We start from the raw sequence: 144,179 nt of genomic DNA on the forward strand, positions 1-144,179 counted from the left end.
TTCTCCTGTTATTTGCATTGCACTAGTAATCTCCAAAATTTGAATTTCCATCACTTAGGGGAGGAGTGGGTACAGTGAAACAGGGAGAATAGTGAGACAACAGCAATTTATTTTCTGTTTAGATATTTTCAGCCTGGTAAAACTATTGGAAAGTCAAATCGACATACTGTGAACAATATTACAGAAAAATTTCGTTTTCAATCACGTGAGAAAAATACCTAAGTCATCATAAATTGAACCCATCGAAGTAAAATATCGCCATTGTTTGCTGCAATGTCCCTAAACTGTTAGATTAACTTTACAGATTTATGTTATTAATCCTTCATTAGCCTATTAACCAAAGTTCATTTTAACAGTAGAATGATGCTGTTAATATTCTTTGTTTGAGAATTGCAGCTATTTAGTTTATATTTAGCAATGACGAAACAGTGATACACCATTAATTTGTTGCTCAATGCTCCCACGAAACTTTTACATTAAAAGTGGAAAAACTATGCGAATTAAATTTAACTACAACTACCCTGTTGGTGAAAATAATAACAAAATAAGTTACAAAGCCCTGCACCAACAAATTAAGGATGCTTAAGTTATGACTATCATAGCTACATAATATCACAAAAATACTTCTATTTCGTACTCATTCCGTTTGATTTATTATTTTTGTTTTATTCTTTCATTGCAATATGCTAAATGTAATAATAGGTGAATAACAGCGGTAATAGAAGGACAGTTTGAACAAAAAAAAACGATGTATTTCTGTCTGTCAGCATATCAAAATATATATTTTTTAAAAAACTGATACATGGACTTTTATAGACATCATAGTAAGTTACTAAAAAAGCCAGGAATTTTTTACCCGTAACTTTTTTTTTAATGAAATTTAAAAAGCGGTAATGGAAGGATCTTTTTGCGACATGATTTTCACGCAATCATGTTCCCCCCTAAAGTTCAGCCAAACTATAAAAGGGAAAATTCTATAAAAATTAAAGCACATATATAAGTGTTCAATCATTACAATTTCACCTCTAGTTTTAAAAAATAATTATTTTAAGTATATAAATTATGTATTTGTTCAGGGTAACGGAAGGACAGTAACGGAAGGACAAGAAGTCCCAAACAATTAAACTTGATAAATTTCAACTTAGCAAACACTTATTCAGCTAATACAGCAATCTGAAACAATGACATCTAATACCTGAGCCATCTGTTACCAAGTCTGAATTCTTGAAATACTCAATAATTTTACTCAATTAATAGAACATTTATCTCCTTTGTCATGGAATACAAAGATTAATCCTACATTATTATGCATTCTCAAACAAGATATTTCTACTCCTTCACCTTCTATATGAAGAAAATGTTCAACACTGCCCTTTTTTAATTTCTTTCCCTTCCATTCTACTAACAAAACTTTCATAATGTTATGAATCCATTGGCTTATTCTCATGATTTTGTGTTTTTGATTCAGCTGTTTCTTCTTTTTAATATTATTTATATTTTATAACTGCCAGTTTGTTGACTTTGAAATGAAATCTCCTTCGATTTCTTGAAATACTCACTTTATTCAAAAACATAACTAGTTAAGGGTTCAAATATTGCATATTTTGTGTGTCAGGATAAGAATGGATATTACTCCATCTTTTCGAAAATTGATCTTTGAATTTACTGATCTCTTCGCAGTAAGTTTGACGGTTGAATCAATGCTTTCAACAGTCCTTTTCTGTGACTTGTGGTAACAAATCTGAAAGCAGTTTCAATATTGTATTGTTCCAATATAAATATAATTTTTTAAGCAATTGTTTCTGCTTAAATTGGCTTGTCATATTACAAACATGTCATACTAAAATGATTTTCACATGCTCAGGAACTTTTAAGTGTTGTTTTCATGATTTTTATCACATACAATATAAGAAATAAAATCATAAAACATTTAAAAATAATAATAATAATAATTAAAGTTTTTAAATAAAAACACACAGTTTTTGCACAACTATTATTTATATATCTTTTAAATGTCATTACTAACTTTAAACAATAGTTTGTTTTTATTAGCATTTTAAAATTTTATTCTGTATCAACTTATAGATAAATGTCCTTCCGATATCATATTTTTTTTCTTCCATTATCATTAAAACCCATATAAATTAAGTATCTATTACTCACTGACAAGGAACATAATTCTGCTTTGCATTTAAAAAAAACATTAGTTTCTATACCCAATAGGTTCTTGGTGAACTAACTGAGATGTAGTATTTATATTCTGAATATATTCTAAATATTATATTCTGATAACAAGTGTATTGAAATTACAGTATGTAACAAAAAAGAGTTTTTTTGCTCTGTAAAAACACAAAGAGAAAACTTGGTTTTGCCCTTGATTTTCTGAAAGTCAGCAAACTATGGGGGAAAAACAGGCTAAGATTCAAGAAATTCATTTATTTCTGAAGAGAATGGTATATGGCAAGTGACAGAATATTATTTTTTTTAATTCCAGTGTCATGTCTCCTTTTTCCTGGAATTCACCAATATTTATCCACATTCCAAACTTTCAGCCTAGGAAAAAGGAAGTCAGTTAAGCAATTTTGGAGATATTCTGAAACTGCTGTACTAGTGAAAGACAAAGGCTACAGTGAAAGCATTCCATTCTCATCAAATGCTACGTCACAGGATGACACTTTAAGTCAATTTGCTAATCCATTATCATCGAAATAATGCCATCTCAGTCCCAAACAAATACGCGGTAGAGGTCACTATTGTGTGTCAAGACGACATGAAATTTACCTTGCCAAAGGTAACACTCATACCAAAACCAAACGGCAACAAACATTCATATTTTTCCAGGAAAATTTAGACTACACCCAAACCTGTTTTTATACGATTTTGTGTGTGTGTGTGTGTGTGTGTGTGTGTGTGTGTGTGTGCGGTATATTAAAATTTCAATCAGATTGGGATTTAATTGACGAAATTATTTATGAGTGCGAGGTAGGATCTTCAAGTGATGACATAGGCACGCCGATGGGAAGTCATATTGACCTCCCAAATTTTTTTTTCTTATTGAGCAAATTTTGTCCGAGTACTCGGCAAACTTTATCCACTTGGTTTATTTTGATTTCGTTTAAATGTTACAATTTTGTAAGTTTGTGAGTTATTTTCTATGTGAGACTTTTTTTTATCCCTATACACCGCATAAAAAAATACTTTTAACTGTGTTGCGAAAACAACCTTTTAAAGCTACTCGTGAAGCTTTAAACATTTTTTTTTATGCGGTCTCTCTCCACCGCATAAAAACAGGTTTGAGTGTATTTCAAAGTTTTCTAATTCAAAAAATATGTGTCACATTGCTCCCACTAACTGAGGACACAGTGAGACAAAATTGCTTTTTTTTTCCGTTTGTATAAATTTGGAGTTTTTTCTAGATCCACTTTTATAATGCCCACTAGCAGTACCCGCACAACGATGCCCGTGCTAAAAATTTAATGGAAGTCCGTTGAATAAAAAAAGATGACGCCCCCTCCCCCCTCTGATGTGAAATGATCATTTTTCTTTGTATAAAATGCGTACACACCTTTTCAAAAAAGAAACCTATTGAAGTTTCTTTGGAATTTAAAACCTTTCGTAAAATTATTAAATTAGATTTACAGTTGCTTTAAAACTCTATTTAGCGAATGAAGCGGTTTTTACTGCAATTTAAAATATTTCACCAAATAAACAAAAAAAGATATCAAATAATATCTTTCAAATGTAAAAATAGTTCCGCAACTCTATTGTTTATTGTCAAACTCGCCCAGCAACCACGCTATCAAAATCCATCCGTCTAACGAAAAAAAAAAAAAACATCCAGTGGAACATTCAAAAATCATCGTCAGAAAAAGAGAAGAAAATGTCGTACATTTCCCTCGGATAAAAACAAATCAAAAGTTTAATTTCTTTCAAAACAAAACGCCAAAACAATGAATTACATTTACGGTTGCTTTAAAACAAAAATCCTAGACTGAACTGCTCAGCGCCTAACGCGCCAAGCGACCAGGCTACCGGAACGCAGCCCTTTTGCGAGTGAAGCAGATGTTTTTTCTTTGGCAATAATAAATGTTTCGCCAAACAGACAAAAAAGTATAAAATCACATTAACAGTAGCTGTCAAATCTTTATATATAAAGAACTGCGTTGCCCGGCTTTGCCCGATCTACCTTGAGAATAAAAATTGTGTCAAGTGACATATATTCAACAATCAGGCTTAAATAAAAGAAAAAAAAAAACACTATGCAAAATTTCCCTTCCAAACAATGATGACAGATATTAAAATACTTTTCAGAAATTAAAATTCGGAAGATGGATTTTAAAAGCGTAACCATGGAAACACGAAATAAAATGATTGACAACCTGAATCAAAATGACATTTTTCGAATTTGATTTAAAAACGCTTGTAACTTTTTTTTTTCTTTGGAGATAGAAGCTAAATTTTTCAACCATAGGTCGAGAGAGATCTGGAGTAAAAAAATCGTTTTTTCCAATGGTGTCCAAAAAGAAAACTGTGGAACAATTCCTTCACTTTTTATTGATAGATTTAATAAAGAAAGTAGTGCCTAAATTTCAGCTAAGCCTAAAAAAGTTCGAGCTGAAAACGCAAATTACTCCGTAATTAAGTTAGAGCATTGAAACAAATTGTTTAGAACGCGGGAAATTCTATTCTTTTCAACGATTTATAATATTAATATGTGCATGTCATTTTTCACTCCCATATTCGGGAATTTATGTGAAATTTGGGCCTAAATTGGAATAAAAAAAGAACTTTTTATCAGATTTTTTCGAATTTATAGCCTATGTCACTGAATAAGAAAGCACCTTTCATACAGTGAAGGAATTTTTCAAATATAGGTGCAGTGGTTCCGGAGATCACCTCGAACATATAAACACACAAAAATCCGCCCTCTCTCTTTATAATATTAGTATAGATTACAAGGATAAATATTGTTCCAGTTGAAAGAAATTGATTTCTGTGTTTTTAAAATAAAAAATGTCATTGAATTTTCGTGTCTCACTGTACCCACTCTTCCTCATTGCATCTAGGTGTCATTTGTGAAATTTCCTAAAACTCAATTTGCATTGAAGCATACAAACAGCAATGAAATTTACCTAATATATAGTGCAAAAAAAGGAATACTAAATTATCCAAATGCCACCAATGGCAGCATTATGGTGATACGACGATAAATAAGACTTGTTTCAAAATAATTCTGGCGAGAAAAAAAGTCCAGAACGTGATGCGAATGCTAACTACCTTGTTGTAATCAAATCTTGGGGATAACTGCGTGCAAATTTTAGCGAAATACTTGTGATAAAAGGAGCGTCTCGTTTTCCAACTTGCATAATTTCTGTATACATTGCCACGAGATGAATAATATATACGTTGACAGAACCATTTATTCTTTTATAGCGGACCTTGGAAGACTCAAAACATGACTTTGATAGATTTTCAGATTCAGTTAAAATTGGTGTTTACTTTTAATGTTGAATTATTTAACAAAAACTGATTGATTTTAGCACGGTAGATTCTATTTTTCTTTTCTTACATTTTTACGCAGTAAAGGAAGCAATGTAATCATAAAAATCTGCGAGTTAGGTATGGAGTTTTCTCGTGACGTCTGTACGTATGTATGTACGTATATGTATCTCGCATCACTCAAAAAACTGTGTAATTACATAGAATGTTGAAATTTCATGTGTATGGTTTGTGTCGGGTCCACAGCTGTGACAAAATAGAAGTGCTAACAAAATTTATTTCAGAAAAAATATTTTCTGAACTGAATATTGAAAACTCCCATTTTTCAATTCAGAAAGCAATACTTATTCTTGATCAAAAAGACATGTCACCCAAAGACTGAGATATGAGAAAGGAATTTCTTACATTTAATCTAAAACGAATCAGGTGTGAAAACCACATTTTTTCCCTTGTTGCTGTTACCAATCACGATTACTTATTGTTCTACCTTTACCGTCTTTGATGTTCGGTTCCTTTTTCAGCTTGGACCAAGGGCCTCTGCAGCACCACCGCCCACCGTCCTCTTCAGGTGCAGCTCCTCTGGTCCTGAGCACTGTCCTCCGGAACCCGCTTCTCCTGGTCGGTGACGTCCATGTCCTACATACACGCCTTCACACATATACACACATGCCTTCACACATATACACACATGCCTTCACACATATACACACATGCCTTCACACATATACACACACGCCAACGAGCGAGCATACACACAATTATATACACGTGACTGGCCAGGTGGAGGGGCAGGCTTGGGGGTACAGGTACAAGAGCCGTTTCTAGAAACAATAACTCCAATGAGTAGGGTCCTATCACAACTCGTGATTGCGAAACACATAATTTGAATTCAAAATTTCAGAATTCAAATTAATTTTATATATATATATATATATATATATATATATATATATATATATATATATATATATATATATATATTATATATATATATATATATTCGTATGAAAATCAAAAGCGGGAAAGAATTTCTTACATTTAAACCAGGAATAATCTATCGTAAGTGATGCCAAATACGGTCTACCTAAGGTTAAGAGCTTAATATCTCACACCTTTATGCTTCAATTTTTGTACATTCAACAAATGACTCATAAAAATTTGAAAAGAAAACCACTCCATATGAAAATTTTAGTTTCAATTATGTTTCTCGGCAGTTCAACAAAAAAAAATGGCGAATTGGCCTTATTAGGAGCGGGAGTCTCCAAACAAGACAGACGTTTAAAAGCACCAAAAAGGACTATCAAACTTTTTTAAAAAATTAAATTATTGACTGTCAATATAAAACATATTAAACCACAGTCAGGGCCGCGCCAAGCCTGATCGGCGCCGTCGTGCAAATGTCTTTTGAGCGCTTTTATGCAGTGCTGTTCAAGCAAAATATAGTTAACTCCTGGGGTCAGGTTTTGTAGACATATGAAATAAGGAAAAAAATATGTTTGGCATTTAATTTATTAAAAGGAGAAAAATCTGTAAATATTCAATTTTGGAACAAAGAGTACGTTTTTACTTCATAACTCGAAGTTATTTCGAGTATGGGTGGGTGTAAGGGAGGAGCGATTGAAATTGACTTTTGGAATCTGACTTTTTCGCTTGGAAACCTTGCATTGAGCTGCCGTTAAAAAAAAGATTGCCAGTTTCAGTTAATCAAAGCATTTTACCGCAATAATTAAAAAACATCTTATAATGTGTTCGAAATAATTACTGCTTGCTAGTATGCAGCTTAAATTTCTAATATTTGATATACTGTCCAGAAAAAAAAGGTGTCTATTTCTGGACTGATCAATGTTTAGTTTGCTTCTGAAGAAAGTGTTTCAAAATATAGAAAATTGTGAAAAACCCATTTTACCGAGATAGTGGGTTTTTTTCAAGTATGCCTGCAAAAAGAAAAAAAAAACCAGGGATGATTTTTTCGGAATGTGCCCAGTTTGACGAACCCTGCCTTTGATATGCTAATATGTTTTTGGAAAAAGAAAATATTTTAAATGTCAAAGTTAACACCGCTCTAAATATCTCTAATTAATAAATAAGTGTTTGATAAATAATTCAAAGTGACCTAGATCATTTTTCTGGCTGTCAAAACATGACAACAAGAGGATATTTCCCCTTAAAATCTGAAACTAAAATCTCTCTCTCTTTCTCTCTCATCTTGGTAAAATCAAAAATTCTAAAGCATACACTGCTTGACAATTGCTAAGGAACAATTACATTTTTTGGAATAGTTAAGAATAGATAATGATTAAAGAAACAGAACGAAATATATAGTTAGTAGGGAAGATGTGTCTTTATTATAAGTACAAAATAATACAGATATTACTGCATTAATGAAGTAAAAACTTAAAAATAAAAAAATAATCCTACTTAGATGATTTTCATACAACACCAAAAAATGATCTAGGTCAGAATGATGCAGACATGGGTACCTTAATATGATGTATGATTACCAGGGACACTGATGCACAATTTACATCCGTTTTCCATACTCCCCACTAATTATTGAGGAGTGCTTGGGGGATGTTTTCCCCACTCCTCTCTCAAAATGCGGATTTGAGTTCTTGTACTGTTCTAGGAGGGACGGTTCTTCGCGAAACGCGTCTGCCAAAAGCCTCCCAGGCAAGTTCAATTGGATTTAAGTCGGGAAAGTAAGCAGGCCACTGTATACGGAGAATGTTTTCACTTTGCAGTGTGTCTGACACTTCAATGCTCTAGTGTGGCTGTGTATCATCGTCCGTAAAGAGAAAGTCTGGATCTACAGCCCCGCTAAAAAGACGAATATGGTTCAGCGTAACATCTCAGCAATACATTTTCGACGTATCGCTTTCTTATTTAAAAATGTGAAGCGGTGTTCTGCAATTGTGCATGATGCCTGCCCACACCATGACGCCTGGACCGTAACGATCACGTTCGCAAACAAATTTTTGTGCATAACGTGTTCCACGCTCTCCCCACAGTAGTCGGTGACCAGAATCACTTGTCACATTGAAACGAGATTCGTCAGAGAACATCACTCTAGACCAATTTTGATGATCCCACCAACATGTTCCTTTTACACCAGCGTAATCTCTCTCGACGATGGCGTGGTTGAACTTGGATGCAACGTACGGGCTTCCTTGCATACAAACCGACATTATTTACTCGCCGTGAGATGGTTCTTGCAGAAACATGCGTACCGGTAGCGGTTGTTAGATTTGCAGCTATCTGTCCAGGAGTGAAATTTCTGTTCTTTTTTGCTACATAGCGATCCTCAGAAGGTGTGGTGCTCCTACCACGACCCCGGCATGCTTTTGCAATACATTTCCACCTTCAGCAACCGTTTTTAATCGGGAGATGGCACTTTTTTATACGCCCATTGCAGCAGTCACAGTGGTGACACTTTGACCTGCTTCCAGTCGTCCAACCGCTCGTCCACGATTGTAGATACTCAAATGATGTCTTGCTGACATTTTACTCTTAAGTATTTCAAGAACCAAACAGAATTTCAGAGAAAAACCTTTTTTAACATCCAGCACTATTTTTGTTAAAAACCAAACAGCGTGAATTTTCGTACGAATTTTGAGCGTGTATGCACTGTCTTTTATATAAATAACGAGTCTCGGTCTACCACGCCATCTGAACGTGAATTTATTTCCATTGGCCTGGTGATTGAGGTACGAATTTCCATAAAACACTTGTTCCTTAGCAATTGTCAAGCAGTGTAGAACCATTACAAAAGGCATTAAATTTAAATTTCTCCTAAGTTTTTTTTTTTTTTTTTTTTTTTAATTTTTATGCACATATAGTCAAAGAGATAAAAGGAGGGAGAAAAATCGAGTAATTATGGTCAACTCGTTACTTTTCGGAACTAAAAAATTAACCTACACTATTGTCTACAATATATAAATATTACGCACATCTAAGTAATATGCAGATGTGCTTACCGCATTTTTTTAAGTATCATAACATGAAGCAGTAGAATTAAAACGAATTAAAAATCACAAAAAGACTATGATTGCACAAATTATAGTTCACCTAAGAACTAAAATGGGGATAAGCAAATTTCTTGATCCTCGTATGCTCAACCTTGTGTAATATAGACATACCGAAATAGCATTCACAGCTCCACATTGGGAAGGAAAATGCTAATGTATGCATTAATTAAAGTCGCTTGTTTTCAGTGTAAAAGATAGCACTTTTGAATAGCATGTTTAGACACAACAAGTCAGTAATTTTTCCTATTAAATTCTCAGCAAGACGGATTAATTGTTTCAATGAGCAGAATAATTTCACTGCCTCCATAAGATATAATGAAGAATTCCATTTTACTTTTTGGTTTGAGTTTATTTTCCCTTCATTTGAAGCATTTTTGATCGGTAGAGCTCGGCACCTTTTCGGCTCTGGCGTCGTCGTGCTACGCACGACCTTGCCTTGTAGACGGCTCGGCGCGGCCCTGACCACAGTTGATAAATTCAAAAGCATAATCAAAAATTACACATTAACTTCAATAGAAAGGAGAAAAATCAATCGTTTACACTCAAGACACCAATAAGTCGATATTTTATTTTATTTTATTTATTTATTTATTTTTTTTTTTTTTTTTTGTCATTCTGCGCGCAGTTTGCTCACGTAGCAGCATATGCAACATAGATCAATTCCGCAAAACAACGACCTTTCGTTGTCATAATAAGGACACCGGAGTCCTAATGATGCCAATCATGGCCTTAGTTGGCTACAGTCTACTTTCTTACGATGGTCAAATTAATGGAAAGCTAAATAAATAAGGCTTTGTAGAACTATTAACAACTTTTTTTGTGCTAGTAAACCATGACGAAATTGTAAAATAGATCTGGAAATTTTGACAAGACACTTTTGAATTCCTAAATACACTTTTGACACTTCCCTAATACACTTTTGAGTTTTGATTGAACAAACTGCTCGTTGATACCGCTTTATTATCAGTTAAGCTTTCTAATGAAAATTGCGTTTAAAATTGGAATTTTAAAAAGAAAAAAAATCTTTTTTTTTCTTAACTTGAAAGAAACAAATTCGAATGGTATACATTTCGATCCCTTCCTCTTATTTACAAAAGGATAGGGACAGCTTTCGATGTTGATGTACTAATATTACTTAACTATTGAGTATGTTATTGTAATGTAGAACTTTTAGGCGATAATTTATGTACACACATGCTATAATTGAATAAACCTTGCAATACTTTAATAACAGATCAAAGCGGAAAAATTAGAATTTTGCTCAAAGACCCAATTTTAGTATGATTGATGACCTACTTAGAAAGTTTGAGACTTCTAATATTTATGATTTCTCGTAGATTAACAAGAAAATTGGGAAAAAGCAAACGTCGTAAATAGCCATCGTTTGTCAAGTTTCGGCTGCAATTTAATTTATATATTTTTTTTCTTTCAAACGAATTCAAAATCAACTTCTAAATTTAGCTCTAGCACTTTAACTTCCTATTTGATGGATTGAAAACGCAATAACTTGTCCGTAAACGCTGCTCAGTATGTGCATTTATATTGGTTGTAAAACGACTACTAACGCTCCGCACGGGATATTTTCAAGGGAAATAATTCTGGAAAATGTTTAGTGATATAAACGATCCTTTTTTTTTTTTTTTTTTTTTTGCCTCAGTGCGTTTTGAAAATTATCTTTGAATGGGTTAAATGAGTTAAATTTTTAATAGAAATGAATTAAAAGTAAACACATGCTTTTCTAGACATTGATAATAATTTGTGTGACGACCGATTAACTTTTCTTGGTCAACCCCGAAAATGAAAAATTTCTATCAACGAGAGGTAGTACAGTCGCATTCATTCATAGCGAATTTACAGCTATAACGTAATAGCTTTAATCCCTCTTCATATTTTACAAAATATTTTTCGACTTTTTATAACGAAACTGCGGACATCGCGATTTTTATTTGGTTCCCTCTATCTTGTTGTAAACGGACGATTGTATATAAATACCAGCGATACATGCCACAGAATTAGAGTTTCTTACAGATTGTGCAGAAATATATGGAGAGCAAAGCAACAGACCATTGATGTCATTTATAATTTTACTAACAATTTTATCGCTCTGCAAATAATAAAACCGAGATGTAAGTTTGCTCATTGATAGCTATATCCTTTACACTTACAGTGGGGTCAAATTAGCTGTAAAAAATTTCACAGCTGGCTACCAGTACGCTCTTTTGTTGGATTCAGGTAGTACATGGGTAGACAAGTCCATAAAGCCCGGGACACAAATTTTTCTGGTCCTCTAGTGGCGTTGATGACGTCATCAGTAATGCCGCCAAGTTTTGTGATACGAGTCTACATTTCCCTCTGTAACTCGGATTTGTGTTTTGATATTAACATATATTATTAGTGATTCTTAATCAGGAGAAAACGTGCTTTCTAACGGTATATTTGACATTATGATTCATGTTCAAAAAACCAGAAATATATTTCAGTTTTTAAAATAATTTAATTTTTAATTTTATTTTTTGACACATTTTGCAAGATAACTTGGAATTCGGTTTGTGTAACCTAAAACGTGTGGTTTACTTTTTGTTCATGAAAAAAAAAACACCTTTCGAATGGTATATATAACTTTTATTGTATTACAAACAGTTGCTGTTTGCAAAACGATGTAGCATAGCACATAAAGTCAATATGACAAAACGATGTAGCATAGTACATAAAGTCAATATGACAAAACAATGAAATTAATCTGGTTCCAATAAAAATTGAGTGAAGTAACAAATGTAATTATTGTAATTTTATGTGCATGTGTAAATAAATTCTAGCTTATTTAGTGGTATTTGTAGGATTGGTTTCAAACAATTGGTACAAGAATAGAAAACCAAAAAATATACACTTATTATCCAGAATCAACAATACATTGTCAAAAACAGAAATTTAAAATATCCAAATAAAATAATATCTTGCTGATGTATGCATTAACAAAAGAAGTTAAAACAACGTATAAGAAACAAATTATCAGGAAAACTGCATACACGTGTTTCGCGGTTACAAGGAATGCTTTTCAACGCTAAAGATGTGAGCTCATGGAAGAAAAGACAAAAGTTTTGTCGGATGGGTGAAAAGGGGGTTCCTTGCAACTTTGGAACATCTGTAGCGATTTTCCTACTAATTCATGCCTTTATAGATTGTTTTATAGTCTTTTAATTTTCAAGCACAGAAGTATTTGTTCAATTTTTATGTGCAGTAATAACTAAATGGTTTGCGAAAGTTTTCTTGTAATCACCAATCGCTTTCGGAACACTGGTCTTAACATAGACAAAGTTTCGTACATCATATGCCCATTTTAATACATTTACAAGATGTGCATTGCTTGCTGCAGATACAAGAAATAAGTTGCATTGAGTGTTTTGAAAGCTCTGAAATTGTTGTCCACACAAGTTGGTGGTATAGTGCAGCTCTGGTTAGTTGAGCTGTGACCTTGACTATGTTTACCTGTTTTAGGGAAGTTTAGTGAAAATTAGACGTATTATTGGCTCGAATTTTAGTTGGAATATTTTTGAAAAACTACTAAAAAAGTTTTTCAACTCAATTTAGCCCCAATTACCCCTCTCTATTTAACGAAACAGAGGTAAACATTGCCAGAGTCGGAGCTCAACTTCTCAGAGCCTCACAATATGAACCTTCTGAAGTTAGTCTCCATTCCCAGTTGGTTGGCATCAAGACTGTCGTTCCAAGTTCTTGCTTGGAAGGCAGCTCGTTTGATATGTTGTTTCAAAGCATCTGCAGTGGAAAGAATATTTTCAATTGCTCTATTGTTTCTTGAAAATAAAACTCGTTTGCAGCCATTGATATTCTGAAGACTTGATGTTTGATCGTAGAGATACATATTCTTTTATTATTCACCAATCAACTGAACAATAAATTTAGAATCGATATCATATTCGACAGATATGTTAGTAACAGTTTGAAGGCCGGTACCCAAGAAAGTAGAAGTGGCATTTGTATTAAAATCTCAGACTCAACTGCAATTCCAAAAAATATTTAACAAATCCTATGTATCAATGAAATCAAAACACAATTGTTCCAGTTGTTAGCAAAGAAAATGGTGGGAGACCAGTACCTGGGAAAACTTGTCTGTACTTATGATGATAACCGAGTCCTGAAGTCACAAGAAGAAGCAGATGACCGCCTACTTCTCCATGTTCAACATGCAGTAGAGTGTAGACATACTCACATCCTAATACGAACTTTGGACTCAGATGTGGTGATTATTTCAATGCACTGTTCCCACAAGTACAAGGTATTGGTGAACTATGGATAGAGTATGGTTTGGGAAAATACACAAAATTTCTTCCAATTCACCAGATTTGTGTCACTCTTACCAGAGATTTGCAGAAACTTCTTGGCTTTTCATTCTGTAACTGGTTATGGCACAGTTTACACATTTTGTGGCATTGAAAAGAAGAATGCTTCGAAAGTCTGGATCTCACTTCGCTAAATTGATTGCGCATAGCATCGACTCTCTACAGACACTTCTGATATTGATGATGAATGTCACGATCTGCTGCAGAGTTTTATTATTCAACTATACGAACAAACATCAACTCTTCAGAATATCCATAACTGCAGACGAGTTTTATTTACAAGAAACAATAGAGCAATAGAAAATATTCCTCCCACTGCAGATGCTTTGATACAACATATCAAACGAGCTGCCCTCCAAGCAAGAACTTGGTACAGCAGCCTTGATTCTCTTTATATAATACCTTCGCCAACCAACTGGAAATGGAGACCAACTTCAGAAGGTTCATACCAACCTGTGGACAACAATTCCAGAGAGCTCTCAAAACACTCTACACGACTTACCTCCTGTATCTGTCGCAAACGATACACATCTTATAAATGTATTAAAATGATCATACGATGAACAAAACTTTGTCTATGCGAAGGCCAGTGTTCCAAAAGCGGTTGGTGATTGCAAGAAAATTTTCACAAATCATTTAGTTATTATTGCACATAAAAATTGAACAAATACTGCTGCGTTTCAAAAATAAAAAAATATAAAATAGTCTATAAAAGCATGAATTAGTAGGAAAACCGTATACACATGTTTCAAAGTTGCAAGGAACCCCCTTTTCACCCATCCGACAAAACTTTTGCCGGATGTCTTTTCTTCCATAAGTTCACATCTTTAGCATCGAAAAGCTTTCCTTGTGACCCTAAAACACCTGTATACAGTTTTCCTGCTAATTTGTGCCTTTTACGTTGTTTTAACTTCTTTTATTAATGAATACATCAGCAAGATGTTATTTTATTTGAATATATTAAATTTCCGTTTTTGACAATGTATTGTTGATTCTGGATAATAGTGTACATTCTTTTGTTTATTATGCTTGTACAAATTGTTTGAAACCAATCCTACAAATAACTCTAAATAATCTAGAATTTATTTACATATACATCAAAAATTACAATAATTTTATTTGTTACTCAAGCATTCTTGAAGTTGCTTTATTACTACCTGAAACCAGAGCATAATTTCATTGTTGCCATATTGACTTTATGCGCTACGTAATATCGTTTTGTAAACAGCAACTGTTTGTAATGTAATCCAAGGTATATGTACCATTGGAAAGGTTTTTTTCAATAAACAAAAAGTAAAACACACACTTAAGGTTACATAAACCAGATTCCAAGTTATCTTTAAAAACTTGTTACATATATTTACCATATAAATACATATATTTCACGATTATGTCACGTATACACACCACGTACCGTATATGTATTGTATATGTATTGTATGGTATATAAATACATATACCATATATTACATATAAATACATATATTTCTCTGCAAATGAACCAACACCACACGAAAAACAGTGGTGTTTAATGAACTAGAAATACATAACAGATCACAAAAATATGAGCCAAAAAATAAAAATACATATCTGCTAAAAGGTTGCAACTCAACATTTTATTTACATTTTGTCATGTTTCAGCATTTACACAGAAAGTTTGTGAATCTGTAGTATGCCTTGCCTCGCATATACTTGACTAATATTGTTTTAAACGTTTTTCACCATTTATCTCCTTGTACTGCCAAGTTTGCGTCATTGAGCCAAGTTCGTTAAGACATATTTACATCGTCAAATAAAATAAAGAAACAGTTTTAAAATAAGTGAAGATTATTTTGCTATATTAAAAATTAATTGTTGACGATCATTATTCAAATACAATATATTGTAATGAATAAAGAATGCCTTCGAATAATTCTGCTTAGAATCGGATGAAAATAAATATTCTATGTGTTCTAATTTTTACATATATTTCAAATAAACATAATCTGTGGTAGTTTTTTGTTTTTTTTTTTTCTTTTGGGCTTTCCAATGATCTCAAACACAAAGGGATGCAGTATTTCTTCGTGAACAGGTTTTTTATGAAATTTTATGGCTTTAAAAAGAAATATTTATAACACTTTGAAACGTTTTAAACTCATTTTCATGCATTCCAGTTCTGAACTATGTCCAAAATTTCAAGCTTTTGGCTCACCAGGAAGTAAGTTGTAGATTCCATCCAAACAGACACATCAAACCAAGTTAATAAAAATGAAGCAAAAAAATGCTAATTAACTTGAGTTGGTTTCTGACAAATTCAAATTATTTCTTTTAATAGACAATCACAAATTCTTTTTTATTACTTTCGCTTGACCGCAGTTGATGTTCCTTTGATGTTTGGACCTGGGCCTCTGCGAGCACCACTGTCCATCCGAAGCGGACAGATTTACTTAATGCACTTTTGTTTCAATTAGGCATTATTGACAGGCTACCAGTATCCACATTGCTCCATACGGGCGAAACCTTGCTGAAGATTGACAGTTTAATTAAATCTCTGAAGGTTAGTCATACAAGTATGAAGCCAAGCTATCCTCATAAAATTTTGAACCTTTTGATACCTGGGTTGAAAGTCAAATCACTACCATTCTCCAGGATATTGAATGAGCATACATACAAGAGGGTTTTAACAAAGTAGATAAATAAAAATTAATAATAATAATAATAATATTAAATTAAAAGAATATGAAAATTGATTTTCAGTGAAATTTAAAATGCACACTTTTACCTACAGAATGGTTTTGCTAGGATGAAGCTTGACCTTGACAATGTTCACTTCTTTTGGAGGAGTCTCGGTAGAAAGCAGCAGCTTTCTTCGTGTGTATTTGAGTTGGAATACTTTGGCAAAACTACAACGAAAGTAATCCAAATCAACTCAGCGCCACCCTTCCATTATCCCAAAAAAGAAGTAAACATTGGTAAAATCAAGCTTCATTGCGCTATAGTATCAGAGCCACACTGCTCCATTTAAAAATTATGTCTATTTTATTTGTTTCAAGTGATTTGTTAAAGTTGGATTGAAGACAAACAGTGTGTTAAAAAACCTAAATATTTTCTTCATTTCCCTTTTTTTTTCAGTGAACAGAATAATAATTAGTGCTTGCTCATACATACAGTTGAATCGTTCAGACTAGTTTACATTACATATTGATCTTCATGTTATTTCCCATTTTTTCTACATGTTTAAGTAATGTTATTTTTTATATTTATTCAAGAAAAAAAAATATTGTGCCTATCAAGAAATGTTTCACAAGTTAATATTGGAAATTGATGATGAAACCCACATTTGGTGCAGATTTCCTGCCTATTTATAACTGACTGAAGTGCAGAGATTATGCTTTATAAAAGAATATTGATACATAGGTGCAACCCAATCAAAGACTGTTAGCTATACATTCTTAAAAGGTAAAACTACTTTTATACTCAAAACTGGATTTTCTTCTTTAGAAAGGTGTATCATCTAAACAATGTTTAAGTAATATTTTCTTCGTTAATAACGATACAATAAAAAACACACTCTGAGATTTTACACAACATATTTATTTGCTTCAATGAATATTGCAATTGGAATAAACATACAAAACGGAAAATAAAATTTTATAAAATAAATTTTGTAACTTAAACTTAAAAAAATGATTGCATGAGAAGAAAAGCAAGTACATCCAAAAATGAAAAATGCTTATAAATTAATTGAATGAAATGTTTCTTTATACAAAATTGAAAAAATGAAATGGTGAAAATAAAATCATTAAGAAAACTGAAAAAAAAAAAAAAAAAAAAAAGATGTGAATTTCAATAGGCACTGCTTATGTTTTGAATATGCAAATGATTGGTCAAAGCAGATTTTTAGTCAAAGCTACAAACCACCCAACTACTTTTTACTAGATTTTCAAAATTTAATCATGAATGTTGAATACAAAATCACAGTCAGATCTCCAACGCATGAAAAATTGTTTTTGTGAAAAGAAATGCATTACTTCAAGATCCATACATGTATCAATGACAGCAAAATATAGAAGAGTGTGAATATTTCTGTTAAGGATTTTTCATTAAACTTCAACATTATGAAATTTACTGACATATTTATGCAAAACTAGTCACTATTGTAAAATATTTTTAAGAGAGAAAATGAAGGGAAAAAATAGAAGGAAAATTATGAAGATGATATGATGAAAAATTTGAACTTTTGAAACAAAAACTGTATGCATGTAAACTGCATAATATCATCAATTATTTACTGCACACCAATCAAGCAAAACAGTTGACAGAAAAAATTCCGATTACATACTAAAATTTGAATGCCATACCATGCAGAATTTTAACTAACAGCCTTTCCCTATCTGACTCATAAGCAAAAAAAAAAAAAAAAACTCTTTTCTTATATATGACTACTTAAATGACTGTTTATAAACTTTTAAGAGTAGCCGGGTCAATCTGTGTCATTTTTAAAATGTGAAATACAAAACACATACAGTTTTATGTTGAACATCAGTATTCCTTTGTTTTACAATGCTCCTATAACATACTAACTCCTCAGTTCCTGCTTGTTCCAGAAAAATCAAAATCTACTGTGCCTGTTTTAGCAATTCTGATTTCTATTAAAACTTTGCCACATAAGAAATTAGATGCACAACCGATTTGCACAGTAGAAAATCTGAAATTAGAGGCATTAGGTTAACGTTTAATACCAATTGACATCCTGGTCCAACTGTGTTTTGTTTTTATCAAAAAGGAACTAGTCCTCATTTAAAAATATATCTTAAAGAGTTTTTCTTTAAAAAATGTTAAAGAAGAAACGTAATTGTTTGTTTATCTAAGAAGCTATAAACTTATGTTTTTACTGTCATAGTATACTTGGACAAGGTAATAAATGCTAATGACTTCAATTTTCTGACTCAGAATAAATCTAAATTGAGAAGAAAGATTGGTAATTAGTAAAGCAGAAATAATCTAAATGTTGCTCAATTTAATACATATAGTATTTACCTTTTAAGAGTAAAGATACTTTTTTGATTTGAACTACAATTCAACTTCAAAAACAGCATGTACTTGCAGGTTGAATATCGGTATTGCCAGTTTCAAGAAGATGAGAAGGAAATAAGTAAAAACACGAAATAAGAGGTGTTATTTTTGTAACTTTCATGGTACATTCTAACTTTCATGAACATCATTTCTAGATATTTTCTGACTAAAAAGCAAATTTGAATAAAAGAACGAGATCAGTGTATTGATTAATCAGGTAAGAAATTGTAAAAGATTACACTTGCATCTCCACTGTACAATACATAATTCCAGCATATTAAGCTCCAAATTTTCAAATAAAAATTGCTCAAACCCTTTTTTAGACACATGCCAGAGGAAATTGAGCTATGAGATAAAAATAGCCACAATTCACTAAAAAATGCTGAAACAGATGAACATGATTTTCATTACAAGATACATTGCATGGAATATACAGGGTGTCCCCATTCTTGCAAGAGCTCCATTTTTGCAACCCTAAGTCCAACAAGCATACTTCTAATTACAAAAAGGTCAAAATAACAGTCGAGCTATGATAAATTTGAAGCAAAGAACAATTTCTGAGAAAATATGCAAAATCTAATCTAACTTTTTATATGGTCCACATTGCATTTAAGGAAATAATCTACAGAAAAAATAATATTGAAATGAAACACTTGCCACCAAAATTGAAGGAAATATTCAAGTTCAAAATTCCAAGGTGCTAAAAATGAGATAAAACATATCGCCTTTTCAAAAGAATAATATGTTGTTGAAGTCAAAAATATATATTTATCTTTTTCATTGTTATTGAAAATAAATGCAAATGTTATGCTTTGATACATAAAAACACACCACGAAACCAAATACAATTTGGAAGAAAAAAAAATGATGGCGATATTGTTACCCATTGACTATGAGTGTGAAGAGGTATAAGTAAAAAAAAAAGCAGTGTTTCATAATTTCCATAACTCCAGGAAAGTGGACATACTAATGCCAAATTTGTTTTGTTAGTATTATTTTTTAATGGAAATTATTTCCCTGAATATAATTACAAAAACTTAGAGGCCGTATAAAAAGCTAGATTTTGTATTTTTTCACTAGTTCCTTCTTTCCACTTGAAACTTTCAATTCATTAACTCTGCATTTTATTTTGAACATTTTTGCAATTGTAAGTATGTATCTAAAACTAATGGTTGCAAAAATAGAGGTCTTGTAGGCAAAACCAAGAGTATAGGGCATTGAATCAATTAAATATACTTATTTAATACAAAAAATGCTCATAATGTAATTAATATAAATCATATTCTAAAATGTACAAATTTTACAGGGGGAAAAAATAAGCAGTAGAGATAGAAGGAAGTTCCTCTTCTAAAAAAACAAACATTAGAGCATTATGTTGATAAAACTGCTTATACAAACAAATATTTTAATTATTCTTCGTATAACAACGGTTTTGTAATTTGAATGAAGTGTTTTACTTCAACAAGGTTGCATTTTTTACAGCTAAAACTTTTATGTTGATATTTTGCATCACATTTTTCATTTTATCATATAGCTTCATTTAGTTGTTTACTTTTAAGATTATAACCAACTGAAAAGCTGAAAAGATTGATAATTTTATGCCAACTGAAACTAAAAATTTCGAATTGTGCTAAAAACTTCAGTAAACTTTTATAAACAGTGAGAAAACAGAACACCACATCATCATTTGATCCAAGCTCTTATCTTCTTATTCCATGATAAAAAGAAGGAAAGGACAAGATGAAAAGATTTCTTCAAAAGTAAAACTTTTTCCCCAAAACATTAGAATCCAAAAATATCACTGTAGCAATACTGAGATACAAGCAATATGCATGAGCCATTTTCATTACACTAGGCATATTAGATGTAATACAGCAGCATATATATTTTATCAAGGAGCATGGGATAGAATTCTTTCAACTGCAGAGTTTAGATCTCCAAATGTAGCAATTAAGGCTGCAAAATAAATAAATAAATATTTAATAAAAGAACCAAAATTTAATCATAATAAAAATCACATTTTGCTTGCACAAATACAAATTGCTTAAAACTATATTAATATAACAGGACTAGTTTCAACCCTGTCATTTAGGGGGGTCAGGATGGGCAAATGCCCACCCCCTTCATTTTTGGGTCGTGCTTTCTTCAAAAATTGTTAATTGAGTAACTGACCTGAAAAAAACTTAAAATGATTGGTCTGACTCCATAAATAAATCCTCTTTCCTCTTCATTCAATAATTTTTAAACTGATTTCATGTAGCTTAAATGAGTCAAATGATATATCTTGCACCTCAATCAGCCAAATTATAAATCTTAAACTTTATGGACATAAGAAAAACTAGAATAATGTTAAACCTTTTTTCTGCATGTTTTATATGGATATTTTACATTTTACAGCTTCAGAAAAACACATTAAAACTTAACGAACATATTGAAAGAATTAAAAGCAGCATTACCATACTGACTCTATGCAACTTTAGTTAGAAAAATTGGCTGTTTCTTAAGAAATACTTGCCCTGTAAGTTGGTTTGCTGGTTCACAAAACCCATCATTTTCATTTGTTCCAATTGACTACGATATTTCTCTTCAGGTGGACTATCCGTCTAAAAAATATAATAATTACGTTTTTGACTAATTTAAAAATCAAATAAAGGTTTAACCTTTTCACAAATGAGATATTTGTTTTGTTTATCGTACTGAACTTTCGGTATCCCAGAGCAGTCAAAACAAGTGACATATCTCAACCATCAATAAGCAGTCTATAGTTGGCGCAAATCTGACCAGGCAGCAAATTTAATGCTGTGATTCTGGATTTAAGTAGCCTTCATATTGCTGCTTAAACTTATTGCTTAGTTTTACCCCAACTATATGAGCCGCTGTAGCAGTGAAAAAGTTAAAGATAGTTTTTCAACTAATTTTTTTCAACTTAGTTTATTTACCAACACATTACAGTGGACGCCGGTTAATTGAATCAACCGCTTTAATGAATCAAATAGTCAAAAGCAGAATGAAATCCAACTTTATAGAATTCTTTCGCTTTATTGAACCAGTTGCTTTATGGAATCAAAACTACAGAACAAACGTGATTCATATAAGCGGCGGCCACTATACAACAAAAGAGTTTCCCTACTTCTAAAGAGTTTTCTATCTAAACTCTTCTAATTTTCCTATCATTTTTTAAATCCTGTACTCCTTTGCTGACATTCCTTTTGATATATTTTAGCATTAGCAGAATTTCAAGGCAAATAGAAGCCTACATTTCTCTGAGCATGTATCAGTGAATTGAGTATGACAAACAAGTGTTACAAATTACAGCAGTAAAAAAAAAAAACACAAGTTCAAGACATAGTAAAAGTTTTACAGTAGTAAAACACATGCCAGTTTGATGCTTGTTTTATTAGCAATAAGTGAATAAATTAATCACTTTAAAGTACTGCTTTTGCCATCAAATTGAAAAAAAAAAACGTATCAAATGCAAAATAAATAAAAAAATTATGAAGGATATATCCTTAAGAACACTTACACTGGCTCCTCGAGAAAGTGAGTTAACCATGTTTCTCATGAAGAAACTAAAAGGATCTTGAGTGAGAATATTAGATTCAGTAGCTCCATTTTTTTCAGAAGCTGCTGTGGAGACTCTAGTGGATTCAGCTAAAGGCGAAAACAATGCTGGTATTGGTGGCTGCCCTGGAAACCTAATAAAACAAAAGAATTTTATGACTACCAACACCATCATAACATACAACTTTTATAATGAGTAATCTTTTAATGGCAACAAACAATGCTTCACAAAAATGACTCATCATCGTTTCAATTCTCAAGCAGGACCGTCCCAAGAGGGAGGCGAGTGGGGCAATCACCCGAGGCGCAACGAAATGAGGAGGCGCTGCAAGGTGTCCCTCGTTTCAACAGAACACAACAACATTCACACAAAATGAGGGGCGCCGCAAGGCGCCCCTCATTTTGTGTGAATGTGGTGAACATTTCGTCTATCATAGATACACAGTCAAAAACGCACAAAATACAGAATCATTGCAGTGATTCTCTATTTTTTTTTCCTAGGGCACGAAAATATTGCCTCTCTTTGTCCCCAAAACATTAGTTTCCTTTGTATCATTGAAGCAGATACAATTCCTGAGAATATAACTGTTTAGAGTCAAACAAAAGGCACTTCTTCTTTGTCTAGTTCTCACCGAATTTGCTTGAATTCTGCCCTTGCGTGCAGTGATGTAACCAGAAAAAAAGCTTTAAGGGGGCACATTGAAAAAAACAGAAAAAAAAAAGTGTTTTGATGAGATAGGAAACAGTTAAAAGGTGTCCGGTTAAAATTTTGAAACTTTTAGTTTTAAAAATGCAATTGTAGCCTTAAAAATGGAATTGTAGCCTTAAAAATGCGGTTATACGTCATGTTTATTGACGTTAACGTAAGGCAGGGAGCTCAAAGACTGTTTCCGATCCATGATTTTTTTAAAAATAGATTGAAATCAATTCCTTCTCTCCCTGCAAGTTTTCGAAATTGAAGTTTTAAAAACGCAACTTTAGACAAACTTTGAAGATTTTATGGATAGGAAGATCTGGAGCATTTCCCATTAAAATTGTTCAAAAAATTTAATAATTTGTCATATTAAAGAAAGGCGACATGGGTACCCTTGCACGAATATTTTCTTAAATTCACATGTTAAAACGCAATTTGTAAGACCATATTTTGTGATATTAGGGCCAGTGGTTTTTCAAACTTAGAGCTCCAAAAATGCAATTCTTAGCGATTTTCGATGATTTTGAGTATTTGTGGGCTTTTCCCTAAAACTTAAATATTTGATGAAAAAAATAACATCTTTGTTTATAACATATATGAAAGCTGGTATTAAGTTGGTACAAGTAAAACCAAAAAAACTCTTGAAAAGAGTCATTGGATGAGTCCAGATCAAAATTTAATTTTGATGTAATTTACTTCAAATTCTAATACATTTTCTATTTATAATCAGCAAATTATTTATTCATGTTCTTGGTTTTATCAATATGAATAACTAATTCAGTTTTAATTGTTTGGTTTTTATCTAGTGGGATAACATTTCACAAGATAAACATTTGGATTTTTCACATTTCCATTTTTTGAAAAGTTTTTGGTTCATTAACGTGTCAAATATTAGAAACAGATTCATTTCTCGTGTTTTAATTAGTATTATGAATAGCCCTATGATTGTTCTGTTCATCAATATGTAAAAAAATCAAGTATGTATTATGCACTGATGTTATAACTAACTTGATTTTTCTCTGTGTATGGGGGGTGCGACAGAAAACTTTCGCCCTGGGCACCGTCAGCTCTTCGGATGGCCGTGTTCTCAAGTACTCTCTTTCTTCCTTTCGCAAAAATTAGACCCAACATAAAATTTTATAACTACCATGAGGATTTAAAATACCAGAATTGAGGAAACTATTTTATCAAAACAAACTAGAAATTTTTGGTTTTTATTTATGAAAAGAAAATGGAAAATCTAGTAGACTTTGTTGTGCAAAATGCTTTCCATAAAAGCATGGGTGCAACCACTGAAACAGATTACTTTTGATGAACATACTAACTTATAATGTAATCAATAAATTCAATAGAATCAACCAAAAGCTTTCAAGTAAAAATTAATCTTCAAAATGAACATAAAGTGTCAAGAATTTAGTTTAAAATTTTGGTTAGGAATAAATAATAATAATAAATTGTTTTGATATTAATGATGACTTTTCAATAATTCAAAAGAATTTTCTTTAATAATTGTCAAGGGAATAAAAATAATGCACATTTTAACTGGGCATTGTAAATGAAACAAAAAAAAAGGCAAGAAAATTATATTTTCACATGCTTAATGTTTTAATGGCATACATAATGGATCCATATCAACAACTACATGCACCCCTTCCCCTGATACTTTTAACTGAATTTTCTAAATAACATCCATAACCTCAAACTGAATCTAAAAATGACATATTTACATTTTTGTAGTCTTTCACGCCTATGCAACAAGTCGGAAAAAGAGAGAAGAAAAATTGTCAGCACACTCAAATAAAAAGTTACATTAATACAAATAAACGTTTTCTTTCATACTGGTCAGTAGCACTATATAATTGACAGCTTAAAAATTATTTGCTCTCACAACTGCACAGAAAAGACAAGTAAAATTTTCACAATACAGTGAAACCTCTCTGAGCGGCCATCTCTCCGTTCCAGAAAATTTCGGCCGTTGAGAGGGGGTGGCCGCTTTAAATGGTTTTCGTTACAGTCGCAATACAATTCTACAATACACAATATAAGCAAGTCTAATACATAGAATGAAGTTTGAGATTGATCTAAAAGGGAAATAGTATATTATTTAATTATTGTTTACATTTTTCGAAGAAAGGACACAATTTGTGACTTAAGTTTTCAATCTTCTCCAACAATTGTTTTCAAAATCGAATTCAAAATGTTGCTTGTTGCAGTTCAAATGTTTTTCAATTCAAAATGACAAATAAATTGCTCTAACCAATTTATTTGTCATTGCATCTGAATTTTTGATGACTTTATTTATTATTCCCAAAATCACTTTAGTTGAAAGTTTAGTTTGCTCATGATTACAAAACGTATTAGTAAATTGATCGCCAGAGGCCAAATCAGTGCCTGAAAGGTAAAAAAATGTATTTGCTCAAAAGACGTTAATAATACGCACAGCGAACTGATTAGTTAATTTAAACCAATCCCCAACTAATATTAGATTTGATTGAAAAACTTATTTTCGCTGACTCGTTAACTAGAAAATGTTTCTCAGTCGGCAGTGTAATTATCAAAGCTCTCCGTTGCTGTTTCATGCTGGAAAGAATTCGAAATCGTACTCTATTAATACTCTCGCCGATTTTCCACGTTCATATTGCTCAGAATTTCAATACGTAGTTCAAGATTCATAAATTATCTCCGACAGTGTTGTTTGCAACCCAGATTACACATACACCTGACCAACTAATAAGATAAACATGAGTGACATTTTTAGTCCAAAATTATCGAAATTCGTTAAAGGTCTATAAGAATTCTCCTCTTTGAACTAAAAAGCTGCAGATTAGAAACAGAAAGTGAATAGATTTTCCTGAAAAATGGAATGGATGCATCCACTCGGCGGCCGTTCAGGAGGGTTGGGTGGCCGTTGCTAGAGGTGTTTTTAACATTAAGTCTATGGGCTAAAAAATCCCTGCCGCAAAAAAGGGGCCGTTGAGAGGGATGGCCGCTTAAGAAATGTAGCCACTCAGGGAGGTTTCACTGTAGCTTATATACAGGGTGTCCAACCTAAAAGTGGACCAATAGCTAATTTCTAAACTGTTAGAAATAAGTGTACAGTTCTATTTTGAAAAAATCATTAAACTGCGCAAGGACTCGAAATTCATGAAATTTTTGTCAAAAAATCAAATTTTGGAAAAGTTACAAAATTTAACTTTTTATTCAGTCTCCCAGTCCTAGCAATGATATTTAGTTAAACATTCTGGACACACTAACATTTACAACTAAAAAAAATCACTCTTCTAGGATCAAAATTGACCGAGTTATAAGGTTTTGAAAAATCCCTATTTTCGAAAATTTTATGACATCAGCGAGATAGCTCTTAAGGGCACGTAAGCGAATTGACAAAGTGTGTTTATAGGTTAAAATTTATTTTGGGTTCTTGTCATCAGGAGGAAATATGAATGGTTTAAGCAAGTACTATTTATAAGCTCAAAGGTATATTTATGGTTAAAAGCTCTTTTTTTTTTTTAAATCTTATTTGTTTCAAGAATATCTAATTTCCATAAGTGAATTTGATTGGAAAACATGTTTTGTATCTCAATTTATGTAAAAGATTATCACTGTATTTAAATTTACAGAGTACTGATAAAGGGGAAAAAAATAGTATATTTAAAAGAAAAGCAAAACCGTAAAGGTTTGAATTATTTAGAACTTTTGTCATGGTATTTCAGAGGACAGACAATAATTTTGTAATGCTGAAAAAATATTTTTTTTCTTTCTACGCATTTCATTTAATGGTTGTAACAAAAGTTTCCGGCCAAGAAAGAAAAAATAATGTAGTGCAGACGATATAAGAGGTGGCTTGAATCTTTCGTTACAACATAAATTCTTTTTCTGAAACAATGCTAGACTTTAGGTGCTCCTTAACATAATATTCTCGTTAGTTTTATTTTCCTAATCCTTTTATAAAACTGATTTGATTGCTTGCCGTGTGTCATAAATTAATTGATGAGTGTGAATTTCTGACCCATTCCATTTGTAGAACAAAAACTCAACAAGTAGGGTCCTATCGCAATTCATGGTGGCGAGGAATATAATTTGAATTTAAGATTGTAAAAACAAGTGAATTTAAATAATCTTGAACTTAAATTATGTTTTTCTTAATTGGAATGGAATAGAAATGACTAAGAAATTTGCACCCGTCATAATATTATGATTCAATTTTCCAGACTAGGTAATACGAGGCTTATCCATAAAAAAAAAAAGAAATGGTGATTAGGATGCGCAAGTAAAGTTAAAGATTTTATGGCTGATATCCACCAGTACACTTATCATAAAGATTATTTGCAGTGTATACCATCATGTATTTTTATTTTTGATCAATCTTAAATAATGAGAATTAGTAATTTCGAAATTTTGTATGAAGATGTAGTTTTTCTGTTTAAGTTCATCTTTATAGGTGTTTTTTCTGAAAAAACCTAATTTTACACACAGAAACTTTTTTTTTTTAATAACGTCTGCTTGAGTTAACCCTGAAAAAATGAATAAAATCAAACCACAGATGATTTGCAACTATGACAACGAAAATTTTACTCCTTAAGTAAATATTAAAAACAACTGCCGTCAAAGCAATCTGAAAAATAAGAGCAACATTAACTTTGATCAAATGAGGACAGTAAGAACTTGTGACTGCGCAAAAAAAAAAAAAAAAAAAAAAAAAAAAAACCTGACATTAAACAAAAATATTTTTTTAAACAAAAAAAAGAGAATATAATTGTTTAAAGAATATTTGATTTGAATTTTTTTTAAAAATGTCCATTTACGTAATGATATTCGGGGGACGGAAATTAGAGTTAGATGTTCTTAAAACAAAACGACAAATCACTTCAATACCCCTCCCTCCCCCCACCTTTAAACCATGAATAGACTTTGAGCTCATAAATAGTACTTGCAGAGTCTTTTCAACCGCGGTCAATTTCAAGCGGTCAATTTCAATTTTATCGTAGAAGTGATTTTTTTGTTAGTTGTAAATGTTAGTGAGTTCGTAATGTTTTACTAAATATCATTACTAGGACTGAGGGACTGTATAAAAAGTTAAATTTTGTAACTTTTTCAAAATTTTATCTTTTGACAATAATTTTACGAATTTCGAGTCCTTGCGCAATTTAAAGAGTTTTTCAAAATGGAACTATACGCTTATCTCTAACGGTTTAGGAATTAGCTTATGGTCCACTTTTAGGGTGGACACCCTGTATAACACTTATGCCAAGCAGTATAAATCTATTCCATACACAAAAAGACAGCGAATTCACAGTACTTATAATATTATAAAATAATAAATCACATATAAAATAAATTATAACAATGGAAGTTACCGAAATATTCTCAAATGTTAAATAAAACAAAACAGCAAACTGGACAATATACGTTTGAAATATTTTGTAAATATCATGTAAACGTACATGTTAAAAACATTTGGAGCAGCTTGCTGCAATTGGTCTAGACCTTGATGAATATTCATCATAGCACTCAGGGCTTGCGGATTGGAAACAAATCTCTGCATTTCTGGGTTTTGCATCTGTTAATAATAAGAGACAGCTTTAATTCTATATTATTTGCATTAAAAACAACCAGCACAAGATTTCTATGAACAATTTGTAAAACTAACACACAATACTATTTTGCTCTTTCTAGACATTGAAGAAAATATCTTTATAATTAATAAAACAGAAAGTATGCATCTAAGTAAGTATGTCTTCTACTTGCATTGGACCATTTGACTGATTTTCGTAAAATTTGAAACAAAATCTGTTTGGAACAGCATATGCACTAGAATGGGTGAAAAATTGCTTTAAAAAAAAAAAAAAATTGGTTTTAACTCAACTTGCAAGGGCTGTGTAATAGGCTAGTTAAAACTTACAAAAACTTTCTTGAATACTGCTCAATATTAAGCCATTTACCTTCGACATTCATAAGATTACAGCTTAGGGGTTTGCAATGAAAGGGTAGCATTGCAAACCGGAGAAGAAATGTCAGCCTCGTGGTTAAGCTTGCATAAACAGAAACCAGATGTCACAGGTGTCCTACATACGGAACCTGTTAACAACAGGAAATGCAAGGAGCAGGCAAGAGTTAGAACATTCCTGAGGGGCGTTCCTCCACGAGATCCTACCTGGTATGTTTGGAGAGTAGGGTGATCCAAAAAAGGCCCTTTTTTTAAAAACATTTTGGTCTTCACCGGTCTTACCCTGCCATTTGGTTTTACTTAAAAAAGATTATTGTGAAGTTTCAGCTAATAATTTTAAATTTTAGAGGTAGCTCAACATCATCAAAGTTTGATTAATATTTGATTTTATGCAATTAATGCAGAAAGGAAGAAAAAGGCAGAAAAAAGCAATACAACTATATTTCATTTAAGTCTTTAGCATTTTTACGTTGAAAACTACATAATAACAATTAGCATATTTAAATGACAATAGAAGTTGTTGTGTTAGTACACTACCAAACAATTTTTTGCTATCGGTATAAGCGGGGCAATATTATACAACCTGCAACAAGAATTGTAATGGATCTGCAATAGCTATTACTTTTTCATTAAACTCCTTTATAATATGTATTCATTCCTTTCTCACTGCAAGATTATTAATAACTGACTTCCTCCAATAAATTTTAGTGCTTTGCGATAATTCTCCCAAAACTCTCAGATTTGTTTGATCTCCCAAGTTTTGCAAGATGAAATATATCAAGTAAGCTCATTTTTTCAGTTAATGAAGCTGATCATAAGTTAGGAAGTCCACAAATTCCATGATATTTTTGGTCATAATCTCAGGTACTTTGCAGCATTTTTTTTTTCATTCACTTCTTGAACAGCTTTACCAATTGTCTTATATTCGAGTGTCACTTGATTGTCCAAAAGAGTCATTCAATTTTATTTGCTTAGGTATAGAAACTGTCACCCAAGGTATTAAACAAAAACCATTTTTCAAATATACCAAAATCTTCTACTGAAGTGATGGTGAACGAGTAATTAAACACTTGTATTTCAAAACAGTACAACATTTTTATTTTCATTGAGTATGGTGCATAGCTCCAGGTACAATAATTCTGATTCTAGGAAAGGGGTTTTATGCTGAACTATAAAAATCAGTTCCAGAAATTCTCGATAATCGTCTCTTAAGTCATACAGTGATTTTTTAACAGATTGTATTCTACAGTCCTTTACATCAGTCACTTTTCCTTATCATTGCGTCTTGTGATGCATTTATTCTTATCAATGGACTCCCCGCAGGTCTAGAATCTGTTACAGAAAAATTCTTTTGGTGCAGAAGATAACCCTATGCATTTAATAAAATTGGCACCAATCAATTCTATAGTGTAGAGTTGACATTCCAGAATTAATTATTTCTTAATTATTTTGTACAAGTAAAACAGGTGCTATTGCTCTTGCCTGTATTCGGTCAAAGCGTAACACTTAATCAACTTACAAAGAATGGCAGAATTGCATTAACTGAAACATCTTACAAAAATCATTTGTAATTAATTTCTGTTAATGGGAAAAGCAATCATATTTTTCAATATATACTTATATTCAATAATGATGCAAACTTCATTTGCTTTGAGCTATCTCTAAATATTATTCAAATGTTATAAAATTTTGTCCCACTGATTTTCTAATGTATTGGAATCAAATGGGAGGGTAAGACTCAAACAATTTTCACCTTCGAAATTTTGGACCACCCTATTGAAGAGCTTAGGCTCTGATGAAGAGGGCTACGAGCCAAAATGGCTAAATTCAATTGCAAATAGCGATTGTAATATAACTACAGAACTAAATCAAATCCAGAATTATTTGAATGAATGATAAAAAGTGATTTCTGAAAGTGTCGTATTTGCGTGATATTGCAAGTGTGGTATAGCAACATTGACAAAGGAAAAAAAGGAAGCACTATTTTTACAGAATCTGCAACATGACATTTTTTGCTATAACTTTTTAATTTACTTAATAATTAGCACTTAATTTTATTTTCAGTTTGTATGTTGTTAGGACTTCTACACTGGAGAAAAATAATTAATTTCTATATCTTGATGTAATAATTATTGATGTTTCAACTTAGTAAAATGAAAAGTCCGCAACATTCAAATACTGTGAAATGGTCCTTTATTGCACTTACTGGGCATATTACGTTTCTGATGAAAATAACACATGAAAAGAATGTTCAATTCCAACATTTTACAAGTGTTTATAAGGAATCAAAAACATGTTACTTAGTAGATACTACCGTTTACCTGCCTAAGGCAGGAATACTCTGCCATTGAGCTATTTGTAATTATTATTAAATGATGAAAAAACAAACCTGTTGAATAAAAGCTGGTAGAGACTGTCGCATCTGCTCTTGCAATGCAGCATTGTTGCCAAAAATTGGATTGTTAATCATTATCTGAAAAGAAAAATACAATTTGCAGCGAAAAACAAAAATGTAACTTAAACACCTAATCATGCAAGTTCAACATATAATCAGGGACAGAAATAAATTTTTAACACTAAGTGCACAGGTATATCGATTAATGCACAATATGTAGGTTAAGTTCACAAGTAACAAAAAAATAGACAACACATTATGATAATAGAATAAACATGACAACACATTGTGAAGATATTATCTTTGAAAATTTTGAAACTTTGGTACTTTTCCATTAAAGGTATGTCACTTGGTTTGGTGACTTATTTAGAAATACAAATGCGAGGACCAGCGACAAACTCTGGGCCCAGCTTGGCTGGTCCTACTCAATAAATTGGTCCCCAAACCAAGATCAATGGCCCTCTTATAAAGCTATTTACCACCTTGCTCATTACAGCCCCTTTTGGGAAGCTGTTCCAAGTTCCCGCAATCCTAATAACTGGTAATTTTTTCCTAATTTCCGAGTTAGTCTGAAATTTGAATAGCTTAAAACAATAACCCCTCATACTGCTTTTCATGCAAAAACTTAACCTGTTAACATCTTTCATTTCGATAAACTTAAACAACTGAATCATGTCCTCTCTGACTCTCTTTTGCTCCGAGATATACATATTATGCCTTTTTAGTCTAGTATCATAATCTAAATCTGAATGTCCCCTTGCTACCCAAGTAGACTTTCTTTGAATCCTTTCCAGTAAAGAAATGTATGTCATCTTGAGATAAAGATATCAAAACTGAACAGCTGGTCTTACCAAATTGTTTAAAAGGTAGAATTTCATGAAATAAACCTACTGATAAAACCCAATTTTCTGTTAGTTAGTTACTTGCAATATTTCACTGCTGACTAAATTTGAAGCTGTGATAGATTAAAGCACCCAGAAGAGCAACTGTTTCTTCTTTGTTTAAGATAGATTCCTGCAAATAATAGCTTGCATGCTTATTTCCATGATCTAAATGAAGCACTTTAGACATTTTCAAGATTGAACAACACTTCACTGTCCACTTAAAAATCGGATCTAAATCTTTTTGAAATTTTTTCAGTCGCTCATCCCTGTCAACAACCCCCATGACTTTGACATTGCCTGCAAAAATATTAATGTTCCTAGAAACCCTTTCACTTATATTATAAATAAAAACAACAAACAACAATGTTCTTAAAACTGAACCCTTTGGGGAGCCCCACTGAAAATACCAGTCAACTGAGAATAACTACTCTTGACAACTACTCTTTGCTTCCTCCAATATGAAAATTTCTAACCCAATTTAAAGTATTCCCCTGCATTCTAATACAAACAAGTTTACTTAGCAGAGCAACATGCGCTACTTTATTGAACAGGTTTTTAAAGTCAATGTCAACAACATCTACACACTTTTGCTGCCTAAATTAACAACATAATATTTAATATTATAGTCCTTCACATGAGACAGTTTGTTTTATAATAAAAGGTATTAATTTCCTTTGAAAACTTACTTGACTTGCAACTTCAGGGTTCGCTGCTAAGGCATCCATCATTGACTGCATATATGGAGCGTTAAACATTTCCTGAACTAGATGTGGATTCTGCACCATTTGTTGCATAATACTTTGAAGCCCAGGTGATGTAAATATTCCACCTTCTATACTGGATGGACTGATATTATCATCAACTGACATCTTCTCTGTGGCTTTTTCTTCAGTCTTTTCATCTGAAGCCTTTTGAGATGGTGGTGTTTCTTTACTGCAAGAATCTTTTGTTGGCACATTTTTAACTAAAAGATGGAAATATATACTTAGAAAATGGCATCTAATCAAACCAAATAGACACACTTAAGACACTTGCTTCAAAGTCTCTTTCTTAATTTGTAAATTTCAAATCGAATTTTTAAAAAAATTTCAGTCTTTATTAGAAAAAAAATTGAGCAAATTTCAGAAATTTGAAGCATTTATAAAATAAAACAAAATACTGAATTACTGTCAGGCCTTAATCTTTGACATTTAGGCATCAGGCCATTAATTGACATTTTCTTATTTTTCTGCAATAAGATTGCAACGTTAAAATTGATAAAATTGAGATATGATGGTAATGAGTTCTTTTAAGATTTCATTACATATTTAACTATCTAATTCAATCTAAATGTGAGCTGTTGACTTTTCTGGAAGCTGCTTATTGGTTCCTGTTTTATTTTATTATTATTTTTGCTCTGTTATTGATTTTTTAAATAAAAAGGGGGGCACAATAATAAAAATTTAACAAAATTAAAAAAATATATATATGTTTGCAAAAATTGGTAATTCAAGTTTTTTTTTTTTTTATTTTTGTATATCAGCTAAAAAATTTTAAGCAGAAAAAACTTATGTTGGAAAACAAATGCAGAATTTAAAAAATATTAACGTAATTTACTACAGTAAAAATTCAAAATATCACCTTCTTCTTGATTTTCTTTAGTGATAGCACATTCAACTGTACTTTTTTTGTCTTTGTCTTCACTGTCTTCTTTATTTCCTTTACTTTCACTCCCAGACTCTTTACTTCCAGCCTCAGACTCTTTATTTCCATTCTCAGCCTTGTTATTTTTATTCTCAGCTTTTTTTATTTCATTCTCAGCATCATTACTTTCATTCTCAGTCTCTTTACTTTCATTCTCAGATTCATTACTTTTCTCATCTAAGTCATCTCCTTTTCCATCACTTTTACCCTCTGAATTTTGTGAAGCTGAAGGTGTTGGCATATTCTAAACAAAAACCAAACGCCAATTTTAAGTAGTTTTGAGCAAAAAATATAAAAAATAACAATAAAATAAAAACACATTAAGAGAAAATATTAAAAACAAATAAGAGTACTTTTCTATTTAAAGAAATCAAATGCTTTTAGCAAATTTTTTAAAGAATTGTTGGAGATCCATCACACCTACTAGATTAAAATAACATACATTAATCTTTTTTCTTGCAATCAAACGACCAAATAAAAACAAGGATTTTTTCTATTAACCAAACAAAAACATAAAGCTTGATTTAAAAAATTGTGAAAATGTTAGTGTGGTAAAATTGCTTTAATGTGATAAACAAAATAAAATTGTTATCCATTAAGAAGTAATTGGTACTGATACTATGGTTGGCACAAACCTAACCTGGCAGCATTGTAAAGGCTACGCACATCCTAATCACAGTATTACAATGCTGCCAGGTTATGTCGGCCTCAACGCTAGATACAAAAACAAAGAAAACAAAATTTCTCTGATTAGTATATAATAGAGCTGGACAATGTAGGAATTTCAAATCATGCATGATCCATTACAACTTTACATTACAATGTTGCGATGCATCACAATGCATAATGCCAGCAGGTTATATTTTGATAAATAATGCATGCTCAGCAAAGCCTCTCATTGATGTAAAAAAGATGAATGTGAAATTTCAAATTTATGTAATAAATTATTTGAAAGTGAAACAATATTAAAAATACACTCTTATAAAAAAAATTTTAAAAAGTGACACAGCTAGAAGAATGAAACGAAATTTTACATGTGTGAGGACAACATTGATATAAAAAAGTGAAAGTATACAAAATAAAAGCAAAGTAATCATTTATTACTGGAAAAATTACAAATAAATGAACGTTTTAGTACCCTGCTGAGTAGGGGGGACTCAAAAAACGATATTTTAGATTTGCAAAAACCTTGTGTATTGGCATTCTAAAGAACAGAAAAATTGTTTTATACAAATGGATATTAATGTTTTTATATTGGGCATGAGCTTCAAAGTCTGAAAAAAAGGATAAAAAATGTTTAATTTTTAAAAACTTTTGAAAATACAAATGATTAAAATCTCTGTTCAAAAACCTGTCAAGTGCTCCCTTTTAACTCTTTTCCCACATCTTTGAAATGAATTACATACCTTTACAGTTTTTAGTTTGCGCATAAGTGAGGTAAAGTTTCTTGAAATTAACCAAAAATAGATTCTTTTAGCTTTTTTTACACATTGCAGCATTTCTTTTTTAACAGTTCAATTTTTTTCTGCAATAAATGTGCCTTATTCAGCTCTTTGTTGAAAAAGCAATTATAGTTTACTACATTAACAACCCATAACCAACCACAAGGAGATAGCTGCCTCTTGTGCTTTGTTTTGCCCATCTCTACACTCTGCTACATTTACATATTTACTATACATTTATATTTACAATTACTATATGACCTTAAACACAATTCTAATTCTAAAATCAATGTTTGAAGCTGTACTTATGACTTAGTTTTGGCATTGATGGTTGCAAGCATAAAGTTGTTCTTTTAAATCCATCTCTTGCGTCTTCCCACATACATTTTAACACCAGTTCACAATCCACATGTGACCAGTTCACAATCCTTTTAACGGTTTGAGTGTAAAATAGGAATTTCAAGAATGTGTGGCATACGAATCATCATTACGTGGGCAATGATTGTCCGGGTCAGAATTTGAACCACCCACCTTTGTGATGCTAACCCGGTGCTTTAACCACTGAACCAAAGGGAACTCAGGTTCGGGGGCAAAGTTAGGTTATGTGCTCTTTAACAGACGCCAGATTACTCCTCCTACCACTTGATGGAGCAGGAGAGCGATTCAATTTATTGCAACCAGGGCCGTCGCTAGCTGAACTATCTGGGGGGGGGGGGGGGGGGGGGGTGTTGACAATTTGCGGCCCCCGTCGATCATTTAAAGGGGTCTATGCACCCCTTCCCCCAGGTATTGAAAAATGTATGTTTTTACAAATAAGTGGGTGTGGTTTTCGTTGTTTTTCCAATAAAATTTGCATTAAGTATACACTCTTTGTCACCAACTCCTGAAAAAATTTAAACTGATTGGCTGGGCGGTCCCAAACAGCTCTACTGTTTTCAAATATATGCTAAAAAATTTCAACTGAAATGAAGAACCGTTTGTACAAATATCATATAAATGCAAGAACTTCAAAAATTAGTATCTGTTTGTTAGTCTTACTCTTTTGGCATTTTGTCCTGAGTATATCTAAGACTGATCAACATTGACTATCATGAGACGCATTTTTTTTTTTTAATCCTTTTTTTTTTGCGGTGATCTTTAATTGAGAGGACATGTAGGTTTAAAAGTCAGACCTTCCAGCCTTAAATACAGGACCACCTAGAGCCACCGACCCCTTGCCAGCACCCTCCTATTAAACTTATAAGATTTATACTACTGCGACTCCGACCTCTCTCCCCCCCCCCCCCCGGAGGGCCGGCTCCTTAGTTTTCGACTGGGCTGGCATGGCTTCTGACGCGATAGTGAGGACACATACACGAAACCCAGGAGACAAATAAGAGGAAAAAACGTGTTTGTTATTTCTAATACAGCAAAAATGCTGGTAAGTTCTTGTCTGGTGTACACGATAGACGTCGTTACGTAAATTAAAGCGTCAGCTGACAATACATGCGCACAAGCAGTTTTTGTTGCCGCACTCGCTTTTACGTTCGATCTTCAATGCTCCGGAGATGTGAGGCATTTATCACGGCACGGGGTCGTAATTTCGAATACCTACTTTGATGACGATCGTTGGCTCCTTCATGTTCTTTTTTCTTAGTTTTTTGCTGTACTAAGGATAATAAACATGTTTTCTTCTCTCGTTCGTGTCTTGTCTTTTTGGTGATTTGTGTCGTCACTATTGCATCAGGAAAGCGTTTCCGACCATGCATTGCTATGTGATTTCCCATCATCTTGGTGTACTCTATCTGCCCTGAAAGTCTGTAAACGTTGTACTGTTACACCCTGTATATTTTTTAACGCATTTAATTCTTACAAACCGGTAAGTAAAATATTAATAAAATAATAGTTTAAAAAAGTAATAAACATGCTCTTGTACAAGAATGAACTAAAAAGTAAAAAATAATCTTTTAATGTAAAATACATTCAACAGGGAGAGGATGTCCCATAGCGCTACAGCTAAGTATAAATTAGCTTAAAACAATGGGAATAAAATAATTGACCAAACAATTAAAAGCATGGGGTGCTCCCCATTTACATTTTTATCATGCATTATATCAAGCACCTCAAACGATTTAGGTGATACGATACATTAAGAGTTTAGGTTTTAAAAGGTTTTTTAAATAGTTTATTAATGGTTTTGCTAAATATATTTTCATCAAGTTATTTTTTTTCGTGAGGGAGCGGGATTTTAATATAGTTCAAAATAAATTGTGCTCGTTACTTAAATTCTATTTTTTTAGGGGGTGGGGAATGGAATTTTCCTTTTTTCTAATCGTAGCAATTATTTTAATCTAATTTTTCCTAAAAGCCATAAACCTTTGCAATTCAAATAAAATTGCACAAGAATCTTTGGAGGTTGTTGAGTGTCAGCGAGCAAGGGGCGGGGCCCCTAGTAATTTAAAATTAAATTGAAATCTCTTCAATGGAATAAATTTTCACTTGTAAGTCCGCGGTGCCCATCTCCCCCAAGAGCAAGAGCACATCCCCCCCTCAATATCACAAAGAATCCCTCAACTCGGGTGCCCCACAAAAAAGAGAAACATACCCCTTAAACACTCCCCTAAAAACTTCAATGGCGCAGTGTGCGCCACGATAACCCCTGGGTGGGCACCACCGTGTAAGACAAATCTTAGCTATAAAGGTATACAATGACCTCATACACAAGATTATCATTTATTGCTTGCAAAATCAGAGTTAAGGCAATTATAGATTATAGTTGTAGAAGTTTTTTTTTTTTTTCCTAACTGAAAAAATAAAAGAAAAAGTAAGTAAAAAGTGCAGTTACACGCGAAGGTTGGGAAGGGCCGAGGGAGTATAAGAGTGCTTTTATGAGAAGCAAATATAAACAATAGAAGTTAAAAACATGAAATGGAAAAAGCGGAGTGCCGCTTTCAACTACATTGTGGATTAAATCAGTTTGTTCAAAAACTTATTAATTACTTACTTAATGTTGCTGAATAAAGCAGCTTTTCTATGCAGCTCCTCCAGTAGTGTTTGGCTTTGAGCATGAGCTCTAATTAATAATAGGAATCGGAAAAAATTCTGTCAACACTCAACTGACAGCGGACGAGTAAAGGAAAATAGAATCAGACGTTTTCTCGGAAACGTATCAGCAATCCGAGCAGCAACTCCCTCTCTTTCTGAATTGCTCTCCTTGTTCTCTCAAGGTCATACTCTGAACAAAAACCCCTCATGCAGACTGGACACACCAGACAGAATTCTACTAAAACACGTGATGAGAACAAAGTGCCCGTACCGCACCACACAGGGACAGAGGGCTACAAACACTGCTTCAGCCCGAGGCTTGAGCCGTCCGATCAAATGACAACCGGACGTGGCAAGGACTTCAGATCCGCGTTCTATAAAGCAATTATTCCCTTCGATTTTCGACACAAAATCGCGTCTAGTTTCTGCGAAACAGTCTATACAACTACAGTTGAGTTGTATCCAGTTGTATCTCATGTTTCTGTTTTCCATTAAAAAAAAAAAAGAAAAGAAAAGAAATTAAGCAAAAGTCTTCGTCATTTGACTGCGCTGTTATTAAGAAAAAGTCTTGGTGTAGACAAGGGGTATAATAGGGAGTTATCCCACAAAAAAGAAAAAGCATACTGCATAAATACGTGCAACATTTTCAGATTTTCAGTACACTGGCACAGTGGTGCTGCAAGAAACTTTCCTTGGGAGAGAAGGGAAGGGGGGAATCATATAAAATGTTTCAAAATTAAAGATCGGATAGTGCAATTTTGAATGCCCTACTTAGCAATTAATATTCGTATTTTCCGCATTGAATGCCGCCCGAAAAGAATCTTAGCTGTTTTTCGCGGCCCCATTTCTAGTCTTTTGATAGCTGAAAAGTACCAGATGTTTTAGATTTCAGGTTTACTGATATTCCTAGCTATGTTTTAGTTATTTTATTTATTTTTTTTATTTCAAAGAACTCTGCTGCAGTTTGAAACAGATTAATGTAATACTTCTGCATATAGAATTGATTCATGCCTTCTCCATTTAAGTTTTTACTGAAAATGTTGGCGTAACTTTTAAAGTTCTCGCACGTGTTTATACAGTAATTTTTTTTTCTAACAAGGGACGACCGATATGTATTCGTTCACGCGGTCCCACTTGGCGATTAATATCTGTATTTTCTGCAACAATTCTTAGCTGCTTTTCGCGGCCCCATTTATTGTTTTTTTTTTTTTTTTTTTTTTTTTTGGCGATTAGGGTCGCGATAGCTGAAAATGAAAAGTACCAGATGTGTTAGGTTTCAGATTTACTGATTTGGTTAGTTATGTTTTAACTATTTGGTTTTTCTTCTAAATTTCATTTAAGAACCCTCCACATTTTTTTCCATATGCGGTTTTATTCCTTAAATCATAAATAAATAATAAAGTAAAATCGGCGGCCCCTTTCTCCAAAAAAGTGGAGGGGTGTCACACCCCCCCCCCACCCCCCCACCCCCCCCCCTTGCCGACGGCCCTGATTGCAACAGATGAGGGGTGCTGAGAAGCCAGGTGTTCTGGCTGTAGTTGTGTTAAATGTGAAATGTTTTGTTGAGTGACAAACTTTGTGAGGTGTCCCAGACGGACGATTGAGGTCGGGGAATTCATCCAATATATCCGCAAATGCCGAGGAGAGGGGATTTAAAAGCTTGATACTAAGCTGCTTCATGAGTTCAGTGTGAGCAGGAACGTGCAACCCCCTGGCTCCATCCACTATTCTCTCATTGCGACAGTCGGGTAAAAGGTTGCAATGGGATAAAAAGTGGGACCCAATAATTCGAGTCGAAAAATTTGCCACAATGAAAGGCCATGAGAACGTTTTTTTGAAGACCAAAGTCCAGCGACTGATTCATTGATCCGTAAGTCCTTATTGTTGGCAGCGTTGAGTTCAAAGTTAGATTTTGATAGTTGTTTCATAACCTTTGATCGTGGATACAAGCAAAGATCGGATCCAGTGTCAATAAGGAACCTGATCTTTGAAGTACGATCTGTAACCAATAAGCAACTTCCTTTAGGTTGGCAGCTAATGGTCGCCGTTCGTGTTTTCTGACCACATGCATAGGGATCTGCATTGATGGCTCTTGCACCAAATCTCCGATGAAAATAGAAATAAGGAGAAGTTCGGCCAGCAGGGTGAGAGCTGGATCGACGAGGGCTCGTGTTAAAACCTTCAGGTGTACGGCAGTAGCGAGACTTACTCTGGGAGAAGCAATCTTTTTATGGTGTTGGGAACTCCATTTTTAATGCTGTAATTTGCCTCGACAATTCATGTACCTGCTCCTCTACACAACTGGCTACATCTGAATCCGTCGTCAGAGCAATTGCATTGACAACTCCTCCGTGAGGTGTAACGTGGACTTCCATAATGCAATCTGCAACTTTGGCCATCTCTTCAGCCGAAAGTGACGCCTGCACCTGTAGCACTGCTTGCATGTGTTCAGGCAAGCGCTGTAGCCAGAGAATGCGAAGCAAGGGGTCTGTCAACTCCATCGAACCAGCTGCAAGCAATTTTAAGTGTCAGAGAAAGTGCAACGGTTTCCAGTCTTCAAGCTCTTCATGACCTAGCAACTGCGGAATGCATTATTCGGCAGACAATGAGAGCCTTAGGATCATTTTATTCTTTAAATGTTCATACATGCCAGTAGCTGGCGGTGACTTAATAATGTCCTCCACTTCCCTTGCACATTCCTTGCGTCTAAGTTCACTACAATATGGTGAAATTTCGTAATATCCTGATTGATGCCGGATAGAATAAATTGTGATTCTACCCGTGAGAACCATGATGCTGGTTTTTTTGGGCAGAAAGGTGGAAGTTTGGCAGTTACTTGCATGACAAACTGTTCTTCAGAATTTGGCGACATCTGATCCACATAGTGATAATCCTATTTTCCTGCTTTTCCAGTGTCTGTTCTGCTTTGTTCAAAAGCACATCTTGTTTTGCTACAATAGCCTTCAAATTGGTTTTTGTTTCGGTAATAGTTCTTGCTTATCCATCATTTATCACGTCCCAGTTCACCAATGTAGGAAAATATTATTTTATTTATTTACAACATTTCAACAACATCGATCGTACTTGACGTCATTTATAATATCATCATGTTCTATCGATTTCTCTTCACTTCAATTCGCTCGGCCCCCACAAGTCCTTCTCTCTTCACTTCCGTTCACTGGGATGCCACAAATGCATACTTTAGCGATTGTAAAGTTTCTAGAAATCACAAAATATCCCTGATTTTCACATCACCATTGAGTGGGAGGAAAGTGAACACGTTGACTGATTGTGTAGAAGAAATTCTCTAATAGCCAGGGCCGGATTTGAGAAATTTTAGGACAGAAAGCCAGGCGCACCTGCAGGTGCACCCCTGAGTCGCACATTTGACAAAAGCACTGTAGAGTTACAAATGCATGCCTTTTTCTAATTGCATACGCTGCAGACTAGTGTACACATAGCAAAAAAATAGCTGTTTTAATGCTAAAAGCCACTTTGCTAGACACTTTATAAATCGCTATTGATGTTAAACATGGTAACAAACAAATTAAAGCCATATTTTGGTACAGATTTCTATATAGTCAATCATTTTGAGGGGTTTGGGTTTCATGAGCCTTTATGTAAATCAGGCACTGCCTATAGCTGTAGAAGTGTTTCCTGATGACTGATATTTTGCTTTAAATGCTCTTCTCTAATTCAATTCCAATATATTTTAACTGTCATTCACTGCCTAAACAATAAGAAGTACTCAAAATTGGCAATGTAGGCGTTTCTTTGAATCACTAGATCCTTGATGATTAGGATATCATGAGACTAATGTGTGCTAGATTGAAAAACTTTCAATTAAGTTCAAAAGTATTCTTCACGGACAAAAACATATTTTTCATTAAAACGCTTTGAAAAGTTTGTACTTTCTGCACATTTTGGGAAAAGTGAAGACCTTTGCTTGCTTATAATTTTTTCACATGAATGCTTGCTTGAAAGTTTTCCTATAATATTTCACACCATTATTGGATTGATTGGTTCACTGCCGAATCAACATTGGTATGAAAGAAGCTTGAAAAAAATAACAGGACCATAAGCTAGTGTCTGCATGTCAGTGTTTTGAATTGTGACTGGTGCAGTATAAATGCATTGGTTTAGATATTAATTTTAAACTGGTCACAAAATTTGGGCCTCATACCGTTTCTTTTTTATGCACCTCCCAGTGCTAGTAGATAATTTAAGTTTCCTTTGTTCTTCTGTTACATACCTAGCAGTTTGTGTGTGCTTTGCATCATTGAACATGTGAAAAACCTTTGCATAAATTAACAAAATACACATTTTGCTTTAAAGTACTAAACTTCTTGAAACTTACTTCGACTCTAAACCTAATCAATTCTTGCAACATGACAGGATTTTTGGCTATTTCCATTGTACTACGAAGAACATCGGGGCTATTTAACATGTGTGAAAGCTCAGGATTTTTCTGGAATTATATAAAAGATTCATTTTACTTAATAAATAAAGGTAAAAGTTTCATAAATAAAATTAATTTATTTCAGGTTCTAATGCTAACTTTCAAATTAAAAAATACAAAATAGCAAGGAGAAGATAGAACTAATGAAAGAAGAGTTTACATTAAAAAAAATAATGATTTTTTAAAAGTATATATGCTGAATTGATAAGTCCAAAAAGAGAGAGAGAGAGAACTATTCCTTATTTCAAACACACAGCCTGAATACTTTTGCATTTGTAAAATTCTTAAGTCAGAAATTAAGCAAAAAACTATGAAAAAAGAAGTAAAAAATAAAGTGACTCATTAAATGTGAATGAACTAAAGGCTTGCCAATCAGAAAAATTACAAAATAAATAAAAAATAGGTAAATAAAAAAAAGAAATTAAGATCACATGATAATACATACATCTAACATTTCTTTCATCTGTGGATTACTAGTAACAATTTGCCTCATATATTCAGGATTTTCCATCATTGACTGCACAAAAGGATTAGTCATCACTTCTTGTAAAAGCTCTGGGTTTTGGAGGAGCTGCAAATACATAAATTTACTTGCAATAAAATATTACAAAATACATAACTATCGTTACTAATACTCTTCTCATGGTTATCAAAGTTTCGGATACTAGAGTAAAAACCAGTTTTTACCGGCCTGTACCCTCCCTAAATCATAGCTTCAAAATTTGCTTGCAACTCGGTTAGGGCTATTCCACACTAAGGAGTCGAAAACAAAGCTGCAGTCTCTGGTCCTTGTAACTGAGTTTTGAATTTACTTGTATCATCAAGCTGCCAGGCAGAAGTTCCCAGTTTTGTTTTTCGTTTTCTTCCCTTATTTAACCTTTAACTGCCAAGGAAAACATACAAGATTCACTCCCCAGGACCAATTTTTTTACATAGGAGCGCTAAATGCATTAGTGGGAAAATAAATTACAGGGAAAAATATTAAAATATGAAATATTGTATTCTAAATCTTTAAGGGCAATGAATTTTCTCCTTATTCATCCAGATAATTTATTATTTTTCAACTTGTATCTATAGCTCCTTCTCTGTAGTTTCAAACCTTTTTCAAAAAGACGGAAATCAATCAAAAGAATTGAAAATTTTCCGCCCTGAGCACTGGGCAATTTTATACAAAATGAACTTGATATATGAAAAAAAAAGTAAGGGTTTAGTTTCTGTTTACACAGAAAGTCTCTGTGCTCCTAAAATAGTGCCTTGAGAAATGGAATGTAAGGATTTAGTTTAGGGAAAAATAACAAAAATTTAATTGAAGACGTTCTGTAAACACAAAAAGTCTCTGTGCTGCTAAAATAGTGCCTTGGGAGAAACAACCTCAAAGGTTTCACAAAATCAAGCTTATGAGCATGCTTAACAGCAGGGATGCCCACTAGGGTGGGTCGAAAAAATTGAATTTCTGCAAAGCACTTAGCCTTAGTGCAGAAAATGTGTGACTCCCTAACACTAATTACTGTGCGAAATTTCGTGACTCTGAGTTAATGTCTTCTGCTCAGGCAAAAGCTTTGATTTTTTGAGAATTTTAGAAAAACATCAAATAAAGAGAATATTTACAAAATATTTTAAATTCAGTTGAACTTTAAAAGCCTTAGTTGGGTATTTTTTTTAACTTCCGAACAAAAACTACTGTGTAAAATTTCAAGCCTGTGAGTTAATTTTTTCTGCATAAGACATGAATTTTGAGAATTTGACATAAAATTCCTTAAATAAGAGTGACATATTACAAAGTAGCTACATACTTAATACGCTGCAATACTTCGAATTTTAAATCAGATCAACGACATCAGTCTACCTCTTGAACCAGGTTCGTCATTTAACATTTTAAGGGGAACGGGGTCAATGACCCCCCTCTTCAAAAAAACTGACGCTTTTACATATAAGTGGGTGTGGTTTTGTGGTTTTCCAACAAAATTTTCATTGAGTTCCCGCCCTTTATCTCCCCCCCCCTGGAAAAATTTGAAATAATGGGCTTGTCTTTTATTTTGTAAACTCTTAACACAAATTACTATGCAAAGTTTCCTATCTCTGGGTTAATTTCCTCTGCTCTAGCAAGAGGTTGAAATTACAATGGAAAAAACAAACATTTTTTCAATTGCGTGGCTGTTGAAGTGGGTAAATACTCAAAATTTATAAGGTCTTTAATTATATAAATCTGCATTTAGGATATAGATTTCTATTCATTGAGGAAAAATTTTAAAATTACTTATAAAGCTTGTAAACCATGAGTTATTTAAAATACTACAAAATGTATCTTTTCGAGCAATTCAAGGAATCAACTGCATTGACACCTTTTTGGCAAGTATCCTGATGCAAAAATAATTCCCACGCATGCTTAGCTCCATCTCTAATAAAATGGTTGGTTTTTATTCTAAACCAGGATGGAGTTTATACATTAATAAACTTTACCGAGATTTGAAACTCAGTTGGTGGTTTTATAGTTGAAGTGTACAATCTCAATATTCTATATTAGCTGTTTTCAGACAGCGATACATATTTAGCGCACCCAGATCACGGTTCGCAAGATAAGGAGAGCATATGCCTTATTTTACAGCATGTGTTATTAGTAATAACTATTGTTGTTCTTTACTCAATATTGTGTCAACTTGCAATCTAAATAGCTTAAAACCACCTATAGAACGCTTTTCAGAGTTGCACAGCATTTTTTCTAACTTAACTGGAGGTAGATTTGGAGCTTGACACTGAAACAGCAACAAACTGGAAGAGATGCTACAATGAGAGTTCGTTAAGATGTAAAAGGGAAATAGCCCACTGGGGAGGAGGGTGGGGTCTACGAAGCTTTTGCTACAATTTGTGAATGATTCCAGCTTTTAATCTAATGAATTGAAAATATTTTGAAATATGCATCAGATACAACAGACAACTTCTAACAAATATTTAAATCATGTGACTTCCTTATCATTTTTCCTGTATAAACAATGAAATAAAGCCTATTTTACTTCAAGACAAGCCCATTATTTAGATTTTTCCGGGGGGGGGGGAGGTAGTAAACTCAATGAAATTTTATCAAAAAACACAAAACCACGCTCACTTATATCGTCGCCTCAGAGCAACAGTAAGATATCTTAGTGTTATTTCTGGGATTAGATATCTTACTGTTGCTCTGAGGTGACAATATGTACAAACGTTAGTTTTTTAAAGTAAGGGGGTGCCACTGACCACCTTCACCCTAACCCCTTAAAGGAAGGACTGGGTTCAAGGGGTGGTCTTAAGCCGTTAATATGATTACAACTTTGAAGCACCACAGGGTATTAGGTATGTAGCTACTTTGTAATTTGTCAATTGTACTTAAGGAATTTTATGTAAAATTCTCAAATTTCAGGCTTTTTGCCAGAACAGAAATAATGAACTCACAGGCCTTAAATTTTACATAGTAGTTTTTGTTAGGAAGTTAAATTACTGCACTAAGGCCTACAGTTCAGCATAATTTAAAATATTTTGTACATTTCTTTTTTAATTGATGTTTTTCTAAAAATCTCAAAAATTCCAAGTCTCTTGCCAAAGCAGAAGACATTAGCTCCGAGTCATGAAATTTTGCACAGTAATTAGTGTTGGGGAGTCACAAATTTTCCGCACTAAGGCTAAGTGCTTTGCAGAAATTTGATTTTTTCGGCCAAATTATGCTACTTTAAAAATAACCCAACAATTAAAAATTTCGATGTCCTATGGCTCAACTTTCTGCGTTTTTGCTAGCTGCAATGTTTGCTAGTTATATTAACAAAAGCAGTCAGGTATCCTTATGTGTATACAGTAAACTCCCGATTATGGGAGATTGGATCATGCGTGGTTCGGATTATCCACAGGTCTTTTCACAATTTTTTTTTTAAAACTTATGATTGTGTGTTTGTTCACTTTTAGATTTTACATATATTTTTATATTTAACGTTAGTAGATGCAATGTATCAATGTTTTTAGTTATAAGTTTCATGTGTGAGCGCTATTAATATTTTTTTGCTATTGTATACACTAAGTATCATTTTTCCCTATTATTCGGATTATTCGTGGTTTTTGCTTATCCGCGATTATTGTGCCACCCTGTTCCGCAGATAATCAGGAGTTTAGTATTTAGCATTATCACACTATTCATTTCATTCTTTTAAAGTTTTGTCACAGGAATAATTGCATTTTCCTTTAAAAAACTTTCAATTAAGTAGAAAATATGCAAAAACATCTAAAATTTAATTTATCAGAAATGCTGCTATTTTTACAATGCAGAATATAGAAATTTCAGTTTGTTTTTGAGGAAGTAGGCATTTATAGAATACTGCTTTTCATAGATAGGTAATTTAAAGATCTGTTGTATATGGAAATTTCACCGAATTTGATCTCTGTCTAACCGCTCTTCACAAAAAAATACAAGCATGGAATAACATATTGCAACTAGAAGCATAGTTATCACGAACCAAGTGTAACTATTACGTGGAAATAACTTTAAATTCTACTATAAATAAATTTAAAAAACTGGCAGGCACTTTTCTTACTAAATGATAGGTAACACAAAATAAGATTTTGATTTATAATAACTCAGATATGTTTACCTCTTTCTGCATTTGCTCCTGCACTTCTAAAAAATTTGGTGATCCTAAACCAAGAGTTCCTAAACCAGGAAGTCCACCAAAAGCACCTAACCCAAACGGAGAAGCACTAATGTTTGGAGTTGTTGGCTGAGGATAGATTCATAGAATTATGAAAAAAGTATGATAAATAAAATAATGGAAAGAAAATTTAATTTTTTGCAATGATAATTTTATAAGTAGATAAACAAAACTATAATTATTAAGAAGACCACACTGATTATTTCAATGAGTAAAAATTCAAGTATGGGAAAGAAAATGACCCGATTATAAAAGCATAATATAATTAAATTGCATAAGTGATGGCCAGCAACAGGTTCTAGACTCGGCCAGGCTGATCTTAATCGATTTAGAAATCTACAATAAAGACCATTAGTCCCCTCAAAACTACTCACTCCATTGCGTATAACAACTGTTTTCTGTAAATTATTCCAAATGCCTAAAAACCTACTCAAGTAGTAATTTTTCATAACTTTAAGCAGCTAAATCATGATCCCACTTGATCCCATTTGCTCATGACTATACATAAAACTTATTTAAATTTGGAATCATAATTTAAATATGAAAGTCTCTTTTTAGCTGAGAGATATTAAACATTAAAACTGCAAAGTGAGATGTAGTTCTGATTTTTTAATACGTTGTTTTGGTCTGTTAAGTAGTGTAAATCTAAGTTTGCAGTTTGTGCTCATTGCGTAACATCAAAAAAACTGCAAAATTTTCGGACTTTTTTAGTTTCTCTTATATAACACCTAAACTATGCATTTTTTGATGTTAAATATGAATGGTCATTTAAAGGTTCATTAAATATTCAACAATTTAAGCTCAAGTAACACTATGTATAACCAATAGCTTAGAAGATATTGTACTTCAAAAATTGGGGAATTTTTCACGAAAAATGAAAAAATTATGCTGCAATCACATTTTGGGCCATAAATCAACACAAATTCTTACTCTACAAGAAAAAAAACCTGGATTTGCTGTTACAGTAAATCAAGGGCAACAGGGCCGGACTGGACCAATAAAGCGGCCCGGGCGTCTACACAAAACCGGCCCTTATTTCAGGGATAAATCTACCCCCCCCCCCCATGTACATAATCTTGCAAGTTTAAGGGTGTTTTGAAAATGGTAGGAAAAAGAGCAATAAAATGAATGCGGGTCGCAAGGTCAAAAACTAGGGGAGTGTATAAGTTTTAATGGTACCTCAATTTTTAACGAATTTTAACAGAGAGAGAGAAAGATTTCAGCTTCTGGTTTAAGAGGTTGTCATTACAAGACTGAAATGTTAGCAAAATAAACCTAATCATAACTGTAACATTCTCACAGACATAGGGAGCTCGGGGATTTCTCCCCCAGGAAGTTTCTGAAATTGTAGTTTTGTAAACGCCGTTTTGGACAATCTTTAAACTAGTGTGTGATGGGGGGAGGGGGAGTGAGTTCGAGAGCCCTCGCTCGTATTTTTTCGAAGTTGAAAGTAGGTTGAAAGTTAGGGATTTCTACCGGAAAATTTTCGAAATTGTAGTTCTAAAAACGCTGTTTCAGACAATCTTTGATGGTGTTTGGGAAAAGAGATTTAGAGGCCTTCCTCTAGAATTGTTTTGAAATAGGATTCTGAAAGGATTTCGAAATTGAATGGAGGAGTTTTCTGATAGTCTCTTCCCGGAAATTTTCCAAAATTGTAGTTTCAAAAGCTTTTTTAGAATGTCTTTGTACTGTTCGTGAGAGGAAAGGTTCAGGGGCCCGACAATTTTTTGAACCTGAAATTTCAAACACGCAGTTGGGTAATTCTCCGAAATCCTAATAATATTATGTCCCAGGAGCCGAATACAAGGATTGTTTGACCTAGAATTTTTTTCTTTTTTTTAATAGTTGGAAATATTTTTTGAGATGGTATTCCATTCTTATTAAAACAATAACTCATTTATTTCTCCCAAAAAATTTTTTTGAACACCCAGAAAGTCACTCTTTTGGCGTGCCCTCATTCGTTTCTCAAATACCGTAAAACCGTACAACATTGGACCAAGGTTGCAACTTTAGACCATTGAAGGAATCTCGTAGTATGTGCCATGTAGTGGTCGTTGGAGCAAAGCTAAAGTCTTTAAAAAAAAATCAGTCGGTTCGCAAGTGTTGTCCAGAGATGTTCATGCTGTTTACCCCAAGCTCCAGTGTTATCATTCTCGTGTCAACATTCATTTGTGTTGAGAGGTTTTTTGAAATTTTTGCTTCAGCTCTCAAAGTCTCCTTCGAAACCTATATTTGCCGATCGAATTCTCCGAAGGCAAGTTTATTACTTTATTACTTAGATATCTAAGATGATTTAGCCTTATCGGCGAAATCCTGATGTTGCTTTGTTTACCTGTCGTTTCGAAGTAAATAAAATCCGGGAATTCGAGTTGCAACTTTAGATCACCCATTTAACTATCGTTTGTCAATATTTTGTGTTGTCTTGAGCAGTTTTTTCAGTTTTCGGGTTTTCTTTAGTTTTAGACATGAATCCAGCGGAAAGAAAGAAGATAGGCAGCCGTCCTTACCTCAACTATTCGCCTGATTTGATGGAAAAGGTGATCCACGAAATAGTAACAACCAAATTTAAACAAGGAATACAAAAAAGGATAAATTTTGGTGTTGGCCTCATTTCTCCAATGTCATTTGATACAAAAAAAGAAAGAAAAAAAGATTATTGCGCCAACGAAGAAACCTACACAATTGAGACAAAATTTGTATCAATTCCTTATAAAAAAAATATATAAACAAAGATGCCCTTGTAAAAAAAAATAATAAAATTCATCAGTAGGTACCTAATAATTACTTTTCATACTATCCAACATTCATATTTATGTATCTGAATAAACCATATTATTTTTCACAATTGATTTTATTTAAGAGAACCTGAAATTGACTCAAAAAGTATAAAACTATTTATAAATCGGAAAAAGCAAGTACATTTTTTTTTTTTACAATTTTTGCAGTGTACGGGATTGGAACAGAACGATCTATGCATTGTAACTTTAGACCGGAGTGGTTTAGTGGTGCATATCAAGGAAAATATGAGGTGGTCTAAAGTTGTCATCACCATGTGCAAACTTTATACCGATATACAAAAAATTCCCCCTCCCTTTGTGTGCAATTTAGAATTTTTTTTCGAAGCGTCACACTGCAGCTGAAATGTATGATAGTGTATGGTTAAATGCAAGAGCGCCCATATGCAAAATTTCAAGGGGGGGCCTCAGATATTTTCCTCATGGTTTAGCAGGATATTTTCCCCATAGAAACCAATTTCAGTACAGAATAGTTATTAAAATTTGACTTTTTTAATAACTTATTCATTAATTGATGGAGAAGAAATTATTTTACATTTTCGCAAAGAAAAAAGTACTAAAAGCAAGGAAGTTCTAATTTAAAAGGGGGCTTGAGCCCCCTTTTAACCCCCCTCCCCATTTGGGCGCCCTTGGTTAAATGCTCAACCTTTTTTGGCAAAGAATGATGAAAATATGAAGAAAAATACACATTAAAGTGGTCTAAAGTTGTACGGTTTTACGATACATTTAAATTATCTAAAAATTTTACATCAACATTCCACAAACTTAATTTGTAGTACTAAATTACGCATACTTAAAGGTTTAAAATAACATTCTTTAAGTAAATTTAATTATTTAAATAATCGAGGAACATCATTTTTAAGTTTGTCTGCAGGTTTTCATGTCTTTCTCCAGTCCTAGGAACAAGTTCAACTATTATAGAAACTTTTATAGAAAGGAACTTTTAATCTGCCATTTTTTTAGATTCTTTGACTATTTGTTAATATAATTTTTTTGTTGTTCTTACTAAAACTTTAAAGTTCACTAATGGGTATGTAACACCCCGCCTTTACTCACCGCGGTCCTGAGTACACTCAAAAAATACCTTACGGTAGGCATTTCTGGTATTAAACCTATATCCTGTACCTGGTTGCCTCTTAAGTCCCAAGGTTCTATTAAATGTAGGCCAGGTACAGGCACCACCGAATTTGATGTTCCTTCAAATTTGTATTTATTAAGAGAGTGCTGCAAGTAAAAAAAAAAGTGGGGAGCTTAGAGACAAATCGCTACCAGCCCCGCGATCCAGCGGCCCTTCGGGCGATCGCCCGACCGCCCGATTGACCAGTCCGGCCATAAAGGGCAAATACAAAGGAGGGGCGATGGGAACAACCGATTCTCCCTTGAGGGACTTCGTATAGCAGTATTTTGGAATCTAAGTCCCAAAAACGCAATTGATGCCCATCTTTGATGACGTTAGGAGATAAAATGGGGTTCAAAACTCTCTCCCAGAAATTTTTTGAAATTCAAGTTCTAAAAAGACAGTTTTAGGCAATCTTTGAGGATGTTAGAAGGAGAAGGGGTTCGGAGGTATTTTCCAAAATTAAAGTTGTAAAGGCACAATAGTAGACCATTTGAGGTAATATTAGGTAAAGAAGTTGGGGCTGCATTTCAAAAAGGGCTGTCACAAGTTCAAAAAAATTAGAAAAGTATGGATTCATCAGCCTTTTAATTTTTCAAACCCATATCTAAGTTTAGAGAGAGTATGCAACTTGTGATTCAGGACAGAGCCATTTCTAGATCTAAGTATTAGTAATATAACCCTAATTGAATGTATAATATTTGCTAATTTCTAATAATTTGAAAGGAGTTTTTTTCCCTTTTCAAACCATAATAGTTAATATATTGAATGCACTTATGCTACTTGAAAAGTTTTAAATATTTCTTAACCCACCATAAGGTAAAATGCCGGCTCTTTTTAGAAAACAAAAAGGAATCATATGGAGTGGAATACTCCCTATTACCCTACCCAAATTTTGCTACTGGTGTGTGGAAGTACCAAGCTGATCCAGGGGACACTCCGCACAATTCCTCTTTCTTTTGCATTCATTTTCCCTTCCAGCTCTATTTTTACCACTTTTAACTATCATTTTTCTGCTGATATAGGCAATTAAGTATTTTACTTAGAAATCGTACCGCGCTACTTGCTGTTGCACTCAACGAAGCCACTTTTGCCACCCCTAGGTATGCCACTGGGTTTTAATGTAACTCATCTCAATTGATGTCACGCTCTCATTCATTCATACAAAATCTTGAAAACTAGTTATCAATGGTAATTAACTATTCTTCTACAACATTGCCAAAATAATTAAAGCTGCTTTTTTCTCCTGCAGTGGAATTACTGTTGCATCATTTGCTTCTAAATGCAATTCTGCCACATTGATACAGTCGTAGATGCAGGCCCATCATTTAGGGGGGTCAGGAGACAGCCATTCCCCCCCCTCCCTCCTGGCCTTGAGAAATGAATATTTACATTTTTTGTTTTATTATTTGTTGTTTCTTTTAGTTTAACACACTCCATTTGAAGCCCAAGCAGAGTCTGCTGCAACAGCTAGTTTAACTATCAAACAGCAAGTTTACAATAAACTTGCAGCTACTAGTTTTTGAGAGGATTATTGTTTAACCCAAATCAGCAAGTATCAGAGTAGAAGGGGAATTAGAGCAGTCTTTGTTATAAATGCACACACAAATTGGCGGAAGTTTGTGTAAGAGAAAACTTATGAATTCTTCTCTTAAATCTCCCAATTTCTGTCTAAGGTTGCATCGATAAGCTAATTGTCCAATTACCTATTAATTGGTAATCAGCTGCTGATAACCAGCCGAATTAATGATCATAATGATCACTTTTAATACTACCAGTTAATCTTTTTTTTTCCTTTTATAATTTTGACTTTAGAGATAACCAACAGTTTATTTCCAAGAGTCAATTTTTTTTTTAACTTATCTAATTTTTTCAAAATTATTTTTTAATTTCATCCAATTTCTTTGAACCAATTTTCATAGTATTGTTGATAAAATTACATTATGCACACACTCTTCTGTGCGCTAGGATGGGATAGTATTGACTTCATATGGATGTGGACTGAAATTTCTCTGTATTTATTGCAAATATAACTTTGGAGATGGGGGAGATTTTCTTACTCATGTTTTTTGCATTGCAATTTAAACTAGTATGTTGTGGTCATCACGAAACTTTCTTCTACATCTTTCTTATAATTCTGATCTCTCCCCATGCTTCACAGGGAAGCAATATTCCCAAAAAAAAAAAAAAAAATTACACATGCCAAAACTTGACGACCATCCCAATTCCTGATTTATCTCAAAAGCAAAGCGAAGAATGAAAATTCAAAATTATTTTAAAAGCCATGCTTAAAATAATTACAAAAATTTATTTGTTAACAAACACGAGATGGCAACAGTTAAAAATTTTAAATCATTGAGATAATGTTTCCAATCATTTCCATGCAATTAAAACCACGAGATTAACGCAGACGACAGTCTATTACGATTTATCTTTCTTATTGTTGCAATTATAAAGCTATTTTTATTCACACAAATAAAAAGTATCAACCCCCCCATGGAGCAATTGGCGCCAAAATTAAACCAACGCCTGTTTAAATATGGATTCAAATTTATTCCAAATTTCATCCAGAACGCAGCATTACTTCTTGAGATATGGCACTCACAATGGGAAAAAAGAACGTTCGATTGCACCACTGCATTTTCAGCTGCTGAAGCCCAAAATAGAATTTCTTATTCCCTCTAAAAGCTACTTGTCGATAAATTTTTGTTTGATAACGTTCATTATTTCTTGAAATACAGCAGTCACAATTGATGACAAAAAACGTTCTATAGCTCAACCCCCATTTGAGCTATTGACACCAAAATTGAATCAGTACCTGCTCCTTTTAGGGGCAACATATGGACCAAATTTTGTTTGATTCCGCCAGTTACTTCTTGGGGAATAGCAGTCACGCAAAACTCAAAAAACGTCCCATTGCTCCACCCTCCTTGGACAAATTCGCGCAGAAAACCAGTAGGCACAAGTTTACATAGAGGCACATACGTGTACCAAATTTCATTCGATTTCATGTGGTAGTTTTTGCTGTAGATTGGCCACAAAAAACTGGTCACACACATATCTGACACATACACACACACACGGACACACACTCACAGACAGACAGACATTTTCCAAAAATGTCCGAAATGGAATCAGCACACCTCAAAGCGTTCGAATTCGTCAAAATTCGAAATTTGCACGATTCCAATATTTTTTTCTATATATTAGATATAGAAGAAAGTAAAAATCTGGAATTAAAGAATTTTTAATAGAGGCATGTGAATATCATCTGTGGGGGTTGTTCTTTCTAAAGTAATTGTTTTGTTTTGTTTTTACACCGTATTCGTATACTTTCATACTACATGTTATAGCAATATTTGCAGAAAATTACATTTATATATTGTTAATCAATATATTCATCATAGTTTCTCGCTGAAAAGTTATGTTGGAAAAAAAATTCTGCCAATTATAATTAATAAGCAAAGTGGTCGATTAATAGATGCATTCTTTTTAAAAATGCCGCTTAAATTATCTTTTGTAATGTTTAGGGTGGAAGCAGTGTGGTAATGCCCTAATTTAATTGTTCCTCTTTCAAATTATGCTTTATCTGTTTTAATCGAGATAATGAAGGACTTAGATTATTCTTTTGCAAAGTTTTAAGAACAGCAGTGTGCAAGTTTGTTCTTTTTTTTTTCTTTACATCTCCTTTAGACATCCCAGGATAAAATTTGATGTGGTAGTCTATAAGTATAACTCAAATAACGAGTTCACAAGTCCTCTACCCTGTCCCTCCACTGTCTAAAGTCCGCCTTGAGAGGTGCTTGCACGTGTGCATTCCACAAAATTAAAAAAAAAGGTCATTATCACTTTTTATATAGAATATACTAGGAGGCTCTGCCCCCTGCTCGCTAACGCTCACCAACCCCCGAAGATTGCTTCTCAGTCTTATTTGATTCACAAAGATTTAAATTGTCAGTTAAAAAGAAACAGATTAAAAACGCATTATGAGCCCCCTTTGGATCAAAAAGCACCCCTTCCCCGGGTTTCAAAATAACTTGTACCAATTTGCAGAGCCGTAAGGGCTAAGGGGCTCCTAAGCATTGCAAAACTGCAGTTTTGTACAGTTGAAAAGTTGCTTTCATATTCGTGTCTCTAGTAATATATTTCTCTTTAGCTTGGGACTTGAGTTGAGCCTAGGATTTTCTATTAAAATAAAAAACCTTCAAGTTCGTGAATAAGGAAAGAAAAAAACATGGGAATCGAAAAAAATTTCAAGCAAGGACTAGCTGAGCTAGAAAAGTGGAAGTCAAAAAGAAATTTTAAGAATTACAAAAATATTGCTTGCTATAACCAGAATTTGCTCAATAAAAGTGAGTTACCTTCCCAGAGACTTATCATTGTACGAACCAAGCATTTCAGAATTTCCTTGCTAAACCCGGGTTCTCGTTGAATCATGGCTCATGATAAACTAATTTGTCTGTATTGTGCAGTGTTTAATGTACTTAGCACATAATCATTACAAATTATAATGGATTCACTACTTTATCTTTTATAAAATATTAGTACAATATGTAAAATTGAAACAAATAAGGTGTTTAATTAGAAACCTTAAACATATAAATATGCTTAAAATTCTTTTATTTATAAAAATTACACAGACAATTATTTTTTAATAACTACTTTTAAATTTCATTTTACATTTCCATTGTCATCATACTGTTTTCATGTCACAATTAACATGTAAATTCAGACAAAAACAAAACAATTCACATCCAAACCCTCTCTTTACATATAAAGGATGTTAGATTGTTTATGCTAAAAATTTGTTACAGATGTTCATGCAGTCAAACTCGCTTATAATGTTTGAGAAGGAACAGAGACACTTGCTCATTATTAGAGAGTAAAAAAACAGATGGGATGGTGGGGGAAAATGAATAAAATTATATATATTATACAACAAACTTTTTAAATTTTTATTTATACAAATATGCAGTTGGTTTTATATGCTGTGAACTGTCTTATCGTCTCTTTTTGTGTTACTGTTTTTTGCAAAATACGCTTGGCTAGAAAAGTATCAATATTTGTGCACCTGGTTTTTAAAAAAGAAACGCTTTTCTGTTCACTCAAAAGCCATTGAGCATGTTGGGCACATTTGTGTTTCAGCACACATTTGTCATTATCCTTATTGCTTTTTTCATTTTTTCCTCTGCTTGAATTAGAGCTGCAACCTTCTGAGGAGTACAGCACTAATTTAAAAAAAAAAGAGCTATCATCAATGGATCAAAAAACTTATGACTCATCACTAACTTTTGGTTGACTTCTGAATGTATCAGTAATTTTTCTAAGAACAGATTTACTGAGCTGGAGATGATGCTCATGATTCTATGAATCATTTATGATTCTATGAATCATAAAAGTATTGCTTGCTATAACCTCTGTTTGGTCATTAAGAGTAAGTTCGGGCTAAATGTAACTGAAAATTATACTAATACATTATGTTTATTTCCATCACAAAATCCAGGTTTTCGTGAAATCAGGATTTGTTATGAGCGAGTTTGACTGTATTAGCAAAGTTCAACCACTAAATTTCAATATTTTATTTTGGAACATTTTTTTCTTATAATTTGTTCATCAATACAATGTAAAATAAACGTATTAGTAAAACAAGATTTTAGACTTTTCAAAACAGTTCAACAACATTTTTGAAATACACAAAACCATTTCAAAAATTGAGAATGTTTATATGCCATGATATAATTTCATGTTTTAAGACAAAAAGCAAGTTATGATACATAGTGACGATTTTGGTATCGCTTTTGCAATACAACATGTAGTAAATTACCAACTTTAATCATAGTCTTATTTAAAATGTGTATTGATTTTCTTATGTTATTCATATTCTCTTGCAGTTTTAAAACCTTTTTGTCCATTTGTTTCCGCTGCAATAAAATCAACTGGATGAGAGAACGAGTGTTGCAAGGTTTTCCATTTTTTGTCCTTTTCCTAATGGGTTTTTTCTTCATACTGGAATTTTTTATTAACCTTTGACTTCTACGGTCAGTATCGGAAGTGCAAATATCCTAAATAAATTAGAAAAGATAAGTAAGTATACTCTTAGGGATAAAATGTAGCTCATAAACATAAATAACCAATAATAGTATCACACTTTACATTCAGGGGAAGAGTAAAGCATTGTAAAATTATTTTGCATTGAAAAGTAATTTTTATTTAAAGTTTCACAAATAAATATTGACAAGCTCAAGAACAAAAAAAATTATGACACGATTTAACATACTTTTTGGGAGTATCAAACTAATAGATTATTTTGTTATTAGTACATAACTCAAGTAATTCAATAAGTTAGCTTAAACTCTATCCTAACATTAATATATTTATTTCACTTCACATATCATTTAATTACCCATCTGTTTTCCTTCATCAGCATGCTGTCCAAATCCAACTCCTGTTGTTTGTTTAAGTAATCAGAAAAACAACCCAAGTAGACAACACTATACAGTCTAAAGTTGAGTGTGGCTTCCATTTAACTAGCAGGGCTGTGCCATACACATGTGCATTGTGCAGAGCATAACAGTGAAAAGTCTATAAGGTCCAGGAGTCTGCCTTTTAAAAGACTCTTAACCCGTTCGCACCCAGCGTCACGCGGACGCTACGCAACCATTCCTTTCCTATCAGCCCAGCGTCACTTCTTCGCTACGCGCTCTGATTGACGCTGACGTCCCAGCGTCACATACAGTGGCTCCTAAAAGTGTTCGTACACTTTTAAATTTTTTAGTAAAACCAAAATAACTCAAAACTGAATTCGAATGTGAAGTCCAATATTTTTTCACATCATTCCTATGTCATTCTAAAGACAACCCATTGGTTTTTTCAAAATATTGACGGATCTTCTTTTTGAAATGGGTCAGAAAACGAAGAAACAGAGAAATAACACGCCACAAAAGTCATCGTACACTTAAATATTTTCGAATAAATTCATGATTAAAATTATCATATGTCGTTTTATTAATATTTTTGCACTATGTTGACCCTTATAAGTCATTTGGCTTTAATTTTTTGTTTATTTAGTCCTTAATATTGTGCTTATTACTGTAAAATGGTTGATATTCGTAAAAAACCGCAAACACCGTTCAAAATTTGAACTTTTTTCCCACAGTTGTCGTAAATTGGTTTGAAATGTCTCTAAATTAGTTAATTTATTTGTTTGTATAGTAAAGTGCTTGATAAAATGTTTTAAAGAAAGGAACCGGACCAAAAACAAGGTAACAAAAGGTCAACCGGCAAAGTTGACAAAACGTGATCGGAGATTTAAAGTTAAAAAATTTATGAAAAATACACATTTGAGTGCTGTAAAAGTTTCTGCAGAGTTAAATGAAACATTTTACATTTAATTTTCACCTAAAATTGTTCGCCAAGTTCTCTGATTAGCTGGATTAAATGGGATCTCTTCCCGCAGAAATTTTCTGGGTAGTGCGAAAAACAGAAAGCTTACGCTTTTCGTCGCAAAATCAATGATAAATAAGCTAAAAACGTTTTAGAATCACGTCTTACTTACAGATAAAAATTAATTCAACATTTTTGGTTAAATTGTTGTATAACTGTAAGTAGAAGAAAAAATTAGGAACTTAATTTTAAGAACTTATTTGGATCAGTTAATCAGGACGGTGGAGGTGTTTTAATGTGAGGGTGCATTACAGCATCAGGACTTGGAAATTTGAAATTTTTTGATTAAATAATGAATCATGCTGTTCCTTTAAATATTTTTAAAAACTTTTAGCCAAAAATTTGGTTATCAGAAACAACTTAGTTTTTTATCAAGATAACGATGAGAAGCACACGGTTTTCAACGCTTGCGTATAGTGCCTCGAAAATTGTCCTAAAGTTCAGAAAATATCCCTTCAATCTCCAGATTTGAACTTAATGTAACATATTTAGTGGTATCTGGAGGCTAGATTACGAAAATACAGCTTTGAAACGAAAATAGAGCTAGAAACAGTAAGACTCGAAGTGTAGTTGAACACTTACTCAGAAATTACGCAAAAAAATAAAAGAAAAAAGAATGAAATCTATTCCCAGACGTTTAAAAGGTGTTATGAATACTGTATGATATTCTACTAATTAATAACTTAATCAAAAGTTAGATTATTCAATAATATATAGACATTTTATAAAGTGTACGAAGACTTTTGTAAGATAAAATTTTCGGCACTTTTTGATTTTTAATTTTTAAAAAATTAAGTTTTAATATTTTTAAAAAAAATTCATGCAGTTTTGTTGAAAATTGATCATAGATCTTATAACTAAATACCTATTTCGAAATATTAATTCTAACCAATGGATTGGAACCTATTTCGTTGAAAAGTCGTAGGTGTACGAAGACTTTTGGGAGCCACTGTATATGCTTTCTCGAAATGGAACGATTGAATTGAATATTTAAACGATAATAGATGGCGCTAAATGGCTATAACTTTGATCATATTCGAGTCACATGGTATTTGACCTTCATGTACACGCATTAGTTTCTTATTTGGGCCTCTCAATGGGATAGATTTTTTTTTTATGTAAACAACAGTGAATCACTGCTCTGTGCATATGATTTATGAGGTCTCAATTACTCTTGTTTATAGCGTTGCTACTCTTTTTTTTACGAGTAATTGAAAGAGATATACATCTAGCTGAATAAATTATGGGGGAGGGAAGGAAGGTTAAAATATTTTTGCGTATGAGTTCCAGACTTTTGGGATTCCCTGTTCAATGAGAGCACAGAAATGATTTCAAGAGACACTGAAGTTTATGATCATTTTTTAATCCTTTCTTATATTGTTCTTCTTTATTTATTCTTTTTCATTTGGAGAATGGAAAAGAGCAATTAAAAATTGTTAGCGAAGTGAAAGGGAATGTTTTCGAGTGAATTATGAAGCAGTTTTGAGACTTGTTGCATGGGAAATATAACTAATTTAAATTCGTTGACCTAGGTTGTTTCAATCAAAATTACATAAGGAACATATTTTTTTGCTACATTTCTTTTTCTTTGATTCCACACTCACGATGTCAAACTCTAACTTTGTTTTTCAATTGCTCCCAGGTATGGAGTGCATAGGAGTTGGTTAAACCAACGGGCTAGGTGTATGAACCTGGTACTCAAGGAAATTTGCGTTAAGCATAGTATCAGGTTTATTGATGTGTGGAGTAAATGTAAACGAGATTGGATTGCTAGGGATGGCCTACATCTGAGCTCTACAGGGGTCAAAATGGTTAGTGGTTTGGTTTTAGAGGCTTCAGAATCAAAAAACTAAGTTGGGATGGGTGGCATGGTTTAAGGAGCAGAATTCGAAAGGGTACTAACTATCGGGATTTTAGTAGAAACGGAAATAGGGTGGCTAATAAGAGAAAAGATTTTAACACTTGGGATTCAAACAATCGTGCAGCATTAAATAAAAGTAAGGTGGGCTTACTTAAGGTTTTTTATACAAATGCTTGTAGTATTAGGAACAAGATGGAAGAATTGAAAAGCATAATTATAGACGAGAGGTTGGATATTATTGGAGTTACCGAGACATGGGCCACCGAAAGTGATGATGATTTATTATCTATTGCTGGGTATAATTTGTTTAGATAAGATAGAGTAGGTAAAAGAGGTGATGGGGTTTTATTTTATGTCAGAGACACTTTAATTTGCAATGAATTGATAATTAATGATAAACTTAATGAGATTGATATGATTTGGCTGGAGTTGATTAATAATAAGGGCAAAAAACTACGTTTGGGGAATATTTATAGGCCACCCAACTTAAGCCAGGGTCAAGATGAACAGATGTTCAGTATTAGTGACATTTCTAGCAAGGGGTCAGTCATCATAATGGGAGATTTTAATTTTCCAGGAATTGATTGGAATAATTTTTACCATAGTAATAGCAGAGGAATTTTTGAAAGTAATTGGTGACTGTTTCTTAGATCAAATTGTAACTCAGGGTACTCGACAAGATGAGATTTTAGATCTAGTTTTCTGCGACATGGAAGGCTCTGTTCAGGGGTTATGTGTAGGGGAACACAATGGAGATAGTGACCACAACAGTATTAGGTTTGGGATTAAATTTGATATGCACAAAGTAGAGAATTTTAAGTTTGTGCCCAATTTCAGAAATACTGACTTTGTGGCACTTCGGCAGAGTTTGAAAGCAGTTTTTTCTTCTGGATTGGACAATAGCGATGTGAATCTTCAGTGGGCAGAGTTAAGGGAAAATCTAGCGAATACGGTTAGGGATCATGTTCCTTTTAGGAGAAAGGGTGTCAACACTAAAATTTGGCCAATGTGGTTCTCCAGGGAAACTAAAGACGCTCTAAATTACAAGCAAGCTGCTTCTCATAGGTTTAGAGAAACAGGTCACAGTGCAGATAGGCTCCAATATTGTAAGGCAAGGCGTAAATTTAAGTATTTGGTACGGATTCAGAAAAGAGAGTTAGAGCAAAGACTGGCAGATAACATAAACAGGAATCCCAAGAGGTTTTTTGCATACGCTAATTCGGGGAAAGTTCGAAATAGTCATATTGGGCCACTGGTTGATGAGCACGGAATTTTAATTCAGGACGATAGTGATATTGCTAATGTTCTTAATAACTTTTTTTCGAGTGTTTTTAACAATAACTGTATCTCAACAGCTGACACCAACAAGACACAAGCTATAGTACAGCTTGAGGACTTTGTATTTTCCAGGGATGACGTTTTACTTCATTTGAAAAAAATTAAAGAGACTAAGGCTCCGGGGCCAGATAATATTTATCCGAAAGTTTTAGTTGAATGTGCAGAGGAATTAGCAGATGTAATCGCAAACATTTTCAATGCTTCTTATAATTCGGGGACAGTGCCAGAGGACTGGAAGCTGGCTAACATTACACCGCTCTTCAAGAAAGGGTCTAAAGGGAGTGCGGGAAATTATAGACCTGTGAGTCTAACTTCGGTGGTTTGCAAAATTTTTGAAACATTGATGAAAATTAAGATAGTAAATTTTCTAGAGACTAATAATCTATTGATTAGTTTTCAGTACGGTTTCAGGAAAGGTAAATCTTGTGCAACTAATTTATTACATTTCTATGACAAAGTTACCATGGCTGTGGACAATAAGAAGCCTGTAGATGTTGTTTACATTGATTTTCAAAAAGCTTTCGATAAGGTACCGCATGTTGCTCTACTTAGCAAATTAGCTGATATAGGAATAGGAGGGAAAACTTTCATTTGGGTAAAAAATTGGCTGACCGGAAGGAAACAAAGAGTAGTTGTAAGGGGAAATTATTCTAATTAGAGTGAGGTCTTAAGCGGGGTTCCTCAAGGATCAGTGTTAGGGCCTGTTTTGTTCATTGTCTTTATGAACGATATTCACAAAAATATTTCTGGGAACATGAATTGTTTTGCTGATGATGTCAAAGTTATGGGGACTGTAGAAAATGAAGAACAAGCAAATCAGCTGCAAGAGGATCTAGATCATATTATGGAGTGGGCTGATAAATGGGGTATGGCTGTTAATGTTGGGAAATGTCAAGTGCTACATTTAGGGCATGGAAATAAGTGTACAAGTTATTATTTGCAAGGTTCAGTCATTAGTCAGGCAGACAAAGTTACTGATCTGGGGGTCTTAATAAGTCAGGATTTAAAGTTTAGCCAACAGTGCAGCATTGCTAGCAACAAAGCCAATAAGATGCTTGGGTTTATCAATAGATCTATTTCAAATAAATCTAAAGAAGTTCTTCTGCCCTTATATAGAAGTTTGGTAAGACCCCATTTGGAGTATGCTGTTCAGTTTTGGTCTCCTTATCTTAAGAAAGACATTAATGTATTGGAAAGGGTTCAAAGGCGGGCTACAAGGCTAATAAGTAGACTTTCCCACTTAGATTATGATTCCAGGCTTAGAAGGCTAAAAACGTACAGTCTTGAGCAAAGAAGAGACCGAGGGGACATGATTCAGCTGTTTAAATTTATTAAAACGAAAGATGTTACGGGGCTAAAGTTTAGCACTGAAAACAGGACAAGGGGTCATTGTTTTAAGCTATTTAAATCTCAGGCTAACATGGATATTAGGAAAAATTATTATTTTAGCAGGGTAGTGGAACCTTGGAACAGTTTACCGGAAGAGGTAGTAATGAGCAAAGGAGTAGACAGTTTTAAGAGGGCCATTGATCTTCACTGGGGATTGTAAATTGACTAGGACCAGTCTAGCTGGGCCCAGAGCCTGTTGCTGGTCGTCACTTTTGTATTTGTATTTGTATTTTTGTGCACATATCATTTAATTTTGTGCACATGGTTAAAGTTTTAGTATTCTACTTATTTCACTTCCTTCTAATAATGTAATAGTCTTTATATTAATAATTAGTAATCAGTAGTACATTGTTTAAGCAAAATTAAAATTTCAAGCCATTATTTTGAGATGCTGATTTTATATGAATATTTTTGTTCAGTTAGGCTTAACTGCTGTAAATGCTCGGGCCGATGGAGGCGTTCCATTTCAGAACGTTCGGTCCCGTAGCTGCGCTTCGTTTTCCGAGCGCTGGTCCTCAAGGGGTCAATGAAAAATAGATATTTCCCTTTTAAGAATAAAATTGAGCTTTTCATTATACCTATGATAACTGAAATCTTAATGCTCATTAAAATAAACACTTTGCCTCACTGGTCATCTAACAGGAAAATTCTTGTATTTTAGAGAATGCAAACAGTCTCAACTTATTAAACAACAATACAAGTTTTCCATTGTAAATATGTAATGCCTATACCTAGGAATGTATGAAGGTAGACATGATCGATAAATTAAATTTTAACTCACAATATTTTGCCCATATTCCTATTTTTCCTATCAGATCATCCCTTCGTATATTTAAGTAGCAGATTATGACATTGGGTATGACAATGAAAACCTTGTATAATTAAAGTACACAACACTGTTTTTATGAGTTATTTGAGATACATACCTTTTCAAAGTATAACCATTGATGTAGGGGAGAGTGGGGCAAAGTGAAATGGTTAAGATGACTAAGTTTTTTCAAAATGAAAAAATCAGAAATTTGTTTTGAAAATTAGTCCATAAACAAAGAACATTGTATTTTATAATAAAACTTGTGTTGAAACAGTATTTTTAATTTTTGGCAGTAAATTCGAGTCATCAAAAAAAAAAAAAGGGGGGGGAAATATTCACTTTTTTTTTCATGGGGCAAAGTGAAAAATTAAATATTTTTCTAATGGAATATTTTCTATTCGATTATAAAACATATTTTTGATTAAAACAATCAGTAAATAAAAGGTTGAATGAATAAATGAAAAGATGATGAAACAATAAACGAATAATTAGATGAATAAATCAATATATGAAGAAAAATAAATGTGCCAGTAAAAGAATGAATGAATAAGAAAATAAGTGAATGAATGAATTAAATAAATAAGTGAATTCCTAAATGAAGGAATGTGAAAGAATTAATTAATAAATGAAAATGTAAGTGATTTATATTAAACTAGTGATACCCGCACGGCTTCGCCCGCAATAGAAAAATTAAAGGTCTTTTGGTTCGCTTGTATAATTACAAATACTGTATAGTGAATTTTCTCGCCAGTTGGCTTGTACCGACATTACGGTTCCACGTTATGATAATTTCGTATCTCGCCAATTGGCTTGTGCCCATGTTACGGTTCCACGTTACGATAATTTCGTAATTTATGATACTTTTTTTCTTAAAATTGGAATAAAAAAAGAACCACATCGAATTTTCGAAAAATCGCTTCGAGGTGCACACCCCCATGCTACATACTAACTTTGTGCCAAATTTCATGAAAATCGGTCCGAACGGTTTAAGCGCTATGCGCGTCACAGACATCCTACGGACATCCTACAGACATCCTACAGACATCCAGACATCCAGACATCCTCCGGACAGAGAGACTTTCTGCTTTATTATTAGTAAAGATGATTTGAGTGAGTAAATGAAACACACTATTTCACTTTGACCTATCCACTTTGTCCCGTATGTACTTGACTAATTGTACAATTTATTTAAAATGCAAAGAAACGCAACATTAACTAAATTTTTACTGCATCGAAATAGAAGGTCTCAACTAATATTTAAAATGTAAATAACATGAACTTTATCATTTTATAGTAACAAAAATAATTTTTGACTTACAACAAAATACTATAATATGAATATCATTTTTAAAAAAATTGCTTGTATTACCAAATGCTTTAATCTTCGGCGGTATTTTTTTCCAGACTGCAATAGACTACATATGGTTCTACATAGCTAAAATATTACTACGCAGGTGGTGCTAAAAGCAGAGTCAATATTTCACCATTCCACTTTGTCTCACTAGTTCACTTTGCCCCATGTTCCCCTACTATTCTTTCCTACCTAACGATGGTCAACTTTAGCGATGGTAAACATCAAAGCTATCATTTAGTGGGTTCAGAAATCCCCCCTCCCCCTTCAGAAATCAATGCATTTACATATAAGCAGGACTGATATTTATTGCTTTTTGGACATAAAATGTTTCAAGTATACATCCGTTTTTCCCCTAGAAAATTTTGAACTGATGGGTCTGGCAAACATGGACGATAAACTATAAAAAGGGAGATAAAGACCTTGTAATTTGTCTTTTGAGTACATGAGGCATTTAGAAGGGGAATTTTTTAATTCCCAGCAAACTTGCTCCCATTTTTACTTCCTTTTACAAAGTAAAGGAAGTATTGCTACTTTTAATGTTGCATACAATTTTCTTTTTTGCAGTTCCAGATTTCATACATCACATGTTTGCATTTGACATCATTTGACATATTTTTATAAGTGTAAGAAAGTGCCTAAAAAATATGAAGTATTACTTCCAATGTGCGTACATGAGTACATCCACCTTTTATTTTGTGTAATTAATAATATTCATTATCGAATTGGGCATACAAGAAAATAGTATGGGTCCACAATTTTTCTTTTTTTTTCTGTTCTTTCCTTTTCTTTCTTCTAGCAGTACCCGCACAGCGATGCCTGTGCCCACGTTTTTATGCCAAGTTTGCCACCTACGCCGGCAGTTTAAATTAATTTTGCAGCGGTATTAATTAATCTATATCTACCTTTTTCGTATTTTCTATACTTATTTCCAGTTGCATTTTGTGTCACTCATCTTTGTGCGCCAAAATTGCCGCCTTCCATGGCTATCTACCTATACAATCTATCTCTTTTTTTTTTTATCCGTCTCAATTTATTTTTACCTCCCCACTCATATCCTAATCTAAACAAAGATCAGCCAAAAAACTGTGCTTTATTCATTTTTTAAATACCAAAAACAAAAAGATCTCAATTTGTACCTCGGCATTTGCAAAAAAAAAAAAAAAAACACTTCACTATTTTAATTAATTTAATATATAATGCAAAATAGATACAGCGAAACGTCCAGCAAAAGCGACCACACTACAGTAACCCACCCAATTAGCGAGCAAAGCGAACTATGCCCAATAAGCAATTGCGATTAAAAAGCACGGTACATCTAGGACAAAAAGGAGATCCCGTATCCCGTATGAAAAAGAATTTTCCCCAGTAAAAAAACCACACAATTAAAAAAATACATCTAGGACAAAAAGAATTTTTAACTATTGAAAAGCTATCGTTTGAAAAAAGGAAAAAGAAAAAAACTGTATACTAACCGCCACACACCTTCTGATGTCAAATAATCAGTAGTCATATTTTTTAACTAAAATGCATGAACACCCTTTAAAAACCTAAATGCAATCCTTTGCAATCTAAAATATTTTGTGAAATAAACAAATAATCCATAACTCCATTGTTTATAGCCAAATTTGACAAGCGACTTTCAAATTAAAAAGAAATCAATTAACATTTGCACAATGAACATCCTTAAACAAATATGATAACAGCGTAATAACCAAATCAAGAAACCACCTGTTCTGATGCAAAAAAAAAAAAAGAAAGAAAAATCGACACAGTGAAACGTTCAATCCAAGCATGACGTCACAGAATGAAGACCTACTTGGATCGGAACGACGTAGAAGATAAAATAAGTCATTTTGAATTTTAAAAAATTATATTTAAAAAAAAATTATGAAGAAGGTGAAATGTCTTGTCTGCTACATACTACATTTTCAGAAAGAAAGCTCTCATACATTTTGTAGTATGGGTTTAGAAAGAATTAAACCCAAGAAAAAGCAAAAAATTAAGGTTCTTTCAAAATTACATATTTTTTTTTTTTTTTAAAGCTGTAGCGTTATTTTGAAGAAAAAAAATTCTGAAGAGGGAGACGTGTTACAATTACTGCATGATAAATTTACAGAAAGAAATATCTAATATTTTTTGGGTGATGGGTTTAGTATAAGTTAAACCCGAAAAAAAAACGCAAAATAAAGGTTTTCTCAAAAATTCAAAAATTGGTCAATCTTCGAAATTTTTCGATCGTCATATTTAAAATTAAATTCCCTACACTATGGTACAAAAAATATTTTCCAGGCACAATTGGTTGGAGGTCTGTGACGAATTGAACACAAAAAAGGGCTAAAAAATCACATAAAACATTTAATTAAGAAAAAACTAATTAGAAATTGAGAATTTGGGCTTCGAGGTGCACGGCCTGGGGTACGTTTGATTTTTGTGCAACGTTTCAGAACTGTAGGTGCTATGGGGGCTTCTGGCCATTGGGTACAAACAAACAAAGAAAGAAACACCGTCGCTCTTATATACACTCAGGAACATTGAAAATAGTGCCCCAAGATGGAAGCATTGCATTGAAGTGAAATTTAATATACATAATAATGCAGGTAAGAGAGACACTTGATCCAAAAATCCAGGCAATTAAACAAATACAGGCTAATAAATGAGACAAATACAGTGCTACTTCAATAGCGCATTGGGCCCCCTTTTGCTGCAATACATGCCATAACACGAACCGGCATTGAGCTAATTAAACGGCTGATGTTGTCCTCAGGCAGATGGACCCCCAAATTTTCAACAGCCACTTCTAAATCTTGTACAGAGATGCATGGCGGCGTCTGGCGTTTCAGCTAATCCCATACATGCTCAATATGGGACACGTCGGAGGAGCAGCTGGCCATAGAAGAGTCTCAAAAAGTTGTTGCAGAATGTCATTAAAATAACACTGGCCTGTTAAGGTTCTACGTACCACAGCTAAAGTGGATCAGCTATCATAGGCTATGGCCCACCCAGACCATTATGATCGCTGTTTGGGCAGTGTATAGTGCGATTAAATGGGTTGAATGGCAATTCAACCCATTCTCTTTCTCCAGGGCACCTCCATATCCATTCGCAGTTATCATCTGACCCCAAAATGAACCGGGATTCATCACTGAACACCACCTTTTATCAGTCAGTGACATCCTACATCATTTTGATTCCGCACCATTGTAGACGGAGTTGCCTATGCTTTGGTGGAAAAGGGAGTACGCGAAAAGGACACTTGGACTGAAGATTCAGTGCCGCAAGACGTTTAGAAATGGTTTGAGGAACAACTGCTACCCCTATGTCTGCTTGTATGGTGGAACAAGTCACTGCAGGATCTACAAGTGCTTGCTGCAACGAACCTTCGATTATCTCTCCTCGTCGACTTAATGGTCACTCCAGACCCGGTTTTTTGCATGTGGGTACCATCACGTGTCCACTGCCTACAACTGTTTGTAACGGGACACTCCTAAAATCCACCTGAGCAGCAATACAGCTCATGGACCAGCCTGCAATTTTCATGTTGATGATCAAACGTCTCTCAAACTTGCTTAACTGCAAGAAAAGCTTTCTAACTAATCGACCAGGCATCCTTCACTCATTAAAGCTCTCCAACAATCAGGATGTAATTGTAACATTTATAAATCCCTAATTATGCACTGGTTTATATAGCACCTTTTTCCCGATTGCACCGAAATTGTAGGGTAAATGGTCATGCGCATTGACACAAAACTTGGATCATTTGCATATCAGATGTCACTCTTCTTATACGCGAAAGATTGCACCTTTTTTCTTCCTTGGGGCTCTATTTTTAATGTTCCTGAGTGTATATAAACGAATATATATATATTCATCTATATCTATTCTCTCTCTCTCTGTATATACATATATATATATATAGAGAGAGAGAGATAGGGATTTGCAAAATATTTTCCCTGCACCTGCTTCAGACTACCTCCTATTTTCTTCCTTTTCTTTTTTTTTTTTTTTTTTTTGAAATTTTATCCCAACTGGAGACTTTTAAAAAGACATTTAAAATGAAAAAAAAAAAAAAAAAACAGTAAAAAGATCCATTAAACATTTTTAAGTTTGAAAGAAAGGTTTTCAAAAACCAGGGGTCGATCCAGGTTTTATTTTTTGGGTCCCCATTTTGTGAAAAGGCAAAATATTTTTGTGAAATTTCATTATTTTTGTGAAAAAGCAAAATATTTTTGTGAATTTTCTTTGTTTTTGTAAAAAAGACCTTCTCGTGATTTTTTTCTTGGAAAAGATTATATTAAAGCATTTTTAGCTGTCGTATCGTTATAGAAAAGCCCTAGACAGGTTTCAGGGGTGATTGCAAGTTCTTGAAGAATACATGAAAGCAGTCAAGAGAAAATGCGCTGGGGGAGGGGGGAAGTAAGACCCTTAACATTTTATTCGTAATTTGACACATACATTACATTAATTGCTTTTTACAAATATATACATATGCAAGGCACACTTTCTTAAGGTGAAAGTCTCACAACAGATTTCCTGTTTGCCCCTCTCAAATACTTTAAGAGCAATGAAAATTGCACATGCTGCTGAACGTAATGATAACTCCTAATAAATACAATATGAACAGACTCAAAGATATCACATATTTCTTAACACAGAAAGGAAATACTCATTAAAGATTCCATGTATGTGTTTGAAAAACTTAAAAGTAATTAAAACCCAAAATAATACTGCACCAGCGTTCAGCGTTTAATTTTTTGACTTTTGACGTTCTTACAGAGTAGGTATTTCGTTTAAAACTTTGCAATTTAATGATGTTAATAAATATATAAGAAATTTTATTTGTTTGCCTCTTAACAAGGTACAGTAAACATCAAAAATGCGAAAAATTCGTTTACCATGGCCGATGTAAGGAAATTAAGATCTTCAAAACAAATAAAAATATAAAAACAGCATGTAAATATGTTTATTTTAAGTAAAGTTATTTTAGAATTGGATTTTGAAACTCAACACAAATTAATACTAAATATATATTGCGTAATCAAAGTAAAATTTAAGATTTTCCTGAAAACAAGCTACCAATCAAAAGTTTCCCTCTCCCGTCCCCCTTCTGACGCTCTCAAGCAAAAACACCTCACGCAGCAAGCAAAAAGATAAGATGGGGGAAGGTGGAAGAGGCTCCCGCGTAGATGCGTACACATTTGCGGTTAAAAAATATTGTGAAAAGGTTGCCTTTTTATAAATTTTTGTGAAGGGGCTGCTTTTACGACGCGGAATATTGTGAATGGGGCCGCTTTTGCGATGGGGAATTTTGTGAATGGGGCCGCTTCTGCGGCGCGGAATTTTGTGAATGGGGCCGCTTTTGCCATGCGGAATTTTGTGAAGGGGCCGCAAAGCGGCCCTAATTTGGAGCTGGATCGACCCCTGAAAACTATTCTGTCCTCCTCTCCTAATTTTTATTTTTATTTTTTTTATTTTTGTTGATTTCCAAATGTTTCACACAATGTATTTTTTAACCCCCAAAACATATAGGAAGGGGGTTATAAGTTTGACGTGTCTGTGTATCTATGTATCTGTCTGCGGCACCCTAGCGCCTAAACGGATGAACCAATTTAAAAAAAACTTTTTTTTGTTTGAAAGGAGAGTTGATCGAGAGTGTTCTTAGCTAGGTTGCATTTTTGAATGATATTAATTAATGAAGATATTAATTAAAAACCTCTAAAAGGTTTTTCGTGATTTTGCAGTGAAAACATAATTAAAAATTTTAAAATTTAATACCAAAATAAAGATAATTTTTTTCTGTGTCTGACAGAATGTTTTTGGAACTTCCATGTTACATAAAATTCGAATTATGTTTTTTAAAGCAGATTTTAATAATGGCTAAGCTTTTATTCACGCGATTGATCACCGAATTCATTGTTGGCCCACAAAGAAATTAAATGCAATGATTTAAAATTTTTATCTGTTGCCAGTTTATATGTTTAACAGCACATAAAATACTTGACATTGATTTTTAATAATATAAGGCTTTTGAAAGGATTTTCAATTTTCCCTCTTGATTCTACAGTTGGGACTCAGTCGGGGTTTTTTAAAATTTTTAATTTTAGTTACTTGTTACCAGTAAAAGATAACAAAAAAATATACTTTTAAATATATATTAGTGATTTTAATATTGCCAAAAAAATTCTATTACTAACATTTTGGTCGTCTTCACCAGAAGAAGCAGGATCTAAAACATTTGGAATACCAATTGTAGCATTAGGACCAATTAAACTAGGACTTTGATGCTTTTCATTAACATTTTGAGCATTTCCTTTTCCCTCATTTTCACTTGGCAAGTCTCTTCTAAAATTTAATTGTTTCAGAAAAGTGATCCTTTCTTTCACTTTCGTTTTGTGGTGCCTTTTTGCCTTCAAGAAAAATATAAATAAATATTACAAATTACACGAAAAATTACTAAAAATATAATAGATAAGCTCTTTCATAAAACATGCAATTTATATGAAATGTTATGAATGTGTATTATGATATAATATGAAACTAAATGAAATGTAAATAATTAACTTTCAATTTTAAAATCATATTAAAAAGGCAGAATCTGAAATAACTTACCAAATTCATTTTCCAGCTATTGTCTTTCAAATCGCACTTCAGCTTTCAGTTTCAAATAAAACTTTCACTTTATTATTAACAGACATACAATTTCAAGAATAATTCTACAGTTAAAATTTCTTCCAATGATTTTTTGGTTTCTCAATGGAATTATATACCAAGAAAGAAATCCATTATTGTTTGAATCAACAGCTGTAACAAGAAAAACTTTACGTATGGCAGACAGAGCTACTCCTTACACAAAATATCACAAAACACGGACTGTTAGATTTTTATAGTAATTCAACAAACAGTGTCCTCTTTTTTTGTACTTAAGAGGACACTAAAATCATGCTAATAGCTCATATCATACTTTGACAACTTTTCTTCAATTCCAGATCACCCTCTTAAAATATTTATTATACCTATTTAAAACTAATAGCAAAAAATTCTGCAAGAAATATTCCCTCACAGAAAAGATAACTGTATAAAATGAACACAGAAAACTCTTAAACTTTATTATAAATGATTTTAAAAACAATAATTAAATTTGCCACTTGTTTAAGAATAACCTCAAATTCAGTATACTACTTGCAGTCAAAAGATATTGCAGAAACAAAAAAAAAAGTAAGAATCAAAGAAAAATAAGTTACAATTAGTAGAATATGCATTTTTTTTTTTTTTTTTTAAATCATAAATAATTTTTTACCTACTTCAAATTAACATTATCTGAATTTATTATGGAATAACACTAACTTAAATTGGTAACAAAATGAAACAAAACATAATTTTGGTTTAAAGCAAGTGCCCTATGTAGATTTTTTTTTTCTTTGAAATAATGGAGAAATGCAAACATGTTTTTTATTTCATAGTACTTTTAAAGAAAAATGTGAACTCATATTAACCTCCTAGGCGACGGCCATGTTTTTCTAGAATTTCTGATAGGTGTCATCACCAAAATATCACCTGGACCCATAAAGAGTCAGTCTTTTCTCAAAGGGATTTTACCCCCCTTGCTAATCTGCAGAGGGTGTGGAGTTCCTTCTGCTTCATTAGTGACACGTGACATTGAACGACAGTGCACCTGTGCATTAACGATAGTACAAAAGAATATCTTTGGAATGCAGTTTCCAGGCTAGTTGCAACTTACCACGTACTATTTCAACTAGATATCAAAAAAGGGGAAATACTAAGCCTATTTGAAAGCATAAGGATGTTTTGATTTCCTTCTAAATTAGAATGCGGATCTCCTAAATAATAAGACAAGGAAACAAATATTTTGGTGCAATATTTTATTGATCTAATTATCTGCCTACTTATGTTTTGAGAGCAATTATTACTTTAATTTTGTCTATTAGGTCTTGTTTTTACGATATAACTATGGTGATTTTTCTTATGTTTAATTCAACTTAAAGTATGGCTTAAATTATTTTTTTAAAAAAAGGACTAACTTCCCTGAGAAACCTTTAACAGTTGACAGAAAGACAATCTGCAAGAGTTATAATTGAAAAACCAAATAAAAGTTTTTTTGTTGCACTCAAACCTTCCTAGTGTTTGACACTCAGTGATTTTTCTCCTCATAGGCTCCTTGAAAATTCCAGAAATTTCTATATACAGTGAAACCTGTGTATAACGATGGATACTGTCTATAACGATAACCTATCTATTACGATATTTTTTTTGGTCAAAACAGTATTGTTGTAGACAGGTTTTACTGTATAAACATCATACTTGCCCTGATATTGGTTCCGTTATAACTTTACTCCTTATACTTCGCTAGTATCTGCAAAATGATCAGAAAAACTCCAAATTGTTGTGTGAGTAACCATTCACATTACTAATTACCACTATTAACCTATACTATGCCAATACAGTAAGTAGCAAGTACGCCAATAAATTCAATTTTGGCCCCAAAACAACATTAGAAAAAAATAAATAATAATAAAATGAAAAACGCATAAGTTATTGATTCAAAATAAACCTTAATTTAAACGTTATGGTGGTCACGTTTTTTGGGTAACTAGAAGGTTTTGGAAAATATTCACTTTAACTTTTACTCCTAATGAAACTGAATTAGGAAAAACAAAAAACAGCGAATTATAAATAACACGCTTACACTAATGCAATAAATGGGAAACACAATAACAATATTAGTTGCAGGCACATGTTTCGGCATTTTAAGGAGCCTTTTTTTAAATTAAGCGAATTTAAAAATTAAATTGTGGTTTAAAAGATATCTGTCGTCTGTCTCTGTCACAACAGTGATAAAGCTAACATATTGTATATGTAATAAAGTAGAAGAATAACAGAAAGCAAATATGATGTGATGTCATTCATTTTTCATCCGATTTAATGACGTTATATATTTTCCAACAGGTGTCGGAAATTCTTGCTGTTTGTATCATGTTGTTTTCCTTTAACCAATTTTTCACTGAATTATTTGAATGATTATTTACTGTTAATTAAGTTAAAATAAAAAGTTAAATCAGATTTTGGAGACACAAAATGTTCTGAAATGAAAGCAGTACTCACACACTGTTCTATCAAACGAGTATTAGCCAGCAGTGCACTTTTTAATAAAAGTTCTTAAATATATTTGCGAAGAATGGAAAGTCATTATTTTTATTCTGAATGGAATGTAGCATTTCTTAACCGTTAACATTAGCCTGAGGAGCTAGAGAGGTGAAAAGTTAAAAGACATGAATATCTGTAGCAATTAGGTAGACTTGTGGGGGTATTGCTCCCTAAAATATTTAAACAATCGTTGAAAACGATCCTTCTTTCTAGATTTTTTAAACAATATGTTTGCTAATTCTTTGGTGTAAAACCGTAGAATCAATCTTACTTCGAACACCAATAATCAGTGGCATACAGTGGCATACCCCAGTGACCCTCGTGACAGGGGAAGCATAAAAGGTATGAGGGCGCACCCTCTAAAGAACTATATGTTATAATTGTTCATGTGGGGGCGGGGGGGGGGGCACACTTATTAATTTTGCGGGAGGAGGGAGCACACCAAAGTATCAGAATGCTACTACCAATGATATTAAATTGAACTCTTTTAGTTACTTCATTTTTTAAAACTTTCGTTTCGTCTTTTTAAAAAATGTTTGTTTTTTTTCCCTTTAAAGTTAAAATTTTCTATACAATAAACCTTGATCTTACGTCTCCCAAGTCTACATTTTCCCCGCATTTCATGTTTTTTTTCACATTTTCTGTACTTTAATAATGTTAATTTAACCCAGAAAAAAAGTTTTTTATTTATGAATTTCCTGCATTTTACATGTTCTATGGAAGGAGCGAAAAAAGAAAAAAATGCTCTAAAATAAGCAAAACGTTTCCTTTTCTGCTTTTTTAAAGCTAATCCACGCTGTGAAAAGATGTGAAAACATCCACTGTTGTGGACTATTTTGACCCAAAATACTTGCATTCTCAACTGTGTAAAATTGATCTAAAATGGTATGTACGATAATGTTCTTTTCGTAAAATATAGATACTATACCTTTTTAAAGAGTCATCCTCACTACCTTTACTTTTTTCTATTTGATTTTTGCTTTTCATGCATTTCTCTTATTTTACGCTTTCCCGAATTTTTAACTCCCTACAAACAAAGGAAGGGGGTTATAAGTTTGACGTGTATGTGTGTGTATCTGTCTGTAGCACTCTAGCGCCTAAACGGATGGACCGATTGTGAAAAAAAAATTTGTTTGAAAGAAGAGTTGATCGAGAGTGTTCTTAGCTAGGTTGCATTTTCATATGAGATTAATTAACGAAGATATTGATTTAAAACCTCTAAAAAGTTTTTTGCGATTTTTGCAGTGAAAACATAGTAAAAAAATTTTTTAAATTCAATACCAAAATAAAGAGAATTTTTTTTCCGCATCTGATATATCTGTGTTTGGAACTTCCATGTTTCATAGAATTAAAATTATAACGTTTTTTTAAAGCAGATTTTAATAACGGCTAAGCCTTTATTCACGTGATTGATAACCGAATTCATTGTCGGCCGACAAGGAAATAAAACGCAATGATTTAAAATTTTTATCTGTTTTCAGTTTCTATTTAATAGCAAATAAAATAATTGACATTGAATTTTAATAATATAAGGTTTTTAAAAAAACTTTCAATTTTCCCTCTTGATTCTACAGTTGGGACTCAGTCGGGGGTTTTTTAAAAATTTAATTTTTGATTTTTTTAATCTAGTCCCTTGAGAAATGAAAAATCGGGATTTCCCTTTAGCATCTTTATAATTAAATTTGTGCATTTCTTACTGCATAAATAATTACTTTCGAAGGAAAAAAACAGGAGATTTTACTACAGGTATATGGGTTATTCACCATCAACATATCCTCGCTACAGAATTACAGTAACCCCTCGTTATATCGCGCTTTTCGGGGAACAAAGAAAAAGAGCGATATATCCGAAAACACGATATAACGGAGGGCATTAAAAATAGTTGTGTCTAATACACAAGTAAATTGGCATTCGTTCTTTGTGACATTAGTTTCTAATGGTTTCGATGTGGGTACTATCACACCTATTGAAATTTAAACAAGATTGAAATTTAAGTAAATTTTCACCGTTAGAAAGTTAAAATTATCAAATGGCAATGAAGACGATCTTTCTGAGCTATCGCGAGATAAGAATGAGCATTCTAATACCCTCTTATTCCGAGTAGGTTTTCTAATCCGTTTTACTTGCTGTAGAAAGGATATGAAAAGTAAAAGAAACCAGATTGTTTCCACGAAACTATTTCGCCCGTCCAGATCATTATTCCCTTCTTTGATGCAAATCCTGGTTTGTGCAACCAAGTACAAATCTTTTCTGTACTAAAAGAAGGGCGTATGTTCTCTTGTACATGGGCTACTATGACACTTGCTTGATGTCTCTCACTCCTTGTAAAGGCAATGTATCAATACAAAAGAAGATGTCAAGTAGTTTACAGACCATCTTAAACTGAAATATACTGTGCGGGTATGTACATTTGGAAGACAGTAATTGCTGCTGCTTTTCCAGTGAATTCAGAAGAATTGCTTCCTTTTGTTCATTGACAAAATAGAGAAGAAAGAGACCTTCTCTGTGCAATACCATATGTTTTCAGAAATGGTTTCAAACTTAAAGCAGTTTTTTTCATATTTTAGGCTTTAATATTTCGGGAGACAGAAGAAAAGAGCGATATATCCGAATGAGCGATATAACGAGGCGCAATATAACGAGGGGCTACTGTATTAAATTATGCTTCTAAATAACATGAATACTACCATAAACTCCCGAAAGTAACCCCCCTATCGATTATAGCTCCCCCCCCTTTTTTTGTGAAAAGTGAAATCACTTTACAATCCTGAATATACTCCCCCCCCCCTTCACCTGAAAATTTTCCGATCATCTTCATTTGCCACTCCCTCCAAAAAAAATAAGGATAACATTTTCTGCTTTACTTGGAATCAAGCATTTACAAAGGTTTAGTTTCCTCCTCCATGTGCAGTTTTGCTTTTCTAAAAAAAAAAAAGAAATGATTTAAATAAAAAAGAAAAAAAAATGGTCTCCATGGTTAATTCCTTCCAAAATGTCTAGACTTTTTTCTTTCATATGTATTAATTACAAAAGAAATTTATACAATTGCACTGCTTTTTATTCATTTTGGAAGGAGCATTTTTGATTTGATTTGTGAAATTGAACGATCTTCAACACGGCGCCATTTTGAAAACGTGACGCCATTTTGGAAACGTGTTGCTTAAAAAGTAGCGCGAAACTTAAAAATAACCTTCTTTAAGGGAGAAATATGTAATTGAACGAGTTTAGGATCATCAGAAATGTAAATTTTACTGAATCAAGTAAGAGATTTGTCTGTGTTTGCGTTCTCGAACTTTGTAATGCTCAGTTTTCGAAATTACGATCTTTGTAACGAATTTGCGGCCGTGATTGCGATTTTTGCTTCTATTCTGAAACAAGAACATTAAGATTTTGCTTCTTTTACTGTAACCTTATTACATTCAGCACATAATGAATTGTCAAGTGAAAAATTATAGGGGTTTTGCCAACTTAAGATGCAAAATCCTTTATTTCGAAAAAAAATGGCATCATCATGTAATTTATTACTACTAGAAAATTATGACAGGTTTTTTATTAATTAATTTCTCTCTCCTATTTAATAATAACTCTTATTTACTTATTAATTCTTTTCTGTACTCTAAAATTAATACCACTAAAAATTATTTTGGCTAATTTTACAGAGAAATCTCGATTATAACCCTCCCTTCTGAAATCAACAAGTTTTGTTTTGAAAATAGGGGGGGGGTTACTTTCGGGATTTTACGGTAAATTTAAAGTGAAATGGGATTTTTTGCAGATGTAAGGAAATTGGTAGCAGCAAGACAAATATACTGTTAAGGAAAAACTAAATAATAAGGAGTGAATTTGCTTAAAAGTTTCGTAAATTCTTCAGTCTCTACCAGAAAAGTAGCTACAAAAATTTAATTACTAAAATCCGAAAAAAAAGAGAAAAAAAGGAAATCAATATATAATGAAAATACTATATAAAATAAGTAGGTATAGGGTAGCACATGTTTAAATAACTTCAAACATTCAAAATAATTGAAATAGTTTCAAGATGCAAAAGAATTGAAATCTGCTGCAATTTTCGGCAAAGCACGTGCTTCGTTGAACATGCAATGTGGAAAGCTTCTAAAAAATTAATTTTTACTAAATGAGTTATTAATTGGAAAAGTTCTTATTCCCTGACATTGGTAGACTTAAAAAGGGCGCCATCTATTGAGAAGAAAGTGAAACTTTTTGATGATTGACTGAAAAAACAGGAGAAAATCGTAAAAAATGGAAAATCGGGAGATTTAAGCAAAAAAAAGTGGAGTCTCCCGTTAAAAACAGTAGAGTTGGCAAGTATGCATTAGTGTTCTTTTTGCCATGCTCTTAGAATAAAAGAAAGTTGAAAAAGAAAGATTGAATTTGAAACACAAAATAAACCCCCCTTTGCAATAATTGATGGGAAAATCTGTACTTTACTGGGAACAATTTCAAGTTCATTTTTTGGCTTTCTGTTTTGTCTTTAAAATTCCAAGGTTCTACAAACCACCTATTGTCAATGTCGAACAGCAACATGCCTCCCATTCAAGTTAATAGGGACTCTGCCACACCTCTGATTAACATGCTGGAGTGACTGCAGAGGAAGCGAAAAAGCTGCTACGAATATATTCATAGCTTGCCATTTTCAGTACGAAAAAGTTTTCGAACATACAGTTGACTCTCTGTTTAACGACTTTCAAGGGACCACAAAAAATCGTCCTTAAGTAGAAATCGTCATTAAATAGAATGCTTTTAACACTACAGCGGACCATCTGGGACCGTGAAAAGCCGTTGTTAAATAGAGAAAGTCGTTAAATAGAGCGTCGTTAAACAGAGAGCCAACTGTATTTGTAGCCTGCTGCTTTTAATATAAAAATAATTCTGAATATATTCGGGCTCACCACCAGGAGGGTTAAGAATTACAAAACGATTTTCTTAGTTTAATCTACAGAGTTGAAACTACAGTGAAATCCTGTTACGACGAACTTCAAGGGAGCACCACAAATTTTGTTTGCCGCAACGGAAATTATTTCGTTGCAATAGAATCCAAGCAGTGTAATAGCAATTAAATTAGGACAAAAATTTATTTTGTTGAAATGGAAATTTCCTTGTATTGGTATTTGTTGTAACAAAATTTCTCTGTATTAACTTTCCAAATTCCTGAAGATATAAAGATATAATTTCAGTTTAGGTTTTCTCAATCATTCTTGCTTTGAGAAACCACAAGGATTAAATAATCTTTACTAATATTATAAAGAGAGAGGGTGGATTTTTGTGTGTTTATATGTTCAAGGTAATCTCCAGAACCACTCCGCCTATTTGAAAAATTCTTTCACTTTATGAAAGGTGCTTTCCTACTGAGTAACATAGGCTATAATTCGAAAAAATCCAATTAATAGTCCTTTTTTTAATTAAATTTAAGCTCAAATTTCACGTAAAATGCCTATTATTGGCTATTAAAGGGGTGAAAAATTACTTGCACATATTAATATTATATATCGTTAAAAAGGGTAGAATTTTCTGCGTTCTAAACAATTTATTTCAATGCTCTAACTTAATTACGGTGTGAGTAATTTGCGTTTTTAGCTCGAACTTTTTTAGGCTTAGCTGAAATTTAGGCACTATTTTCTTCATTAAATCTATATATCAAAAGTGAAGGAATTGTCCCACAGTTTTCTTTTTGACAGCATTGGAAAAAGATTTTTTACTCCAGATCTCTCTCGACCTATGGTCGGAAAAATTAGTTTTTATCTTCAAAGGAAAAAAGTTACAAGCGTTTTTAAATCAATTTCGAAATATGTAATTTTTATTCAGGTTGTCAACCATTTTATTTTTGCGTTTCCATGGTTACGCTTTTTGAATCCATTGTGTATTTCCTTATTTTGCATCTGTTTTCTTAAACTTATTTTATTTCATGTTTCCACGGTTACGCTTTTAAAATCCCATCTTTTGCATTTTAATTTCTTTAAAGTATTTTAATATCTGCCGTCATTGTTTGGAAAGGTAATTTTGCATGGTGTTTTTTTTTCTTTTATTTAATTTATTCTGGTAGTTATTAATTTTTTCTTTTAATTAATTGTTGAATGTATGTCACTTGACACAATTTTTGTTCTCAAGGTAGACTGAACAAAGCCGGGCAACACAGCTCTTAATATATTGTAACGGATTCGGTGCGACTTCCACTTTCTTGAAATGAAGACACAGTTCTTGATAAAAACACAGGAAATTTATTTACACTATGTACAGGAAAGATCTTCAACAACTGCTAAATTATTCATCAGCAATTAAGCAATTATCACACAACACCGTAAACTCAACGTTTACACACGTATTTACTTCCAAATACGAAAACAACACAGCGAAATGCCTCGCTATAAACAGAGCAAATACACACTCTCAGTTCGAAATCCTCAATCGAAACTAAACTGTTTATCCATCGCTAACGGCTTAAATACACCGAAAAGAAATCTCTCAAATATTCCAGAAAATGCTACAACGTTCTACAACTACACTTCCATTGATAAAATCAGTGAATGAAATAAGAAAAAAGAATAGGGGTTGTATACTTTAGCCATATGTTAAGGGGTTGTATATTCATTACGGGAAACTATTTACAGGTTACGTTGCTACAATAATTACTATTTACAGGATTTGTAACATTGCCCCCTTCCTAAGGACTGCACGTCCCGGGCAGTACAATCCCCAGAAAGGGTGCCAAACTTCTATCACATGTTCACAAATACACACATTAAATAATAACCAATAATGCATAGGAAACACAATAATAACAAGAAATATTACTAAACATTAAAAGCAAAATTATCTACAACTTTTATGTTATCAACCATGGTTGTTTACGTAATGCTCATGAACTATGGCCATAGTATGGGGCTAACCGATCATAATGTACAACCCTAGGTTTTGCATTAGGTGATTTTTGGATCCTCACTACGACGTCATTCAGTCGGTTAAGGACTTTGTAGGGTCCATCCCAATGCGACTGCAATTTGGGTGAAAGACCTTTCCGTCGGATGGGATTCCATAACCAAACCTTGTCGCCTTCGTTGAATTCATGTCCAGTAGACCTTGTGTCGTATCGGGTCTTCATCTTCTCCGCCGCGATGTTGATTCGCTCTCGTGCGAAGTTATGAACGTCTTCCAACCGGGCCTGAAGATCCTGGATGTACTCCTCCGGCGATGCAGGCGCATCCGGAGGACGACCGAAGACGAGATCACAAGGTAGCCGAAGCTCTCGTCCGAAGAGCATCTGAGATGGGGCATATCCGGTAGTCTCGTGGACAGCACTGCGGTAGGCCAGCAGGAACAAAGGTAGCTTCTTGTCCCAATCCTGTTGATTTCTGGATACCATAAGCGAGAGATTGTTCAGGATTGTGTGGTTAAATCTCTCCACCATGCCGTCCGATTGTGGGTGTAGTGGTGTTGTCCTAGTTTTCTCAATTCCGAGAATTTGACATAGGCCCTTAAACACAGCAGAGATGAAATTCCTCCCTTGATCGGAATGAATCTGCAAAGGTGTTCCGTATCTCGAGATCCAATGTTGGACTAAAGTCTCTGCTACGGTGGTAGCCTCTTGATCTGGAATGGGATATGCCTCCGGCCATTTGGTGAAGTAGTCGATGGAAACAAGAATGTATTTGTTCCCATCAGCAGTTCTTCGTAGAGGACCCAGGATGTCGATCCCAATTCGTTCGAAAGGAGCTCCAACGTTGTACAGATGTAGCTTCCCTCTGCTTCTCTTCTTCGGTCCTTTACGAGCAGCACAGGCGTCACAAGAATGGCACCACTTCTCCACGTCATCCTTCGCCTTACTCCAGAAGAAGCGCTCCCGAACTTTATTGAGGGTTTTCAAGACACCAAAATGTCCTCCAGTCGCACTACTATGTATTTCTTTCAGAACATCTGAAATCCTTGATCGGGGAAGTAGTAACTGCCACCTAGATGTTTTGCCGTCGTCAGATTCCCATTTTCGGTGTAGCACGCCGTTCCGTAAATGGAGCGAGTTCCATAAAGCCCACTATCTTTTTGTTGCAGGACTGAAGATGGAAACGTCCTGCCAGCTAGGTCGCCGACTGTCACTTTCCATGAACTCCAATATTGGTTTTATGTCGGGGTCTTCAAGTTGATCTTTTCGAACTTGGTCGTCACTCCATGGATCAGGTTCTGATGATATTGGAGTCACTGTCACCTGATAGGCGGTAGGGCTAGTCGTTCCATACTGTTTCTCGATTCGGAACAATAGTGGCAGTTCTCAGGACAGGGTCTCCTTGATAAAGCGTCAGCATTACCGTGAGATAACCCTTTTCGATGCTTGATCTCCATGTCATATTCCTGGAGCCGCTGTATCCATCTGGCTATCTGACCTTCCGGATTTTTGAAGTTCAAAAGCCAAGTTAATGAGGCATGATCTGTCCGAAGCAGAAATTTTCGGCCGTAAAGGTAATGATGGAAGTGTTCTACAGCTTTTACTATGGCCAGTAACTCCTTTCTGGTGACGCAGTAATTCCCCTCCGACTTTGATAAGCATTTGCTCCAGTAAGCGATGACATGTTCATTTCCGTCAATTTCTTGGGATAAAACAGCTCCGATGCCCTCGTTGCTCGCATCAGTGTCTAGGATGAAGGATTTTTCAGGCTGAGGATAGGCGAGGATAGGCGTTGATGTTAAAGCCTCCTTCAGTCGTAGAAATGCATCTTCGCATTCTTTGGACCATTCAAACTTTTGCTTGCTCTCCGTCAGCTTATGCAAAGGTCTTGCAATGTTGGAAAAACCCTTCACAAACTTCCTATAGTACGTGCAGAGCCCCAGGAAACTTCGCAGCTGATGGGTGTTTTCGGGACGACTCCAACTATTGACCGCAGATACCTTCTCTGGATCGGTTTGCACACCCTCAGAAGAGATGATGTGACCAAGATAGTTCACTTCCCGGCGGAACAAATTACATTTGGACGGACTTAACTTCAGATTGGCTTCCTTAAGCTTTTGCAGCACCTTCCTAAGATTTGCCAGATGTTCTTCGAAACTGCGTCCCACGATGATGATATCGTCTAAGTAGACCAGACAGGATTCGTAGGAAAGTCCTCTTAACACTGTCTCCATAAGACGCTCGAACGTAGCTGGTGCATTGCAGAGGCCGAAGGGCATCACTTTAAACTGCCATAAGCCTTGTCCAGTTGTAAATGCTGTCTTCTCTCGGTCATCAGGGTGCATCTCAACCTGCCAGTAGCCGCTCTTCAAGTCCAGGGTCGAAAACCACTTGTGTCCGGAAAGAGTGTCCAAGGTGTCGTCTATCCGTGGAAGAGGGTAACTGTCTTTCTTGGTGATTTCATTCAGCCGTCGGTAATCGACACAAAATCTGGTGGAGCCATCTTTCTTTCGAACTAAGACGATGGGAGAAGCACAGGGACTGGATGAAGGTTCGATTACATCATTCTCCTTCATCTCTTTCAGGAGGGTCTCAACCTCTTCCTTCTTGGCGAGCGGTAGTCGTCTTGGATGCTGTTTAATAGGGGGGTGTTCTCCAGTGTAAATCCTATGCTGCGTTAAATTCGTACGGCCAACATCCTCCGATGTAGATGAAAACAGATGCTTGAAGTCATCCACCAATTGTTCCGCAGCAGTTCTTTGATCTTTCGATAACGGCGCACTCCCAATTAACTTCGATGTCAAGGACTCGGAAGACACAGTCTCGGGGGAATTGATTATTCTAATGATGCAGTTTACTGGAGTACAAGTTGCCAACACTTCACCTTTTCGGATATTCCTTGGCCTTTCACTCACGTTGGCGACCCTCACAGGAATTACATCCTTAGAAAGGTCCACAAGCGTAGATGCTACCAGCACTCCTTTTAGGCTATTGCTTAGGTTAGGGTATTCAATGAGTCCAAATCGAAAACTATTGCTTTCTTCAAGGGAGCCAGGTATTAATGATTCTGACCTTGAGGGAATCGATAAATCTGTTTGGGCTATTATTTGATGAGCGGATTTTACATCACTTTCTGCAGGGAAAACGGCTATGTCTTCTCTCATCGAGTGCAGCTCATTAGTCTTGAAGTCGAGAGTGAAGTCATATTTCTTCAAAAAGTCCAATCCGAGAATGAAGGGGTCCGTGATATTAGCGACGAATGCCGTATGACGGTAGGTGGCATTCCCAAACACTATTTCCAAGTCCACTTTACCGTCAATCTCAATTTTGTCACCTGTCACAGTCTGGAGACTTACGCGTGGCGATGTCCACAGCAGTTTCAATCCAAATTCACGAGCCACATCTGTCCTAATGATTGTCACATTGGCTCCAGTGTCAACAATCAGTCTGCAGGGGTTCCCATTTACATGTGCGTAAATGAAAAGTCCATCACTGCCACTACTAGAAGAGGAAATCTGCAGAGCTTTAGTGGTGGTGATTTCCTTCCCTCGCCTAGCTTGGCGAGCCGAACAACTCCTTCGCAGGTGTCCTTCACTACCGCATTTCCAGCACTTCTGCTCTTGTTTCTTTTGGGCTGTTATGCTGCTCAAATGTCTTGTCAAGTCACCGAGTTGTCTCTCAAGTTCAGCGAGGTGGGACGACCTGGAATCAGACTCATCAGCTTCTTGAGTCCGGATTAGATGGCGATCCACACGGGTTGCTTCTTGGGCGGCCTCGTATCTCATCGCATACACAATGGCAGAATTCAGGTCTTTGACATCCGCCATCCGTAGAGCTTTCTGGATTTCCGGATCTCGAACCCCGTCGATGTAGTAGTTGAGTGCCAGGTTGTCTCGAACATCCGCAGGACAGTCGCAAAAAGCAAGATGAGACAGTCTGTCGACGTCCGCCGCTAGCTCTTGCAGGGTTTCCCCGGTTTTCTGGAAACGGGACTTCAACTGGAGTCGGCTGAAATCTTTCTGGCACTTCTCACCGAAGTGAAGCTCCAACGCAGATGTGAGGGCGGCGAAATCCAGGCGCTGGCTGTCCGGAAGGGTCTGAAGAATGTCCACTGCGTCACCTCTCAGGGATGCTGCAAGATGGCAGGCCTTGGTAGCAGAGTCCCATCCGTTCGCTTCCGCCACTATCATGAATTGGGTCTTGTATACCTGCCACGAACTTTTCCCATCAAATGTGGCCAGTTTAATGGACGGTCGAGCAACAGATGTGGGAGCGCCAAACTGTACAGAACTGCTTTCCGCGGTCGCCAATCTCCATTCCATGTCTTTAATTATTTCTTCCTTAAATGAAGTAAATTTCTTGTCTTCTTCTTCAAACTTATTTTCCACATTGGCGATACGCTCTTCCACAGTATCAAATTTTTCTTCCAGAGCATCAACTTTATCTCCCATGGCGGTTAGTTGATTCTCCATCATGGTTTTCATCGACGTTAGGTCACTTTTTATTTCATTTTGACTTGTAGTAATTTTAGCAGTTAAATCACTATTTAACTGTTCTTGGTTAGTCGCCAATTCATTTTTTAATTGTTCTTGGTTAGTCGCCATATCATTTTTTAATTGTTCTTGGTTAGTCGCCATATCATTTTTTACAGAGTTGATTGCGTCAAGAAGTTGTTTTAATTGTTCATCCATTGCGCGAGTAATCACCATAAAAATAAAGTCCAAATTCAAAAAGTCTTTATGAAAAAAATGTCCAAAGTCACACTTACTCCAAGAAAGTCCAGAAGAAGCCCCACGTTGGGCGCCAAATTGTAACGGATTCGGTGCGACTTCCACTTTCTTGAAATGAAGACACAGTTCTTGATAAAAACACAGGAAATTTATTTACACTATGTACAGGAAAGATCTTCAACAACTGCTAAATTATTCATCAGCAATTAAGCAATTATCACACAACACCGTAAACTCAACGTTTACACACATATTTACTTCCAAATACGAAAACAACACAGCGAAATGCCTCGCTATAAACAGAGCAAATATACACTCTCAGTTCGAAATCCTCAATCGAAACTAAACTGTTTATCCATCGCTAACGGCTTAAATACACCGAAAAGAAATCTCTCAAATATTCCAGAAAATGCTACAACGTTCTACAACTACACTTCCATTGATAAAATCAGTGAATGAAATAAGAAAAAAAGAATAGGGGGTTGTATACTTTAGCCATATGTTAAGGGGTTGTATATTCATTACGGGAAACTATTTACAGGTTACGTTGCTACAATAATTACTATTTACAGGATTTGTAACAATATAAAGATTTGAAAGCTACTGTTAATGTGATTTTATAAATTTTTGTTTGTTTGGCGAAATATTTATTATTGCCAAAGAAAAAACATCCGCTTCACTCGCAAAAGTGCTGGGTCCCTGTAGCGTGGTCGCTTGGCACGTTAGGCACTGAGCAGTTCAGTCTAGGATTATTGTTTTAAGGCAACCGTTAATGTAATTCATTGTTTCGGCGATTTGTTTTAAAAGAAAAGAAACTTTTGATTTGTTTTTATCCGAGTGAAATGTATGACATTTTTTTTTTCTGACGACGATTTTTGAATGTTCCACGGGATTTTTTTTTTTTTTTTTGTTAAACGAATCGATTATGATAGCGTGGTTGCTGGGCAAGTTTTGTGATAAACAATTGAGTTGCGGAATTATTTTTACATTTGAAAGATATTATTTGATGCATTTTTTTGTTTATTTGGCGAAATATTTTAAACTGTAATAAAAACCGCTTCACTCGCAAAATAGAGTTTTAAAGCAACTGTAAATCTAATTTAATGATTTGACAAAAAGTTTCAAGTTCCACAGAAACTTAAATTTTTTTTTTTTTTTTTTTTTTTGAAAAGGTGTGTACGCATTTTATACAAAGAAAAATGATCATTTCACATCAGAGGGGGAGGGGGCGCCAATTTTTTTTATTCAACGGACTTCTATTAAATTTTTAGCACGGGAATCGCTGTGAGGGTACTGCTAGTAGTTTATAATAGATCATATTTGCAACAAAAAAACAAAATCCTAGTTAGAAGAAAAAAAGCTTTTCTCTTCTGCTTAAAAGACCTAGAATACATATCCATTTAAGTTCCTAAGTCTTAACATAGATTTAGTGTTAAAGTGAGGTTGAAAAATAAAAACAATGTAACTAAATTGTTTAATAAAGTAATGATTTTAACTTCCAAAACCATTATTACAAAAGGTCCATTTAGACCCAATTTGGGACCCCTTGCCTCCCTTTCACAAAATTCGGCATCGTAAAAGTAGCCCTTTACAAATATGATAAAAGGGGTCTACTCAAAAAAAATTGCATCAGAAAGTTGGCCTTCTCAGAAATTCCTTTACTGAAAAATGTATACCAGCACCTGAGAGGAAGCCTAACCCTCCACCAGCTCCCCCACCTTATCTTACCATCTACTATGAGAAATGAGCATTTGCTCTCAACTGTCTGAGGGAGGGGGTGGGCAGAATCACCTACCTGCCAGTGCTTGATGACTAGAGAATTACTGTGAGGGTGCGAGATAGAAATGGGAGCTGAAATCAGTTCCACGGAGAGTGTGAAATGTTTAACCTTGAAGACTCATTTTACGCCCCGGCAGAATTTGCTGTCAATATTTTGACTAGTTATTTTGCTTCAATGATCAAATACTTCTAAATTAAATGTATGCTACGTGACCTGGAAAATAAAACCTGGATCCACCTCTGCAGCAGTGGTGGATACAAGGAAGGGGGTCATGGGGGTCATGACCCCCCCCCCCCCAACCCACGACAATATATGAATGCTTGCTTGAAAAGAAAAAATTTTGAATTAAATTTTTGGGGCATTGTACGAATGGGTGGATACAAAAAAGGGGAAGGGGGGGTCATGGGGTTGTGAGGTCCCCTCCCAATCTGCGACATTGCTTTGCAATATGTTATAAGGTTTATTGAATTTGAGTAGGTAAAATAACCGCTTGAAAAAAAAAGGAAAGAAAACCTGACCGAGACAAATACCGAGTAAATAAATTTTGAATTCCTTTTTTTTGGGGGGTATTACATGTCACTTTTCTATTTACATAAACATAAGTATAAAAGGTGTCGACAGTAAAATAGTATATTTGCTTGAGTCATTCTTTGCTTTGAGCCATCCTCAGGCGCCAGTCAAATGAAAAAAAGTAGCAAAGTGTCTGGCGCCCGCCGATTGCTTTTTATACAACAAATTTAACTAACGACTGCTATTGTAAAACTATTTCCTGTGCTGTAGGCATCGATTCAATTGATAAATATTTGAGTGTGTAAATATTTTATGTAAAGTCTATGTAGATAACTACTCTCTTCTTTTGTGATTGTGATTTTTAGGTGTATCGTTTTTGTTCGTGCTGATTTTATTTTTTTAATGTCATGTAAATAGTTATTTAGTTTTAATCAGTGTTTTGGAATCAGTGTCGTGCAAGTAATGTAAAATTTTAGTTTCGTGTAGCGAAACCTCGTTATACGAGAGTTCTCGTAAATTCAGACGGAAACTGTGCTGAAGAAAGCTGCGTTTGTCAAGAAAGGACCACCCAAAAAGCAATAAAGCGTTCGGGTGACAAAACTTTGCTGTCTTTTTTTGAAAAGTTACAAAAAACAGATAAACACGAAACCGATGGATCCGGAGTTCCTGCATCAGAATCGGGGGCTGCGACGTCTTCGTCCACCTCCGATTTTTCTGCTATTGAAAAGAATCGGTCGGTGAGTATTTGTCAATGTCCGAATTATATTCATATGATATTTAATTTTTAGTTTGATTTTCACCGCATTTTGTGTTATTATTTTATATTTTTCTGCACACAAAATGGATGTGTGGATTATCTGCGATTGATTTGATAACCGTCTCCTTTGCCTTACTGGAAAAATTGACATTTATCAATGCTTTGACAATCTTGTGTGCGACAAGAATTTGTATTATAAACTGTACAATACTTTTGTTTACTTTTGTACCTATATGTTTTTTTTTTTTTTTTTTTTTTTTTTTTTTTTGTACGAAGACTATTGTTAAATTCACTTAGAGCAAAAGATATCAATAACCAGTATTGTAAACTGTAATGAGGCGACAGGAACTGTGAAAAAAAGTTCCCTGACTTTTCCCTGATTAAGTTCACCAAATTTCCCTGATTTACATTACCAATGATAATGGTTTTCTTTCTTCGCTCTACTTGAAATCCATTGTATGTTTGCATAAAATGCAGTATTTTAAACGTTTTAAGTTGTGTAAAGTTGTTGAACTAAAGATATATTTTTAAAAAATGCTACTTTTTTTAATAAAATGGTTGAAAAAAAAACATATCAAGTTAATTTTTTTTGGAAAAAAACCCTACAAAACAGTATATTAAATTTTTCTACATGGAAAGATAATAGAAAATATAAAAAAGAAAAAAAACTTTACTTCCAGAAACCATGTAACATAAGAATTTTAAGAAATGATTAAAATCACTCTTAAAAACATATGTGTATTTATGATAGAACAAAAAAGTAATTGAAATTATTTCGAACTAAATTTTCAAACAGTATAATAATTGTTGCAATAGTAACAAGTAATAGTGAACGAATAGAAGTAATAAAGTTATTCTTATCTAACTGACATATTTATGCAAAACAGATGAAATCATTTGACATCCATTCATAGGGAGCTTTTCTCTAATCAAGAACATAGGTTTTAATGAATGAATACAACATTTTAACAATTAAAAATAAAGATATTTACTTAAGTACACAAATTAACTCTATTTCAAATGATTTCAGTATGTAACGAAAAAAAATCTTTGATTGCTTTGTAACAAACAACTTTGAAATGCAAGAAAAAAAAGCAATTAGTTAATTTCAAAATTTATAAAAGAAGAATACAACTTGGTTACAAAATAAAAGAATCATTTAAGTCTGAAGAAAAGAAAACCTTTATAATCTGCAGCGACAACAAGTAGTATAACGGCAAAAATCAAAGTTTTTTTAATTGAAAGTTCATTTTTGCAATTAAATTAAAAGCGCGAAGAAGTAATAACTTTTAAACTTTTATCAGTATTAATTCAAAAACCAAGATTTTTTCTTGAAATCGTGATTACAGTACGCTAATAACTTCAAAACTATGGAATAAAAGCAAAGAAGCTAAGGCATTAATGAAAGCTTCCTCTTTGCCTCTACGGTTGTTTATTTTACGTAGCATTGAAAGCGTGAAAGGAAATTTCAAGCCTAGGTAAAATAAACAACCTAACAGACACAGAAACAATCTTAGAAAGATCATCCTGTGGTTAATAAGTAAGATTCAATACTTTGACGTTGAGGAAAAAAGTTGCACAAATATGTAGCAGTGTATAATCGCACCTCCTTAAATTTACTTTTTTTTTTTTGAACAGATAATTGGCAGAAAATGCTTAGGGAATCAGAGTACTTAATTTTGTAAAGCAAAAAAACAATTTTTTTTTCTTCATAAAATCAATTTTCCCTGATTTTTTGTAATTTTTTTCAAAATTCCCCGATATTTCCCTGATTAATAAAGTTCCCTGACTTTTCCCTGATCTCCCTGATTTCCCTGATCTGTCGCCACCCTGTTTTTGCTAAGTCATTATGATTTTTTTTTGTGAAAAAAAAATCTTTAGAGCTCAAAACAGTGCTGGATTTTTTTTTTTTTTATATCTCTCTCTGTTAAGATTGCTAATATAACATGCTTACATATTTAATTTTAAAAAATGGATATGGTTTCTGTAATTTCTTAAATTCTATTGCAATTCAATTTAACTAGCAATTTGAAATAACACTTCTTAACTATTTTCCTACGAAATTAATTAAGTTGTCATCCAGCTAATGGCTCTTTTAGTGCTTTTTGTTGACACCAAAAGAAAAAACCTAAGTTCTAGGAAATTATCGTAAGAACATTCTTGAACATGACCCCCCCCCCCCCTCCAAAAATGAAATCCTGTATCCGCCCTTGCTCTGCTGTACCATATGCATCTAGAGTAATATTAAAATCCATTATGTATCAAAATTTCAAGTAATAAATTTACTGAAAACATACCACATTTGTCTTGACAATTAGATGTAAAATGTGACCATCTTCAATGCCTAAAAAATATTCAAATATTGAAAACAATAATCAATGCATGTAATTAATTAACAATTAAAATATTAATAAAATAAAGGTTTGCATATCATAGGAAATGGATGAATAACAAAGGAACATCCTTTTACTTCAGATATTTGTCTACACATCACATGCTTTAACAATTAGAGGACAGTAAATTAAGAATTGACAAAACAAAATGTTAGTTTTTTACAAATGGTATTTTGCATTTGAAATTATATAAAAAGATGTTTCTAAACAGGCACCCTTTTCTTATACAAAGAAAGTTTTTACTAAGAAAGTACATTTAACCTTTATTCCCCCACAAAGGAGGAATCATAGCCCCAAAGGTTGCCAAGGAATAACCTAGTTACGGGGCATGAGCAAGTTTGTATGAGTTTTGGCCAGCCATCTATATGATGAGGGATAAAATGGCTTAAAACCAACCTGGATGAAAGCTGTTGCATTCAGTTTTGGCAACTATGCATGAATGCAAAATTCGCCAAACCAGGCACGGCCCAAAAAAAAAAATATAAATAAAATAAATAAATAAATTTAAAAAAATAAAAATTAAAAAAAAAAAGTTTACTGATACAGTGGGTTTTTATGGGTGTGCTCACTTGAAAAACCCCAGTCTCAGTAAAGAGGGATTTTTTAGAATTTGCTGCACATATTGAAAACATTCACTCTGGAAACAAAGTAAGTACAGTGGCACCCAAAAGTGTGCGTACACTTTGAAATTTTTTAGTAAAACCAAAATAAAGCGAAACTGAATTCGAATATGAAGTCTAATATTTTTTCACATCATTTCTATGTCATTCTAAATACAACCCAGTAGTTTTTTCAAAATATCAGGGTTCATACTCTATTCGGATGAAAAAATTCCATGACTTTTCCAAGACTTTTTCATGACTTCATAAAACTTTTCATGACCTTGTTACATAAAGAGAACAGTACTATTTAAAGCCAAACTTGCCATTTTTTGAAAATGAGCATTAGCAAAACTGTTACTTGAATGCCACTACCTCTTAGAAACTTGTGATGGAAAAAGTATAAGTGTAAACCTAAAACACTAAACTATTCTTATTTCTTTACATCATATAAATTTAAGTAAATTAAAAATACAGTGAATGGAATATAATGATGCTGAAATGTCTCATAATTTTCTTATTAACAGGCAGGATAAAAATGAATGGGACAAAGGTTGAGTCATAAGCTTCAATAAATTTGCTTCAAAGATTGTCTTTTAGTGTCAACAGTGCATTTAATCATCCACATAACTTGACAGTTTCTTTTGGTTCTTTAAAGTAAAGCTGCATTCTTTAGTAAATTCATGTTTCTAAACCAGATATTTATTTAAATAAAAAATTCAGAAGTGAATAAATCTTCTCATTCAAATGTTCTTGTTTGTTTATTTGTCCATTTTCAAATGCATATAAATTAATAGGTTCAGAAATTCCATAACATAGTGTTTGATTCCTGATATTGAACGCAGCAGCAGGTCACATGGATTATTTTTGCGTGCCGTAAGTAGAGCACTACCAATTTAGAGTATTAGAATTCCCCTATTTCTGTTTTCTGTCACCTGACTAAATATCTTTATTTTCTAAAACCTTCAACAAATTAAGATAAACTCTGACAAATTTAATAGTAAAGTTTTCACGAGTGATGGAAATGAATTCGTATGAAATTAAATTGCGTTTTTTACATGCGCGTGGCAAAATCAAGAACGTGCAAATTTGCAACTACAGAATATAAAATATTAGAAGTGTTGAAAATAAAGGTAAATTCAAGCTCAGTGTCCAAGCAGTAAAATCACATTGCGTCAAAAGACGAGCGGCTGCTACAGAAGTGAATGCAATGAGATTTCAAAATTCAAATTTGTTTTTGAAATTTTCCAGTTTTATTAGCTTTTATATGTTCAATACTGTTAAATCACTCTAGGTTTCTAATGCTCTTTTAGCTACTGTTACTTTCTCTTTGGCCAGGACATTTTTCCATGACTTTAAATAAATTTCCATGACTTTAAATGAAAATTTCAATTTTCCATGACTTTTCCAGGTCTGAAATTTGCTTATTTTTTTCCCATGACTTTCCAGGATTTCCATGACCCATACGAACCCTGAAATATTAATGGATCTTCTTTTTGAAATGGGTCAAAAAACGAAAGACAAAGAAATAACACACCACAAAAGTCATCATACATTCAAATATTTTCGAATAAATTCATGATTAAAATTATCATTTTTGCATATTTTTTTATTATTCTTGCATTGTGTTGACCCTTAAAAGTCATTTGGCTTTAATGTTTTGTTTATTTTTCCTTTTTATTGTGCTTATTACTTTGAAATGGCTAGTATTCGTAAAAAACAACAACAACACCATTCGAAATTTGAATTTTTTCCTCACAGTAGCGGTAAATTGGCTTGAAATGTCTCTAAATTAGATAATTTATTCTATTCTATAGTAAAATGCCTGATAAAATGCTTTAAAGAAAAGAATCGGACCAAAAACAAGGGAATAAAAGATCAACCAGCAAAGTTGACAAAACGTGATCGGAGATTTAAAGTTAAAAAATTTATGAAAAAATACACATTTGAGTGCTGTAAAAGTTTCTGCAGAGTTAAATGAAACATTTTACATTTAATTTTCACTTAACATTGTTCGCCAAGTTCTCTGGTTAGTTGGATTAAATGGAACCTTTTCCAGCAGAAATTTTCTTGGTTGTGCGAAAAACAGATAGCTTGCGCTTTTCGTCGCAGAATCAATGGTAAATAAGCTCAAAACGTATTGGAATTACGTCTTACTTACAGATAAATATGAATTCAACATTTTTGGTTAAATTGTTGTGTAATTGTAAATAGAAGAAAAAAAATAGGAAACTTAATCCTAAGAACGTAGTTGGATCAGTTAATCAGGACGGTGAAGGTGTTCTGGTGTGAGGGTGCATATCAGCATCAGGATTTGGTAGTTTGGAATTTTTTGATGAAATAATGAATCATGCTGTTCCTTTAATTATTTTAAAAAACCAATTTTAAACTCTTAGCCTAAAATTTGGTTATCAGAAACAGGTTTGTTTTTATCAAGATAACGATAAGAAGCACACGTTGTTCAACGTTTGCGTCTAGGTCCTCGAAAATTGTCCTAAAGTTTAGAAAATACCCCCTCAATCTCCAGGTTTGAACTCAATGTAAAATATTTAGAGATATCTGGAGGCTAGATTATGAAAATACGGCTTTGAAACGAAAATAGAGGTAGAAACAGTAAGACTTTCAAAGTGGTGGTTGAACATTTACTTAGAAATTACGAAAAAAGAAAAGAAAGAAATCTATTCCCAGACGTTTAAAAGGTGTTGTTGATACTGTATGATATTCCACTTATTCATAACTTAATAAAAAGTTAGATTATTCAATAACATATAGGCATTTTTCAAAGTGTAAGAAGACTTTTGTGAGATAAAATTTCCAACACTTTTTGGTTTTTGATTTTTAAAAAATTAAGTTTTAATATTTTTTTTTTTAATTTCATGTAGTTTTGTTAAAAATTGATCATAGATCTTATAATTAAATACCTATTCTGAAATATTAATTCTAACCAATGGATAGGGGTCTATTTCATTGAAAGTTGTAGGTGTACGAACACTTATGGGAGTCCACTGGATATTGATCAACTATATTGATCAATACTAAGTCCAGAAATAGCCATCTTCCTTTCTGGTCAATTCATTAAGTTTTTGTAAAATTGTAATATGGGTTTCAATTTTTAAACATACTTAGCAAAACTTTACAAAAAAAAGCAATAATTATTTCAATCTTTTTTTTTTTTTTTTTTCATTGTTGAGTAAAACGTTTTGATAAAGACAGTATCTTTTTTTTTTTTTTTCAAATAGCAGCTTACTACAAGGTCCCCAAGTGAAAAAGTTAGAATACAATGATCACATAAAATTTGTCGAAAAAAAGCCTGTGATTACTACATCATATTCTTAACTAACAATACCCCCTGAATATTTACAACATATTCCGGTATTATTGTAGATTTAAGATATTTTTATGTGATTTAATGATTACTAATTTCAATATTGTGCAAATATTTATTTCCAACTTCGTGAGTCATTGATTTTTAAAGTAATGGATGTTAAAACTTAATTATAGTTTGTGAGAACAAACTAAAAAATATACTATATAATGTATTTTGGGATGACAAGGAATTTTTTTTCAATGTTACTCACCAAATTTACTTTTGAATAGAGGTAAATAGTTCATATAAATATTAAACTACTTTGAAATTCAAGCAAGGGCATCCATATGGGGGGGCCAAGTGGGGGCTCATACCTCCCCCCCCCCCTTGAAATTAGAACTTCCTTGATTTTAGTGCTTTTTTCTTTGCAAAAAACGTTAAAAACATTTCTTCTCCAACAATTAATGAATAAATTATTAAAATGTCAAATTTTAATAACTCTAATCAGTACTGAAATTGGTTTCTACGGGGAAAATATCCTGCAAAACCATGGGGGAAATATCTGAGCTCCCCTCTCCCCCCCCCCCCCCCCTCCTTAAAATTTTGCATATGGGCGCCCTTGAATTCAAGTATTTGTTTTCTTCAATTTTGATATTTTCACACTATATTTGAGTAAAATCAGCAGTTTGATACAATATTTAAATGGAGATTTTTATTAAAATGATTCTTTAAAAACAAGGGGTTTTTTTTTATTAAAACCCCCCCAAAAAAAACCAGCTGGGTTGGTCTTTTTCAAAAAAAATCCAAGTTTTTTGAAACCCTGTATGAATGCAGATGATAATTAAGGTTAAAAGGAAAATGTTAAAAGCAATTAAAAAATAGATGTAAGATTCTACAGACAATAATGAATTGTTATTTTAGAGAATAGTTAACTTTGAACAAACTGTAATTCTACAATTATTACATATTTGAAAAAGAAACTTCATGTGGCAAAAAAGTGGTGACATTTTTTAAAAAATGCATATCAAACATTGTAAGACAAGCTACAAGCTTGTTTAATAGTCTTAAACATGCAGATGGATTTTGAATTTTTTTTTTTTTTCATTTAACATTCAATTTGTTTGTTACAGTGGTTGATCTATTTGCAGTATATGTATAATCCGTAGACATATATTGTCTAGTCCGTTTGCAGTATTAAGTGATCATTTTCTAGCTTTAATAACATTCTGTACATACATTTATCGTTTTCTATTGCCAGTTTAAATGTATGAGTGAGTATCATTCTTTTTTTAAAACTAATAACGATCTTTGCACATTTTGTGCGAAATTTATCTGCAAAGTTCACTTAGACACAGTTACCATGTCACTTCATTCCACAAAGAGTTTACTGTACTAATACTAAGCCATCTTTAGGTGTTCATTCTTCTAGCGTTCATTTCCATATGTTTAAGCAAACACTAGGCCTATGTTCAGAGCCAGATAATATAAACCAACACATAAATGCCGTTTGCAGACAATTTTGATATTTAACAAACTTTTTGTACTTTTTTTTAATTGGAGAGTGACAAATGCCAGATGCTAGTTTCGACTAGTTAGCGATACTCAAACAGGCATTGAACTTAGCATTTCAAGGTTGGCAGCTAAGCTATACAAGACTCGGAAGGGGGCCCAGTGTTGTTCTTTTTTTTCTTTTTATTTTTGGCAAATAATGTTTTAGAAATTATTTCAGTTTTAGACAATCTTAAATTTTATCTAGATCTGCCTATGTTTCTATCTGGATTTAAGAGTCTTTAATAGTTTTTTATAGCAAAAATTCTTCCAAAATTCATTGCAGATTTTAAGGATTTGATCACATTTACAAAAATGATTAAATTAACAACCTATTCTCAACCAAGAGCCAATGTTGTGCTATATTAAGTAATCTTTCCATCCTTTATATCATATCCTTATTATCAAAACAAGATGACAAAATGGATGAAAAGATTCTTTGTAAACAAACATGCAAGTACCTAGAGTACATTATACAAAATGTTATTATAATTATATTCATAAGGAAACTTTGTTGAACTAATAGCAGAAACGAAAAACAGTCACTTCTTTGCAAAGTGATAGTAAATTGTTAGTCACTTTTGTAAGAATGTTTAAATTCCTGAAGTAAACAAACTTTTTTGTTAAAATAATCAACTTTTTTTTAAAGAAAATACTTATGTAAAAGTTCAACCTTAATATACAGTTTGATGAAAAAATATTAACTTACTAATTGCAGATAGTACATCGGAATCTTTCAAAACTTTCCCTGAATAAATCAAGCACACCTTCTCTACAGGCATTTTGAATGCTTTTGCTGCTTCATTTTTCAGCTGAAAATTAATATAACAAATATGTTACCTTTTAAAAATTCCATTAATTCGCAAAATATTTACAAATATTTTCAAACTATTTTTAAAAGGCAACATTTTAAAGTTCCCATTAATTTAGATAGTTTGGTTCAGTATCAGTAGTCAACAAACTTATGAAGCCACAGACAGGGTTTGCTTTTTGCCGGCAGAAACTGATTTTTGTCCTGCCAGTGACAGAAACTGGTTATAACCAGTAAAAACAGGGAGAAACTGGTAGAAACTGACAAAAACTAGAAAACATTTTTAATAGCTCTAGTAATTACTTAATGACAGGCAATTAAGTAAAATAAAAAATATAACTCCATTTCGTCATTGCAAAAACTTAATAATAGTTATTTAATTAGTGTAAAAACATGTTAAATAACAAGACTGACATTTCCAAAGCAAAGTAAAATTTATCATAGTTGAAATTACTAAGCGTTAGAAATTTTAGCCTTGTAATGTTGTAAGTAACAAATTTTTCAGTTTGTTGTTTATAATTATTTTGTTTGCATTTAATATAATATTAAGTGTAATATATCAAATATTTAAATAAATGCAGATTTTTTTTTATTTCATTTAACTCTAAAATTCAGGAACTTGTCATTTTACACTTAATATAACTGAATAAAGCTATTCTCAAAGAGTCCCCCCCCCCCCCTCCCCGTCTTGATTTTTATGGAAAGTTAATAATCCAATTATATAAGTACTAACGCAGTCTTCAACTTTGCTGTATATAAGAAATAATATAATTGGTTAGATTCACTGACTCATAAATGTAGTTTCATTGGTTGAAACAGTTTTACATACACCTTTCATTTAACCAATCAAGGAAGCCGTTCTGTTTTTGTAAGCATTCTTCTATCAACCAAGAGCTATTTGCACAAAAAGATTTTGTTTTGCGTACAGTTTGCTCTATGCTGTGAAGCTTTTTTAATCATGAGTTCTAAAGGTGGTAGACCAATTCATCCTATATGGGAATTTTTCATTCAGAAAGAAATCAATCATAAATTAGTAGTTGAATGTAATAGCTGTAAAAAAAACTGTGAGTGCAAAACCCTACAGAATGAAAGAACATCGTACAAAGTGTAATGGTGCTACTAGTGATGCGTACCAGCAAGCTTCTGATTCTAACATACAAGTTTCGATAGAATCAAGTGATAGTGATTTGGTGATTAACAAGATTATTCCTCTTCCTAAAAAATCAAGACAAGAAAATGAGTCTACAGAAGTTGGATTTTCTAGAATTCAAAGCTTTCTGAGTAATTTTATTATGAAAACAAACTCAAAAGAAAAAGGTGGTTTGGATGAGGCAATTGCCAAGTTCTTGTACAGAAGTAACATACCTTTTTTGGTGAGTGAAAATCCATCATTTATAAGCATGATCTACGAGACAAAATACATAGTCAGTTGCAACTACATCTTGAAAAGAAAATCAGTGGTAAAAAAAGTTTCATTGATACGAGACGGATGGAGTAATATCCATAATGAACCCGTTGTTGCAAATTGTACTCACACTGGTTCTGAATGCATGTTTTGTGATTCTGTAAATACAGAAAGTGAAAAAAAAAACTGCAACTTACTATGCTGATTTAGCGAAAAACGCAATAATAGAGCTTGAAACGAAATATGACTGCAAACTATTATCTTTAGTAACTCATAATGAACACAAGATGGCGTTATTGAGGAAAATTATTGAAGAAGAAACGCCATCTGTTACACATCAGATTCTCTCATTAAACATGTGGTTTCAGTCCAGAAATATTTCAGAAACCATCACAGGCAAGGAGCTTGGCTAAAGGAGTACCCAAAAGCTGTAAAACCACACATACCTTGTAATACACGGTGGAATAGCCAGGTGGGCTACTTCGAGTCTTTCATGAAGAATCGCTCATATTATTTACAAATACTAGAAGAACATGAAGATAATATTTATGACAAAGGTATTGTTCCCATCATAAATAATCAGATGATTCACAAAGAAGTTAAACACTGTAACAAACACATGTTTGGGGATTCGTTTAACAAAAGAAGACGCTCTTGAGTGTGCTTTTGAGAAAGAAGTGATGCACAGATTTAATCAAGCAGTTACTGATAATCATTTACTCGCCTATATGCTCCATCCAAAGTATTTGGGAGTAAATTTATCATGTAATCAAGAAGAAAGTGCCCGCACTTTACTCAAAAATATTAACCCTGATTATGTACCTTATACCATAGCTTTACAAAACAAATCGGCCCCTTTTCCCGAAACCTATTTTTCCAATCAAGTTGTAACAACTACTCCAGCTACCGCATTGTGGTCCAGTTTGAAAAAATGTGCTATACATGAAAGTTTTGTGAATCTTGCTTGTTCTTTGATGATAATGCCAGCTAGTTCTGCTGGGATTGAAAGAATCTTTTCAAATTTTTCCTTTGTGCACAACAAATTGAGAACATTTTTAGGTTTAGAAACAGCGTCAAAACTTGTATTTTGTTACAGGCTGCTGCAGTGTGAAAACAATGTAAAATTTGATTTTGAATGATGATAGTGTTGTAAATAAAATTGTATTTGGGTTAATATTTAATTATTTTTCGTATACATTTTCTATTGTATGTCAGAAATTGCATTTATGTCATTTTTTGAGTTTTTGCCAATTTCTGCCATAAATGTCAGCAGAAACCTGTCTGCAGGATGGCTTATGAAATTCAACATTTTTCGCGAGCTTTCCGAAAATCTGCAGAAACTGCAGATTTTCTGCAGAAAATTTCACAGAAAATTTGAGTTTTCCTCTCACATTTGAACACAATTGTTCTGCAACTTGGGCCATTTTGTTCTGCGACGTATGTCGCAAATTTAAGTAGTATTCTGATTTGAGGGCTTCATGGCATAATACAGATTACTAGGAAGTTTTTCTTTTTATCTAGGGTAGGGGGATCAGTAATTTGATACTGTTCTTACATTAGAATTCAGAAGATTTTGATATGCCTCGAGTTTTTTACTCTTATGAAATAAGTAGTCAAATTTATAACTTAAAAGGATGTTGACAAACACCCAAAAGCCAAATTTCTGCATTACCTATATGCTCCTCAGGAGAGCGGAAAATGTGCTTAGAATAGATAGCATTTGGGGTCAAGCAACCCCTTTTCTAAAGACAAAGGACTCGGGATGGGGGGGGGCTCATGGTGTAGACTACGGAACTAATGTCACATTCCCCACCCTTGGCGACTTTTTCCTGTTGGTGGCAAGAAAGTGTCGCCAAGAAAACGATGTATGATGACATATGTCCATTCATTGTTCTTAGCGATGCTTTTTTTGTGCCAACAGGAAAAATTCAGATAAAAAAAACCGCAAATCAAAGCACTTCAGAACACAATATATATATATATAATATATATATATATAAACAACATAAAACCACAACAAAAAACATTGCTAATGTACGCTTAAAAAATACCAGAAACTAGAAAGTTTTTGTACACAAAAAAGAATTACTAGAAAGTATTTATAATGCTTAAATTAACAAGTAACTATAACATCTCACAAATGAAATATGTCCCAATAGAAATAAAAGCTATTCTCCAACGTGCATTTTATCGAACATAAACTTTTCTCATACTCTGCTAAAAAAGAGCAAAGCGATTCAAATTGCTATGTTTAAAGCGGAACACATCCCCAAAATCAATAACTATTTCAGCCAAAAAAAACGTTTAGTTACTCAAATTTTGATGTATGAAAAGTAAAAATGTCTCAACAAAACCATCCTTAGCATAAACAATACAAAAATACCATACATTAATTTGCTATTCAGACATGCTTTCAATATACCTATTATATTTTACATAAAATAACACCTTCATATTTTTATAAAATGCTAGAGTCAACTTATTTTCAAAAATTCAGTGCCTAAAGGAGGCACGTTTATAGAATATGTCTAAATAATACGTGGCATCGATAAGAATTAACTTTTAGAATAAAATAACCGTACTATTTTTGTAAAGTTAATTTACATACAGTAAAAATAAAGTTAAAAACTACAAGAAACCCTCAAGATTTTGTGAAAACAAAGCGTTTCAGACGTGAGAGTTTTATTTATTTATTTTTTTTAATTCTAAAAAAAAGAACTTACCTTTTTATGGTATAAATCCTCACAGTCTGAAACAAAACATCATATGACAATGGCACCTTACAGATACACACAAAGTTGGAGTTTCTTTTAATTAAAGTTCAAATTTGAATGAGGCCCTTTTTATGAGAACAGTGCCCTTTTTTTCTTCCAGAGTGAACACTAGTCAGTAACTACCCAATCCAGTGATGCCAAAGGACAGGCCTCAAAGCGACTAAGGATGAAAAATACATCTTGCAGTTCTTAAGGTGCCGCGGTACTGAGATCTATTTTAGAACTCGACCAACGTTTTAAAGGAAATCATTTTACGGAATAGCAAAAAGGCATGGGCTAGGCAGACTTGATTGACAGACGAGTATCCAATCAGAGACGAAATTTAGGAGAAAGTACTGAACTACACAAGTGATTTATAGTCGTCATTGAGAATCTTCGCCTGCGCCTAGTGGCTTGTGGTTGGTGTTGTCTGCGTCTGCCCTTACGCATTCACTACTCGGTCAACCACATGCTGACTTCCCGCTATTTCGTTAGAAGCTGGTACATCAAATCTTGGGACAGTATCATTGGTAGCTGTACCGGGCAAACTCGAAGTGCGCACTGAGCAACCCTAAAACAGGGTTGGCAAAAGAGAAAAGTTATCGCTAAGCATGAACTGCGCTTTTTCCTCCCCTTGAATGTCGAACAATCTCAATTTCACCGGGGTTGACATCTCTGCCGCTTTATCAGTAAAAGTTTTGTTGGCGAAAAGAAATGAAACATAAGTGGAATTTATTTTTAGGTCGTTATCTTGCAATACATGCACCTAGGATGTCACAAAATTCGCAAGGTGTCTGGTGACGTATAAACGGTATCAGCAGTGACGATTTATTAAAATTTCGTAGTCTAGGAGAAGACTGTTCGTACTTTAACTATACAGTATTAATTTAGACTAAAAAAAAAAAAACAGTAAATGCGCATATTTCAGTATTTGAGAATAAATCAGTTAAAAGTAGCATTACGTACAACCTTATTGGTTTTCTCCTAAGCTGATCTCCCCCCCCCCCCATTATGTCAATTTTGTTTTCGGAAAGCGATATAAGTAAAAGTATGAATGTTTGTGTATAACTATAACATTTTTTCCCCCTTGATCTTTACAATATTGAAGGAACATGTGGTTACTAATCCAGTTCTGAATAATACAGCATAGGACAAGCAAGTTGAATTAGAAACAATTATGATGGAGCAGGTGGTGCATCTAATTCCCCTGATTCTTTATTCTTTAAAAGGTTTTTCGAGTAGGAAAAAGGTTTGTGCTCGGAAACTATACGTTGCTTCCTGGAAATGTTTTTACAAAGAGCTTCATGCATTTTCATCTGTCTTTTAGAAGCATTCCAGCTTAATCTCTAAGTAGGACTATTGAATAAAGCTACCTCCCCTTTGGTGGAGAAGATAAGGTTAGCCTGTTAACAACAAAAATGTGAAAGTATAGGTGACTTTTCTGACCTTTGAATATCTAGAGGTCACAGATACGATCACTAGTACACTAAAAGCACAGCAAATATCATAATCAGTGTCGAGAAAAAGAGCTGTATTTTTTAAAAATTGTTTTATTTATTTATTTATTTTTTATTTTTTTTTTTTTTTGTTTAATTTGAGCTTAAAACCTTTCTATACCCCCCCCCCCCTTCAGCTTCAGCCGTCCTGAAGACAAAACAGCGCTCGAGCGAAAATTACCTGCCGTCCGCTTCCAGAAAAAAATCTTATAATATGCAAAATATTTAGACAATTTTTAATTAACCATTGAGCGCTGTTCAACTTAGTTTTTAGCCTACTTTCCCAGTAAAACTTGAAAAGATGAAAAAAGGCATGAAAGAAGGCTGGCTTAAACATCTACAAAATATCGCAAAAAAAAAAAAAAAAAAAAGGTCAAAAAAAATTAATAAATAAATAAATAAATAAAATAATTAAATAAATATTAAAAATTGAAAAGTAGGGTACTGAGACGGGGAAATATCTGTCGGTCCGTCTGCCCCCCCCCCTAATAACTTTTGAAGGAATCTGTCTGTCTCCCCCTAATAACTTTTGAGGGAATAATCCGATTCAAACAATTTTTTTTTGTTCGAAAGATCTCGGCGAAGAGACCTCTTTCCCATGTTTCATTTTTTGATTTGAACAGTTTTTCGTTCAATTTTAAACAGTTCAATAAAACTTAACATTAGCGCCTAGGGGAAATTCAAAGCAAATATAAATTCCGAACTTAGAGGCAAATTTGCTTCAAACAAACTTCGCAGGAAAAAGTTTTTGAAGAGGAGCATGTATAGATAATATCTTTTTGATTTGAACAATTTTACGTTCAATTTTGAACAGTTCAAATCCTTTTGCATTAGCACCTACGGTGAAACTAAAAGTCAATATAGATCCCAAACTTAAAGGCGGATTTACTTCAAACAAATTTTGTTGGAAATGTCTCTTGATGAACTACTCCCGACTCCGACTCCTAGAATTTTAAGGCAGTCGACTCCGAATCCGACTCCTGCACTCGAAAATTAGTCGAACTCTGACTCCACGACTCCAACTCCGTGGCTTTGGTAAAAAATTTTATACGGAGGGAAAATTTGGAAATTTAAAGTCTTCCGAAAAAACCGCCCCGAATAGACTATAATAAAGACTCCGAATTTTGGAAATTTAAAGTCTTCCACATCGTCTCCGACTCCTTTATCAAAAAAAAAGTCCGACTCCACAAACGATGGCAGAGTTGCGGACTTTAAGGGAGAATGACCGATTCCGAGTCTGAATTGAAAACCTTCGACTCCGGAATCTGACTCTTTTACCCCAAAATGAGATTGACTCCGACTCTGCAGCCATGGTTTTCACTTTGAAATAATTATTGTAGATAAGATTTGTTTTCATTTTCACGCAAAAGTTAAAAAGTGTTTGGAGGAGAAATTCAGAGTCTTTTAAGTTTCTACATAAAAATATGCGCAGACGATTTTATTTATAAGTACATTTACTCATTTGTCTAAAAAAAAATCTTTGGCGACTAGGGAAAAACAAACGATTTTTCCTTTTTTTGTTTCCATAATATATTTATTTAAATGTTGCCGGAATAATGCCGTTTTTATGTATTTATATTTACTAACGACAAAAAGAGTAAAAATGTGCGACTGCATATGCACATGTGCATATGCATTAACGTATAATCCGTCTTTCGAGTTTATGTCCAAATAAAAAAAAATCATGAATATGACAGATGTAGGTTTATGTGTCTAATATTTTAATGTAGGTAACATTAAAATATTAGGTGTGATTAATTAAAATTTACTCATACAAATAGGGAAATTTTCCAAGTACACCAGAGTGTTACTTAATTGCCGTTGCGCACGGAAATGGCATTTTTGCACATAATACGTGCATTTTTCTTCGGAGCATTGTTGTAAATTGTAATTATTAGTACCAGATTTTGCCTACTATCAGTATATAATTGGTATCTTAAGTTTAGTTTACAATAATTTGTAAGAAAATGAGAGAATGACGGGTCACAGTTATTGTAGTCATTGTCAGTTAAATAATATTTTGAAAATTTGTTCTTTAATCTTTAACGATGTATATATGTTTATAGAAGACTTTCTCTGTTTTAGAAAATTTCGTATGCAATAGTTATTAATAATAATCCTTACACATATATTCTTTTAGCTTCTAATATTATGAAATTGTTGAAACGAACATTTGTTAAATTTTCTTATTCAAAAATGATATGTATGCTTGTATTGTCATTTTTGTCTTTTATTTTTTAGCTTAATTTGCAATTTTATTGATCTTTCTCCACAAAACAAGAACACCATTAGAGTCATTCGTTTTTTCAGCAATTCAAAAATATAACTGTAGGTATCAATTTAATTTTAAATTTCCGACTTTTATCCTTCGAAGTAAAAGAAATAAGAAAAACGTAACACACTCCTACGAGATTTTATCTTTAAAATAGCTCTTTTTTCAAACTGTCTCACCAATGTATTTAAATTTATAAGTAATTTATAAATAAACATAAACTAACATTTTTTTATACTTTAAAGTGGCAAAATTAATTAAACGAGTTTTAAAAAATCTTGTATTTTGGCTGAACTAATTCTCAAATCATATTGGCAACTTTTTTTCTGTCCAAGTCATTCGGTCAAGAAATCCTCGCCAAACAGGGAAAGGGTTACAAAAACGTTCCATGCAGATTGAAGCTCCGACGGGGGGAAACCAATTTTCTGCTTCGCTGATCTTGGTTAGGGAAGGGCTTCCTCCCCCACTGGTGCGCATCTCAGGAGAGCCCGCTGTACCTAGAGTTTTGTAAGCGGAATTCTAATTATTGAAGACAAAAAAATCGCAACTTTGTAATGTGTTTTTCATAACTTTTTTTAAAAATATTATTGCTTTTTTTTTTCTTTAAAAAAAATGGTCGACCAATAATTTTTCTTTTTAAACTTAAGAAATGAATTAATTGATTTAAATCGACAATTTTAATCATGCTACGTAGCTAAGACACTTCTAAATTTTACTACTTCAGCCTTTTTAAAGTCTGTACAGCCTTCGTCCTTATTTTTGATTCTGTTAATATAGGGTTTGCCTCCAGGCCCGTAATTTCAAATTTTATAGGGCGGGGGGGGGGGGGGGGGGGTATGTGCTTAGTGTAAATTATCCCAAAAACAGCAAAAACCACGCCGACTTACAAAAAACAGGGAAGTAAATTTATTTTTGTATTACTCAACCTGAAAATTCAAATGGTTAGTAGCCAAAGGCCAGATTTTCTATCACTGGAAGCCACATTTTTCAGAACCTAACTTTTTTAACTGAAAAAAATCAGGCAATCTTCAAGTGTTGTACTTAAAGGTGGATCTGAAAAAAAAATGTATTGGGAAAGTATCCTTGTCGCTACATTGTATGCATATTTGTAAAAGTGGAGAAAAGGAAACGTAAAAATTAATCTTGCTTCAATCATTATTTCCAGTTGAAAATTTAAAGAGTGTATGAATAAAAATGCAAGATTTATTTTGAAAACATTTCTTATAGATGAAAAAGAAGTTTTAAAATGTAAACTTCAAGTGCAAGTATAAACAATAAATAAATATACTTTTGCCAGAAATGGGGGAAAATAAAAATGGACTGACGTCTAAAAGATATCAGCTCTCGACATAAAGAGTACTTATTATTATTTTTTTTATTAATAAAAATTTTTAATCTGGTTCGAAAAAGTCGAATTAAAATGCAATATACATGGGTCGTTCCATGTCAAGTGACCTAGGGGTTCCCAATCGACCCTCTCCAATTTTTATGAAAATTTTAACGGATGTTCATAGAAGACGAATATGAAGCTATGCCAAATATCCATAAATCGTATGAATCTGCCGATATCCATAGTTTGGCCTTTTTTCGCGTTGCGATTAAAACGACAAAATCATCAAGTTTGTGCTTTCCTTGCTCACGGCCTGAGATGGCCTACTGGTATTGGTGATCCTGAACAACTTTTGCGGTTAGAAGAGCCTAGTTATATAGCAACAGATCGATGCATGGTAGATTTTTCACAATTTGCTGCGAAAGCAGGATTCCAACCATACACATCGGCTTGTACCTGCTGAGAGATTAGTTTTCTGAAGCTGATTATTTCCTCGTTTGTAGCCTGTTTTTATGCAAGTGGCATCTTGATAGCCCAAATAATTGCTGAATTTTTTCCAGTTCAGTCAAAAAAGTTTTTGTCAATATTGTCTCAATTAAAAAGAGCAATCTCAAAATGGTCCTCTTTAATTTGATTTTTCTTCATATCATTAAAAGGAGCACACTTTTAATTATGCAACATTATTACTTACAACATAAATTACTTTTTCAATTACTTACAAATTCATGTCAAGCAATTCTAATAAAATTTACAGGATCTATTGCACCTGTGTTTTGAAAGGAAAAAAAATTAGATATTTTAGACCGTTTGTTTTTGTGGGAGAGCGCTTCCCAGGAAAACTCGAAAAATGTAAAAAGTTTCGGTGCTTTTTTCTCAGCTTTATGAGGGCGAGAGTGTCCGACTAGGTATTTTTTTAAAGCTCTCCGGAGGGGGGGGGGAATATGATTTAAAATTATATGTCACTTCGCAAGATTATGCGACACTAATATTTCAAAGTCATAAAAAACATTGCTTGATATTTTCAAAAAAAGAGAAAAAAAGAATTTGAATTCTGAAATTTTTGATTCAAATTATGTTTTTCGCTATCACGAGTTGTGACAGGACCCTACTCCCCCAAAGCAGAATACTTTACGATGTTCTGCAACGTAAAATCATTTGACCAAAATTGTTCTGCAGTACTTCAAGCATTGTACACGAAAAAACGTGACATTTCCCACAAATTGGGTGTCAAAAATCAAAATCGTTTCACGTGGGGTTTTTTTTTTTTTTAACTGGACTGTTGCTATTTATTTCTGCGGAAATTGAATATTTCCGGAAACATCACAGCTTTCAACCAAATGACTAACTAAAAAGGACTGAATTTAGAAAATTAGGTGATCGTGAAAGCTATAAAATCAAAAAAAAAGAAAACTTTAAAAAGGTGTCAAACCTGACTCGATTGAGATTCTCCGAAAATAGTTAATATGCTTTCGAAAATGCACAGAAAGAGCAAAGATACAAAATTTTATAAAAATCCGAACCTAAGTGGTAAACCACATTTTTTTTTGGTTAATTTTACGTGGCATGAAGGAGCAATTAAAATAATGTTACTAAATAAAGAAATTACTGAAATAATAAATAAAATGAGTCGAGTTTGGGTTGCATATAATAAAACACTTCAAAACTTTCTAAATAATTGAAATGTTTTCTGGATGCAAAGGGATTGAAATCTCAAACAAGACACGCAATTTCCGGCGATGGACATGTTTCAATGTTGGCATGTTTCCAAAACATACGTGCATGGTGGAAATTACAGTGGATGAAGATCGATTGGGAAAGTCCTACAAAGTACTTATTGAATTCAACATGGCGAGCTTTCCGCCAAATTATCGTAATTTGCGAGAATTTTAGATTTTCTTCTAGTTTTAAGAAATCTGCATAATTTCTGCAAAATTCTATCTTGAGTTGGAAGATATTTGTAGAAAATCTGCTGTTTCTACAGATTTTCTGCAACGTAGTTTCTGCAGATTTTCGGCACTGCAGTTTTTGCAGATTTTAGGCACCGCTGTTTCTGCAGATTTTCTGCACCATGGTTTCTGCAGATTTCACTGAAATTTGCAGCTTTTCTGCAGAAAATTTGTCAGTTTTCCTCTCACACTTGAACAGAATTGTTCTGCAGCTCAGGCATCTGTTCTGCGACGTACGTCGCAAATTTAGCAGTATTCTGCTTTGGGGCCCTACTCATTGGAGTTAATGTTTCTAGAAACGGCTCCTGTCCCCCCAAGCCTGTCCCTCCTCTTGGGTGGTTACGGGTGTATAGTTGTGTGTGCGTAGGCGCGCGTGCGTGAATGTGTAGACTAGTGTGTGTGCGTTGACCTGTGTGTATGCACGTAGGCGTGTGTATGTGTAAGGGCGTGTGTGTGAGAGAGAGAGAGCGTGCGTGTGTGTAGGACATGGGCGCCACAGCCCAGGAGAAGCGGATTCCGGGAAACAGTGCTCAGGACCAGAGGAGCCGTGCCTGCAGAGGACGGTGGTGCGGCATAGGCCCCTGGTTCAAGCTGAAAAATCAAAGGATCTCAACAGCGGTTAAATAAGGACAATAAGGAACTCTGATTGCTCAATAAATGTGGTGCATAAGTGGTAAAAAATTTCAGAATGGTACTGTAAAGGGTTCTTTCCAAAAAGTAATAATGAAACTGTGAGAAAGAGATTTACAGATGTTTTTAGATGTTGCAATTTCTTCACCATGTAATTGTTAATTGAAAATGTGAAAAGCGGTAACTGAAAATCATGTGCTTTGACTGCCGTAGTTGTGAATGAAAATTCTGACTGGGATTGTAATGAGCTCATAATGGGAAAAAAATGGCTTTTCAACCGTTCCACCATTTAATTTACTGAAGTGAAGTAGTGAGCCATAGACATTGGTGACTTCTGAAGATATTTACAAAAAAAAAATGCCTAGGGCAAAATACTCTTAATATCATATGGCAGTAGCAGATCCGGGGGGGGGGGGCGCTAAGGAGCTTCTACTCTCCCCCCTCCTCCTTCCTCAATGAGGTCTGAACTTACACTACATAAAAATGAAGTTTCAGAGATTTTTAGTGCTGCAATAATTTTTCGAATTTAAATGGGCCCATAAATATGTAAACTATATATGTAGTAACGTAGTAATGGGGATGAGGGGGAGGGGGTAGAAGACTGTAATCCCTGTTCCAACTTGGGCAAAATTTAATAGCAGATTAAATTGTGATCTGCAATGGTATGGAAAGGCTTGGGGGTAGTTCTCAAAAGGTGGGAGCAAACACAAACCTCAACTTTGAAGCTTCAACACCAAATAACTTTCATTTTAATTAACTCAAAAATTTTTGAGTTAAATTATAATACTGTATAGAGACAAGAATTGACATAAATTATGGAAAAAATGCTCTTTAAATGCCCTTAAAAAAATATTTTCTTTGCTAAAAGGCGCAATTTTGGACATACCAAAACGTTAACTGAGCAAATGTACCATTAAAGAAAAATTTTTTTAAATTATTTCCATACGTTTCAAAAAAAAATTAAAGGTATGAATCTTACACTGAATAATTTTTTGTTAATATTTTACACAAATAACAAAAGTAAAGACAGATTATTCACTTTGTAAACGATTTTAGAAAATAGTAAGTTTGAAATTTGATGCATGTCCAAAATTTACGATCTTTACAATGCTATTTTTTGAGAACTAAGTATATGATGTTTTCATTTTAAAGGTGTTAATCGAGCCTCGGAATCAATTTTTAATTGTTTAAAAGTGTTTTCATAAGCTTTTATGCAATATCTTAGAAGAAAAATAATTTTTTTTAAACGTACATGTGAGATGTCCAAATGGCGTTACGATCTTGACGCCGATAATTCTGTCCATTTATTCATAATTTTTGATGATCTACTGTCTTCTAACCTCAATAAAAAACGTTATTATAATGTTATCTTCTTTAATCCATTGGTATTCTGCATAATTAATATGTTACACATTGAACAATACATAAATTACAGTAGAAACATGGCTGCTTATGATCGAACCGAAAGCCATTTTGCGGTAAAATCGCCAAGCAAACCTCCGCTGGCGACAACACAGTATACGATAAGCTAAAGGTTACCAGAGGGAATTAAAAATTGGACAAATGTAGTTTATCGTCAGCTGTACCAGTTTTGGCGACTTTATCACCTGCGCTAGCATTTTTTTTTTTTTTTTCGCTTTTATTATTTCAGAATTCTTTTTCTCTTCTTTCTTTTGGAAACATAATTTAACGATCTCCAAATAGAAATACGAATTTCTTTCTTCAATAATTTTTTTAGACATCATTTTAATTCTTATGACATTAGAAAAAATATTCATTATTAAAACTGATGTCACTTTTTACAATTGTATTATTTTTAATTTGAAGCTTTTTTTTAACCTTGCATCAATTTCTTCAAAATCATTCCAAAACTCTATTAAATGTAAGGAGCAGCATGTATAGCCATTCAAGTATTTCATTAATATCCTCTTTATTATTAAATTGCAAAATTTAAAAAGTAGTAAATAAAATTTTCATTGGAAAAGTTAAAAATCAGATTAACAATTGTCAAAAATGGTGAAACTTACGTTATGATGATGTCCAAAATCCGTTACCTACAGGAAAACAATGTCCGAAATCTGTTACCTACAGATTGCCGATTTAATTTGCTAATCAACAATTTTTATAAATACCTGCTGTCTTTTCATGTTCATATATTGTGTTCTAGGTATGCATACTATAGAATAAAATCAAAATTGATGTCAAATTCGAAAATTTTTGAAATTGCTCAAAGTTAACTTTTTTGTTCCCACCTTTTGAGAACTGCCCTTGGAAGAAATAGTTTCGTTCTGCAATTGGGGTTTTTATTCTGAAAACTTATTACTTTCAGATTAAACCAGTTATATGTATTTACTTCATTTCTTGGATGAGAGGGCTGTGGCCATGCTCCTGTCCCCTCATGTGATTTGTAATACCATGGAAAATATTTGAGGAAATGGCTTCGTCCTGTTATCGAGTTTTTTTTACCTGAAGTTACTACTTTCAAATTAACACATATATTTTACTTCGTTTCCAGGAACCGGAATGTCACTTTTTACCATTTCTCGGGCTGTTGGAGGGACGCTCACACAAAAACTAACGGTCTAAAATATTTAAAACAGATTTTATTTCCTGTCAAAACTCAGCTACAGTAGATCCCCCTCCCCCTTTTTTTTTTCTTTTCTTCTTCAGTAGATCCAGTATTATATATATATATTGCCCTTTTGAGATATTGCTTTTTGAAATTGAGACAAAATTGACGAAATCAATTTTTGGCTGGTTTTTCAGCTAAGATAATTCAGCAATAGGAAAGTTTTCGATTTTTCAATTTTACTTTTATATGATAGAGTAACATGTATGAACATCACAGGTGAAAAAATTTTTGCGATACGATTAGTAGTTTTTTTTTAAATTAATTTTTAAAGTTCTAGCGCCTGTGACGTCAGATGGCATAGGAAGTGACAACATGCGCCTTCCGGTAGGGGAGAAGCGGAAAGTCACGCATTCGACTTCGAAGACGAAACGTAAGAGGCTTATCTCCTGGCATTTTACTCCTTGCGTTTCTGGAACATTAAACCTCTCATCCTCTCGCAAATATTCGAATATCCTCATTGATGTTACATGAGGAAGATTATTTAGATTGTGCTTTAACGAATCCGGTCTCCATAGTGTGTTCACAAGGATTATTGAATTTCTGAAAAATAAAAATATCAGCGCGCTCAAAATGTTCCTAGCGAAAACAAGGGATCTTCGGCGGAAGGCTGCCCATTCGCGCCCTGTAACGTAGGCTAGTGACGTTTCAGAAGCGCGCACTTTTGCGCGTGGATTTTTAAAAATTCGTTAAAAATCAACCACGGTGTTTTAAAATTCGGCGATGGTGAATTTTTTAGTTTTGAGAGTCAATTAACAATATCCAATAGCCAAAATATGAACATTTAATAGGTTGCAACTTCCCTATTATTTGAGCTATCGAAATGCCACTTGCATACCTTTTGGACAAAGCAACAGGCTACAAACGAGGAAAAATTAACTTCAGAAAACTATTCTCTCAGCAGATAACAAGCCGGTGATGTACGGTTGGAATTTGTAAAAATGCGATTTGTAACCTACTTTGGCAGTGAGGCATCCAAATATGAGTATTGCAAACATCTCAGATCGCGAGCAATGAAAGCACAAACTTGGTGATTTTGTCATTTTAATCGCGACGCAGAAAAAAAAAAAAAGCTTTTACAAAACTGGATATTGGCAGAACCGTACGGCTTATGGAGCAGAGCTTTATGCAAGAAATCACATGCTCTCCTAGAAATTTTTCTTGCCTTGGACCTCTTGCTGATTCCTAGTGCACTGCAAATAATCAAACTCTTTTTGAACACTTTTTGCGCATGGACACTTGTCCCCTGTTTGAGAACACATTTTTTGAAATAGGTATTTCAACCCTCCTGAGAACACTTTTCAAAATACTTTTTAAGTATGGACACTTGTCCCCCTTTTTAGAACGTTTTTGAATAATTTTGAGAACACTTCCGATAACGCTTTTTGGAACATGTATTTTGTTCAGCATACATTTTAAAGCACTTTTTTAACACGTCGTGGCGCACGTATTGGTACAGTTTTTAGGATATATTTTAAAATAATTACGGAGTACTAAAATATCCCCCCGGCATACCTGCTACACAAGTTATACAAAAAGATTTTAGAAAAAGAAAAAAAAAGTTACATTCGCCTATGTTGAAACTGCAGGCTTGATGATGGGTTTAGGCTTTGTCTATATCTGATTATTAATCAGATTAAATCGTTCAAATGTAGATTCATTCATCATTCAGATCATAGGTTCATTCAAAATGAATGAATCTATGAAAGTTTTAAATTTAAAACGCAATAGGTACCTCAAAAACAATTGAATAGCTTACAGCAAAATTACAAACAAACAATATGTATTAAAAAGATGGAGCAGAGGAAAATTGTACACAATCATTCTTACTATGAAAACTACATTTAAATTAAAAATATTAATTTCCTCAAATGGGGTCGTTTCCAAAATGTTAAAAGTATTTTTTCCCAAAAGAGTATGCTTAAAAACATGGGATCTGACCATTTTTTAAAGGATTTGACTAAGTTTATATTTTTAAAAAGATATTTTAATCGGCGCGCTTTCATTGTTTACGCTTCTGCCGATGATATCACAAATGATGAAATGCCATTCACTGTTGCCATTCACAGAGCAAAATATTTAATTCGCATCTCTACTCACGTGTGCTGGCAACGATATGGTTGAGAGCAAACGTAGAGCGCAATATTTAATTCGCTTCTTGATTATCATAACGTGGAAACGCGGTAGACAGATGCGCCAAAGTACATCATTTGTGACGCCATAAAGACCATGCCTTACTTTGAAAATTGGATATTTAAAATAATTAATTAAAAATTAAACGTTGGATAATGAAAGTTTTTTTTCTTGCTCCATGTTATTATTATTTTTTTTTTTTTTTTTTTGCTTATTCTATCAATTTCAGTAACTAAAAGTAGTACATACTTTTGACTGAAGGAAACAACCCTATTATGTTTTTAAAACCAAATAAATTATTTAAAAAGTTTTTTTAAAAAATATTTTAAAAGCAAATTATTTATAAATTTTAAAAAAAAAATAGTTTTTCAAGCACAAACAGTTTTTTGGTTCACTATCAAAAAGTCTTATTTCGTGTTCAAGCTGGTTACTGGTAACAACACTGAAAAGGTATGGCCAATTGCGATGGCCAACGATGGAATAATTTCTCGAAAATGAAGATTTGATTGTCTTACATTCTATAATTCCCATTTTCTTATCATCTAGTGTCTTATTGGATGTTTTTTTTTTCAATTTGTGATGCATCAAACGTTATTTTATAAAAAAAATTATCGTTATAACTAGCTTTTAGTCTTGTAATGTTTTGTGTAACATTTACTATATATTAACCTGTATTCAATATTTATAATATAGTGTCATAATATAACTGATTATGAGCCTTCTCAATGTCGTATTGTACCTCACTTCGAATCGCTCTGTGCTCCCACGCGGGGCACCTCAGTTTCCTAATTGCTGTCTCCTCCCCCCTAGCCATATTTCGGTAGTGAGAGACCCAAACTAGAGAAAAAAAGTATGACTATAAGCACTTAGTGGTGCATTAATTCCCGAATAGAACTTTTTAAATAGCATAAGGCTCCTTTCGAACCATGAAGTTAGATTTTCAGCACGCGAAAATTAGTTCATTATAGATCAATAGTGATTCTGGATAATGTATTTATATGATGACTTTGAGTACTCTTCTAAAAGAACTTATTTTCGCGAGGCTTTCATTTTCGCAATTTTCCAGAGCTCGACGTAATCACGAAAATTTAAACCTCGCCAAATAATTTTTTTATAGAATTATTCTGTTTATATAAAATTCAAAAAATTTGCAACTCACAAATTCGTAGATTTTTTTAATTTCGCTAAAATGTAGGTTCGTAAGAATAAGTGCTTTCACAGTATTTCATCCTAGTTAATGCAACTGTTTATTTGTATAAACGATTGTTGATGCTTTTCTTAAAAGGGGGTTCATTGTAATCACTTTCACTCGACACAGAATTATGACATGTTTTATTTTATCTGCATATTACACTTTTGATACATTTTTTCTGAAAGGAAGTTTTTGTTTTGTATTAAAATATAGTTGATAATATGGCAATTACGCAAAGTTAAAATGCAAACCTATTGCTACATAGTGTAATATTTTCGCTAAAAAAAGTTTCAAATTTTGAATTACTTGGGGGCTTCCCCCTGCTAGGATATGTATTTCCAAATTTGTATGTAAGCAAGGAAAAAGTTACGTAGCGAAGCTCAAAAAATTGTCTACTCCAAGTTTAGACCCGAAGGAAATAAATGCTCTCGCTCACTCAACCCTTAATTGCTGTCATCTCCTCCCCCTAAACACATGTTTTTTATTACCCTGAAGACGATCTCCATGCCCCACCCCAACAGGGGATAAAGAAGCTGTCCCCTCTTTCTCTATTGTCACCGGCGGGAGGCGTGGTTAACACGGAAATTCGTCAATTTTTGCAAAATTTTCCAGTTTTCCCCTCCTAATTACTCTTATCCTAATTTAAGTATGATTAAAAGAAAGGTATCCCTGAAAAGCACAAACTTTCAAGAATAACGAGTGGTTTTTCAATTTGAGCAAATGTTAGATCTTGAGTATTTATGAAGCGTTTAAACAGAAAGCACCTCTTATTTTGTCAACTCATAAATTTAACAGCCATTTAATATTAAATTTTAACGGAAAATGAAAAATTAAAAAAGGCGCGTCATTTGTACTGCTGTGAAGAATGTTATGCAGAAAAAAATGTCTCAAAATATTTAAATGCGAATTAGCAATCGGGAGGAAACTTGTCCGTAGACTTAACATTGACTTCGAAACTTCGGAGGCTCTCTCCAGCGGCACCTTAAGAATGAATTTATTTTGGGGGGCATAACCTTTTAGGAGCATTAAGGCAAGCCCATCATATCAGATTTATCCGAGAGAGTGGAGGCAAAGGATATGTAATCCAAAAAACAAAAACCACACCCACCTGCATGTAAATATTGACTTCTGAAAGCGAAGGGAGATAATGCTTCCCCCACCCCAAAATGATAGGCCTGGAGTGAAGCTATGTTTTGAGAGGAATTTCAGTACTGCTTTGACGCAGGAGTTGTTGCTGTTTTGTTTATCTAAATGTCTAGGCCAAGCGCAAACACTTGACCTTAATAGGTGTCAAGAGTTAAAAATGTCATATCATTTTTAACTCGGGCATAATGCTCTCCAGCATTAAATCTCTTGAAATATGCATTCAAAAACTATTGAAAAAAAAAACATCTTAAAATAATTTTCTTTTTCTTTTTTAAATTTAGTTTTCAGTTTTAAAATGTTTCCAAATTTTTCGGGAATGGCAACCCAAATTTTTCGGAAATTTCGGATCACAAAAACCCCTGAGACAGCAAGACCCGAAAATTCAATTGCTTTGCCGAATAAACATATCTAAAAAACTTACTTCTTTTACAGTAGAATCTTTATTAATTTTAACCGTGTGTTTTTCCTTGGTGGCTTTAATAGCAATTTTAATTTTCGCTGCTGAACTCTTTGTAGGCGCCGGTACTTCATCTCTAGGTTCCGTCTTGACGACACATTCACTTAGACTGAGATTGTCAGATCTTTTTGGACTTTTAGCAACAGGCTCACATATCACTTCATCATCATCGGATAATGGTTCTTCTTTAACTTTAGTCAAAATTGCTCGCTTACCATTATTCATTACTTCTTCCGCCATACTTTTACAAAAACCCAAACAACACACAAACAACTGAACTGAAGAAGAAAGCAAAAGGATGATGAGTTGAGTAGTTTTAACAAGGAGGATAGAAGAAAGGGGAGACGCTCAACGCAACAAAACCTGAAGCTAAAATCGTAACCGGTTTTAACTGGCGCGGGGAAAAGTCTGCGAAGTCTACCCAAAACATTCGGCTTTGAAGGGCTTTATCTATTTTATTACCTAGAATGCTGTGTTTAATAGTGAATATTTTCTGTTGATCTAACTAAAATGCCCGCTTGTGTTGCGTACGGGTGTACAAACAGACCGGGAAACAAGATTCGAGGGATATCTTTCGTGCCATTTTAAAAGAATATTTAAATGTAAGATTTAGGTATTGGAGAAAAAATATTTTAAAAAAAAGCAATACGCTTAGACAATTATATTCAAAATTATTGCACTTGAAAGGGCATTAGTGGGCAACACAAAGGGTTAGACATTTTGCAGGCAAGAAGTCATTTATGCCAGAGCAGTGGAAAAAATTGCAAAAACAGAATTCGAGAAAAGAATGAAATTTTTTTAGCTTTCAATTTTATTATTTATTATATTTATTCATAATTTGCAAAATTTGCGTTTAGTAACAAAAGTAATCCTTTTAAACCTACACCACAACAAGTTGCAATATAATGCAGTAAAAATTTTCTATGAGCCTAATTCTTTTAAACATAAAATTTCAGAGTAGTAATTTTTTTTAAAAAATTAGGTTTGGCACATTTCTGTCAAAGGTAGGGGGGAAATCTTAAAGTGCCCTGGCAAAACTATTTTTTGCCCATATTTGCCAAAGTGGCAAAACTAGATTTGCTTCAATTATGGGGATTGGATATAACGTGTTTAATATCATAGTAATTTTAACTGCATTCTAATAATTTTCATGTTTTTGTGCCTAAAATATTAAATTGCATCAGTGGAACAGTAATCCATTGTTTTAGTGAAATGCTTTTCTTTTTTATTTTATGAATGCAGAAAGAAAGTGGAGAATAAAAAGCAATAAAAATCAACTCACTGACTTTGGTATAAAATATTAATCTGTCCTAACTATTAAATAAGAAATTCTCATCTTTTAATTTTTAGCAGGGAAGTAGTGCAAATTTTGCAATGTCAACAGAGTAATAAAAATTATATTGTAAGAGGTCAACTATGATTATATAGTGTGAAATAAATGCGATAAAAATGTATAATTCATGAAAAATGAAATTTTATTATTGATAATTACTCCTAAAAATAGTCAAAGCTCATTCAAATTCAGTTGGATCCGGTACATCCGGTCTAGGAAGATTGGGCGCCGCAGATTGGGAGCCGTAAATTGGGCGCCGCAGATTGGGCGCCGCCATAGACTAATAATAAGAGTAGACCGAGCTTTCTCAGACTTGCTGATGAAAAAAATTTGTTCATGGATACATCACGTGACTAGTGGAAAGGCTTGGCGAAAACTTTGGCAGCATGGTTGCTAAATGGCAACATTATCTATAGTTTGGCACTCGACATGTATTTTAAGACGTAATGTGTTTTCATTATAATTTTTTTTTCCAGGTGCAGAGATTGAACTGTTTCTCTTTAGTTATGTATTATTTTGACATTCGTAATTAGTTTTTGATCACAGTTTTCAGTAACTTTTATTTCATTTGGAAATCTTACGTCAGCGTTGGCGTGAACGGAATGGCGTAAACGTTTTGCGTTAACGCAAAAATGTACTAATCGGTATCTTAAATTGAAATTGTATGTAAGAATCTTACCGTTTGCCTTACATTACAGTTATGAAAAAGATATTTAAAGTATGCTGTAAAAAAAAGTCAGCTTTAGTTGTTACTAACTAAAGTTGATGAACAGATACGTATAAAATTTTTAGCTTTTTTTTTTTTCTTTCTTTTTTACAAGTATGAATAATGTGCTGCACAAGTTGGTTTTAGCCATATAAAAAAAACCTCACCTTGAGTACAATCTATTGAACCTAACAACTGTTAATAAAACCTATTCATTTCATATTGTTACTTTTATAGGCTCTAATTTTTGAGAGTAGTGAGATCATACGAGTTAATCTTTTTCATTTCCAATTTCTTGTTCTCCTAATCTCTGTTTACGAAACGCATTTTCACAAACAGTAATTGGTTTAAATAATACTGCTTTTATTTTGCAATTTAAATTCAAAATTCCCTAAGTATTATTCAGTTGTGAGAAAATAATTGAAAAATCTTTGACCCTTGTCAGATTCATTCTCAACGGATGATTGTCAAATTGTCTGCTTTCCTTTAAACATTATGCGTTTCTTTCAAAACAAATACAATATGTATGTAGAAAATAAGACGCATTTCTTAAACGGCAACATTTTTATATTGAATTTGCTTTCTTTTCCAATTGTAGAGCTAAAAGTTGAAAAAAACATATCCATTACACGAGAGAACATGATTTCATCAATAAAAACAAATATTGCATCACGATTTTCACCCCTCTGCTATCTCTCTCAAACCCAGGGAGCTCAAATCTCATTGGTTGATATCAATTAGTCGCTTCAAGTACATACGATCTCGACTTCCCACTCCAAGTGGGTTTTCACATTCACGATGCGATGGAACGGTCGAAAATCGGCGCGGTGCGATGGATTTCAGCTCGGCTGGATATCCAGCGAGCCGCGCCACGCCATCCAAATGGATGAGGCGTTCGGCATTCACGACCGGATTTTGGAGTGGTGCCGCGCCATTCGGATGGATGGAGCGCCCGTGAATGGCGGCCCTCAGACTTGCTGATGAAAAAAATTGGTTCATGGATACATCACGTGACTAGTGGAAAGGCTTGGCGAAAACTTTGGCAGCATGGTTGCTAGATGGCAACATTATCTATAGTTTGGCACTCGACATGTATTTTAAGACGTAATGTGTTTTCATTATAATTTTTTTTTTTCCAGGTGCAGAGATTGAACTGTTTCTCTTTTAGTTATGTATTATTTTGACATTCGTAATTAGTTTTTGATCACAGTTTTCAGTAACTTTTATTTCATTTGGAAATCTTACGTCAGCGTTGGCGTAAACGGAATGGCGTAAACGTTTTGCGTTAACGCAAAAAATATACTAATCGGTATCTTAAATTGAAATTGTATGTAAGAATCTTACCGTTTGCCGATTCTTTTTGGGCGTTTGCATCTTTAATTACTTAGAGAGTTATTGAAAAATTGACTAAAGAAAATGCACAGTACCATCTAAACGAAAAACTCACTATATTAACAAAATATTTACAACTTAGAATAACAAATTTACAAATAGGATTTCATAAAAGCTCATTCTTCCGTATTCCATCAATTCTATTTATTTTATTTCTCGCTCGCGTTGATCGTCTGCTTCGATCAACGCAAGCTGTTGCTAGGATATCCACCAGTCACATGGTTTGGTTTATGAGCAGCAAAAGGGTTGCCATAGCTCGGTCTACTCTTATTATTAGTCTATGGGCGCCGCAGATTGGGCGCCGTAAATTGGGCGCCGCATATTGGGCGCCGGGAACTTTGGGCGCCGAGTATTTTGGGCGCCGGGAACTTTGGGCGCCGAGTATATTTTGCCCAGTATTCCCGGTGCCTAAAATGCCCAGCGCCCAATATGTTTCTGGCGTCCAAAATGTTCGGCGCCCAATGTTCCCGGCGGCGAATTTTGAAACGCTCTCAATGCTTACGTTACATTAGTTACCGGTTAGTTAATCACGTGACAGCTAATGATCACGTGCTCCAATCAACTGCTTAGGTAACCGGTTGATCATAGAACGCTGCGGTTAGTAACCAGTCGACCGGTAAGGTTCGTCGAACGCAAGGAATGCTTGCGTTCGACGAGCTCAACTGGTAGCTACCGGTTAACCGATCACGTGACATCTAATGATCACGTACTTCAATCAACTAATCAACATATTAATATGGTAACCGTTGATGATAGAACGCAGCGGTTAGCAACCGGTTACTCAGTGGTCGACCGGTTAGGATCGCCGAACAAAACCAATTACAGTACATTGGCGAAATGAGAAATGAAATCGAGCGCGTTCTATTAAACAGCATGGTAACCTGGATACATTAAAGCAAACCCGAGTAAAATGTAAAAATAATAGTTTAAGAAACTAAAAAAACACGCTTTCGTAGCAAAATGAACTAAAAAGTGAAAAATAATCTTTGGATGATAGTAGTTGACCAATCACTTAATTTTAATGTAATACAAAAAAAGCGTGGGTGCTGTCTATTCATATTTTTGCTTGGACAACAAATGGAAGAAATTCAAGACAACTGATAAAAAGCCCCCACACTTTTTTGTATTACATTAAAATTAAGTGATTGGTCAACTACTATCATCCAAAGATTATTTTTCACTTTTTAGTTCATTTTGCTACGAAAGCGTGTTTTTTTAGTTTCTTAAACTATTATTTTATTTTTCTGTTTTTTAGTCTTATGTTGGAGAATTATCAGGCGACGAAATTATTTATAACACAAGGGCACCCCAATGGGAAGCTACTGTGAATCATCGATGTATGTTTGCGGAAATCATATTTATATTACTTTGAAAATTTGAGATGCATTTGAAAAAAAGTTTTGTTCAACAATGGTCTGATCAGCAATGAATTTCCAATTGAAGGCTCACCTAAATTTTGGCATGAAATTAGTTAAAAACAACTATATTTCATGTTCTAATTACCTTGGAACATTGGAACAAATTTTGTCTGATGTAGAAAAATTAAATGTTTTTGTAGATATTTTAAAATAATTTTTGCGAGCATTTTTCAATGTATTTTAAAATTTTTTTCCTTTTTCACATTGTTGGATTTATGCCAAAATATTGATTAAAATTGGAGGAAACTAACAATTAAAAGAGTTAATTAATTAATTTGATTATAGAATATTGCATTGTCATCGGGTCTGAGGTCGCGTGCCAAATTTCAAAAGAATCCGATCGCAGGAAGTGGGCGAAATTTGAGCTGCAAGATTCCGTTACAAGATACATACATACATACATACATACATACAGGTGAAGCAAATAAAAGCGTGTTAAAAAGAGCCGCCCCTTTAAATTGTGAGGTAGAAATCATAGACTAATAATAAGAGTAGACCGAGCTTTCTCATTCTTGCTGATAAAGAAAATTGGTTCATAGATGTATCATGTGACTAGCGGAAGGCCTTGGCGAAGACTTTGGCAGCATGGTTGCTAGATGGCAGCATTATCTATAGTTTGGCACTCGACATGTATTTTAAGACAATGTGTTTTCATTAAAAAAAGCTTCCAGGTGCAGAGATTGAACTGTTTTTCTTTTAGTTATGCATTATTTTGACATTAGTAACAGTTTTTGATCAGTTTTCGGTAACTTTTATTTCATTTGGAGCTGTCAGCGTTGGCGTGAACGAAATGGCGTAAACGTTTTGCGTTAACGCAAAAATGTACTAATCGGTATCTTAAATTGAAACTGTAGGTAAAAATCTTACCGTTTGCTGATTCTTCTTGGTCGCTTGCATCTTTTATTGCTTAGAGAGTCATTGAAATTGACTAAAGAAAATGCACAATGCTATCTAAACGAAAAACTCACTATATTAACAAAATATTTGCAACTTAGAATAACAAATTTACAAATCGGACTCCATAAGGCAGGGCGCACACCTAGAGGATATTTGTCTGAAACATGCCCGCGACGTTTGTCTTACCTGCTTCACGTCGGCGACAAAACATTTTTCAGCGCACATTTGACAGACAACCAGCGGGGAACACGGTATCGAGCGCGCATGCGCAGTGCTACATTTATCAGTTTTCAACAAACATGTCAACGTTTCGCGGGTGAGATAACGATTCATCTGATGATTAAGCTTTGTTTTTATTGTTACTTGCAGCCGAAGAAGAAATTAATATAAATTTCAGACTGAGTTTTTGTTTATTGATGTTTTCATTTTAAGTTTTTTAGTGTTAAGTACCTAAATTAAACTTAATCAAAACCTCTTGTAATATCCCATGAATTTTCAAGAACTAATCAATTTGTGTGTGGAATGTGGGTCAAAGTGAAATAGTTGAGAAAACTTTCAAGATGAACAAATTGGAAATTTGTCCTGAAAATGGCGATACATAAAGAACGAACAATAAATTTTACAATAAAACTTGCACGGAAACATATTTTTTTTATTGTTTTTGGCAGTAAATTTGTACTTCCAAAAAAAAAATAGGTGGAAAATGTAATTTTTTTTTTCTGGTATGCAAAGAGAAAAATTTAATATTTTTCTCAGGAAACGTTTTTTATTTGATTATCAAAGTTATTAAAGATATCTTTTATTAAACATATGGACATAAAAGAATGCATCAATAAATGAAAAGAAAATGAAACAGATGAATAAATAAATGAGTGAATAAAATAGTGAATGAATGAATAAATAAATAAGGGAATTATTAAATAAAGGAATGTAAATGAAATAATAAATAAATACGCAAGTCGCATGCACTTGACTAACTGTACGACGTCGTATTTAAAGTACAAATTAACTTAATATTAAATAAATAAATTTGGCACCGAATATTAAATATTTGAAACGTATTTGATAACAAGAACTTTATCATTTGATAATAATAATAACTAGTATGTTGTGGCCATTACGAAACTTTCTTCTATATTTTTCCTTTTTCTGATCCCTCCCCATGCTTGACGAGGAAGCAATATTCCTAACAAAAATAAAATTACACATGCAAAAACTTGAAGACCATCCCAATGTCTGAAGTATTGTAAAAGCAAAGCAAAGAGCGAAAATTGAAAGTTATTTTAAAAGCCTTGCTTGAATTAATTACAAATATTTTATTTATTAACAAACATAAGATGGCAACATTTAAAATTTTTAAATCATTGAGATAATATTTCCATAGACTAATAATAAGAGTAGACCATAGACTAATAATAAGAGTAGACCGAGCTTTCTCATTCTTGCTGATAAAGAAAATTGGTTCATAGATGTATCATGTGACTAGTGGAAGGGCTTGGCGAAGACTTTGGCAGCATAGTTGCTAGATGGCAGCATTATCTATAGTTTGGCACTCGACATGTATTTTAAGACAATGTGTTTTCATTAAAAAAAACTTCCAGGTGTAGAGATTGAACTGTTTTTCTTTTAGTTATGCATTATTTTGACATTAGTAATAGTTTTTGATCAGTTTTCGGTAACTTTTATTTCATTTGGAGCTGTCAGCGTTGGCGTGAACGAAATGGCGTGAACGTTTTGCGTTAACGCAAAAATGTACTAATCGGTATCTTAAATTGAAACTGTAGGTAAAAATCTTACCGTTTGCTGATTCTTCTTGGTCGCTTGCATCTTTTATTGCTTAGAAAGTTATTGAAATTGGCTAAAGAAAATGCACAATATTATCTAAACGAAAAACTCACTATATTAACAAAATATTTACAACTTAGAATAACAAATTTACAAATCGGACTCCATAAAAGATCATTTTTCCGTGTTCCATCAATTCTATTTATTTTATTTCGCGCTGGCGTTGATCGTCTGCTACGATTAACGCCCGCTGTTGCTAGGATATCCACCAGTCACATGGTTTGGTTTATGGGCAGCAAAAGGGTTGCCATAGCTCGGTCTACTCATATTATTAGTCTATGGTAGAAATTGCAATGCGAAATATTGCTGTTTAAAGTTTTAGTTCGTTTTAATTTCACGATTTACTGTTTTTTGTGTTGTGAAATATTTCTGTTTTCGTAGGGTTTCTTCTGAATCTTAATTTACGTCTGTATTGTTGTTATGTTTGGAAAATTCTGCTTGCTGTAAACATTCGCAATAAACTCACATTGAAAGAGACGCAGAACAGATTTTAACATGGTAGATAATACATGCTGTTTCAAAATCTACACTAGCTGGCTCATTAGTAATGGCAGATTAAATCAATTAAATTACCTGTCTTATTGGTAAACTTGCAGCTAGTAAGTGTATTTCATTTAATGATAGTTGCTTCGAAATAAAAACTTTTTGCAATTGCTAATTAACAGTGAAATAAGAATCAAACAGATCAAAGTGATATGGCATCAAAAAAAATTGAGAAAACTGCAAGAAAGGCCCGCATATCTTTCAAGATTCAAGACAGGAACTTAACATTTTGTTTGATTTCTGCTTCCAATTTGAAAGTTAATGATGATTATGAACAAGATTTGAAGAAAAACATTTTTTGTACACATTTGTCAATTATGCATGTATGACATCCAGAGACTGCAATTTCATTCTGTTATGGACTCATTAGTCTGGAATGGTCAATCACCAAGCTGAAGGCAGATGTCATCTCATTGAAGCTAAGAGTGCCAACAAACCGGTAACTAAATTTAACTGAGCAAATCACAAGGGTTCACAGCAGTGGTGTGATTCAACTAAACAATCGAAGGTAGTGCATGGATATAAAGCAGAAAGTTACCGTCCTTAAGACTGGGCTAGGGCAGAACTACATGCAATATACTGACATCCCAATCATGATATCCAGAGACTGCAGTTTCATCCTTGTTATGGGCTCATCAGTCTGAAATATTCAAGAACCGAGCTTGAGAGGCAGATACGAGACTCATTCAGCTTGAATGAGATGATTTCCGTATGTTGCCTGTAGTTCTACCTTAGCCCTGGCTAAAAGGTGGTAAACTGCTTTATACCCATGCTTTGCTTTCAATTGACGAGTTGAACTGCACCATTGCTGGGAACTCTCGCTGGTGTGTTAATTTTAATTTAGCTACCAGTCTGTTGGCACTCTAAGCATCAATGAGATGACATCTGCCTCTAGCTTAGTTATTGACTGTTCCAGACTGATGAGTCCATAACAATGACGAAACTGTAGTCTCTGGATGTCATAACCAGGCTGTCGGTATATTGCATATCTACCTTAGCCCTGGATAACTTACTGCTGAATTGTTCCATACATGATTTTCTATACAACAATGTAATTGTCTTTAAAAGTTGTGCTGTAATTAAAGTCACTGAAATAAAGTACTTTTTGAATACATATCTGTGCATTGAAAACTTTTCAAAAACTAATTAAAAAGTATGGCAAAAATCAAATTATCTTAGGATCCTGATTTTGCTTCATTAGTTTTTTAAAACGAAAACGTGGACACTTTAACTTCTTTAATTTGGTTTTAAAAAAGTGGTTCATTATCTACATAGTTTAAAATTAATATGAAGTGTTGATGTTCAATATTTTTCACGGATCATTCTTTTTGGAAGACCCTGCATTATGATTAATTAATTTTGTTTATTTAAGGGTGTATTCAGGGGGCTTGTCATTGCTCCTCTCCAGCTTTTGGAAATATCGATTTTGAATTTTTTTTTCTATAAAATGCAATGGTATGTATTATCCCTCCTGGAGGAACCTTTCCTTTCTAAATTCTCACTGCAGGTTTAGTTCAGGGTCATATCTAATGAGTGGGTTTTTAGTGTTTTAAACCCACTCAGAAATTTTTCTAATACTATTCCAAAACTTGCTTTATTACATTTTTTCAATTTTTTTGCAGAAAAATTAAACTACAATAAACTCTCTATCATCCGCGAGTCATTTAACAAACAGGAACGTGTTTTTGCAGTAAGAAGCAGAAACAACGACTGTTTTTTTGTCTAAAAATTGTAAATAAACTCATTTATTTTTGTTTCATTTATTTATTGTACTGTCCGACCATCACGAGAAAAGCCTCTGCCGAAATGTCTGCGCCTGTCTACTGCCCTAGTAACGAGACGCGACTCATTTTCCCAAGAGAAGCTTAATGTAGGGAAAACCCGTATGACTGCATAAAGGCGAGAAGACGAGAGGCGAAATGGCCCCAGAAAGCCTTCCTGCTAACCCTTACAGAAAATGAACCAAGTCTGATTCTATATCAGTAGACGGGCTCATACTTGACGGTGGGAGCTTTTCCCACGTGAAAGACAGACAATACTTTCTACATAGTAAATACACTTGTTCTTTATTTATGCAAGTTGCGTTGTGCAAAAATACTAAACTTTTTTACTTGATTGTATAAATTTTCAGTTTGAAGAAAGTATTGATGTATCAATGCAACTATATTTTTGTGGGAGGATAATTTTTACCTTATTGTCCCTCATTTTAGCCTTCTTGGGGTTTATCTGCGATTTTTATTATCAGCGGCACTTGTGACAACCGACCCGCTGATAATCAGAAGTTTACTGTATTATTTTTGAAGAATTGCACCACCTCAGTGCTTTAACTGCAGTATTTATTTTTATTGTAGTTATTGCGAACATCATTTGTTTCAAAACAATACAGAGTTCCCTACAGATGTTAAATATCTATCACATACAAAATTTTTGAATCTGAAAGTACCAGACTTTTGTAAAACATTTTAAAGGTGTCAAAAAATATTAATTTATTAGGTGCATATATTTGAATGTGCATGCTTGATTTTTTTTTTTTTTAATTTAATAAATGTCATTTTCTACATTTGCTCATGAGGAGGAGCACTTAAAGCGCAACTTTCTCAATTAAATTAACTATCATTAGAATATATGAATGATATAGAATTTTATTCATTATTTAGATTTCACTAGATATACGTTTGGTAAAACTTTTCCCAGAACAAAAGTCTTGTTACAACACACTTTTGCAAAAGAAATGACTTTTTTAGAAAGAGTTTGCAAAAGGGAAGTGTTCTTGATGCTGTATTACCCTGTGTTACTTCTATGGCAATTTCAACTTAACAAAAGACCATTAACTTTCCCTTTTCAATGAACTCCCAAAGGAGAAGTATACTGCCGTGGGCAAGTTATGGGTAGCATCTGAAGATTTTTAATGTTTTTGTATTTTTGTCACCTATGGTAGGTTAGCTTTAATTTACAAGCTTGCTTATTTGTTTCATGCTGAGAAAAAGTGCAGTCTTATTCCAACATTTCCCTATTGTTAGTATTGAATACGAAACAAGTTGCTTCAAATATCTCGAAAACTACTTTCTGCAGATACTGCCAATTACCTGCCCACTGCAGTATAAATGTTTGAAGGTGCACTGAATTTTACTAGTGCTAAACTCATCAGTAAAATTTTGAAATTGAAACAACCATCAATCAATTAATTTTTAGAAATACCTTGTTTTTTTTATGGTTACTTTTTGAAAGGGGAAACATCTAATATTCTCGATACCATTTGGATGTGTCCAAGTCTTTATGCACGATATTTAGTATTATGTAGCAAAATTCTGAAAAGAGGCCTAAATTTTATGCATAAGGATAACATTAGAAACACTATCACCTCACTACAATCCTTGATTACAAAAGCTTTAGTTTGTAGAAAACCACAATCCAATTTTATTTATTACATTTATATAGGTCTTGCATATTTATATTCTGATGGCATTGAAATTTCATTGACTCAACAGGCCTTTGTGAGCCCAAGAATGTTTTTTGTACAAAAATATTCTTATTTTTCTATGTCTTATACAAAAAGTGTACATTTTAAGTTGAAAATTTTGACAACTCATTATGCCCTTTTTCAAAATTAATAAATTTGATTCAATTATAATTAGGTTGCCAATGATATAAAATTTTGAAATAAGAAACAGATTTCAATTTAAATGGCATGAATTTTTACTATTTAAATTCTGGGACCTTTGGGAGTCACTGTAGACCCCTTGTCAGCTAGGGCTTGCCAGCCCTCCATAAATATATCACTTAGATTCCAAGCTAGGCCCACTATAGTTGGGGCAAACCTAACCTGGGAATATTGTGAAGGCTACGCAAATCCTAATCACAGCATTACAGAGCTGCCGGTTAGGTTTACAATAGGCAGACATGGCCTCTTGTTGACCCCGTCGAAATTTAAATTTCCTATAAGCAGGCCTGTCATTTAGGAGGGTCAATTGCCTCACCCCTAGCTTTGAGAAATTAATGTTTCATATAAGGGGTTGTAGTTCATGCAATAAAATTTGCATTGAGTAAACACCCTCTCTCACCCCTCAAACCCTGGAAAAATTCGAAATGACAAGCCTGCTTATACGAAGTATTAGCAGTTCAGGAATTCTAAGAAATTAAGAATTTATGTACTTATTCATGTCTTGAGCAAACCAATGTGATTTTAGCCAATTGTAATAATTACTGTGAATAAGAAACAATAACCTTTTCACAGATTATAGGTAGTTCAAGTATTTGGTAAATATTCACTTCAAATTACTTCAGAGTTACCAGAAGATTAGTTTTCAGTGGCTGATTTATGGGTTTAAGAGGCCCATTGAAATAATTTTTGGGGACCCCTTTGTCTGTAATTATCATCATAATTGGCTGGATAGCCCACTGCGAGCCTTGGCCTTTTTCAGGAGATCCTGCCAGGCTGTCCTCCTCTTTGTCGTTGACCTCCAGTTTTTGATTTTAATGAAATCAAAATCAGAGTCTACACAGTTGACCTATCTTGTTTTTCGTCTACCCATTGGTCGCTGTCCAAATGGGACCGCACTAAAGACCGTCAACGCAGCTCTGTCATTTTCCATTCTTGAGAAATTACCAGCCCATCTCATTGTTTAGTTTGGTAAATTTCAAAATATTGATATTTCTAAAAAGTTTATTAAGTCTTTGTCTATCATAGAACTAAGTAAAAAAAAATTTAAAAAAGGCTGCAATTTTGAATCATCTTTATAGCCTTATGGTCCTGGGAGCCCCTTACAATTGCAACATGGTAGATCTGCCATTCCATCTTTAGATTTTTTTTTTTTTTTACTTGTCTTGATGCGTCCTAGATATTTTGGTCTAAACTCAGATTTTTTTAATGCAAAACCAAAATACATCATAGCTTCAGAACAACAGTAACATACCTAATCACAGATATAACAGTAAGATATCTTACTGTTGCTTTGAGGGGAAAATATAGGGTTTTTTTTTTTTTTAAAGAAACACAACTGAGATTTTATTAGTATTTAAAATAAATTGATATGATATTCCGTTATCATTCTTTATTTTCAACTTTAGCTTTTTAATCAGCAGTAGGATTGCAGGAAAGGTAGGAAAAATTCTTAATATTTTTTGACTGTTCCACAACCCAACTAGCTTTTAACTCATAAGTAAAATGCATTTTATTATTTTTCGGAAAATATATTGGAATAAATATTGGTTGAGGGAACCACGTGACATTTTTGACCAATTATAAGTATTTTTCACCTGCGTCATGTCTGCGCAAGTAACCGGTGATCAACCGAAAGCATAGACTTATAATTCGCAACTCCAACGAACTATAGGGGGCACTGCAGTCACTGTCTAATGGCCGACTTAAAAACTAAAACAAACGCATGTGGTAACAAAGAAAATGCTAAAAGTGTTGTGATTTTTGTTCGTATGTATGATTTTTTCGCTTTATTCATTTGAAAAGATTTTTCAAAGTCTTTTGGTTATTCTGACCCATATAGAAAGAGATTAGAAACCAAAAAGTATTACGAAAGTAAACAATTAATGCAGAACACACAGTAAGTTGTTCTGAAGCAGCCATTTTCACGATGTTGAATTCGGAATTCATAAATTTTTGGTTCGCTTCGAACGGCATTTTCATTTTGTACCGTTTTTTCTATACATTAGTACATATTAAGTTCAGTTTCGTGACATTTCCGGCATTTGTTGACATTTTTGTCACATATTGCAGATACGTGGCAGACTGTCAAGAGTAACGTTTAACACTAGATAATTTATTTCTATGACTATATGATTGGATATCCAAAGAAATCATGCATTTAATTCATTCGTCATGGAAATGATTTACCTGATATGCGAAATCTTGTCAAGATACATTATTCTTTCACACAATTTTAAAACCATAACCCTATAAACAGATTTTTGGCGAACTTTTATTTTTTATAGTTCAAATTCTTAACGTTCTTTCTGGATTTTTCAATCTGTTCTGCGATAAATATTTTCAAGAAAATTTATTTGCATACTGTCTATTTCAGTAGGATATTGTAGTAAAAAAGGTTATTTAAATCATTTATGTGCAATTAGGTTAAAGAAAAGTGTCCAGTCAATGTTGTTAAGTTCGTTTTTTTTCATCGAATTGAAAAACTGATATTTATTCAAATTCACTCAGAACAAAATAAATAAAATGTGTACTCACAGTTTATATATGGTGGTAGTTTTCTTTTCAGTTGATTGACCATTATTTGTTTTTACTTATCGAATTCTGTAATCTTACTATCATTTTATTCCACTCATGATAAAAATTAAAAATGGTTTAACTAAAAACGCGAAATCTCGCCAAGGCTACTTTGCTAGCACAATACTAAAACTATAACCCTAAACAAATTTGGCGAAAACTTTCAGCTGAGAATAAAGGGAATAAAGTAAATTCTTTCTCGGTTAAACATTTTTCATTTCGTTCTACGATAATAAATTCAAGAAAATATTTTGCATACTGTCCATTCCAACTAAATGCTGCTGTAAAATATGATTAGTTAAATTAATTTAAGATTAAAAAAAACTCATATTCTTACAAATTCATACAAAACAATAAAAAATTTTACCTGGTATAACGTTATCCAATTTTGTTAATCCAGAGTTTTCTTGTTTACGCTTCCACCATTTAATACTTTTTTGAAAGAAATAAGGAAAACTAACATTATTTTGAGAAGCTCGAGAATACTACTAAGGGACGAATTAATTTCTGTAGCTGAAAGACACATCGATTGAGCTAATAAATACTCAGAACAAACTGCCTGTGTTTACGTCAACAGACACACGTGGAACGCAACGTGGCAATGTTTTAGTTTCATCGGCAGTTTTGTAAATCACCGCAAGGTAGCGTATTCGAGCGCTGGAGTTCCGAATAAGAGTAGACCGAGCTTTCTCATTCTTGCTGATGAAAAAAATTGGTTCACAGATGTATCATGTGACTAGTGACTGGTGGAAGGGCTTGGCGAAGACTTTGGCAGCATGGTTGCTAGATGGAAACATTATCTATAGTTTGGCACTCGACATGTGTTTTAAGACGTAATGTGTTTTCATTATAATTTTTTTCCAGGTGCTGAAATTGAAATGTTTTTCGTTTAGTTATGCATTATTTTGACATTAGTAATTATTTTTTGATCACAGTTTTCAATAACTTTTATTTCATTCGGAACTGCTTAGTCAGCGTTGGCGTAAACGTAATGGCGTAAACGTTTTGCGTCAAGGCAAAAATGTACTAATCGGTATCTTAAATTGAAATTGTAGGTAAAAATCTTACCGTTTGCCGATTCTTTTTGGGCGCTTGCTTCTTAATTGCTTAGAGAGTTATTGAAATTGAATAAAGAAAATGCACAGTACTATCTAAACGAAAAACTCACTATATTGACAAAATTTTTACAACTTAGAATAACAAACTTACAAATCGGACTCCATAAAAGATCATTCTTCCGTGTTCCATCAATTCAATTTATTTTATTTATTGTTGATCGTCTGCTACGATCAACGCCCGCTGTTGCTAGGATATCCACCAGTCACATGGTTTGGTTTATTAGCAGCAGGGAGGTTAAAGGGAAGGAGATAAATCTTTACTATGTAGAAGTGGCAACGTTTGTTCACTTTTTCCAGAGGGCGCTGTATGTGCACCGCTCCCGACAATCGCAGCAGATCAATGTAAATGATACTAAGTTTCTCATTTTTTTAGAGGCAGCTATTAAAGCAAAAAAAAGAAAAATACTGCTGGAAATTGGTTGTAATAAGGGGCCAATATAGTGGACGATGTACAGCTTTCGTCCACAGGAAGTTGGCGCAGTATTTTGATGGAAAAATTTATTTTATTTTTTATCACCAAGTTGCCGAATTCGTCTGCTATGAATATTGCGCTGTGCGATGTTTTATTTTTTATGAGTTGGAATGTTTCTATTCCTGTAAATAATTGACGAAATGAGAATGTAATAGAATTAATTACGTAAATACTTTTTTTAATTAGTTGTAACTTTCGTGACATGCTTCGAGAACTAATTAAAGCGAAATAATTTTTTGCTTTCATGACCTTTAACAGATAAAAATAAATGTTAATATTCTATTTACTCAACTTCAAGCTGATATTGATTATAATCATTTTATTCACGTGTTTACTCACTGCTTTAAAGAGAATTGTTATCATTATTTTTTTATTATTGCATTTTTTTCGACAACCAAATGGAAAAAAAATCGAGAAACCTTATTCATTCAAGAAATCATACCATGGAACGCTTTTTTGAGATAGTTTGTGGGGATTTCTGTTGAAATTAATCATATGTATTTTTTAAATGAAAAAGGTTTCCCGATTTTTTTTTCGATTTAGTTGTAGAAAAAAATGCAATAATAATAATAAAATAATGATAACAATTTTTCTAAGCAGTGCGTAAATACATGAATAAAATGATTATAATCAATATCAGCTTGAAGTTAAGTGAATAGAACATTGACATTTATTTTTATCTGTTAAAGATCGTGAAAGCAAAAAATTATTTCGCTTTAATTAGTTCTCGAAACATGTCACAAAATTTACAACTAATTAAAAAAAGTATTTCCGTAATTAATTTTACTACATTCTCATTTCGTCAATTATTTACAGGAATAGAAACATTCCAACTCATAAAAATAAAACATCGCACAGCGCAATATTAATAGCAGACGAATTCCGCAAGTTGGTGATGAAAAATAAAATAAAATTTTCCATCAAAATACTGCGCTAACTTCCTGTGGACGAAAGCCGTACATCGTCCACTATATTGGCCCCTTATTACAACCAATTCCCAGTAGTATTTTTCTTTTTTTGCTTTAATAGCTGCCTCTAAAAAAAAATGAGAAACTTAGCATCATTAACATTGATCTGCTGCGATTGTTGGGAGCGGTGCATTAGGAGTCAATCCATTTGGAATGGGATAAAATTGTGACCGCATTCACGACACGACCGCACCGCGCCAATGTTTGTTTACAATTTGAAAATCGTTATTCGGGCATCTGTTTTTGTAATTATTTGGATATCATTGGTGAAATAACGTCAATTTAATGATAGCTAGTCCTCAAATAGGTTTGTATACGTTTATCTCCTGACTTTAGCAGACAAATTTGTTCATTTATTTGTGTGAACGAGTCTTGATTTTTTATCTCCTATAAAGCCGATTCGTCCTTTAATTACTAATAAGAAATACACTAATATGAGGAGAAGCATTTATGCTTACTTGCATTTTAAGATTGCTCGCTGCAAACCTAGATTAGATTACCTTTTACTGAAATTCCCTAATCGTTCGCCAGAACGGTTAACGTTTCTCGAAACTTGCTATGCAAAACTGCCTTGTTTAACAGTCATTTGAAGGTAGAAAAATCTTTTATTGCCGATTTTACGATAATTTATTTCATAGTTTTATAACAACCAACAATTATCATTAAGTGAGAAGCATTTTCTAAGTTCTTATCGTGTGCGCTAACTTCATAAAAAAATTCATCTCTTTCTTTTATTATCCATTTGAAAAACCTGACACATATGTACATATATATTTCAATCACGCAAAAAAGCAAACAGCTTGTCACATTTGCTTTAATGCTGTAAAATATAAGTTGTTAATATTGAGTTACTCGACTAAAGTAAAAGTTTTTACTTCATTAAGTAATTATGATTTTTATTTCGTATTTTTAAAAATTCGAAAAGATAGATTAACCTTTCAAACTCTGACAACTTATTTCACAAATCGCAAAGATTTAAATTGTTTAAAATGCTTTATTCTTGTAAACAAACTGAAAACGCAGGCTTTCTTGATTAAACCAGGTGTGCGCTCATTAATTTACAGCTACACGAATAAGAATGAATTCGGTTCAAGTTCAGGGGTTTGTTCTTCTCATTACTGTGAAAGGATTTATTTTCCTAAGCTGCAAATTTTTGTGGAAATGACGACGTGGGTGATTTCTTGAGATGAAATTGTTGCAAATTTATGTGAACAGAGCCTAAAGTTAACAAAGATATTTTGCCTTCCCGTCTGCAGCAGTATTATGTTTTTAAGGGCAATATTGTTCTCTGTGTGTATGTAACTTTAAATATACATAACACGTTTATAGTAAGTAACATAAAGGGAATTCGTCCCAATGGTCATACGAGGGTGATTGCCTGTTAATGTAAATTTGGCTTTCGCTTTTGTTGGCTTTTAGGATATATCCCTCAGTAGTGGAAGTAAAAAAAAGAAGAACGGTTTGTATAATTTTTGCATTGCAATAATTCCTTTGCTTTTATCATGTACTTTCATACTACTTTTATATTTAATGTTTTGAAATGTTGAAGTTATGCAATTTTAATTTCCAGGAAAACAGTTTTTCTTCATTTAATGATTTCTGCACATAAAATTATCTTTTATAATTTTATGTTTCCTTTAGTTTGTGGCAAGACTCTGATCACTTGTGATTGAAAATAGGATATTTACAAAAACTATTTTTATGCAATGCCAATTTTGGTTTTAATTTTTAAAAAAAATTAATTTAGTGTATGTACTTCATTATTTTTGTTTATGAAATTGTTTCATTTATTACGATCAGGAGGGGATGGGGAATTGTCATAAAATCCTGCTTTTCAACTCATGTAGATAATAAATACACAAATACAAATACAAATACAAATGTGACGACCAGCAACAGGCACTGGGCCCAGCTAGGCTGGTCCTAGTCAATTAATTAGTCCCCAATGAAGATCAATGGCCCTCTTAAAGCTATCCACTCCCTTGCTCATTACCACCTCTTCCGGTAAGCTATTCCAAGTGCCCACGACCCTGCTAAAGTAGTAGTTTTTCCTGATTTCCAAGTTAGCCTGAGATTTAAATAGCTTAAAACAATGACCCCTTGTCCTGCTTTCCCCGCAAAAATTTAATCCATTTACATCTTTCATTTTGATAAATTTAAATAACTGAATCATGTCCCCTCTGACTCTCCTTTGCTCCAGGCTATACATGTTAAGCCTATTAAGTCTGGTATCATAATCTAAATCTGAGAGTCCCCTTACTAATTTAGTTACCCTTCTTTGAACCCTTTCCAATACAAAAATATCTTTCTTCAGATAAGGCGACCAAAACTGAACAGCATACTCCAAATGAGGTCTTACTAAACTCCTATATAAAGGCAGAAGAACTTTCTTAGATTTGTTTGAAATAGATCTATTGATGAACCCAAGCATTTTGTTGGCTTTGTTACTAGCAATACTGCACTGTTGACTAAACTTGAAGTCCTGATTTATAAAGACACCCAGATCCATAACATTTTCTGCCTGATTTATGACTGAACCCTGTAAACGATATCTCATACGCTTATTTCCATGACCTAAGTGTAGCACTTGACATTTCCCTACATTAACTGCCATACCCCATTTATCTGCCCACTTAGTAATATGATCTAAATCCTCTTGCAGCTGTTTTACTTGTTCTTCATTTTCGACAATCCCCATAACTTTTACATCGTCAGCAAAACAATTCATGCTTCCAGAAATATTTTCATTGATGTCATTCATAAATATAATAAACAAAAGAGGCCCTAAAACTGATCCCTGAGGAACCCCACTTAAAACATCACTCCAATTAGAATGATTTCCTCTCACAACTACTCTTTGCTTCCTACCAGTAAGCCAATTTCTAACCCAAAGTAAAGTTTTTCCTCCTATTCCAATGTCAGCTAACTTGCTGAGAAGAGCAACATGCGGTACCTTGTCAAAAGCTTTTTGAAAATCAATATAAACAACATCCACACATTTTTTGTTATCTAAAGCTGAGGTAACCTTGTCGTAGAAATGCAATAAATTAGTAGTACAGGATTTACCTTTCCTGAAACCATACTGCAAACTAGTCAACAGACTATTAGTCTCTAAGAACATCATGATCTTAATTTTGATCAAAGTTTCGAAAATCTTACAAATCACCGAAGTCAAACTTACAGGTCTATAATTCCCAGCAATACCTTTAGACCCCTTCTTGAAGAGTGGCGTTATGTTAGCCAGCTTCCAGTCCTCTGGCACCGTCCCCGAGTTATAAGAAGCATTGAAAATATTCAAAATAACATCCACTAATTCCTCTGCACATTCAACTAAAATTTTTGGATAAATATTATCTGGTCCCGGAGCTTTAGTTGCTTTAATCTTTTTCAAATGAAATAAAACCTCCTCCCTGGAAAATACAAAATCCTCAAGCTGTATAATAGCTTGTGTCTTGTTAGTGTCAACTGTTGAGATACAGTTATCGTTAAACACACTGGAAAAAAAGTTATTTAGAACATTTGCAATATCCCTATCGTTTTGGATTAAATTTCCATGCTCATCAACCAAAGGCCCAATTTGACTGTTTCGAGCTTTCCCAGAATTAGCGTAAGCAAAAAACCTCTTAGGGTTCCCATCAATGTCATCTGCCAGCCTTTGCTCCAATTCCCTTTTCTGAATCCGTACCAAATACTTAAAATTTCGCCTTGCCTTACCATACTGGAGCCTTTCCGCACTCTGACCAGTTTCTTTAAACTTACGAAAAGTGGCTTGCTTATAATTAAGAGCTTCTTTAGTCTCCCTGGAGAACCACATGGGCCAAATTTTGGTACTAACACCTTTTCTCCTAAATGGAACATAGTCCCCAACGGTTTTAGCAAGTTTATCCTTAAATTCCGTCCACTGCTGATCTACGTCGCTATTTTCCAACCCTGACAAAAAAACCTCTTTCAAGCTCTGCCTAAGTGCAACAAAATCGGTGTTTCTGAAATTGGGCACAAACCTAAAATTATCATCTTTGCACACTTCAAATTTAACCCGGAACCTAATGCTGTTATGATCACTATCTCCAATATGATCCCCTACACTCAACCCCTGAACAAAACTACCTATGTCACAAAAAACTAGAGTTTTTATAAATGCTCTTAGCTTAAAAAAATATTTAAGACTTTCTTTAAAAACTTCACATATGTTTTGTTGTTTTGAAACATTGCATTAAGAACACATTCCATTAAGTTTTTGGAAGAAAAAAATTTTTTTTTCTTTTTCATACGTAGTTATGACCACTTTACGCTAAGAAGTGGTACATCGGGCAAGGTGGTCATGTTAAACAATAGATGTACGACTATTTTAAAGATCAATAAAAGTGAAAACACTCGACACTGCTAGTCCTTTGAAAGGAATCAACTTCATTTAATTAAATGATACATTTTTAATGCTCTATAGTCAAAAGTTGGCCCATTGAGGATTTATAGGTAGCTCATGCACCAAAATAGATACAGGAAGGGATGGTTAGGGGGAACTCTTCTATCATCAACTTTTAATAAAAATTAGGCTACGTTGGATTTTAACGTGATAATTACTTAAATGACCTCATACATTTGGGACATGATCTCTGATATGGAGGCAGATGGCCGCAGTAGAGACTTCTTCCCTCCATTTCACAATTTGCATGAAATTACATGAGAAAAATATTAAACATATTTAGGTCGGATTTTTTTTCAGTAAACATGATAATCGATCTATACTATTATTTTATGATCAGTTGATATTTCTGAAGTTAGATTATTGGAGGGCAATGTCCCTTTACTTTTGAAATTATCGAAGCAGTCACCTCCTTTGAGTCACCTGTGTAAGACTATAATTATATAGTAATTTAATTTGAATTCTGAAATTTTGAATTCAAATTATGTGCTTCACAATCACGAGTTGCGACAAGACCCTACCAAAGGTGCTCATATGCAAAATTTTAAGGGGGGGGGGGCTCAAATATTTGCCCCATGGTTTACAAAATATTTTCCCCATGGAAACCGATTTCAGTACAATTTTAATCCCCCCCCCCTATATGGTTGCCTTTGGGCCCTACTCATTGGAGTTATTGTTTCTAGAAAAGGCTCCTGTCCCCCCATGCCTGCCCCTGGGTGGTTACATGTGTATAGTTGTGTGTGTGCATAAACCTATGTGTATGCACGTAGGTGTATGTGTATGTGTATGAGTGTGCGTGTGTGCAAGACATGGACGCCACCGACCAGAAGAAGCAGATTCTGAAGGACAGTGCTCAGTACCAGAGGAGCCGCGCCTGCAAAGGACGGTGGGTGGGAGTGCTGCAGAGGAAGGCGGGAGGAAAATAAAATCAGCGTAACGTCAAGGACAGTCAAATGAGAACAATAAGCAATCGTGATTGCCCCCCCCCAAAAAAAAAACAGTGAGTAGTAACTGATTATCTTGACTATTTGCAGTTACATAATTAATGTTAAATAGAAACTTTTGCTCTCACGCAGTATTTAAGTCTTCCATATAGTGCTCAAAAATATTGATTTCTGTAAGTTTCAGCTAATTTTTTCATTTTTAACACATTGTTTTTTTATTATTCATTTGCAAATGTTGATTCGCAAGTTTGTTAGCTAATGTATTTTTCAACTTGATATTTTCTTTAGTATGTTTGATTTAAAAAAAAAGAAAAATAGGAAGAAATAATGTTTTGAAGGAAGATGATCAATTTTAGGCTTTGTGCGAGATGCCTAATTTTTTTTTTGGATATTAATGATTTTGTAGTACATGCGGGGTTTATAAGGGTAACTTTTTATGCACTTTGAATTTTGAATCTTCAAAAAAAAATTTTTCGATTTGGCTTAGTACGCAAGGTTTACCCAAGGTTGGTGTAGTACATAAGGCATACTGGTTCATGCTTTTGGATGCAAGTTGGCACAGGTTGTCGTTGTTCAAATTACATAACATTTCTTTTCTTTGGATATCAAAGAAAAGAAAATAAGAGGGAATGCGACAAAAAAGATCTACTTTAATTTTTTTAGGACACCCTAGTTTTCCATCCCCCAAGGTCCTAAGTACCACGTGAAGCTTTCTACACATTCAATTTCATGAAAATTCTACAAAAATTGAGAGAAAATTATACCGTTCAGATTTTAAAATGTTGTATAAGTAAATAAAACTATTGCGTTCACTAAGTAAAGAATTGCCTGCAGTAAAATTTGGAATTTAAAATTTAATTCCTTATTGATAAACTCTAAATAAAAATTTTACATTTATTCCACTATTTATCTGTCAATAATATAGTCTTCTATTTGATGTGCGCAAGTTAACACCACCTGCCCTTAATGTTCGCTTTTAAAATTGAATGTATATAAATGCTGTACAAATAAAGTTATTTCGTTATTATGAGATGTTTTCTTATTTCAATTTTTTTCTAACAAGAGTGGTAGGTGTGAGCCGATAAGAATGAGACCACGTTGCATTTAAGCCGAAATAAAATGTGAAAAATTATTTCTTGCTTGTTCTGTCGCTATAGTAGTAGCTGCTACACCTGCTGGCTAGAAATAATATTTCGGCACATAAATGCCGCTCTTCCATTCCTCTCGGCTTGCCCTTACTGACATAATTACACAGCCGAGAACATCTTTACAAAGGGTAATCAGAGAATTTAGCCTCAATTTTTCGAAGAATGCCTGGAAAAGACGAAAAGAGGAAGAATGCAATTCCTAAATCAATATTTTTAAAAAATGCTTAAATGTTACCTTATAATTTCAAAAAAAAAGTAAAGCTGATTTAAATTTAATTGTATGTAGTGGTGTAACTAGGGGTAAGCAGGAGTGGCTCTTGCCAGGGGGGCGGCATTTCAACTATTTAAAAAAAAATTAAGAGGTTTTTTTTTTTTTTTTTTTTGACCAGAGAATTTGAAAAATACTAAATAAAAATAAAAAAATAAAAAAAAACCTCGCAAGAGCTAGAGTGGGTATATATATAAAGTAAAACCTCTCCTAACGAACACCCTTCAAGTGCGGACACCCCTCTTATACGGACATTTTTTAATTCCCCCCGATTCCAATGCGAATGACATTAAACCCCTGTCCTGCGGACACCCCTCTATTATGGATAAAAATATTTGTCCTGTTAGTATCGGCATTAGAGGGGTATACACATACATAACATCTACTGAGAATGAATATTGGGAATCATTGAAAACAATTCTAAAAAAGAAAATAAGAAAAAAAATTACAATGCTGCCTCCTACTTGTCAAATCAATATATCAATGTTCCAAAAAAAAATTCTTTTGGAGGTCACGGTGACTTCCCATGTGGGCCACCCTAGGGGGAGGGAGTGCAATTTCTTTAGTTCGCCTGGGATGCTAGACCCCATAATTACGTTACTGATTGTATGTTATTTTACAGCTATCCACATGTAGAATTTCAAATATGTAATAAGAGTTTATGACTAAAAATCCATTTAAGATCTACCAATCATGATACGGATACAGATCTTTTTTCTTTCGGATCTATCTGCCACGTCACTATCAATCAAAGACAAATAGTTAGGGCAAACCTAACCTGGCAGCATTGTAAAGGCTACGCAAATCTCAATCCTACTATTACAATGCTGCCAGGTTAGGTTTGTCATAACTGTAGTGATGCAAAGAAAGTCGTGCGCCTTCCCCCCCCCCACACACAGGAACATATGGTTTTAATGTATATTGTCAATCCTAAACTGTTATGACCAAAAAAATGCCCGCAGAAGGTAAATTCTATCTGCACTAGTGCAAAATTTATAACATATGTATTTCTTAACATGAAAATATACACTTGATTATTCATTTAATTGCAAGAACCTGTTAAATAAAGTCTTTGTAGGAAAATTTAGCTGAGCGCTAAGAACCATCAATATTTGCTATTACTATTAATTTCAATGAAATCTTTCTATCACTAAGAAAAAAAGAATTCATATTGTTTTGTTTGGGTTCAAAATATTAGACTGACTTTCTTTCTTTTTTTTTTTTTTTTTGAATTGAAGAATTTAGGCATGTAGGATGTTTTTTCTTTTTAAATTAATGAAACTGAAACATATCAGAATATGCAGTTTTTAGTGCTGCATTATGCTGCACTAAAAAATGCTTACATTACAGTTATGAAAAATATATTTAAAGTATGCTGTAAAAAAAGTCAGTTTAGTTATTACTAACTAAAGTTGATAAACAGATACGTACAAAATTTTTATTATTATTATTATTTTTTTTTTTTTTTTTTGACAAGTATGAATAATGTGCTGCGCAATAAAGTTTTAGCCTTATAAAAAAAACCCACACCTTGAGTACAATCTACTGAACCTAACAACTGTAAATAAAACCTATTAATATAAGTATTACTTTATTTTCTTACTTTTATAGGCTCTAATATTTGAGAGTAGAAGTCACACCAGTTAATCTTTTTCATTTCCAATTTTTTGTTCTCCTACCTCTCTGTTAACGAAACACATTTTCACAAACAATAATTGGTTTAAATAATACTGTTGTTTTATTTTGCAATTTAAATTCAAAATTCTCTTAAGTATTATTCAGTTGTTGTTGTGAGTAAATTATTGGAAAATCTTTGCCTTGTCAGAGATTCATTTTTAACCGATGATTCTCAAATTGTCATTTTTCTTTAAACATCATGCGTTTTATTCGAAACAAATACAATATGCATGTAGAACATATGATGCATTTCTTAAACGGCAACATTTTTTTTTATTCAATTTGCTTTCTTTTCCAATTGTAGAGCTAAAAGTTGGAAAAAAAAAAAAAAAAAAAAAAAAACAATTACATCCATTACGCGAGGAAACATGATTTCACTACCGAAAACAAACATTGCATCACGATTTTCACCCCTCTCCCTCTCTCAAACCCAGGGAGCTCAAACCAAATACTCTAATTGGTTGATATTAGTTAGTCGCGTCAGGTACATGAGATTATCATCGACCACTATTTCCTATCTCGACTCTCCACTCCAACGGGTTATCACATTCACGATGCGATGGAGCGGTCGAAAATCGGCGCGGTGCGGTGGATTTCGGCTCGGTTGGATATCCAGCGAGCCGCGCCATGCCATCCAAATGGATGAGGGGTTCGGCATTCACGGGCGGATTTTGGAGTGTTGCCGCGCCGTTCGGATGGATGGAGCGCCCGTGAATGGCGGCCCTTAACTGATGAAGAAAATTGGTTCATAGATGTATCATGTGACTAGTGGAAGGGCTTGGCGAAGACTTTGGCAGCATGGTTGCTAGATGGCAGCATTATCTACAGTTTGGCACTCGACATGTATTTTACGCCAATGTGTTTTCATTAAAAAAAACTTCCAGGTGCAGAGATTGAACTGTTTTTCTTTTAGTTATGCATTATTTTGACATTAGTAATAGTTTTTGATCAGTTTTCGGTAACTTTTATTTTATTTGGAGCTGTCAGCGTTGGCGTGAACGAAATGGCGTAAACGTTTTGCGTTAACGAAAAAATGTACTAATCGGTATCTTAAATTGAAACTGTAGGTAAAATTCTTACCGTTTGCTGATTCTTCTTGGTCGTTTGCATCTTTTATTG

General features: G+C 33.5%; 1 protein-coding gene across 1 annotated transcript; it reads right to left on the bottom strand.

The window, feature by feature from the left end:
* Nucleotides 1-20,828: 20,828 nt before the first annotated feature.
* On the bottom strand, nt 20,829-117,901 carry LOC129217386 (ubiquilin-1-like). The gene is made up of 13 exons (XM_054851685.1): nt 117,638-117,901; nt 98,183-98,285; nt 91,924-91,970; nt 47,637-47,762; nt 43,472-43,597; nt 42,925-43,035; nt 34,039-34,345; nt 33,105-33,382; nt 31,529-31,612; nt 28,637-28,752; nt 22,461-22,632; nt 21,453-21,540; nt 20,829-20,893 (listed from the first exon to the last, which is right to left on the bottom strand). The coding sequence occupies exons 1-13, from the start codon at nt 117,896-117,898 to the stop codon at nt 20,829-20,831; spliced, it is 1,884 nt and encodes a 627-aa protein (XP_054707660.1). The 5' UTR covers nt 117,899-117,901.
* Nucleotides 117,902-144,179: the final 26,278 nt, after the last annotated feature.

The sequence above is a fragment of the Uloborus diversus genome, chromosome 1, assembly GCF_026930045.1.
Source record: "Uloborus diversus isolate 005 chromosome 1, Udiv.v.3.1, whole genome shotgun sequence".
Classification (NCBI taxonomy): Eukaryota; Metazoa; Arthropoda; class Arachnida; order Araneae; family Uloboridae; genus Uloborus; species Uloborus diversus.

What these genes read in the sequence shown, in the direction of transcription:
- LOC129217386 (XM_054851685.1), bottom strand. Translation starts at nt 117,898, where the DNA reads ATGAATAATGGTAAGCGAGCAATTTTGACTAAAGTTAAAGAAGAACCA. An exon ending in TGATTAGGTTTAGAGTCGAA is followed by an intron (nt 34,346 to 42,924) that starts GTAAGTTTCAAG and finishes GTTTTTGTTTAG; the next exon opens with AATATGCCAACACCTTCAGC. An exon ending in CCAGCAAACCAACTTACAGG is followed by an intron (nt 20,894 to 21,452) that starts GCAAGTATTTCT and finishes TTTATTTTGCAG; the next exon opens with CCTTAATTGCTACATTTGGA.